The sequence below is a fragment of the Carettochelys insculpta genome, chromosome 1 (assembly GCF_033958435.1).
Source record: "Carettochelys insculpta isolate YL-2023 chromosome 1, ASM3395843v1, whole genome shotgun sequence".
Classification (NCBI taxonomy): domain Eukaryota; kingdom Metazoa; phylum Chordata; order Testudines; family Carettochelyidae; genus Carettochelys; species Carettochelys insculpta.
In genome coordinates, this window is record NC_134137.1 from 92,650,592 (window position 1) to 92,794,770 (window position 144,179).

Here is a 144,179-nt window from a genome sequence, read left to right on the forward strand (position 1 = left end):
GCTCCCACTTTCACCCTGAGGTCTGGGTTGCCGTCAGATTACCTCAAGGAGGACTTGATTTAGAATCAGACCCCAAAGTTTGTTCCTTCTTGGAGCAATGGCAACAGTAAACAGTAGCCAAATATCCTAATTTAAGAAAAGTATATTTAGCTCAAAATTATTTCAGGGAAAACAGCTCTTAAAACAATAAACTAGACCACATCTGTGTGTGAATTACCAGGTGTCTAGCCATCTTTCACAGAGGGAGCCAGGTAGGTCTATGTTTCATGTAGCCACCTCCTGGAGACTTCTAAGGTACTATGGGCATAGTCTGCTCCCTCATTCACTAACAATTTGTCCCTCAGTCTCAGGAAAAGTTGTTTAATAGTTCTTTCTATCATTCTTTACTCCTGAGACCAAATCACTCCTGTGACCGTTTATAGACCTGTTATGTTAATTCCAAGTACTGGAAGAACAAAGTTTGAAACTCTCTGGAGAAAGAATTTAAGATACTTTGAGCCATTGTGTGTCAAATCTATGATGGAGCATTTTCTTATATAGGGCTATAGTGTTCTTTCTGGAGCCAGTTTTCCTTAAATTAAAGCATTATAGGTATCTAATAAACTTTCCTTAATGTCCAATACACAAAATTTTAATAATGCACCCCATAGCTGTATGGTAACTTTACCTCCCTGACAACATAGTTTTAATAAAATTCTGAATGGCTGTGGCCACACTAGCCCCTCCTTTCGGAGGGGCTGTGATAATGTGGCACTTTGGAATAAGCTAATGAGTCACTGCCATGAATATACAGTTCCTCATTAACATAATGGTGGCTGTGCACTCTTCAAAACTGCCATTTTCTACACGCATGCCACCCATGTATCCAGGGGCCTTTCCAAATGAACCTCCAATTTCAAAAGCCCCTTCTTCTTGAAACCCAATGGGAAGAAGGGGCTTTTGAAATCAGAGGGTTGTTCTTCAAGTGTTGTTAATATCATGAGGAGAGAGAGAGAGAGCAAAAGAGGGAAGAATCATTTGCAGTTCTTCCTCTCTCCTCATACTTCTTACTGTTATGTGAGACTAAGGCCCTGATAAGGTCCAGGAGAAAGTTTATGTGGATGGGAATCCTCAAATGTTTCTTTGTGAAGGTGTATATTTTCACCCGTATCCTCTTTCTTGATAAAGAATGACCACGTAAACAGGTGATGGTCCATTTAATTTTTTTGCTACTGAGCTGAGGAGTTGTCTAGCCTTTTGTCTCTAGGAAACTGGTGTGTGGTTGCTCCCTCCAGGCTTGGAACATGTTTAATTGTACCACACAAACAAATCCTATATCTCTATATGTGAGTTGCCACACACATTTTATCAAAGAAATAATGATCTGAAAATTATTTGGTTTTGCACGATAGCTCCAGAGTATGTACTGTACAGTATTTATCATAGTCTTGTAAAAGTTGTACAGATGCTCACAACACTGGAGCTATTTCTGCCATCTTTCCTTACATTAATACACCTTACTGCTCAACTAGTCTAACTGAAATCAGTGAGAGTATTCATGGTGTGACTTATTACTCAGAAATAACCTTGATTGGAACTATGCACACACAGTGCTGTTCCAAAACTAGTTTGGCATATTTCTTAAAAGAACAAGAATATTTGTGTAAGGGAATGGCTATTTCCTATAGTCAATTCAGAGTTCAATGTGCTAAAATTATTATTCATAGCAATTACCTGCAGGATTTAATGGTAAAAGCACTTTACATGATTTGACACTGACCTGTGATAAAATGCTTATTAGACAGACTTCATTGTATCTAAGAATTAATCTCTTTTCAGTATTTTGGAGACACTTAAACTGCTCATAAACAGAGACATTAATTTAACAGACAGCAACAAAGATAAGACATCATAGCTACTCAGCTGAATGATAAAACATTGTGACTTTAGTGATACCAGGCAAAGAAACACACTGGGCTTGTCTACACTTACCTCCCTCCTTCAAAGGAAGGATGTTAAGTAGGGTATTGGGGGTTTATTAATGAAGTGCTGAGGTGTATATTGAGCACTTCATTGAGCAAATCCCCCCCTGAGGCAACTTCGAAGTTCTGGTTCGTGTCTAGCCGTGGCTCACCCGCCGGTACTTTGAAGTCCCTTACTCCTCAAAATTTTGCCTCTGTGTGCGCATTGGTGTAGACGTTTTACTTCAAAGTAAAGGAAAGCCTACTTCGAAGTAAGGGAGGGTGCATTTTGTGTGTAGATGCTCTACTTTGAAGTTGCTTACTTTGAAGTATAACTTCAGTTATCTTGTAGTGTAGGTGGAGCCACAATATTCTTTGAGCAGTGTGAGAGGGGTGTTGGGGAGAAGCAGATCAAACCAGCCCAGGCAAGGGAGGTTATGCAGTCTCCTAACCAGAATAAACTTTCTTCATATTCTCTGGCTGTGGCAACACTTGGCCAAACCTCCGAAATGGCCATGCTAATGGTCAAATTGAAGAATATTAATGAGGTGCTGAAATGAATATTCAGCACCTCATTAACATTTGAATGCTTCCGGCTGCAGTATTTCAAAAACACTGCTTTTTGGAACGTGCGCAGCTTGGCGCAGCCACACGGGGGTCCTTTTCAAAAGCACCCCACACATCTCAAAATTCCCTTATTCCCCTCAGCCAAGAGGAATAAGGGGATTTCGAAATGTGTGGGGTCCTTTTGAAAAGGACCTCCATGTAGCCATGCTGAGCCTCGCGCATTCAAAAGTGGCACTTTCGAAGCACTGCAGCCGGAAGCATGTGAATGCTAATAAGGTGCTGAATATTCAATTCAATGCCTCATTAGTATTCTTCAGTTTCACCATTAGCGTGGCCATTTCAAAGGTTTGGCCAAGCATGGCCAGGACCTCTGTCTCACAGAGCTCTGAAAGTTGAACGGTTCTTTCTGCTAACTGTAAGCCATTTCTTTTGCAACAATTTAGCTTGGTCCTACTTTTCTGTAGTCCCACAAAATTACAAACCCTATTTTAGCTATCCCTGCATTTAATATAAACATAGATGGTATTGGGTCACAAATTAAGTTGATTACAATGAGCAAAATACCACGTAATCTGCTGAATAGCTAGCAAATCTAAGCAAATCAGGAACAAACTGAATTTATATTGGAAGAGCTGGGATCTCTTCATGCCCCACATCCAGCTATGGGGCATCTCTTGCCCCATCCTTCAGATACTGCTTACAAAATCAAATACATGAACAGAATGGCTGTGTCGGCACTTGCATTCCTCTTTCAAAAGAGGCATGCAAATGAGGGAAATCTAAAATGCAAATGAGGTGCAGAAGTACATATCTGGTACCTAATTTGCATATGCTTCTTTTGAAAGAGCTTCTGTTGAAAGAAGAAAAGCAGTGCAGGTGAGGTCCTTTTGAAAGTAAACCCCATCTTCGAAAGAAACCTTCTTCCCTTTTTTTTATTGGAAGAAGGGTTCTTTTGCAGATGGGGATTGCTTTCAAAAGAGCCTCATCTACGCTGCTTTTCTTTTTTTGAAGAGCTTCTTTCAGAAGAATAGGCAAATGAAGTGTCAGATATGTAAATCTGCACCTCATTCGCATTTTCATTTTTCTTCATTTGCACCCCTCTTTCAGAAGAGGAATGTTAGTGTAGACACAGCCCCAATGTGTTGTGGAAGGGTCAAAAGGACCTTTATAAAGGGGAATACTCATCAACACTTAAGAATTCTTTGAGGGAGGCAACAAACATGTGGATGAGGATGATCAAGTGGATATGGTGTGCTTAGATGTCCAAAAAACTATGACAAGTTCCCCCACCAATGTTTCTGCAAAGTAGTAGATGAATTACAAGGGAAGAATGTCTCATGGGACAGTAATTGGTCGAGAGTTTGGAAACAAAGTTTAGCAATTAGGCTGGGTCTACAAGTGCCCTTTCCTTTCAAAAGGGGCAAGTTAATAAGCAGGTTTGAAATATGTTAATGAGTCGCTGCAATGAATATGCAGTGCCTCATTAGCATAATGGCAGCCGTGGTGATTCGAAAGTGCAGCTTTTCAAATTGTGAGCTGCCCGTGGAGACGGGACCTTCCAAAAAGACCCCCTCCAGTTTTCGAAAGCCCTTCTTCCGATCACCAGATAGGAAGAAGGGCTTTTGAAAACTGGGGGGTGTCCTTTCAGAAGGTCCTGTCTCCACAGGTGGTGCGCAATTTGAAAAGCCTCACTTTCGAATTCCTGCGGCTGCCATTATGCTGATGAGGTGCTGCATATTCATTGCAGTGCCTCTTTAGCATATTTTGAACCTGTTCATTAACATGCCCCTTTCGAAAGAAAGGGGAACATGTAGACCCAGCCTAAATGTTTTATTTTCACAGTGAAGAGATGTAAATAGCAGAATTCCCTAATGATCTTTGTTGAGTTACTATTGAGGCATGGCCTCTAAAAGAATATGATGCACAAGCTACCCCATTATTTTTATCTTAACCCCTCTCAAGGGCATGGGTGCTTGTTACTTTTTAAAATATATATTATAATGCCTGCTCTGTGCTGCTCTACTGGAGTACATTATGCCCTCAGTCTTAAGTATGGGGCATGTGCCCTTACTTTTCTCCTTCCAATATATTGTATATACCAATAAAGCTATTGCACAAAATGCAACCGCTGCAAGTCTCTGGTATAGTGCATTTTAAAAAAAGGAAAAAAGGAGCTCCCCGCCCTCCTGTCCCCAGCCAATTCTGCAGCTGGGGCTGCCAAGGTTTGTTTGAGGGCTTATTTTTAGACACAAGAGAGGGCATTACAGGAGGCACTTATTAATGATAAATAAAGAAAAAATAATATAAAATTCCTAACAATCTATTTCAGGGTCTTCAATGTTTCTGGCTATTGTTGTTGTCTTCAGAGGAACTAGTTAGGAAGACAGGCACTGTTGTGCTAGGCACTGAACAAATGTAACAAAAATTACCAACACAAATGAGAGTCTGCATTATTTTTCCAGTTGCTTAGAGTCACTGTTCTGAAGAGTTTAACATAGGTAACACTTTTTTTCCAGAAGCAGTTGGCAGCAACCAGAGCCAAGCTCAATATTTAGGGGTTCCTCTTCATCCATCTCACACAGAACTAGCTCGAGCCCCCACCCAGTAGCCTGGGAAATTCACACACCCAGGGTGCCTCAGAGAGGCAATGCTTCCCCAGTTGCAAGGAAAGAGTCTGAGTGTAGAAAAGAAACTTTTAATGAAAGAGGCAGAGAAGTCACATGGCATATGTTTGGAAAAATATCACTCCCAAAGTTCGTAACCAACCTCAAAGTAACTGTTTCAGCTCAAATGGATTGATCAATGTCCTTTGCCTCTCCGGCTCACCAGTCCAACACTGTAAGGGTCCCATTCACACACCCAAACTTTCTCCACACTCACCTTCAAATGCCCCTCTTATACCTCTGTCCAGTCCATGCAGACCCTGACACATCACCCAGATGCATTTCCTCATTGAGCCTGAGGCAATGACAGCTTCACGCTGGTCCTGTGTTCCACTTGCTCCTGCCAGCTGCCACACTGGCCACCTGCCATTTCCCCTACCAGCCAGCCACCAGTTGCTCCTGGCAGCCACTTTTTAGGTTTGACTTGAGGCAAAACCCTGTGATTTCAGCTCTCAGACTCCACCAGGGTGGAGTGTCACACAAAGAGAAGACTGATACCAGCAAACAGCTTTAGCTTTAACTTTAAATGATGGGGGAAAGAACTAATCAAACCAGTCTTATGGGTTTACAGCCAGGGCCCAATTTAACCTAAAGCACCCAGCCAGCAGTTTCAACCAGTAATCCCTCCCTGCTACTGCCTCACAATGCTCAGATGGGGGTAGTACAGTTCAATCCATATCTTACACAGCCATAATGGCTACCTTATACCCCCCACAACAACTTCAACCATTTGTGAGACTCCATAATTCTTACACTGGGTGATAGCATAAATTGTGACTTTACAACAACGTGTTGTTTATAATAGATAAAATCTGATTGCTTCACCTGCTACTCATCAGGCTTTGTTTACAAGGCATTACATGTGCACACCTTTCTATTTTTCATGCAAATGATCTCTGAAAGACACTTTCCCCAAATCCTTCATCAGTGTTGAGCTCCTGCTGTCACATTCCTTACACATACAATCTACAAAAGAGACTAGTAGGATGTAATTTGAAAACAAAATTAGGTGCTAACTACTTGGGTAATCTCTCAGTTACTATCCCACCACCCGAAAGCCAGAGTCTTCTCTACTCAGACCTAGCAATCCTTCTCTTGTACTAACCTTTGTTTTTGGGTGGGATTGTCTGGTCACCAACAAAACCCATCCACTCACTTCACTGCTGCTCATGTTCTGTATCGTCAGGAACATCAGTCTCAATTTAATGTATATTATATTCCCTCTTACAAAGGCTCTGAACCTCTGGTAGCTGTTTCCCTGCAGAATTGTGAAATTACAGGCAAAGCAACTATCTTTCATCCCTTGAGATAAAGTCGCAGATTCCTTATAGCAGAAATAACAAAGGGACAGAACTATTGTAGGGGCTGTTAGGAAATAACAGACCTTTAATACTTAGATTCATATTCATTTAATCTTATGTATGCATACATAGCTCTTATTGTTCAACATGTGCTTCCTGACAGTTTTTGTGTGATGCTACAGAATGACATTCTCAAGCCTTTGCAAGAAATAGAAGTACTAATTACTGTTAATAAATGTGGCCCCACTGGTGATAGATGGAACAGTATGCACAGTTCCGGTCTTTAAAAATACTTCAAAGCTCATGAAAGAGCATACATAAGTAATACGCAACAATTTGCAGCATGATGTGCAGAGAATAGCTGTACAACTCATTCATATTGGTCCAAAGAAGTAAGTTCTGACTTGTGCTGTGTGGGAGTTAAGGGGATTTGAATTGCATTATCTGTAGTTTTTCTATTTCTATAATGTTTCTTTTTTCCATAAATTAATTTTCAAGGGTAGGTTACAGTGCTCAGTGTATGCAAACACTTCCTGGGAGAGTAGGGCAAGTTTTGAATCTCAGATCTCAATAAAGATTTTATATTCATTGATTTTTTTTTGATATTGGTGTGTGTGTTGGTACCACTGTGTTTGTACTTCTATCAAGCTGTGATGAGAGAGAATTTGGCACTGCCAAGTCACTTTGAAATTAATAAAAGTGTAAGCTGTCCCTTCTGCCTGAATGACTCATAGTGAATGTTGTTTACGTAGTGGAACACATACAGTATTTATAAAAAAAAAAAGGAGTCCTGGGGCACCTTATCGTCTAACAGATGAAGGGGGGTCTTTACCCATGAAAGCTTATGCTCCAAAATATCTGTTAGCCCATAAGGTGCCCCAGGATTTCTTGTTGTTTTTGCAGATGCAGACTAACACGGCTACCCCTCTGATACAGTATTTTTGTAAATAACTGGTCTTGCAATCTGATCTTGTCTCTTTAACAGAAATCCGTGACTTACCATAAACTAGATATTTTTTACAAAGTTATAATATATTCCTTGACAGTTTGGATTTTGATATTGTTTATACAAAAATCTGTTCCTTTTGAATTTTTTTTTCTGTTAGTTCTCTGCAGCTTGTGGACTTGTCTGGCTACAGAGATTGTACTGCAAAATTCTATGTTTCACTTAGTTCTATTATTAGTATCCTCCTCTGTGGGTCCACTGGTATTCTTGCTGTCAGTTGTTACTTGTTGTTTTGAATTATCTGTACCTATTTTTTATACTAGAATTGCAAACTGATGCTGACAGAAAAACAGATGGATATCTCATGGATACTTAACTTGTGGAAGTTGTTTAATTTCTTCATGTAGACATCTGTCTCTGGTTTTGCTCTTGTTTTGCTGATAGCCTTTCAGATCTGCTGAATTAAATCTCTTGCTTCCATTGACCAATGATGGCAGTGGTTGCAACATCTGTTTTTGCCATTTATTTTTGTCCACATATTGGAATTACAGATATTCTGGGGATTAGAAATTGGCTTCATTCCCCACTGTGACACTTGGCAATATGTCTAGTTTTTTTTTTTGATGCTCCCCAGAAAAGGAATCTATTTTGTATATCATCTTCAAATAGAGTTTATGGAGAGTCTGACCTGACAACCGTAGGAGTAAAATTCAACAATGAGACAATGGTGTTTAATGTTAAGAGGTAGAATTCAAATGGGCTGGCACATGTTCTTGTTTACAGATGTAGTGTGTGAAACAAAGTATTTATTACTATGCTTAAGATTCAGCAAAGATGAGCGCTTCATTGTGCTACACATCAGACAAATGCATAGTAAATGGTAGGTCCTGCCTACAAGAATTTACTGTCTCAATAAATACTTCAGGTAATAAAGGTGAAAAAGGAAATAATTTCAATTTATTTTACTGACAGGGAACTTGAACTATAGCCTGATATTAAATCACAAGTACATAGTTAAAGACCTGCAATCATATGTCGGCCAGATCAGTTCCAATTTCTATTTCGCTGAGAGCTGGGAAGAAAATATTTTTAAAAAATCAGCCTGGTGGGTGTAGGACAATTAAGTCACAAGAAAAAGGACCAAAGAAGCAAAGTAAGTTGGGGAAATCTACAGATTCAAAACCTAAGATGTCAGGAGAATCCCTCAACCCATATCCTATCTCCCACCCTTCATAACCAATTCAGACACTTCAGTTATATCTACATGCCAGCCTAAACTTGAAATAAGCTATGCAATTTGTGCCATGCAAAGTTTGTAGCTTATTTTGAGTTAATTTCAAAATAGAACATTTTTTTCATGCAGTGCTATCTAAATGGCACCATATGCCAAAATAAAGCACCAGTGTACAGCATCCCCTGCTCCTCCTGAGATGAGGTATACAGGGATGTTAAAACAGCATGCCCGTTATTTTGAAAAAATATTTCAAAATGACAGTCATGTTGCATAGGCATGGGGCAGCTATTTTGCGATTCTGCAATACCCCAAAATAGCTCACTCCAGGTAGACATAGCCTTAGTTTTCATCTGCATCTTCATTGCCATCACCCTTCATCTCACTGATGGCAAGCTCTCAGAGGCATGAAGAATGCCATGCCTGTAGACTAAACAGGGAGCTTTTCAATCTCAGGAGACTAAAGGTTAAAAGTAAGACAACCTCAGTCACAGAGCTCCAGTACACAGATGCCAGTATGGTTTCTGCTCTTTCTCCTGCAGACTTTCAGACCATCTTATGTGCCTTCACCGAACCATATGAGAATATCGGCCTCACACTGAACATCAAAGAGATGATGCTGCTCCACCAACCCCAGCCAATGGGACAGTCTCATGTGCTGTCTATTAAATTCAACAGAGAACTGTTGCAAAATGTGGAGCACTTCCTTTACCTTGGAAGTTATCTTTCCATTAAAGTTGACATTGAAGTGGAAATCCGATATCATCTGAGCCATGCAAGATTTGCTTTTACTTACCAGAGACAAAGGGTCTTCAAGAACCAGGACATTTATCCCAAGATGAAGCTCATTGTATGTTGTTCATTAGTTGTTCCAATACTACTGTTTGCATGTGAAACCTGGGCAATATACAAGCATCATTTGAAGGCAATGCTGCATCTGGAGAATCCTAAATACCTCTTGGAAGGATAGGCACATGAACACTAGCAGCCTGGAAGAGTCGAACATGACTAGTATTGAAGCTGTTATCATTATGCAACAACTTTGTTAGACTGGTCATGTGGTTCGGATGCCTGATCAGCACCTCCCTAAACAAATTCAGTTTTCTGAGGTGGAGGAAGGACAGATGAGCATTGAGGACCAGTGCAAGTGATATAAGGACATGTTGAAGGCACACATGAAAAAGTCAGTGGAATCATCTGGCTGCCTGATCATTCATCCATCGGAGAGGTCTGATAGCAGACCTGCTGCTACCCAAAGGTCCATGGAGGACTCACAGCAGAGGGACCCATGGGGGGAATTGCTAAAGTCAATCAAGCTGTTGAGACCCTGGACGGACTGACCAGAGTCCAAGATCTTGTGCTGGTGAGTCATCAGTGGGGCCAGCCTCTGGGAATATAAAAGCCAGGTACCAGACTTGGCGTATTTAATGCATGCAGGCACACCTGTTAAAAAACAACTCAGCCTTCTCCCACCAAAAAAATACAAACATTCTTTTTGTGAAAATAAACATCCCTTTACATCCCTTCTTTTTTTTCTGCACATTAACCCTTCTTTTCTGGCACCTTAACCATCCCCCCGCTCCCCAAAAAAGCATTCTTTTGTGAAAACCATGGCATAATTTATTGGTTCACATATGGTGGGGTATACAAATCAATGCAGGGAGTGGAGGTGGTATCATAGCCATCAAATACAGCAGAATCATGTGGCTGCCTGATAATTCATAAAGCTATTTTCCAAAGCCTCCGTGATTGTCATTGCCTCTGTATGTGCATTGGTGAATGCCCTTGTGGGTGGCTGTGCATAATTGCTGTTCATGGCATCTGTATCTGCACTCCAGGCTGTCATGAAATTCTCCTCCCTGGATTCACAAACGTTATGCAAAATGCAGCACTCTGCAACCACAGTGGGGACATTACTTTTGGAAAGGTCCAAACGGGTCAAAAAGCACCTCAATCTGGCTTTTAAACACCCAAAGGCACATTCCACTTGCTTAGTCTGTAGTTAAAGTACTCCTTGTTACAGTCCAGGGTATGTGTATCCTTGTTGCAGTCCAGTCTGTGTATGACTTCATAAGCAAGAGAGCAGAAAATACTCAGGGTAACTCAGTATTACTATAGGCATCTCCATGTCACCAATCTTGATTTTCTAGTCTGGGAAAACTCCAATCCAGGACCTTTCTGTACAGATCAGAATTTCTGCCAAAGTGTGCATCATGAAACTTTCCTGACCATCCCACATTGATGTTGGTAAAATGACCTTTGTGATCCACCACAGCCTGGTACACCATAGAAAAATATTGTTTTTGGTTTGTATACTCAGAGGCTGGGTGCTCTGGGGCCATGATGGGGATGTATGTGCCATCTATTTTCCCACCACAGTTAGGAAACCCCATGCTGTCCACTATGTGCTGTACATTTCCCAGAGTCACCATCTTCTGCATGAAATGGTGACGGATTGCATTGGCTACCTGTATCACCACAGCCTTCAATGTATATCTGCCCACCTCAAATTGATTTACCACTGACTGGTAATTGTCAGGTGCTGTGAACGTCCATAGAGCAATTTCCACTCATTTGGGAACTGTTAAAGCTGGTCTCATTCTTGTATTGCTGCATTTCAGAGCAGGGGAGAGCAAATAACAAGGTTCCATGAAAGTGGACTTGAGCATGTGAAAGTTCTGCATCCACTTCTGGTCATCCCAGACCTCTGTAACCTTGTAGTGTCACCAGCATGTGATGGTTTCACAAGTCCAAAAATGCCACTCTACTGTAAGCACTGCATCTAGGGCAGCCAGCATTTCAAGTTCCTGGTCTGCAGATCTTCAATTTCATCTCCACCCTCTTCCTCCACAGCCATAGAATCACAGAATCATAGACTGCTAGGACTGGAAGGGACCTTGAGAGGTCATCTTGTCCAGCCCCCTGCCTTCATGGCAGGACCAAGTACCGTCTAGACCATCCCTGATAGACAGTTATGTAACCTGTTCTTAAATATCTCCAGAAATGGAGATTCCACAACCTCCCTAGTCAATTTATTCCAGTGTATGACCACCCTGACAGCTGGGAATTTTTTCTAATGTCCAACCTAAACCACCCTTGCTGCAGTTTAAGCCCATCACTTCTTGTTCTATCCTCAGAGACCAAGAACAACAAGCTTTCTCCCTCCTCCTTATGACACCCTTTTGGATACCTGAAAACCGCTATCATGTCCCCGCTTAATCTTCTTTTTTCCAAACTAAACAAGCCCAATTCTTTCAGCCTTTTTTCATAAGTCATGTTCTCTAGACTTTTGATCATTCTTGTTGCTCTTTTCTGGACCCTTTCCAATTTCTCCACATCTTTCTTGAAATGAGGCTCCCAGAACTGGACACAGTACTCCAACTGGGGCCTAACCAGCACAGAGTAGAGCGGGAGAATGACTTCTCGTGTCTTGTTCACAACACACCAGCTAATGCATCCCAGAATCATGTTTGCTTTTTTTTGCAACAGCATCACACTGTTGACTCATATTTAACTTGTGGTCCACTATAACCCATAGATCCCTTACTGCCATACTCCGTCCTAGACAGTCACTTCCCATTCTGTATGTGTGAAACTGATTGTTCCTTCCAAAGTGGAGCACTTTGCATTTGTCTTTATTAAACTTCATCCTGTTTACTTCAGACCATTTCTCCAATTTGTCCAGATCATTTTGAATTTGAACCTATCCTCCAAAGCAGTTGCAACCCCTCCTAGCTTGGTATCACCTGCAAACTTAATAAGCGTACTGTCCATAACCATAATCTAGGCCCACTGCCTCTGTCAAAACAAATACTCCATAACATTCCAGGAAGTGGCCATAACACACTGTGCAATGACTTGAAGCATTTGAGGATCCATGCTAGTTCTAGCACTGTGCTGGAGAAAATGGTTCGGTCTGCCATTTGTAGGGCGACCATATCTCCCTGTCACAAATACAGGGCAAGGAGATATGGGGGGAGGGGCAGCTACTCCTGTCTCCACCAAGCCCTGAGGAGCTGGGAAGGAGGCAGTAGCCTCTGGCCCTCCCTGGGAGACCATGGAAGCAGCAGCTGCCAGCCTATCCCAGGATCCCTGGGGACACAACAGCCACCGGCTCACACCAGGAGCAGCAGGGAAGTGGCAGCCACCAGCCCACCCCAGGGAAATGGCAGCCACTGACCCACCCCAGGAGCCCAGGAAAGCAGCACACCTAAGCCCCCCTTGAGCAAGCGGCAGCCGCCAGTGCTCCCTGAGCCCTGAGGATGCAACAGTCACCCATATTCCCCCACTTACTGGAGGCTCGGGGAAGTGACTCCCTCCAGAAGCTGAGCCTGCACAGCTGATGGCGAAAAGGTCACTGGGGTTGGGCTGAAATACAGGACAATTAGTTCCTTTAAAAAATAAGTTTTGATGCCTTTTTGGCATCCCAAATATGGGACCATCCTGCCTAATATGGGATGGATGGTCACCCCAGACATTTTTTTGACTGTTTATGCATAGTTATTGAGTGCTCTGCATTCTGGGATAATGACATCAGACACTCACAAGCCACTTCTGTACATTTTTTCCTATACCCCGATGGCACAAAGCCCCCAGAATGCAACAGGGTAAAGGCACTGTGTGATAGGTACCTACAATGCATTGCTGACACAGTCAAATTTGGATAAGGCAATGGAGATGTGGTAAATTGACATGGAGAAATGATAAGTCGACTTTCCTGAGCAATTGTGGAGAACTAACTTCAAGTTTATAAAATTGAGGTTAAAAAGTCAAATTTATTAAACTCAATTTTCATTTCATAGTGTAGATGTAGCCTTTGAGTTGTGGTGAGGGTCCTGCTAAATTTGCAATCCATTCTGGTAAATTTCACAGTCATAGGCCCTTTAAAATAATTAATTTCATTACTTCAGGTTTTTAAATCAGAATTTTCATAGTTTTGTAATTGTAGAGGTCCTGACTCCAAAACGTATTGTTGGGAGTTTGTGGTACTGCTACTCTTACTTCAGTGCTGTTGCTGATAGTAGTGCTGCCTTCAGAGCTGGGCAGCTGGAGATCAGTCACCACTGGCTCGGAGCCCAGCTCTGAAGGCAGAGTTGATGCCAATAGCAGCACTGAAGTAGGGATGGCATGCTGTGGTAATGCCATCATTCTGCGCTGCTGCCTACCAAGCTGGGCCCTCAGTTAGCAGCAATCACTCTCCTGCCACACAGCTCTGAATGTGGCAGTTCAGAAATAAGGATGACATGATATGATATCGCCACACTTTCTTTTTTGCTGCAACTGATGGGTGCTGCCTTCAGATGTGGGCACCCAGCCCCCATCAAGCTGCTCTCTGGTCACCCAGTTCTGAAGGCAGTGCAGACATAAGAGTGCTAATACTATGATGTTGATAAATTAATCCCCTTAACCCCATCCTTTCTGGTTCACCACCTCTGCATTTGAGAAATGAAGGGGTCTGACCTGTGAAATCCAGCACACATGGTATAAGAATGCAAAACCTCAGATTTCATGGGGAAAGTCCAGATTTCATGTAGTGTGACTCATTTTTCATGGCTGTGAATTTTGTAGGGCCCTTAACATAGCTGTAGCAAAGTAATGTTTCAGTGTAGATGAGCCCTGGGCAACAATATCTGAAAAGGCATAGTAATTCTTTCGTTTAAAGACGAGTATTTCTAAGGACTAGCCAATATTGTAGAGTGGCTTTTTACTTTTCTTCTTTAGAACTCATATAACAGATTGTGCACACAAAATAATTATGCAGAATGTGCTTATTGTACCTGAATACTTACAGAGCCTAATTCAAGCTAGCAAAGAGCAGGTAAAGCAGTACTTTCTTTTACCTGAACAAGTAAGTGAGCCATAACCAGCATGTATTTTAATAGAACTGAGATGAATGAATGAAGAATAAATAAAAGGTTCATTGTGATTAGGATCTCAATTTAAAACCTGTTTTAAAATTGAATGTGACTGCATTTTTCAAATCATGTCGCTTTTTTGCAGTTATCCTTATTCTACCATGAGCATCTTTTCCTAAGTGAACAGATATTTGTCAAGGCTGATTCCCCACCCTGGCACTCTGAGTGCAGGCAAAGGGGGCCAGCAAACCTAATAAAATGGCCGATCAGAGACCAAGACAGAAAATTCTCTCTTATTGCAGTTTCCACAGAGTCAGTTGGTACTTGCCACCGCCCAAGTGCAAAAACTCCCTTTCCAGAAAAATCACTTGGGAATCTTTTTTTTTTTTTTTCCCCAGGTTGCCCCAAACTCCTTTCTCTAAAAAGTGGGTAAACAAAGAAACAATCATCTCTCATAACTAGTTGTCTGAGCTAAGCAGGCATGCTTGAGACCTCTCTCTCCACACACACTTGAATAACAACAGAACAATTAACAAAGAAAGGATACTTTATTAAACAAAACAAAAGACATATTTGCAAGCATACTTAATGGACTGCTTCATTGCCAAGACTGTAATCCCTGGACAAAGAGACTTAGTTACAGTGTTTGCAGAGCATAATAGATTCAAAGCCAGTTCTTGACACAAAAAATGAATAATAAACTCCCTAACGAATCTATCTGAAAACTTTTCCTTACTTACATAGTTTTGGTGGTCTTGGGGGAATTTTTCCCGAGGAATTCATGTTCCCTCATCTGCTCTGTGACTGTCACACAAAAAGACCCAGCCAGCAGCATCATTTTCAGGTTTGAATCCCTTTAGTTGCATTCCATTAGCTCTTGCCACATTCCAAGGTCCCAATTTCCTCCCTCCTTTGCTTGGCTCATTAATAACAGAATTATTTACATGCTTTAGCTATAGAATCTTCTGTTTCCTCCTTGAAACACCATTCTTTTTGCTTCTGATGAGATAGAACTTGGTGATTTGCATACTTAGTGATTGTTGGTCAAGAAATGTATGATACTTTTATTTTTGTTTCTCGTGCTCAAAAATATAGGTTGTGTATCCATTTCCTGACTAAAACCAATGCACCCAAAAGTAGTTAATACTTTTATTCTAAGTCAGTGGTTCTCAAATTTCTCAGCCCATGGCCCATCCTGCTCAAAACAGACCTTTCAGTGGACCACCAGCCACAACACATGATGAAAAATGCCACTAACTACATTAGATACTTAATTATTCATATTAGGCTACTGGGGCTGTAACATAAGGGGGCATATAAAACTGGTAAAAAAGGAAACCTTAGTAATAAAAATAATTAAATTGTTTAAGCTCTTTAACTTTATCATGTTAAACAACAAGCATTCCTGTAGCACCTTATAAACTAATTTATTAAGTAACAAGCTTTTGGGATGAAGAACATGTCCTGGAATTCATTAACTAATAAATTTGTTAGTCTTTCAGATGCTACAGGACTTCTTGGGGTAGGGATAGGGATGGCGGTGACGGTAGGATTAGTGTGCTAGAGTGGGCCAGGAGTGGAGGTCTGGCTAGGAGGGAGGATACGGGAGAGGACTGAGGATGGGATGCCTGGAAGACAGGGGAGGTGCAGCAGTGAGCTGGAGGAGGGGTGTCTGACCAGTGGGGACAGTGCAGGAGCAGTGGAGAGGGTGGGCAGTAAGGTTGGTAGTAGGGTGTCTAGCAAGGAGAGAGGGTTCAGGAGCAAGGGTTGAAACAGAGTCTGGCCAAGAGGGATGATGAAGGAGCAAGGGAATGTGAAGAAGGTTGGGGGTACAGCGTATGGCTAGGAGGGAGGCTACAAGAGCAGATTGGGAGTGGGAGAGCTGGTCGGGAGGGGGGACAGCACCTGACTGAGGCTGGGGAAGCTGGGCCTGAGGGGGGAACAGGACCCAGCTGAGACTGTGCCAGAGCAGAGGCCAGGAGAAGACTGGAGCTGGGAGAACTGAGCAGGATAGGGGAGCAGGAGCCAATGAGAGCTGTGAGGGGAGCACGTTCTGGGTGTGAAGCGAGAATGTTAGAGGCGGGTCAGGTGTGGGGACTGGCCATGAGGTAGGTGGGATGTTTACCTGACTCTGTGCTCCCTGCTGCTTCCCAGGTATTGCCCCCGCTGCTCCCATTGGCCACAATCTGGAAAATGGGAGCAGCAGGGAAACCATCCCACAAGCAGTTTCCAGGGCTGAGTTCCCCCACAGGGGGAGGGGAGGCATCAGCTCCGGGAGACATTTCCTCCCTCCCCCAGCATTCTGGATCTGGCCCTCTGGGCTTTTGGCTGCCCTCCCACCACCTCCAGCAGTGGGAAGCTGGTGCAAGAAACTTGTGGTGGGAGGGGAACTACAAGGATGGAATGCCAGCACAGGCTCCTTGCTGGGTGCAGGGGGAGAGCCTTGAACCTCTTGGCTCACCTGCAAGGCAGGGGTCCATGGACTGCAGTTTGAGAACCAGCGGTCTAACTGTTTGACTTTTTCTGCATTCTTTGTAATTTCAGAGTGAGATTAGACCACAGGAATCCTATGTGTTAAATCCCTATCTTCACACTAGTCTGAGTCTCTCTCTGAGTTTCATCTCTTGTTACCAGAGGATACACTGCTTGCAAAACATACATTTTGTCTGAGAATAACTGAACACATGTTGAAGTTTAGCAACCATTTTGTGTTCTCAAGTCAATCTTCAGCAGGAAAGGGTCTAAACTTCCTTTCTTAATAAATGAAAATTCAGAGATTAATCAGCGTATCATTCCTGAATACTGGAATGAAAGGGAGAAGAGACCCAGGGGTGTGGGCACCTCTCTTAACCTACTGCATGATTCAAATGTGGGACACAATGTGACAGTCACAAATAGAAATTAAAAAAAATATTATATGGGAAACAAAAAAATGTTGCATTCCTTCTGTTAGTGTGAAGGACTTTGTATGACATCACTTCAATGTTTCTTCATTCCTGATTTAGATGTTCAGCAATAAATGTGAGGAAACATTTAACTTGTGTAGAATATCTGTAGATTTGGGATAAAAAATAAGAGGTGTTCTTCATAAAATGCAATTGTATGCTTCATAGGCGCCAAAGCCCAGTTCTGGTAACATAGGTATCAGTCTCCATTTCATACAAAGAGATCAGTAGTTTAAGGACATCTACAATAAGTACTAAGTTCAAATATTTGAAGGAAAACTTTGCATTGGTGATGTCTGAGAAAGAGTTTTTTTTAATATCTAACATTTAAAATTAAGTATTTTGAGCAGTAAAATAAAAAGCCATCAATTTTGAACCCAAAAACAAGGATGTTTTGTATAAATATTTTTTCTCAAAGGAGAAATAGAGAAGTAACATAATTTTCAAGATGCATAATGAATAATGAAGGAAAGCTAATACAGTACTATGAAATATTTTTTCAATGTTTTAAAAAATATATGTTTACAAAATGATGGCCTGGAACCATGTTAACCTGGACCCTTAAGAAATAAAATAGGAATCTTTTCACATAGAAATATAACACAAACTGTATTTATATGCAGCTAATTTTATAGACACCTTTGCATTTTATATGGCAGAGGTTTTCTTTAGCCGTATGCACTACTCTTAGTACATCAATTTTCTTTTTCCAGTGTGGATTTCCTAATAGATATTCTTTAACAAAGCAAAATAAGGTTGATAGTAGCTTCTAATATGCTATAATGGCAGGGATGGAAGGAGAAGATGGTTGAAATATTTATAGCACTAAAACCAAGATGATTCTGACATAAGGTTTCATTTAGTAATTGGAATTTGAAAGCATTTGCTTATGTACCTGTCACTATCAGGGAATTCTTCTGAAATGTATTTTACCCCTGGGGACAAGAATGATAATATATCCCACAACATTCTTGCCCATAAGTTAAGGAAATATGGATTGGATACATGGCCTATAAGATGGATAGAAAGTTGGCTAAATGGTTGGGCCCAATGGATAGTGGTCAATGGCTGAATATCTGGATGGTGATCGGTTTCAAGTCGAGTGCCACAAGGCTCAGTTATCAGTCAGGTGTTGTTCAATATTTTTATTAATCACCAGGATGAAGGACTGGATTGAATCCTCAGCAAGTCTGCAGATGACACTAAGTTTGGGGAGAGGTAGCTACGTTGGAGAGTAGAGAGAGAATCCAGAGTGACCCGGATACATTGGAGGATTGGGCCAAAAGAAATCTGATGCAGTTCAACAAAGAGATCTGTAGAGTCCTGCACTTGGGATGGAGGAATCCCAAGCATTGTTATAGGCTAGGGACTGACTGGCTAAGCAACAGTACAGCAGAAAGGGACCCAGGGATTGTGGTGGATGAAAGGCTGGATATGAGTAAACAGTGTACCCTTGCAGCTAAGAAGGCTAACAGAATATTGGGGTGCATTAGGAGGAACATTTCAAGCAGATCTAGAGAAGTGGTTGTTCTCCTCTCTTTGGCACTGGTGAGGCCACATCTGTAATATTGTGTCCAGTTTTGGGCTCCCTAGTATAGAAAGAATGTGGATGTGCTGGAGCACGTTCAGCAGAGGGCAATGAATATGATCAAGGGACTGGAGCATATGACTTTTGAGGAGAGGCTGAGGGATCTGGGCTTATTTAGTTTGCAGAAGAGAAGACTGAGGAGTGATTTAACAGCAGACTTCAAATTCCTGAAAGGGAGCTCTAAAGAGGATGGAGAGAAATTGTTCTCAGTGGTGACAGATGGCAGAACAAGGAGCAATGGTCTGAAGTTACAGAAGGAAAGGAGTATGTTGACTGTTAGGAAAAACTACTTCACCAGGAGGGTGGTGAAGCACTGGAATGCATTGCCTAGAGAGGTGATTGGATCTCCATTGCTAGCGGTTTTTAAGTGCCAGCTTGATAAAGTCCTGGCTGGGATGTCTTATTTGGGGTTGATCCTGCTTGAAGCAGGAGGGCTGGACTCAATGACGTCCTGAGATCCCTTCCAGCTCTATGATTCTATGATAGCAAATATTCTCTGTGCTCAGATAGGTGTAGGTGTCACATGTGTGCCTTCTTCCTGTGAAGGGGAAAGGATGCAACATGGTAAAGGATATTTCTTATGGTCTACTCCTTTCCTGTACACCTATCCAAAGAAGGGCTTGGTCTATCCATAATCTTTCTTAAAAATCGACAGAAAATCGCAACTGTTCATTAGAAAGTCCTGTAAGCCACAACATATGAAGAAAGTAACAAACATATCAACATTAGATAAATTGAACTCATGATCCATGTAAATGGAACAGAATTCACTCTTCTGTCCACATCAATATATATATATATATATATATATATATATATATATATATATATATATATATATCACAGAAATCAGAGATCTTCAGTTCTGAACTCCCCAACAAAAAGAACCATAATCTTCTTACAGTATACTGAGTGTACATTTCTCTACCAATACCTACTGAATTTATATTTGCATTTGATGATATTGTAATTACTACAGTTCAGTTGTAACAGAAAAAAAACCTTCAATGCTTAACATTAAAACAATTCTCAAGATTTTCCATCAAATTTTGTCTTCTTATGTATTTTATAAATTAGTTTAAAGATAGTCACTATAAATTGAATTGAATTGAATTGATAGTAGTAGATCAGCACAAAATTATGTGCCAGTATAATGTCCAATTATTTAGTTGAAGTTCCCTGTCTTCAGTGGAGATTAGATTAGGTTGTCAATGTCACTAGGCTATTCTGATCATGAATTTCAAAGATCACATATATACTCACTTTTTGCATGCTAGATATTTGAACTTCGGACTTACTGAATCATATGATAGTGGCTATGCCCTCATTGTCTGGTATTCTCGATTAAAGTAATTCTGGAGAGCCGCATGTACTGAACTCTTAGGAAAACTTCAAAATATTAATTACAATATTGCATACTTCAGACACATGCAAATATATTTACAGTGTGATTACAATTTAATGTTCTTGAAACTACAATGATGAATAAAGGGGAAACATTACTTTGTGTGAATTGGGAGATTTTTATAGGAATAGCGTATTCTATAGTGCCTGTAACAAGCAGCTGGTCCCTTGGTGGATGTCTATATCAACATCAGTGCCTCACACATACTGACTTGTTTGGAGTAAGCTGACTTTTATAAATTGTGAGATTGGGTTTTAAAAATAAAACTAAGCAACGATGTGCCCAGTGGTCAACAAAACAAGGCAAAACTGCTCTATATACAACAGTATAACTTGGAATGTCTGGTGAGAAGTGGGCACTAAGTGGCTTTGCATTGACTTTTGAGGGCTGCTGCAGACCACTCCCTCTTTTCCTTTCCCTGAGCACATGTACAAATGCAGGGTAAAAATTTCCAATGCATGTTATGATTTGTGTTAAGACTCCCTTCTCATCATTCCTAAATTTCATAGTCTGGTATGAGGCTTAACTATCTGATAAGATATATCATGGTTCATAGGCCTTGTTGTTAGTGAAAATCTGCTATCTCTGCCCTTTATCATGCATTACAACAAGGCCACAAACAGAAACAGTGCCTCACAGTCTAAAACAGAGATAACTAAACCATCAGCAGCTACATTCAAGGTCTCAGAACTAGCCTAGAAGAACATTTTCTCTTTCTCTCTCTCTCTCACTCCCCGCAAACACCTCCCACTATTGTCAGCTTGGACTCTTAGGTTATGTCTACGCTAGCCAAAAACTTCGAAATGGCCATGCGAATACATATTAAGTGCCTCATTAGAATGCGGGAGGAAGCAGCACTTCAAAATTGACGTGGCTTGCCACCACATGGATCGTCCAGACAGGGCTCCTTTTCTAAAGGAACCCGGGAACTTTGAAATCCCTTTATTCTTATCTGCTCCTAATAATAAATTGAAAGAGTACACGTGTAGACGCTCCACAGTCCACTTTTTCAAAATACAGGTCCACCACAGCGCCGATCAGCTGGAGCACGGGACCACTCCAGCCGGCAGCAGCGGGGCTCTATGGTCCCTGTGTTTGGCTGCCTTAAAGCTGCAAGCATGCAGGCAACCTGTGGCAGGAAGCTGAGACAGTGCTAGGAGCAGCCTGTGCATGCACTCCAGCCTGACGTTCCAGCACCCTCACGGCCAGCATCCAGCCCCACCGTGAGCCCCACGGCCCCCCCCGAGCCCCCACAAGGCTCCCAGGGGGAGAAAAAAATATTATTACATATTATGACAAACACCCAAGTTATATAAACGTTTCTTTATTAGTCATCACTCCGTGCTGTGCTCCTTGGTGGCTGGTGGGTGGTGGATGTGCAGGTGTGGGGAGGGTGGGGGTGGGGGTGGCAGGGATGGTGGGTGACGGATGTGTGTGGGATGTGGGCGTGCGTGTGAGTCAGATGGAGCCATTGGCAAAGACCTGCATAAGGGCCTCCCGGATGTGGTGGCTGTCCCAGTGGGCCTGGAGGATGGGGGCAGCGCCTGGCTGCTCATAGACAGCGCCAGCTGGAGGGCCCCCCCCGGGGACATAGGCATCCCCCTTTCCCTCCACAATGATATGGAGGATGCAACAGGTGCCCACCACCTGGGGCACGTTGGGGACCCCGACCTCCAGCCGTGTGAGGAGACACCTCCACCACCCCTTTAGACACCCGAAAACCCACTCCACCACGTTGCAGGCATGGTTGAGGTGCTCATTGAACACCTCCTGGGTGTGGTCGAGGTGTCCCATGTAGGGCCTCATGAGCCACGGCTGCAGGGGGTACGCTGCATCTGCCACCATGCAGAGCCGCATGGTGACATTCTCCGCCACAGTGATCTCCCACTGAGGGATGAAGGTGCCGGCCCCCAGGCGGCAGCAGAAGCCGGAGTTCTGGAAGACTCAGGCATCATGGGTGTGGCTGGCCCAGCCCATGCAGAGGTCAGTGAACCAGCCCCTCGCGTCCACCAGGGCCTGCAGCACGACCGAATGGCAGCCCTTCCTATTCACATACTGGCTGGCGCTGTGTGGCGGGGCACGGATGGGGATGTGTGTGCTGTCCAAAGTGCCGATGCAGTTTGGGAAGCCCAGGTCCTGGAAGCTGGCAACAGTATGGTGTACATCCCCAGGCGGACGACCGTATGGAGCAGCATTGTGTTGATGGCCCTGATAACCTGCAGAGGGGGAAGGGGGACACGTGCTCTAGTGCAGGTGTGGCAGACATTGCCCTGCACCTCAGGCCCATTCTGCCCCCATCCCATCCGGCCCCTGGCCTGTGCAGCCCCCGCCCCTCCTGTCCAGCCCCTGCCCCATCCGGCCACTTGAAGGGGAGTGTTCCCCTGTCTCTAGACCCCCTGATCACCCAGTCCCAACTTACCTCCATAAGTACAGCCCCGATGGTGACCTTGCCCATCCCTAACTGCTGTCCCACAAAGTGATAGGAGTCCAGGGTGGCTAGCTTCCAGATGGCAATCACGACCCATTTCTCCAGGGTGAGGGCTGACCGCATGTAGGTGTCCTGGTGCCGGAGTGTGGGGGTGAGCCAGTGGCAGATCTCATCAAAGGTCTGCCTTGACCTGTAGAAGTTCCACAGCCACCTTTCCTCACACCACTCCCCTAGCACCACGCACTCCCACTAGTCAGTGCTGCTGGGGTGGGTCCAGAGGCATCGGGGCACCCAGAGGGGTGCCCGGCAGTGCCCTGGTGGGGGGAGCCCTGTGGCCCCAGGGAGACCGCACAGCCACTTGACAAGCTTGGGTGCAGCTGCGGCCAGGATGCACAGCACTTCCATGATGAGGGCGTCCTCCTGCAGGAGCTGTTGCTGGGCCTCCATGGTGGGCACGAGTGGGCTCTGCCAGTCTGGGACAGGCTGGGCAGCACTCAGCTCATGCAGAGGGGAGGGCAGAGGGAGGGCTTTTTAAAGGAGGTGGCTGGCTGTGGAGGGGGCAGGGGCTGGATGGGAGGGGGCGGGGGATGCATGGGCCAGGGGCCGGATGGGAGGCGGGCAGAATGGGCCTGAGGTGGGGGGCAACGGCCTCCACACCCGCACAAGAGCATGTGTCCCCCTTCCCCCTCTGCGGGTCTGCTTGTCGCCCATGGGACCCTGTCCGCGGCATTTCCTGCCTCCTTTCTTTCGAAAGAGGGTTTGGATCCGTGTGGACTCTCTCTTTCAAAAGACCTTGATGGCACTTCAAAAAAGCAGATCGGAACATCGATATGAAAAATGGTGGCAGGTGCTCTTTTTCGATGGCCGCTTTTTGGAAAGCCAAACGTCGATTTTTGCCCTTTCGAAAGGGCACTTATGTGTAGACACAGCTGCATTGTCTAATTAAACCATTTAGTAGTAGTATCTATGTATTAGATAAACATGATTTCAGCTATGGGGAGATTCATTTGTGTAACCTGTTAAATTATTGGCTTATTGTGCTCATTTTTTCTTGCTGCTAGCACCTATCCAATTGATTCTCTCTGCCTATTGAAATCCTATATAATCAATTGTAACTAATTGCTTGACAGTGCTCCGCTGAGTCCTGATGGGCAATGTGGTACTCCACCAGCTGTGTGTAATAAAACCTCCTGCTTGTTTTATACATGGTGTCCAGACTTTGTTTCCAACAACAAGCAACCTCCAGGCTGCTTCAAATTAAATTCATGTTTAGTGACTCTCCAGGGGATCTTTTGCCAACGAGTTCAGATCAGGAATGTCCAGTCTATTGGTAGATTTGGCTGGTAAATGCTGATCTGCTGCCTTGGAGCAGCTTTAGGTCTCCTCTTCATTCATGGATAGGATTTAAGAGGGAGGACTTGGCTCTATATTAATTAGGAGATTTTCTGCTTCCTGGTCATGCTGCTTCTGACTTTTTGTTGTACTGTGTGATTGTTGTTCCATGTATCATTCTACTAGTCTGAGATATCCCTTTACTTAAAATGATACCGTAATATCTAAAATAAAAAAGGTGCAGCCACTATACAATGGAATGACATTACTTCACGAGACATCAAATAATTATAAAACCAGTAGACAAATTATAGTAGTATCACAAGAGTATTATGTTGCTTTGGTTTTTTTATATACATGGAAAGGCTATGCTTAAAAACATGGGGAATGCTATGGATTCCTGTCTTCATATTGTTTTTGGACCAAAACACTCTAATTAGACTTATGAAACTCACCCTAGTGCAATGTACAACTGCCCAAAACTGCAACTGCAAGAGGTAGTGGGATTGCTACCCATGTTCTCCATGCCCCACTGCCTTGTGAGTTATCCTGGGAAGGAGCAAGGCTAAGGGAGTAAACCCTGACAGAAAATCCAGAGAGGAGTCCTAAGGTGGTTCTGCGCCAACTTCTGGCATTGACCCAGCAACTTCTGCAGCTGAGCTGGTACCAGACTTAGAGGTTATCCTCTCCTTTAGACTACATCAGTAAAGCCGAGAGGGGAACACTGGCATCTGGGCAGCCCAGGGTCCCAAAAAATTGCCCAGGCTCTCACCTGCAGAGGTACTCCAGCATTGCTTAACAGTGTTGAACCAACATGGGAGGTAACAGATACTGGTTATAAGCTCTTGCCTGATTGGCATAGAGAACGAGCACCGGGGTTGCCTTAGATGGTGGGACAGATTGTCACATCTCACTGGACAGTCACCGCCCGCCTCAAGCTGGGCAGCCCCCAGCCAGAAGGGTACTGTCCTGCCACAGTTCACCTGCCTTACTGGGTGCATGAGGCTTAAGGTTCCCAAACCTAACAAGTGACTGAAATTTGAGCACCAGGCAAACAAATAAGAAAATCAACAAGAAAAGGAAACCATCAAAGTTTTAAGCTTGCTTGCTGGAATGTGAAGACCATGCTGACCAGTTTGACTGAAGATCTTCAGGACATCAGTGACACCCGAAAGACCGCTGTCATCAATGAGGAACTGAAGAGGCTCCTAGTTGACATTGCTGCTCTGCAAGAGACGCGATGCACGGATTCGGGCTCTGTAAAGGAACAGGACTACACCTTTTTCTGGCAGAGTAAAGCCCAAGAAGAACCCAGGGAGCATGGTGTTGGCTTTGCCATCAGAAACACCCTTCTACAAATGGTGGAATTAGTCATGGGCGAATCAGAAAGACTCCTTCTGGTCATACTTCAAACTTGCGCCGGTCCTGTCCACCTGATCAGTGCTTACGCTCCGACCCTGTACGCCGCACCGGAAGTAAAAGACAAGTTCTATGACATGCTTAGTGCTGCCATAGAGCAAATACCTGCTCGCGAACAACTGTACATTTTGGGTGACTTCAATGCAAGAGTTGGAGCCAATCGTGACTCATTGCCTTCCTGCGTAGGCCACTTCGGTGTGGGAAAAATGAATGAAAACAGACAGTGTCTTCTTGAACTTTGCATGTACCACAATCTGTGCATCACAAACACATTTTTCCAAGCCAAGCCACAGCACAGAGTGTCATGGAGACACCCATGCTCGAAACACTGGCATCAACTAGACATGGTCATCGCTAGACGTGATAACGTCAAAAATGTTCTTCTAACACGCAGCTATCATAGTGCCGACTGTGATACAGATCACTTGCTAGTTTGCTCCAAACTCAAGGTGATTCCCCAGAAGCTGTACCACTCTAAACCAACTGGAAGGTCCCTCATTGATGCCATAAAGACGGCAAACTCAGACAGAGCCGAAAAGTTCAGAGAGACCCTCGAGGAGAATCAGCGCAACAACCCTGGGGGTGCGGGTGTGACATTCAGATGGCAGCATATGAGGGATACAAATTACAAGACGGCCTTGTCGGTGTTTGGAAGAAGAGCCAGAAACACAAATGACTGGTTTGAAGCTAACTCCGATGAGATGACTCCAGCCATCGAAAGAAGCACGCTGCACTCCTGGAGTACAAAACCTCACCGAGCCAGAGTACCCTGCAAGCACTCAGAGCAGCCAGAAAAACAGTACAGCAGATGGCCAGGCACTGTGCCAACAACTACTGGCTCGAGCTATGCAGACCAGTGCTGACTTTGGTAATCTCAGGGGAATGTACGAGAGCATCAAGAAGGCATTAGGACCCACCCAGAACAAGATGGCACCTCTGAAATCCAAATCTGGTGAAGTCATTGCTGACAAAACCAAACAGATTCAGCGCTGGGTCGAGCACTACTCCAAGCTGTACTCACGCAAGAACATTGTGGCTGATAAAGCCCTCAATGCCGTCGAGCTCCTACCAGTGATGGACGAAGTGGACCAGGAACCATCTGTGGATGAACTGAAGAAAGATATCAACAGCATTGCAGTAGGAAAAGCCCCAGGCGAGGATGGTATACCACCAAAGGTAATCAAGTGTGCCACAGACACTCTCCTGGAACCCCTACATGAGCTACTGTGCCTGTACTGGAGACAGGGAGAGCTTCCAGAGGATATGTGCGACGCTAACATCGTAACCTTGTATAAGAATAAAGGAGACAGAAGCGACTGCAACAATTACCGTGGAATCTCCCTCCAAAGCATCACTGGTAAACTGTTCGCTCGCGTCATCCTCGGCAGACTCCAGAAGATTGCTGAGAGGGTGTATCCTGAATCACAGTGTGGATTCTGCGCAGCGAGATCTACCATTGACATGGTCTTCCCTCTGAGGCAGCTGCCTGAGAAATGCAGGGAGCAGAGGAAGACACTCTATTTTTCCTTAATTGATTTGACCAAGGCCTTCAACTTGGTCGGCAGGGACGGACTGTTCAAACTGCTACACAAGATAGGTTGTCCACCACGGTTACTCAAGATGATCCAGTCTTTCCACGAAGACATGAGAGGAACCGTCCAATACGATGGCATATTATTGGATGCTTTCAGCATCAGAAGCAGCATCAAACAAGGATGCGTCCTTGCTCCGACATTGTTTGGGATCTTCTTTGCGCTCCTCCTGAAGCACGCCTTTGGATCTTCAACAGAGTGCATCTTTTTGCACACAAGATCTGATGGGAAACTATTTAATCTTGTAAGGCTGAAAGCTAAATCCAAGGTGCGGGAAGTCCTCATCAGAGATTTGCTGTTTGCTGATTATGCTGCTGTAGTGTCACACACAGAAGACCAGCTTCAGAAACTGATGGATTGGTTCTCCAAAGGATGCAAGGACTTCAGGCTTTCCATCAGCCTAAAGAAGACAAATGTACTTGCTCAGGATGTTGCTGACCCTCCATCAATCAGCATTGAGAACTATTCGTCAGAGGTTGTCCACGAGTTCATTTACCTCGTGTCCACCATCACTGACTCCCTGTCATTGGAGTCTGAGCTAAATAGGAGGATTGGAAAAGCAGCCACAACACTGTCCAGACTCAGCGAGAGAGTGTGGAATAAGATCAAGTTGTACACCCACACCAAAATGCACGTCTACAGAGCCTGCATCCTCAGCACCCTCCTTTATGGCAGTGAGTCTTGGACCCTGTACGCCCGCCAGGAAAAGTGGCTGAACATCTTCCACTTGCACTGCCTCAGGAGCATCCTTGGAATATCGTGGAAGGACAGAGTGTCCAACACTACCATCCTTGAGCAATCTGGAATCTTGAGCAACCTTGAGCTCCGCTGGCTTGGCCACATCAACAGGATGAATGATGGAAGGATCCCAAAAGACATCCTGTATGTCAAGCTAGCCTCTGGCAAAAGACCTCCCGGATGGCCCCAGTTGCGCTACAAAGATGTTTGCCAGAGGGACCTCAGGGAGGTAGACATCGAGCCAGACAGTTGGGAGGAGCTGGCAGATGATCGCAGCAGATGGAGGCAGGAACTACACAAGGGCCTTCAGAAGGGTGAGATGAGGATCAGACAGCTAGCAGAGGAGAAGCGAGCCCATAGATAGCACCGTAAGGACGTGCTAGACACCCATTACGCAGGTAACAGATGCAGCAAGGACTGTCACTCTTGTGTGGGCCTTCACAGTCACAGTCGACACTGCAAATAATGATCCCAAATGGAACTACGAAGGGCGCAATCCATAGTCTATGTAGACTGAAGGATGCTACTACTACTACTACTACTACTACTTTAAAGGAATAATGTAAGTGAAGATGGTAAAAATACGTTCCTAAACCACTGATATGTAACACTGAAATAATTTCAGTTCTGTAACTCAAACATTTAGACATATTCTTGGCTATGTCCTGTAAGTAGAACTGTTGAACTTGGGTGATCTTCTTTTTTCCAGCTCCGAAGTCTCCTACTGCAAATGAACCACTAATAGAAAAAAAAACATTCATGTTTTCAAGTATCAGAGGAGTAGATGAGTTTGTCTATATCTTCAAAAGCAACAAGAAGACCTGTAATACCTTACAGACTAACAGATATTTTGGAGCATAAGCTTTCTTGGGAAAGACCTGCTTCGTCTGGTGCATCTGACGAAGTGGGTCTTTGGCCATGAGAGCTTATGCTCCAAAATAGCTGTTAGTCAACAAGGTGCCACAGGTCTTCTTGTTGCATTAATGCTTTGTTTTTTCAGTTTTCACCCCTGTTACTTATGTAAAGATACTCGATCACTTGAAAATCAAATATGGTATAAATGGCATTTACTCAACTTCAGTGAAAAATCTGATTTCCTATCTGAGACAGTCTTTTATATTTTGCATTCCACCATGCATTAGACATACCAAATGTCAAGATTTCAGATCAACAGGAATATTGAAATTAATTGAATCACTCAGAATTGCAATCAGTAGACACAGTGGGCTTTGGATAGGGCCCCAAGTGACACGTTAAAAATATTGGTTCATATATCCTGCAAATATGGTACTGTTCCCATTCATTTGTATCATCTCTAAGACACTACAGTAGAACTGCTTTGGGCACTGCAAGAAAGATCAGAAATAGATAACAAGATTCCATGGTCATAAGGAACCATTATGATAAAAAAGTATGACCTCTGGTATAACACAAGCTTCCCCAAAATAATTCTGGTGAGTTTTGAAACAAACATCATTATACCTTAATACGTGACACTGGGTCAAAAAACCATTATCTCAGGGCTTCTCAACTATTTGCTGGTGATTAATTTATATTAAATTGAAATACAAATTTTAACACATTCATGTGATTTCTCCAATTTGACAGAAATGAATTACATCAAGGTAATATTGACAGATAAATTTTGGACTACTTGTATGATAGTCTATCTGATACTTTTATTAAGTCAGAAAACGTTATGTAATCTATATGAGAAAAGTTAAAGCTACAACATCTTTCCTCCAAAACAATACAATATTTGCAATAATATGAAATCCAGCAGGACTCTATACTTTGACTGGAATCAAATCAAGTTATTCTAGTGTCCGTCTCTGAGATTTAAAGAAGAGTTATTAACTTTCATGAAAGGAAGTGCTTCCTTATTAATCAGTTCGACTTTGGTCTCACCATAAAATCTTTCATACTTTATACTTACACCAACTTAACTTATTTTTCTTAGAATTCTTTTTGATGAAACGAATATTCCTTAGGAAAAGTGCATCCTTGGAAAATAAACACATACATGACCTAGGAGAGCTAGTCTTTAACCGTATAATATTTTTCCAAAAGTATTTAGTCAGATACCTGAGCAAACAGAAAAAAACATTTCCTGAATATTGGATCAAATTTCTAAGCAAAGGTAAGTGTTTTAGCAACCACTGTGAGTTTGAGGGAGTGCCTGTAATAAGACAGCCTGCATGCTTTTACTTGTCAAAAATACATTTTGATTATGTGATTTTAAAACTTGTAATTTGTGGTATGTTGGTTGGTTATGCTAATCAAACTAGGTGCATATACTCTGTACCCAGACTAGGTGATTTCTACACAGAACAAATTTCAGTGCACTAGAGGACCTGTTGTAGCTCTGCTTGCAAGCAGAATTTGAGCTGGAAGAAAGTTGTAATCAGAAACATGTAATACACAACCAAACTTATGGATTGGGCCCTGTGCTGGCTGGGAGAGAGGCTGGGGCTAGTATAGTGGTGAGGGGCTCCACTGGGTAGGCTGAGCAGGACCCCATGGTGGCCAGGGGAAGGGCTGGAGCTGGCCTGGTGTGGGGGGATCCATTGGAGGGGCTGGATGGGGCCTCTATGCTGACTGGGGGAGGGGCTGGCCTGGCCCAGTGCTGGAGGAATGGGAGGAACAAGGTAGAATCATACCCAAACAGCCAAAGATTCAGCAAAAATAATATATACATTTTGCAGTTGTGATAGAGAAGTCTTACAGTTAGCACCAAGTTGCTAACTATTGCTTAGGTCACCAAGTCTTAAAACAAAACAAGTAATGTGTATTGATTAAACATACAAATATTGTGAATGTTTGTAACAATGTTCAAGGAGATGTCCCTAGATTCCCACTCATGGATGATTTGAAGGCCATTACATACAATGACCCAGAGCATCTCTTCCATAGGGTTATTTCATACCTTCCAAAACATAGGCAAAGCCAGTAGCTAGGTCTGATGCTGTCTCATAGGCTGCAATATTAAAGCACAAGGAACAGACTGACTCCGAAACATACTTCGCTCTATTGTTCTGGTTTAAGTACTTCGACAGCCTGCCATCCTGGCAAATAAATAAATTTTCTGATGGTTTCTGAGATGCCAGCTATCTGAGGCTTATATTTCAGGACCTGATAAGTGTTATGTACAGAACATTTATACCATTTCTGTGAACATTATTCTTTATAGCAGTGGCAATTATTTACGTACAGCATGACATTTTGAATACATTTTTACTTCAGTGCAATGTTTGAAAGATGTGTCTAGAAAATTCAGAAAGTATTTCTTATACTGTGCACAGTGGTTTCATGAAGTGGAATGTTTTTCCCAAAGTGAAATTTATTGTGTAAAAATACGTACTGAAAAGAAGCATGGAAAAAAGGCAGATCTGCTGGGAGGAAAAACCACTCACATTGGCTGGGATTGGAAATTTTCATTAGTGATGGCTCACTTCTGTGAAGTGACCACTCTTAGCTTTCATTAATTTCAGAGGGAAAGAAGTGTGCTCAGTCTGTACAAAAAGCAGTTCAGAGCACAAGCTTTTTTTTTTTTTTTCAGAAAATATATAAGATTGACCATGGCTGTGCCAGACCGATGGTCTGTCCATCTGAGCATCTTGTCTCCCAGCTGCGGCCAGTGCCTGATGCTGCAGAGGAAATGAACAGAGCAGAGGAATTGTCAAAGTGGTCTGGAAGCAATCTGTCAACATAAGTTTTGTTGCAAGATATTTTCCAACACAAACTTCTGTGGACAAATTCCTTTAGTATAGACATAGCCAGATACATGACCTAGGGGAAGTCAGTCTTTAACCTTACAATATTCTTCAATGTTGTAAGCGAGAAGATCATATAGTCTGAACCAGAACCTGTGCTTCACTAAAGACTAAATCAAGAATTGCCTCTTCCAATGTGGGTTAAAGAAATAGTTGCTCCAAGAAGCATTCCTTAATGAACTCTGTAAGCTTTCTCTCTGTATCCGTGCTGAGACGACAGGTTTCTAGCCAATGCGGGGATAATTAAAATCATCCTATTTTTATTGGGTTTTTTCTTCAACATTTCATACTTGCAGTCATCATCCTGGTAAAGTGACCACCTGTCTATTTCTACTGTCACACTCCTAATTTTCAAGCATTTTGTCATCAGATTATCTGAAACAATATCATTCATTCATTCACACATATGGTGCCATGTCCACACCAGCACAACATACTACTAGTCCTATATTTTGTACCCTAGCATTACTCTGTCTCATTGATTATCATCATTCCACTAGGTTTCTGTGATGCCTATTATAGCAATATCCTCATTTAATACCCAGCACTCGAGTTCATCCCTTCTCAGCTTCCTTCTGCTCTAATGTTAAAAACACTTCTGTACAACATTCTTAATTTTACATCCCAGCCATCTGGGGCATCTACCTTTTATTTGCCTCATCCACCTTAATGTGGAAGGGGCTATTAATGTATTAATTCACACACATTATTTACTATAAATATATATCTAAACCAAAGGACTCGGTTGAACATACTTGTAAAACCAATGTGATTTATAAGATCCAATGCTCAAATTGTTCCAAACATTATGTTGGGCAAACTGGAAGAAAGTTAAGTACATGCATATAAGAACATCAAATGACTGTAAAACATCATGACCACCTTTCATTAATTTCATTGCACAAAGATAACACCGGTCATAAATTTGACTTTAATAATGTGAAGGTAGGACAAATTGGATCTACGCAGGGAAGAGAATTTTTGGAAGCCTGGTTTTCTGGAAATGATGCAATTAACTGGCATATTGACGTGGACCTGGTGTTTGAGTCTATCAGATTGAGAGATAACAGAAGAAGAAGAATTAATGAGAATGTGATCATTGGCAATCGGTTCAAATTGGAAGGCATGAGTAATTAATTAAGAACTAATAATTGATTAGGACTATGTAAAAGGACTATATAAAGACTGGTTTTAGAGGATCTCTCCATGGGCACTGATGATGTTACTTCATTTAGTACTGAAATGTTTGTAATTAAAAATTGTTAAGCTCGGCGAACATTTTGAATATTAAATATATGGAGCTCTACAATGTAAATTCAAGGCCCAACTGATACATCTTCTGTATGAGAAAGACTTGAATATTTAGAAGTACTTCACTAAATATGGCTGTGTGACTTACACTGCTTTATGAATCATGAATCTGCTTCCACATCAAGGTTTGTCAAACTCACAGCAAACTCACTGCATTTCCACAAGCATACTTTGCACAAACCATAAAATAATTATATAACAATGGTTAGTATGTGGGAACAGAATATCAAATTCTCTTAAGGCCACTAGTGGTGTTTCAACATCCTCAGTGGTCTGGAAAGTGGTCAGTTTTTCAACATCCTCTGGTCTGGAAAGTAAATGCCTCCTTGCAGCTTTTTGTAGGAGTCTGTGGCCTTAAAGGAACTTTCTGGAACTTTCCCTGCCAGCCCATGTTGATGTTAGTGAAATGACACTAATGATTCGCCAGCACTTTCAATACCATAGAAACGTACTTTTTATGTCAATGTAGCCAGGTCGTCTAGTGCCAAAATAGGAATATTCATGCCATCTCTTATTCCACAATGGTTAGGGATCCCCATTGTAAAATCACCAACTATATTGCAAGCATTGCCCAGCCTCATATTTCTTTGAAGTAGGATGCGATTAATGCCCCTGTAAACTTGCATCATAACACCACAGTGGATTTTTCAGTTCCAAGTAGGTTCCTGCGCAACAGCAGTCTGGTATGGCAAGCTTCCACACAGCAATCTCTACTTACTTCTCATCAGGAGCATAACTCTGAACTGGGATCATTACACTGGACAGTCAGGGTGAACTGTTCCAGGAATGTGTTCTTCTACATCCAGATGGTTGCCACCATTGATCATACGTGTCTTACCTGAATAATGATGCAATCTTTTCAGTCAATTCTTATTTCTCAAGTGCAAAAGTGGAAGTCAACCACATGCAGCTATTCTGTGAAGATCAACAACTACCTGCAAGGAATCATTATATTCTGACTCGTAGCTCTGGAAATACTTTTTAGTGATGTTATATGACATACTGGCTACGTCTACACTAGCCCCAAACTTCGAAATGGCCACGCAAATGGCCATTTCAAAGTTTACTAATGAAGCGCTGAAATGCATATTCAGCGCTTCATTAGCATGCGGGCAGCCACGACGCTTTGAAATTGACGCGGCTCATGGCCGCGCAGCTCATCCAGACAAGGCTGCTTTTCGAAAGGACCCCGCCTACTTTAAAGTCCCCTTATTCCCATCAGCTCATGGGAATAAGGGGACTTCTAAGTAGGCGGGATCCTTTCGAAAAGGAGCCTCGTCTGGACAAGCCGCGCGGCCATGAGCCGCGTCAATTTCGAAGCGTCGTGGCTGCCCGCATGCTAATGAAGCGCTGAATATGCATTTCAGCGCTTCATTAGTAAACTTCGAAATGGCCATTTGCGTGGCCATTTCAAAGTTTGGGGCTCGTGCAGACACGGCCACTAATTCTTTTTCACCCTTGCCAGGTTACTGTAGTACTAAAGCTACTTGCTGTCTCAGTGTCCCACTGTTAGCAAGCTAGTATCTCTTCTTCGAGGACTCTTGAAACTTGACTCAGTACCTTCTTTAGTTTGCTCTATTAAAAATGCCATACAAGATTCCATAACACAAAGTCTAGGTGGAAAAAAAAGGTGTTTTGGCCTTCCTTTGCTCTGAAGTCTACCCCCTAAACTCTGTTCTGAGAGCCATAGGCTTATTTCTGTCTAGGAATGACATATTGGCTGTGTTTACACTACACCTCCCTTTTGGAAGGGTCATGTAAATGCAGAGGATCAAAAATGCTAATGAGGCGCTGATATGAATATTCATCATTTTTGATTTGCTGCATTTATTTGCCCATTCTGAAAGGGAGGAGCAGTGTAGACATAGCCACTAGGTTAGACTGCTGAGGCAGTAACACCATGGGCTGTGTCTACACGTGCCCCAAACTTCAAAATGGCCATGCAAATGGCCATTTCGAAGTTTACTAATGAAGCGCTGAAATGCATATTCAGCGCTTCATCAGCATGCGGGCGGCAGCGGCGCTTCGAAATTGACGAGCCTTGCCGCCGCGCGGCACGTCCAGACGGGGCTCCTTTTCGAAAGCACGCCACCTACTTCGAAGTCCCCTTATTCCCGTGAGCTCATGGGAATAAGGGGACTTCGAAGAAGGTGGCGTCCTTTCGAAAAGGAGCCCCGTCTGGATGCGCCGCGCGGCGGCAAGGCTCGTCAATTTCGAAGCGCCGCTGCCGCCCGCATGCTGATGAAGCGCTGAATATGCATTTCAGCGCTTCATTAGTAAACTTCGAAATGGCCATTTGCATGGCCATTTCGAAGTTTGGGGCACGTGTAGACGTAGCCCATATGTGAAAAGAACCATAGGAATAATTATAGTACAAATATTGAATGATTCAAGCAGTATCTTAGAATTTGCATGAATAAAATCCCATTGTTGAATACTACATGTATGGCAGTGGGAATATACTGGTGATCACCTGGCACTGGGATGGCAACAGTGAATGTAAAATTCTCAGGTGGATGATCAACTACAAAATACAGAAAACCCAGTAAAATTGACCCCAGACTAGTGAGGAACCTGTCACTGCAGGATGGGCCTGAAGTGGAACTTCTAAATATGATTAATGGCTGCTTCTTATAGAAGCTAATTCTGGAATCCACAAGAAAAGAGACAATTCTTGATTTAGTTTTAAGTGAAACACAGGACTTTGCTCAAGAGGTGACAACAGCTGAATCAATCAGTAACAGGGACAAAAATGTAATTAAAATTAACCATCCTTAGAAGGGAAAATATAAAAAAAAGATGCATCACAGTATCATCTAACTTCAAAAGAAGACCTATAAATAGGGGGTTAAACAGAAATTGAATATTAAAAAGAACAATTGCCAAAATGAAATGCTTGCAAACTGCAGAAAACTTAAAAAAAATGTCACAATATCCCTAAAAATCCCTATAAATAATAAATACAAAAGTCAGAACCAAAGAAGTACCACTTTGGCTAAACAGCATAAAAGAGGTTGTTCAAAAAGATAACATTTTTTTAGTAATTGGAAGTAAAATTCTACTGAGTAAAATAGAAAAGAAATTGAACTTTGGTGAACTAAGTATAAAAGTGTAATTGGGCAGGCCAACAAGAAGAAGAGGAAGAAGAGTTTGAAACATAAAATAGCAAAAGACACAAATTAACCATAAAAAAGCTTATGCACATCATAAACATCCTTCCAAACAGTCAGAGGAGAAACTGGCTGATTGAGTGCTAAATGAGCATTTAAGGAAGACGAGGCCACTATAGAGAAGCTAAATGAATTCTACAGATTAGCCTTTATTGCAAAAGACATGGGAGATTTCCCTCAACACAGCTGTTTTTTCTAAGAGACAAGTCTAAGGAAGTTTTACAGACTGAGCTGTCAATAGAGATTTTGTAATGAACTAAAAAATTGAATTGGAATCAGTCATCAGGCGAGATGGCACTGACCCAAGAGTTATGATGAAACTCATATGTGACATTGTAAACTACTTGCTGTGATAAGCATCCCATTATTTAAATTATTCTCTGCATCACGTAATGGGTGGACAACTAGGCTGGGTGTACACGTTCCCCTTCCTTTCAAAAGGGGCATGTTAATGAGCAGGTTCAAATATGCTAATGAGGCACTGCAATGAATATGCGGCACCTCATTAGCATAATGGCGGCCGCGGCGATTCAAAAGTGCAGCTTTTCGAATCAAGCCCCTCCCATGGAGATGGGACCTTCCAAAAGGACCCCCCCACAGTTTTCAAAAGCCCTTCTTCCAATCACCAGATAGGAAGAAAGGCTTTTGAAAACTGGGGGAGGTGCTTTCAGAAGGTCCAGTCTCCACGGGCAGGGCGCGATTCGAAAAGACGTACTTTCGAATCGCTGTGACCACCATTATGCTAATGAGGTGCTGCATATTCATTGCAGTGCCTCATTAACATATTTTGAACTTGCTCATTAACATGCCCCTTTTGAAAGGAAGGGGAACGTGTAGACCCAGCCCTAATGTAATGCTGATTTTTAAAACAGGCTACAATAATGATCCTGGCAATTATGAACTGGTAAATCTCATTTCAGTAAAAGGCAAGTTGGTGGAGCTATAGTGAGGAATAGAATTATCAGACACACAGTTAAATACCTATGTTAGGAAATCAACAAGAAGTCTTGTGGCACCTTATAGACTAACAGATATTTTGGAGCATAAGCTTTCATGGGCAAAGACCTGCTTCATCAGATGCTTGAATGGAGGGGTAGTTTCAGAGGGGTATTTAAAGAGTGGGGTACCAGTAAGAGGGAGGGACAGAGATGACAATGTCTATTTGGCAAGGTGGAAATGGCCCAGTATCAACAGTACTTATCAAAAGAGGAAAAAGCAAGTCAGATCAGGCAGGGGGATGTGAGCCTTTGTCAGAGTCTAATAGGGAGATATTAGCACCCAGAGCAGAGAAACTTCCTTTGTAAGCTGCGAGCCACTCCCAATCTCTGTTTAATCCATGGTTAATGGAGTCAAATTTGCAAATAAATTGCAGCTCAGAGATTTCTCTCTCCATCTGATATCTGAAAATTTTTTGTTTCTGGATTGTCACCCTTAAATCTGCCACTGAGTATCCAGGGAGATTGAAGTGTTCCCCCCACAGGCTTCTGTACATTACCATTCCTGATGTCTGATTTACGTCCACTTATTCTTTTATGGAGAGACTGTCCAGTTTGGCTAATGTAAATTGCAGTGGGGCATTGCTGGCACATGATGATGTAATATTATATTAGTAGATGTGCAGGGAAAGGATCCCTTGATGTTGTAGGTGGTGTTAGGTCCTGCGATGATGTCACTGGTGTAGATATGTGAGCAGAGTAGTAAGCGAGGATTGTTGCCAGGGCTGGTTCCAGGCCTAGAGTTACTGGTTTGTGGTTTGTAGTGGCTGGTGAGGATTTATTTAAGGTTAGCAGGCTGTCTGTAGGCGAGGACAGGCCTGCCTCCCAAGGTCTGTGAGAGTGAAAGATCATTGCTCAGGTTGGGTTGCAGATCACTGATGATGAGCTGGAGAGGCCTTAGGTGGGGGCTGTATATGGTGGTTAGTGGTGTTCTCTTGTTTTCCTTGTGAGTCCTGTCTTGTAGCAGGTGGCTTCTGGGTACCCATCTGGCTCTGTCAATCTTTTTCCTCACTTCCTTAGGTGGCTATTGTAGTTTGAGGAAAGGTTGGTAAAGGTCTTGTAGATGTTTATCTCTGTCTGATCAGAGCAAATACGGTCATATCTTAGTGCCTGGCTGTAAACAATGGATTGTGTAGTTTGCCTTGGATGGAACCTGGAGGCATGTAGATAAGCATAGCAGTCCTTGGGTTTTTGGTATAGGACGTATTTATGTGAACGTTACTTATCTGCACAGTAGTGTCCAGGAAGTGAATTTCTTGTGTGGACTGGTCCAGGCTAAGGTTGATGATGGTGTGGAAACTGTGGAAATCATGGTGGAACTCTTCAAGAGCCTCCTTTCCATGGGTCCAGAGGATGAAGATGTCATCAATGTAGCGCAGGTAGAGGAGGGCCACTAGGGGACAAGAACTGAGAAAGTGTTGTTCCAGGTCATTCATAAAAATGTTGACATACTGTGGGGCCATGCGGGTGCCCACAGCAGTGCCACTGATTTGAAGGTATAATGTGTCCCCAAATCTGAAATAGTTGTGGGTGAGGACAAAATCACAAAGCTCCGCAACCATTTGTGCCTCGGGCTAATCAGGAATAATGTTCCTAACAGCTTGGAGTCCATCTTCATGTGGGATATTGGTGTAAAGTGCCTCTACATCCATGGTGGCCAGGATGATGTTTTCAGGAAGGTCAGCAATGCAGAGGAAGAGGTGATGCTCCACAGCATCAGGCTGCCCCACAATACAGCTGCCTTCAAGCGGCTGTCACGGGGGCTGCAGAGGTGGGGACACCCCTAGCGCACGGCCACTCAGGTCCAAGTAAAGATCAAGGAACTGAGGCAGGACTGTAGCCAGGCCAGGGATGCCGTCAAGTTATCGGGGGCTGGGGCCAGCCCGAGGTGCCCACATTACCGGGCATTGGAACAGCTCCTCAGCCTGAAGGACATCCCCGAGCCGTCGGAGGTGGTTGACACAGGTGGACCCGACACCAACCGGGTGATGGACCTGCACAAACAGCTGGGACCCTCGAGTCAGACCACACCAGTGGAGACAGGTAGCGACTCAGAGGAGGGGAGCCCATTTGTGATCGCCATTGGATCAGGTACCTCCAGCCAGGCTCCCTTGAGGCCGGTGTCTCCAGACCCGTTCTCCGGAGCTCCAGGTAGGTAACGGGTGGATCAGCTGGTCCGGCTGGGGGTTCCTATCCCACAGTCCCCTGCCTCATCTCAGACGCAGGCGTGGCACTATCCAGCACCTGCACCCATGGAAAGCACCCTGGCCCTCCTGACCGGGAAGGGTTGCAGGGGCCAGGCCGCAGCCAGCAATTGCCCCACAGATGAGGTCCCAGCGGGTACATGGGAGCCCCAAAAGGTTGTTGGTATGGGAGGCACCACCTCGGGGGATGGTCCGGGGATGGCAGGGATGGCACGGGTGGAGCCCCCAGACCCGGGTGGCAGCACTGACAGGTGGTCTCTCTCCCCCTTGTGTCTCCACAGCATCATCCTCTGAGGGCTGGACCACACCCACACCACCATCCGACGGAGCCAGAGAGCCCTCCTCTCCATCGCCCAGGCTGCTGCCTGCCCAGCCCCAGAGGGTCCCATGGTGATGCCATTATGACCCTCAGGAGACGGCATAGACCCACACTGCAGCCATCCGGGAGCAGACTGCCATGCTCCAGGAGTGGCTGCAGATGGAGCAGGAGGACAGGGCCTGGAGGAGAGAGGTCTGGGCCGATGCAGCCGAAGCCCTCCGATGGCTGGCCCCCCTGCAGGCCCCCCCACCACCCCACTGCTGCTCTCATCCCCCCCACCACCGCTAAACCCACCTCTGCCGCCCCCGAACTCACCCCTGCCACCCCCGAACACGCTCCAGACACCCCCAAACTCACCACCCTCATCCCACCCACCCTCACCCCAGCCGCCCAGCTTGCTCTGCTCCTCTGGCTGATAGCCAGTGAGAGCCAGGGGGAGGATCTCCCCCCAGTCCCCTCAGAACCCCATCCCCCCACCTCACCCAGCCCACCCTGTCCCTTAGCCCCTGGACAATCCTCCGTCCCTGTCCTGCCATCCGCCTCCTGGCTCTGACAGGGCTCGCACACCCGAGGTGGCAGGGGCCCCCATACCTGACGGGGGTCTCACTCCCAAACCCCTGTGGGGGACTAGGCCCACCCATGCCTGTGGCCCTGGCCACGGGGGCGTGCCCCTGCCTCACTGTATATAGTTCTCCCCCATTCCCCCCATATTTAGCTCCCATAGGAAGACCCCACACCATTTTTCCAGAGCTGTCTATTTACATGTATATAGTTGGTCCCCACCATCTTACCATCTTTCCCTGGGGTTTTTACAGAAGAGAGTGCTCTTAGCACATTTCTGTGTTCCTCCAAGGTGGGCTCAGCATCGAGTTCAGTCATGGTGGGCATAGGCTCGATGGCATTCAGGGCTCTCTCTGTAACTATGGTCTCTCTGGTGTACAGCTGTGAGTAGTGTTCCACCCAGCATTCCATCTGCTTGGTTCTGTCCTTCAAGACCTCACCTGTGGCCGACTTAAGTGGGGTGGTGTTTCTTTGTGATGGACCGATGGCCTGCTTGATTCCCTCAGAAATCCTCAAATGCACCAACAGTACCCTAGTTTCAGAGCTGCATGGAATATTTTGCCAATGCTGGAGAGAAGACAGCATACCGCAAGATATGAGGGATGCTAACATCGTTACTGTCTACAAGAACAAGGGTGACAAAAGCGATTGTAACAACTATTGCGGCATTTCTCTTCTCAGTACCGTGGGGAAGCTATTTGCACATGTTGTTCTGAAGAGGCTCAATGTTCTTGTGGAGAGAGTCTACCCTAAGTCTCAGTGTGGGTTCAGAGCTGAACGGTCCACCATACACGTGGTTTTCTCTGTTAGGCAACTACAAGAAAAGTGCAGGGAGCAGAACAAACCTCTGTATATTGCCTTCATTGACCTGACCAATGCATTTGACCTCGTCAGCAGAAAAGGTCTGTTCGCGATTCTGACAAAATTGGCTGTCCCCCAACTCTGCTCAGCATTATTAGGGCCTTCCATGAAGGCATGAAGAGGACTGTCATATAAGACAGATCCACATCCGAACTTTTTGAGATTCTCAGCGGAGTGAAGCAGGGGTGTGTGCTGGCTCCAACATTGTTCGGCATCTTCTTTGCAGTTTTGCTCAAATATGCCTTCAGAACTTCTACAGAGGGCATCTCTCTCTGCACGAGAACGGACGGCAACCTCTTCAAACTGTCGAGGCTTAGAGCAAAGACCAGGGTGCTTATGAAGCGTCTAAGTGAGTTCCTTTTTGCTGATGATGCAGCTATTGCTGCTCACACTCAGCAGGAACTGCAGTCACTCATAACTCGCTTTGCAGATGCATGTATGGAATTTGGCCTCACAATCAGCTTAAAGAAGACCCAGGTGATGGGCCAAAACATGGGTAACGAGCCATCTATCAATGTGCTAGACTACGAACTGGAAGTTGTCCATGAGTTCATGTACCTAGGCTCAACGATCTCGGACAACTTGTCACTTGATAGTGAGATAAACAAGCGCATTGGAAAAGCCACCGCAATGTTCTCCAGGCTCAGGAAGAGAGTATGGGCTAACAATAAGCTCACTGTACTCACCAAGGTGCAGGTCTACACTGCCTGTGTTTTGAGCACACTGCTGTATGCCAGTGAAACATGGACTTTGCACTCAAAACAAGAGCAGAGGCTCAACACATTCCACATGTGCTGCCTTAGGCTCATACTCGGTGTCTCACGGCAGGACAAAGTTCCCAATAGCTCAGTGCTTGAGAAGGCAGACACCACCTCCATGTTCACCCTTCTCAAACAGAGACATATGCGCTGGCTGGGCCATGTCTCACGCATAATGGATGGATGAATACCAAAGGACCTCCTCTTCGGCAAACTGGCGTCTGGAGAGAGGCCAAAAGGGTGACCTAAATTGCTCTACAAGGACACGTGGAAGTGTGACCTCAGCGCTCTCTCTATCAGTGTGAACACCTGGCATTCACTCACCTCAGACAGGCATGCCTGGAAACAGGGAGTGAAGGAAGCTCTTGTTATGTATGAAACTACCTTGGTGAACGAAGCAGAAGGCAGGACAGCCCTCAGGAAGATCTGTGCCCGTGATACCAGAGCGACACCTGCCTACTGCTGCTCACAGTGCGGAAAGGACTGCCACTCCTGGATTGGATTGCACAGCCACAGAAGACGCTGCTCGAATCAGTCCAACTGGGGCGCAAACCCATGATCCCTCGGGATCGAAGGATGCCTACTAAAGTTGGTCCCCAGTTAAAAAACCCTTTTTGTGCACCCCAGTGTCCCCTATGTGTGGGGGGGCCATGCTGCAGGGTGGGTGTGAGCCAAGTGCCACAGGGAGCTCCAGGGCAGGGATGTAGGTGTCCTCCTCCATGTGCCACCCCAGCTAGGAGTTGTGTAGTAGCCAGGCATCATGGACTAGCCTGGACCAGCCCATGCAAATGTCACAGAACCTGCCCCAGGCATCAACGAGCACTTGGAGCACCACCAAGTGGTACCCCTTGCAGTTTATGTGGCATCCTGTGCTATGCTCTGGGGTGCAGCTAGCTATGTGGGTGACATCGAGTGTGCTGAAGCAGTTCGGGAAACCAAGGGCTGTGAATCCTCAGATCCCACTGAGGAATACACTAAGAAACTACACCATCTCCTCAGGACACTCCCTACACAAGCACAAGAAGAGATTTATACCAACACACCTCTAGAGCCCCATCTGGGGCTATTCTACCTACCACCCAAGATCCACAAACCTGGAAATCCTGGACGCCCCATCATCTCCGGCATTGGCACTCTCACTGAAGGACTGTCTGGTTATGTGGACTCTCTCCTCAGATCCTATGCCACCACCACTTCCAGCTATCTCCGCGACACCACTGACTTCCTGAGAAAACTGCAATACATTGATGACCTACCAGAAAACACTATCCTAGCCACCATGGATGTAGAGGCTCTCTATACCAACGTCCCACACAAAGATGGAACAAATGCTGTCCGGAATAGTATCCCTGATGATGCTACAGCACATCTGATGGCTGAGCTCTGTAACTTTATCCTCACACACAACTATTTCAAATTTGGCGACGATATATACCTTCAAATCAGCGGCACAGCTATGGGTACCCGCATGGCCCCTCAATATGCCAATATTTTCATGGGCGACCTGGAACAGCACTTCCTTAGCTCTCATCCACTCACACCCCATCTCTGCTTACGCTACATTGATGACATCTTCATCATCTGGACCCATGGGAAGGAGACTCTGGAGGAATTCCACTGGAACTTCAACAACTTTCACCCCAATATCGGCCTCAGCCTGGAACAGTCCATACAGGAGATCCACTTCCTGTACACCACGGTGCTAATACACGATAGCCACATCAATACCACCCTGTACCGTAAACCCACTGACCGCTACGCCTACCTTCATGCCTCCAGCTCCCATCCCAGACATACCACACGATCCATTATCTACAGCCAAGCACTAAGATATAACCGCATTTGCTCCAGCCCCTCCGACAGAGACAAACACCTACAGGATCACATCTACTAATAAAATTTATGCCATCATGTTCCAGCAATGTCCCTCTGCTATATACATAGGACAAACTGGACAGTCTCTATGTAAAAGAATAAAGGCACACAAATCAGATATCAGAAATGGCCATATACAAAAACCTGTAGGAGAGCACTTCAATCTCCCAGGCCACACAGTAGCAGACTTAAAAGTAGCTATCCTACAGCAAAAATATTTCAGGACCAGACTCCAAAGAGAAATTTCTGAGCTACAATTCATCTGTACATTCGACGCCCTCAGCTCAGGCTTAAACAAAGCCTGTGAATGGCTGGCTAAATACCAAAAGCAGCTTCCCCTCCCTTAGTGTTCACACCTCCAGATCAACTGCTGGTAGTAAGCCTCACCCTTGCTGACTGAGCTAACCTTGTTATCCCCAGCCTTGCTCTGGCTTATTTATACCTGGCCCTGCAGATTTCCAAGACCAGCATCTGATGAAGTGAGTCTGTGCTCACGAAAGCTCATGCTCAAAACTTTTCTGTTAGTCTATAAGGTGGCACAGGACCCTTCGTTGCTGTTATGAATCCTACCATGGCATCATCCACGTCACCGAGGCAGACGGCCCTCCGCAGGATGATGCAATTGATGGCCTGGACCACCTGTAGAAGTGGGGCACCAGCATGTGGGGCCTGCACATCAGGGAGCACCCTTGCCCCCTCCCCCTTCCCAGCGTGGGTGTGGGGCCCTTGTCTGACTTACGTCCAGGAGGATGGCTCCGACGGTGGCCTTGTCCACCCCGAATTGGTGCCCCACTGAACGGTGGCTGTCCAGGGTGGTGAGCATCCACAGGGCGATCCCCACACGCTTCTCGACTGGGAGCGCGGGCCACATGAGGGTATGCACAAGCTGCAGGGTGGGTGTGAGCCATTGACACAGCTCCGGGAATGTCTGCTTTGTCATCCTAAAGGTCTCGAGCCACCTTTCATAGTCCTATTGGCCCAGTCCCAGCTTCTCCCACCAGGCCCACTGCTGGGGTGGCTCCAGAGGCATAGTAGGGGACGGGGAAAGAGAAGCGGTGATTGCCCTGTTGCCAGGGCCTGCAGGACCCCTGTGGTGGGGAGGTGGGCCCCAGGGCATCCACTATGCCAAAGATGGCAATCACCACCTGGGTCCCGGTGTGGGTGGGGCATCGGCCTCGGGCAGCTGCTGTTGCTCCATTCTCCTCCTTTTCTTGCAGCATGGTCCGCGCAGTGCTGTGTACTTCTCTGCAGTGCTCTGTGTGTGCAGGGTGGGTGTTTTTGGGAGGGGCCTTTAAGGTGGCTGCTGGCTGTGGGACCCAGAAGGGCTTGTCAGTCATGTGACCCTGTGTGTGGTGTTTCCTAGCTGCTTATTGTGAAAGAGCTTGTGTTCCTGTGTGGACACTCCCTTTCGAAGAATGGGGGGTTTCTTTTGAAATAGCAGATCGGTACAGCAATCTGTTTTTTGTGTGTAACTGCGCTATTTCAAAATCCCTTATTTCGATTTTGTTTTTTGATGTTTCCCCTTTCGAAGTTTCTTTGACGTGTAGACACAGCCAATGTGTGCCAATAAAGGAAACTAGGAGGATAAATTTTGTTTGGGTGGTCATAGAAATTCTGTTGACCATGTGGTGCAGATACCTATTGTCTTACTGGTCAAGGGAAGATTGAAGACTTTGTAACCTACCCCTTCATGCTGCAATATTTGTCCTCCAGAGGTAATGTGTGGACCGGCAATGGGTGCAGAAGAAGGTAGCAAAGGAGGCTACTGCCACAGGGGTCAGTGGTTCAAAAGAGCCTGCTGCTCCTAGCCACTGCCACCACTATTGTGTCAGCAACAGTGACTGGAGACCAAATCCCTTTAAATTGCTTCTAGAGCACCAGAAAGTACTCTCTGGGTGGCTCTGGAGGCTGGTTTGAGGTGGGTGCTGGCATGATATAGTGCTGCGGAATGGCTGCCCGAACCCCACCTGTCCACCCAAGGTCCCACTCCTTCTGCAAGTACAAAACCAGCCCCCACTGCAAACTTTCCAGGGGCCTGGCAATGCTGTTGTGCTCCCCCCAACACACACACACAAAGGTGAGAGCAACTGTTGGCGAAGCTGATGGAGGCCCTCTGGTGAATCTATGATGTAGAAAACAAAAACATAGTCCTCTTTCCCAGAATTGTGACTCCAGTTTCAGATGGGCTTGAGAAAGTGCCTAGTTGCCATAGTAATATCTCGTAGCTTGAATAAAAATAGCAATGAATGGCTCTCTTTCACTATCTCTTTATTGGTTATACTTTGCATTCAATGCCTCTATCAAAATTTTAATTTGGATATTTCTATTCAGCCATACCAATTGATAATTGCAAATATATTTATTCATGTTTAAAAACAGAGTGTCTATTATTTTCTCAATAAATGCATCATTCGAAATTCTCCTTTCATATGCATATGAGAAGCTCCTATTTATTTAGATGAAATTATGCACTCAATTGTAGGCACAACCTGGGATCCGATCCAAATTCCTTTGAAGGCTTCCCATTCATTTCAATGGACGCTGAATCATGCCGTAAGCTTATACAATGTAACATGATAGCTTTATGGTGAAAGCAATTTAGAGGCCTAATTCAAAAGCCACTAAAGGCAAGGGCATCTATAACCATGAACACCACTAAGGGCTGCTATGATATGCAGTAAATGGCAAAGTTCCCCAGGAGACTGCATGTCAGATGAGGATCCATTGCACACAACTTTCTGACCAAACCTGTTCTGTACACCTTCTCAGCTATGATATGCCCTGGGCTTTAAGCATGGTAAAACCTGCTGCTCTCTTGAATTTCCAGTTTGTGATGGCTCTCCTTTGTCCTTGTACCATTCAGTCTCCAACCCACCCGTTCTGCCTGCGGCCATGACCTTCCCCTTCTGCTCCCTACCCTTCTACCTCCCCCAGGGTCCCCCATAGAACACGCTACCCCGCACCCCCACACAGAGACCACAGCTGGTGGGCATAGGGCCAGGGAATGAGGCCACAGATGTGGTGTGCTGCAGCTTCATAGTCCTGGGCACTCCTAACCTCAGGGCTCTGGGTGGCCTCCAGTCATCATTCTCCAGAAACCAGATGGGCGGTTCTGTCACTGTATCTCAAGCCTTGGGGCTCAGAACAGCAGGGCAGTATGTCTAACGTCTCAAGCAGTAGTGCTTGCATGGCCAAGCATCAGGATCACTGCCTCCCCAGTGCTCGTGCAGCCAGCCCTAGAGATCTAGATGAACAATAGTGCATGGAATCAGATACTTTTTAGGCCCTGAGTCCCTGTAGGGAGACATACTGGTCTGGGATCAGAGCCACAATAGGATGTTTGGAGAGGCAACGTCTCCCCATGCCTAGTATAACCACTACCAATTATTGTAAAGGGAAAAGTAGATAGCACAATACCCAACTTTATATAGTTGGTACTTTTGCCTTATATTAGATACAAAAGATGAGTTCTTCCTGCATGTCTTCCTTCTTCCCCATGCTTTAAAACAGGAAACATGCATTCTGAAAGTGTGTTTGTGAAGCACCAGTTTCAACATTTTAAATTAAAATTGGATTTGAATGCTCTATTATGGTCTACCATTGTGTGTCTGACTGTAGCAACCATATTCTGTTCAACTTTTTTCAACATATGAAATTACGTGCTTTTTCTGCAATTTTTAACTTAATAAATATGAAGTTCTGTCTTTTTCTAGCTGCCTGTGTGCTACGTATTGTGTTTTTCTTAGAAAAACCAATATATTTCCCAACTTGAGTAAATGGTTACCATGAAAACACTTGCAATCAAGACAGTTTCACAGCTTCTTGAATTCCATAACACTCTCAAAAGTTTTCTAGCAAGTCTTTTCAGTAGCTTATGGAAAAAAACTGTAATTTGTTTCAAATGTACACATTGAACTTTCATGATCCGTAGCTATTATATCTGTTGGCAGAAACTCCATTTGAAGAAGGATAAAGAGTTATATTTATGAACATACTGGTGTTATATAGGATACGTGCATTTACATTTTTCATGTATGTATTGTTTCCCATTTTTGTTATTTCTCCTATTAATGTGAACAAAGTGATATTACGTATTTTAGACTCCATCAAAAAATCATGAAGTTTCACCAGGGTTGAACTTTATTTGGTCTGTGACACAAAAGACAGAAAACATCAATAGTCTTTTTTACTGCTTCAGTTATGAAGTGATGAAGGATCTACATTTTTAATTGAAAATGTAAAAGCATACATAAGTAGGGCAGTGTAAGACCAGCTGACGCTTTTATAGCAGAGCTTCAGTTTTATAAACACAAGCCTTACGAATTTAATGTAAACTAATTTTTTTTTTTCAAATGGGAGGGAGGGGATCATATAAGAATAGGGATTAAGCCACCTATATAACTGAGTCTGAATTCAGAGAAAGTGACCTCCTTTAGCCTAGCCACCTGAACTCCATGGACATGGACAAAAATTCAATATCCTCTTACATTGTGATAGTTTTAGTGCATGGGAAATCACTTAGCAGTGGTTTGAAAGAGGGATTCTACTGTATTATGTATGTATGTGAGTAGAGGATCCAAATGAGTTTAGGGCCTCTTTGTGCTAACTGCTCTTGTAAAAGATAGTCCCTGCCTCAAATTGCTCAGAATCTTAGTAGACAATGTTGTCAAAGGCTGACAGTGAGAGAGTAATATTCTCCCTATTACACAGACGGTGAAGGAGGCAGGCGATAGATTCTGCAAATCAAATTATCCTTAATGATATGCCACCTTTCATCTAATGATCAAAATACTCATATGATGAACATTCAGTGTGAAGTGTAGTCTTTAGTTCTCTTTCCCCTATATTTATGTTCAGGGACAATTTAAAAAAAGGTTGTGACAAGATAAAAAATGTGAACAGGATGCATAGTACTGTGGTTCTAACAAACCACTGTGCCATAACAGTAGCGTAAAATGAAAAAGCAACTGCCAACAGAAGTAGATAGTTTCATTTCAGGAGCAGTCAATTGGTTCTAGAAAGCTGTCTGGAGGGAACAAGATGGCTGATAACTTGAAATTAGATCCTTTATCAAGCACTGTGGTGTGACTTCAACCAAATGTAAGTAGTGAAATTGTAAAATCAACATGCTATATTATGAAACAGTCAGCCAGTGGAGTTCACTTGGCAGAATGGTAACAGGCATTGGCTTTTTTTTTTAATAAACAACAGTACTTAATGAAAGAGCAGCTGTATTTCAGATAAGCTAAAGATGAATCATTGTTGAATGCAGCAGTCCAACCCTAACCCAGCATCACCTGTGAGCAACTATGAAAATTGATTTTTTCCATAACTTGACTTGTATAAAACATATACATTTTGGAAGAACCTACCACTAACAAGTGAAAATACAATTTCATAATGTGTATTAGCAACATATCTTATATCTACTTTTAATGCAAAAGAAAATAAAACTTAATACATACTAGAAATTGTAAAAGCTGTGTACTTAGTATAGATTTAAATTTAATAGTAAGCAAACAACAGTTAAACTTGTTCTTTGTATATATGTGTGTGTTTGTGTGTGTTCTAATATGTTAGCATTCTTGACAGCAAAGGCACACTGTTATCTTATGCCCATCTTCTTGATCGTTGTATTCACATGTCCTTTTCTGTAGAACTGCTGCTCAGATAATGGTCCCATATTTGTAGCAACGTATGGGATTCTTCCACTCTAAGCACAAGACTTTGCTTTGTCCTTGATGAACCTCATCATTTTTCTTTTTGACCAATCCTCTAATTTGTCACTCTGGACTCAATACTTACACTCAAGAGTATCTATCTCTACCCCAAGCTTAGCGTCATCCATGAGCTTGCTGAGGGTTCAGTCCCTCCGATCATTCAGTGCCCCGTCTGGCTGATGGCTCAATCCCTCCCCAGATCATTAATGAAGATGTTGAACAAAATCAGCCCCAGGTACAATTACTGAGGCCCTTCACTTGACATGAGCCTCAAACCAGACAACGAAACATTGTTCGCTATCCATTGAGAAAACATTTTACAAATAAAACACATAAATCAGTTGTATAGTTTTATATTTTTACAGTACTGAAGCAACGAAGGGTCCTGTGGCACCTTATAGACTAACAGAAAAGTTTAGAGCATGAGCTTTCATGAGTTAACTCACTTCTTCAGATGCTGGTCCTGGAAATCTGCAAGGCCAGGTATAAATAGGCCAGAGCAAGGCTGGGGATAACGAGGTTAGCTCAGTCAGGCAGGCTGAGTTGTATTGTCATCAGTAGATCTGGAGGTGTGAACTCCAAGAGAGGGGAAGCTGCTTTTGTATTTAGCCAGCCATTCACAGTCTTTGTTTAATCCTGAGCTGAGGGTATTGAATTTGCAGATGAATTGTAGCTCAGCAATTTCTCTTTGGAGTCTGTTCTTGAAATTTCTTTGCTGCAGGATAGCTACTTTTAAATCTGCTACTGTGTGTCCTGGGAGATTGAAGTGCTCTCCTATGGGTTTTTGTATATTGCCATTTCTGATGTCTGATTTGTGTGCATTTATTCTTTTACGTAGGGACTGTCCAGTTTGTCCGATGTATACTTGAGTACTGAAGCAGTGTCAGCCAAGTTCTGAAATGCAGCGTAGGAAGATACTCATACACAAAACAAAACAAAACAAAACAAAACATGTATATATATATATGTTTTTGTTCCTATAAGTTTCATTTTACTAATATTTAATACCAGTACTTGACTAATACACTTCATTACGCAGTTTTCCACATTTAGACAAGGGTCCTGACCATGGACCATGGGATACTCCGATGTGAGGCTCTGTCTATATCCGTTGTGAAAGTTGTTCCACACAATATTACATAATATAAAAAATTGGACCAGAGAGTGAGTAACCCTAAAGTTGGTCAGGACATTCAACCTTGCCAACGGACTAAAGATTTTAAAGGTTTGAAAGGCTCGCTGAACACCACCATCACTAAGTCCCTCTTGTAGATTGAAGTGCTTTCTTGTATTAAATAGAATAGTGACAGTGAATGTCTTAGTGGACTTCAAGAGACTGTAGCTATTATTTGGTAGGTTATAGAAAGCTGTGTTTCATGAGATTATTTTGGGGAGGAGATTGGAGGTAGGGCTTTATAGCATGGAGCCATGGCCATCCTCAATGGCAGAAGTGGGAGGAATGCAGAACTAAGAGACCCATGCCCCACACATTTGAAGTAAGAAGGTGGGAGAGGAAGTAGAAATATAGAAGGCCAGCTGAGCAGTTCATTTGAGAGGGAGCTGCTGAAGGAAACAGATGCTTCTTCACTGGTCCTGGAGTGGGACACCAACAAGAAACTCTACTGTGCCAGGGACTAGCTTGAACTCCCAGAAAGCACTGTTAAGCCCAATGATAAGAAACTGCTCCTGCTACCCTTGGCGGAGAATCCTTGGGAGACTAGGGATGATTCTTGGATGAAGGTACGCCAGACGGGGAGAGTAGGAAGCTGCCCAGGTGAACCCAGCAAATATGGTGTGGAGCTTGCTTTAAACAAGATCAGTGTGTTGTGGGCAGATCTCCACTGACCCACTGGCAGACAGACCACTCCACCGTTAGGACCCTACTGTGGGATGCAGTAGAGTTGTGCAGACCTTGTCCCCCACCAACTCCTAGGTGCCCCATCACATCACCTCTGGGGAGGCATTACTTCCCCTTCTTAAACTTGGAGGCCTGGGTTTCTCAGGTATACCTACTTGAGTCCTGTAGACTGTACTTGGCATTCACTCTGACCTTAGTCTTGCTCAGAGCAGGGTGAATGAATTACTGCAACTCTGACTGTCTGTAGGCTAGAGCTCTGACTGTTTTACTATCTCACCGTGCCTAAAAGTTGTGTGAATAGACTGGTGCCCTTTTTGCACACCAGAGTCCAAACTGTTTAGGGCCCTTCCCTGTCTAATGACATGGCCCCGAGAAAATTACTTTTTCCCTTCATTTTCTTTACTTGGAAAAACTCTAACAGTCCGAACATTGAGGAGGTGTGGCCTCCCTCAGGGGGAGAAGTGGATGAACAGCCTTGCCAGTTTACAGGTTTGTAGAAGGAAGAGGTCCATGTTTGCAATATCATTCTAATTATAATGGAAAAACCTTATGAAAAACTAAGTCTTTCATAAGGAATATCCACAGTACTTCCTTTTGTTCTTTGAGTCACATTCGGAGAACTCATTTAATGCTAAGGAAATTTTGACTGGGTAGCGCCTCTAGAATTAGTTATCCTCAAGCTGACATATGAATTGTATCATTTCAGATATCATAAAGTTTCTACAGCTATATAAACAGCATGTATTGTTAGCCATTTTATTTTGCCATGAAGTAAAATATTCACTGCCCAACCATTGTTTTATTTTGTAACGGCATAGCTTATATAATGGCTTAAGAATGTATTTTAGCATTTTATGCTCTGCAAAGCTATAAAGAATAGATTTTCCTAAGCATGTAGTGTAACTGGATATGCAAAATAGAATATGAGTGGGATAGTAGTGGGATACAGGCCTTGTGCCAGCCCTCTGCAGGAAGACAAGTTTCACCATGCATGTAGTCAGTTCTAATGACTAACATTAGAGGGGGTGTATGTGATAGGAAAATTCTTAGCTATTACTCACCATTGTTTGAAAAGGCAATACACGGGCATTTTGAAACATTAGAATTACTTTCTGTTGAAATGCCATTGCTAGCACCATCACTCCAGAGAGCAATGATACTTGATTGAGAAACAGAGAACACCTTCATTAGATGTTATATTATTACAAGGGTATATTATTACAAATTCTGTACAGTCCCTGATAAAAGAGAATTATAACATAATCACTTATTGTACTAATTACTGTAACTTGATATTACTACTTAAGCTTTCATAGTATGTAACATTTATTCACTTAAACTTTGTTAACATTATGTTGTTACTCTTCACTTCTTTCTTTTTGTAATGACTTGATTAAATTGGAGTTTAAAGATATATAATAACATGCATTTAAAAATCTGTGATTTATCTCAGATATCCTCAGCTTAAATGAATATGTGAAAGATTTTAGGCTTAACTCATTTACTTAACCAATGCTACATCAGTGCTCATATTCTGACCCTATTTCCTGTTTCTAGGATGTAAAGCGTTCCTGGGTTTACATAAAACTGCAGTTAAAGGAATATTGAGACACCTTGGCTACGTCTACACTAGCCAAAAACTTTGAAATTGCAATGCAAATGGCCCTTTTGAAGTTTACTAATGAAGCGCTGAAATACATATTCACAGCCTCATTAGCATGCGGGCGGCCGTGGCACTTCGAAATTGATGCAGCTCGCCACCTCATGGCTCGTCCAGAGGGGGCTCTTTTTCAAAAGGACCCCATCTACTTCGAAGTCCCCTTATTCCCATCTGCTCATAGGAATAAGGGGACTTCAAAGTAGCTGGGGTCCTTTCAAAAAGGAGCCCTGTCTGGACAAGCCGTGCAGTGGCAAGCTGCATCAATTTCAAAATGCTGCGGCCGCCCACAAGCTAATGAGGCTGTGAATATGTATTTCAGCGCTTCATTAGTAAACTTCAAAATGGCCATTTGCATTGCAATTTCAAAGTTTTTGGCTAGTGTAGACATGGCCCTTATGTAAGCTTTATTTTGAAAAAGAAAAAAATAAGTTATGCATTTCCAAATGTCCAACACTAGTCGAGCTTCTCTTTCCCAGAAGCTTCGTTTTCCTTTTCAAAATCAGGACATTGTTAGCTTGTGGTATTCCTGCTGTGAAGGACAACGCATATTTTAAGAAAGAAACCTGAAATTAAAAATGAAGTAACACTGACATAATTAAAATCGGTTCAGGAGTGAAAGTCAGGAAGACAGTGGAACAAACAAACAAATATCAAGTGTGAGGAAATAGAATATGTAAAAAAGTTTGTGAACATGTATCCCATTACAAATCACTGTGTGAGCACTGTTCTGAAAGTAGGGGTTACAGAAATTATGGTTTGACTTTATGAAGGACTGTCCCATGTTCACATGCAGTATGTCTCTTCGCTTATTGAGATTATACCAAATTTAAAAAATGGCTCTTCTTGCTATTTTGGTTGCCAATTTCTGCAGTATACAAATGCACACACAACTGTGACAGTGGTATACAAGCTAGATACATGGATATTTAACTTAATGAAATTGAAAGTCAAAATATATTAAATAGTTCCCATATCAGTAACTGTAACCCCTGGTGTGGGACTCTCTGTCTCTGATGTGCTTTTATAAAAAAAATAAAACAAAATAAAAATAAATGAAAAAACCTCTGTGGTTGTCAATTTGTGTCCTCTTGGGCTACGTCTACACGTGAAGCCTACATCAAAGTAGCCTATTTTGATGTGGCGACATCGAAATAGGCTATTTCGATGAATAACTTCTACACGTCCTCCAGGGCTGGCAACGTCAATGTTCAACATCGACGTTGCGCAGCACCACATCGAAATAGGCGCTGCGAGGGAACGTCTACGTGCCAAAGTAGCACACATCGAAATAAGGGTGCCAGGCACAGCTGCAGACAGGGTCACAGGGCGGACTCAACAGCAAGCCGCCCCCTTAAAGGGCCCCTCCCAGACACAGTTGCACTAAACAACACAAGATCCACAGAGCCGACAACTGGTTGCAGACCCTGTGCATGCAGCATGGATCCCCAGCTGCCGCAGCAGCAGCCAGAAGCCCTGGGCTAAGGGCTGCTGCACACGGTGACCATAGAGCCCCGCAGGGGCTGGAGAGAGAGCGTCTGTCAACCCCTCAGGTGATGGCCGCCATGGCGGACCCCGCTATTTCGAAGTTGCGGGATGCGCAACGACTACACGGTCCCTACTTCGACGTTGAACGTCGAAGTAGGGCACTATTCCCATCCCCTCATGGGGTTAGCGGCTTCGACGTCTCGCCGCCTAACGTCGATGTTAACAACGAAATAGCGCCCAACAAGTGTAGCCGTGACGTGCGCTATTTGACGTGCGCTATTTGAAGTAGCGTGCACGTGTAGACACGGCTTTGGTGAGCCATGAAAGGACTTTCATGAACCTCTCTTTTTTCAGATACTGCAATGAAAATGCAGTATGGCAGACATCAGCTGCTTCTGCAGGATTCAGTAAACAAAAGTGAATTAATTTGATATTAAAAAAAAAAAGATTTTCATGTAGTTGCTGGGAGAAAGAGTAAATATTTCTACTGCTGGACATATAAATGTTTTGAAACAGGTGGCACCCAACACAGTATTCTAGTACTGGAAAACAGCCAATTATACTTAATTAGAATTTTAAAGGGCACTCTGGGAAGCATGAGGTACATTTTTCAGATTTGCTGTTTTCACCAGAAAGTGTGGATAACAGATGCAACTACTGGTATTTGAAAGACTTCACAGTGCTGATTTGATTTAGAATAGAGCAGAAGACTTCAAAAATGATTTGTTCTGTCTTTTAGAGGAACGTTAGATAAATTTTGGTTTGATGAGTAAACACAGTTGGACAATACATTAAAGTATTAACTGATGATATATCTGATTGAATTTTAAATGGAAATGATTAGTTATAGCTGTTAGGAATATGCATAAGACAACGAAAGAAATTTCTTCTCTCTCCTCTGTTCCCACATATAGACCATGATTTCGAGTTGCGCTTAATTCTCATTAATACGAGTTAAGGACAACTCAAAATCCATCTCCCACCAGCCCCGAGTCAAGCCCCCCGGCCCTGCACAGCCCCGGATCAATCCCTCCCCAGCCCTGCCCATCACCTGATGATGTTTGGTTTTCTGCACACTCTTGACACATATTGGCTGTGTCTACACTACCTTCCAACTTTGAAGGTAGCATGGCAAGTGGGTGTCAAGAGATTACTAATGAAGTGCTGCAGTGCATATGCAGCACTTCATTAAGCTAATTCTCCCCTGTGGCAACTTCGAAGGGCCAGCTCACTTGTAGCTGCGGCTAACCTGCTGGTACTTCAAAGTGCCTGGGCAACTTTGAAGTACATTTACTCCTGAAAATTTTGAGGAGTAAAGGGACTTTGAACTAGCCCAGGGACTTCAAAGTGCAGGCAGGTTAGCTGTCGTTACACGCTAGCCGGCACTTCAAAGTTTGCCACTTCTATGTTGCCACAGGAGAGAATTAGCTTAATGAAGTGCTGCGTATAAACCACAGCACTGCATTAGTAATCTCCCAACCCCCTGCTTACCATGCTCCCTTCCAAGTTCGGAGCTAGTGCAGACACAACCATTTAGTTTGTGGTTCACTATGACCCCCTAGATTTCTGTCCTTCCTAGACAGTGACTTCCTGTTTTGCATGTTTTATACTGATTGTTGTACCTAAGTGGAGTATTTTTAATATCTCCGTATTGAACGTCATCCTATTTACCTTAGATCATTTCTCTAGTTTGTTCAGATTATTTTGAATTATAGTCCTATCCTCCAAAGCAGTTGCAACCTCTCACGCCTTTGTATCATCTGCAGAGTTTATAAGCATAACTTCTATTCCATTATCCATATAATTTATAAAGATACTGAACAGGACCAGTTCCAAAACTAGTCTTTGTGGAATCCCAGAACGTTTACACCAGCACAGCACTCTTTTGAAATTAATTTCAAAAGAACTCCCCTGTTCTTTCAAAGTCGGTCCTCCACTCGCAGGATGGGAAGAGCACCCTCTTTCGAGAGATTATTTCAAAACAGATCAAGTGTAGATGCTCCATGGCCGGCTCTTTCGAAAGAGAGGGTCCTCCATGGCTGCAATCAGCTGGCAAGTGGCGCTGCTGCTCACAGCACAAGCAGAGCTCTATAGCTCCAGCATGCGGCCACGTTTCAGCACGCAGGCTCCCAGAAGCCCTCAGGCAGGACGCTGACAGCATGCAGGCAGCAGGAAGCCTACACTGCTGCTCAGACCACTCCCAGCCACAATGCCTTGAGGGAAGACACAACACTTCCAGCACCATGGCCAGCAGCCAGGACTCCCGTCCACCCCAGAGGCCATCCAGAGACTCTGGGAAGTGCTCCCAGGAGAGGAGCCAGCCCCCCAAGCACCGAGCCCCCTCCTGGACAAAGGCCTAGCTACAGGACCTCCTTGCCCTGAGGGAAGATGAGGAGGTCCTACAGCAGACGCGAGTCTGGTGCCGGAAAGCCAAGGTGTTCCAGAGCCTGTCCAAGGGTCTCACCAGCTGGGGTCACCCCACCTGAACCCCAGACCAGGGGAGGTCCAAGGTCAAGGAGCTCTTTCAAGCTACCCCTACTTTAAAGAACTTTACCACTTCCTTGAGCCCAAGGAGGCAGGACCCCCGACCATGTACCTGAACACTGCTGGCCCCCTGACTGAGCCAGAGCCAGAGGAGACAGGCACTGATGGGGGGGAACTGCCCCAGACCCCTGGCCACCCGCAGGTGGCCCCCACAGATCCAGGCCAGCAGCAATGACAATGGCTTGAGCAAGTGGGCCCTTGTCATCGATGTCTCATCTGGTCCATCCAGCCGGGCCCACCTGTGACTGCACCTTGCCCGAGTTCCTGGAGGCAGGTATGTATCATGCATGCCTGTGGCCATGGGGCTGGGGGAGGGGGAACTCAGTCCCACATGGGGCAGCTGCAGGCCACCCACAAGGACATCAGTCCCAGGACACAGGCAGGCCAGACAGCCCCGCCACCCGAGCCCAAGAGGGCTGATTTTTGGCACCCAGCACAAGGCAGGCTGGACAGCACCATGGGACTCAAGGCAGTGAAGGGATGGAGGGTGGCAGAGGGGAGCTAGTGCTCCCACCAGCCAGAGACGGAATCCTGGATTTGGGCCCTACAGGGCCCCCGGGATGGGGTGGGAAGATAGGGGGGTTCAAGGAGTCCCTCACTGGGACTAATGGCCCATTCCTGCCTCCTTTTGTCTCCACACCTCCAGTAGCCAGAAGGCGGACCAGGCTCATGACAGGCCCGGGGATCCCAACCACAGAGGCAGAGGGGCAGTGGCCTAGGCCTCGGACGGGGCCAGTGAAGGGCCGCCACCGGTCCCTCCACCAGTGCCACTAGGTGGGAAGGAGTAGGCTGGGGAAAAGGCCTACACGGCCAACTTGAGGGAGCTGACAGGTGTCGTGTGGGAGTGGCTTGCCATGGAGCATCAGACATGGGACAGGATGGCGTCCAACCTGGATGCCCTCACACAGGCTGTGGTTGGCCACCTGGCACCTGCTGCTGCTGCATCATGGGTCACTCCTGCACACATGCCCCCTGTCACTTCCCCCACCATCCCCCATGCTATTGTCGCCTGCGTGTCCCCTCCCCCCAAGTGGTTCCTCCCCACACCAATCTCCCATCCCCCTACCTCCCCCACAATGGCCCCCCAGGGAGGCTGAGCTTGAGGCCCTGCTCCCTCCCCACCTTCCCCCAGCCAGCCTCATCTGCCTGGCCACACCCTGATGTCCAGGGCTGGCCAGATGGAGGCTGAGACCCCGCCCCCCCATCCCACCGTGCTGAGCCTGGCACGGGCATGGGAACCGTGCCCAATCTGCACCCCTACCTCCCTATGACACTGGCCCTGGCCCTGCCCCAGTGTGGCCTCTGGACACAGGGAGGAAGGGGCAGGCATGGGCAATGGGGCTGCCAGCCTCTGAGCCCCATGGAGGGGTGAGGCCCCCCACCTTGGCTCCCTGTTCACCCTCCCCTCCACATGGATATATTTCCCCCCTAGAAAATGAAGGGCACAGTTTTGTCCAAGTAAATAGTTCATTTTTATGGTTTATACTGTGTACCCTGTGCATATCTGCTGGTGGGTGTGCATGTGTGTGCAGGGTGTGGATGAGGGAGGAGTGTGCAGGATGGTGGGCTTACCTTGGCCCTTGCTCAAAGGCCTGGCTCAGGGCCTCCTTTACATGCACTCTGTCCTGCTGGACCTGGTGGCAGGGGGCGGCAGGGAGCTGTTTGTACCCATACCCTGCCTCGGTGGCCCACCCCTGCATGTAGGGCTCATGTTTCATCTCCACCAGTTTATGGATGGTGCAGCAGGTCCCAACCACCGGCAGCACACTGGGGAGGCCCACCTCCAGCCTGGTGTAGAAGCATCTAAAATGCCTCTTGAGATGGCCGAACACCTGCTCCATGGTGTTCTGGGTACGGTTCAGCTGCTCATTAAAAAGGTCCTGGCTCAGCTGGGTGTGCCTGGTGTACAACTGCATCAGCCAGGCCTGCAAGGGGTAGTCTGTGTCTGCTATAATGCAGGGAGGCATCAGAGTGTCCCCAGTGGGGAGCTCCCACTGGGGGATGAAGGTCCCCTCAGCCATACGACATCCCAGCCCTGAGTTCCAGAAGACCCTCACGTTGTGTGCATGGCTGGACCAACCCACATAGATATCCTGCAACCGGCCATTGGCATCGACCAGTGCTAGCAGGACCACCGAGTGGTAGCCCTTGCAATTCATGTAGGCCCCACAGCTGTGCTCCACAGCCCAAATGGCAATGTGAGTGGCATCCAGGGCCTCAAAGCAGTTGGGGAAGCCCAACTCCTGGAATCCGCAGATGGTGCCGTACAGGCAGATGCTAACCAGCTGCCTCAGGAGCACCTTGTTGATCAGCCAGATGACCTGCAGGGCATACAGGGGCATGCTTGTGGGCGTGCGGTGGAGTGCGGCTTGCCCACCCCTGCCTGTCCCCAGCCCTGCCCTGTCCCCAGGATGCCCACCTTCCTCCCGACAGTATCCATCACCAGGCTGCCCCCCGCCCCCCCCCGCATGCAGTCTAGGTATGAGCTGGGCACAGCTTACCTTGGTGAAGACAGCCCTGACGGTGCCTTTGCCCATCCCAAAACTGGTGGTCAACAGATCTGCAACCGTCCGGGGTGGACAGCTTCCATAGGGCGATGGCCACCCTTTTCTGCAGGGGAAGCGCTGGCCTCGGGTGTGTGTCCCATTGCTGGAGGACTGTGGTGAGCCAGTGGCACATCTCCAGGAATGTTCCCTTGGTCATCCTGAAGTTCTGTAGCCACCGGTCATTGCCCAAGTCCTCCAGCACCAGCCAGTCCCACCAGTCGCTGCTTATGGGGAAGCTCCACAGGCAGCGGATGACCCGGAGGACATGCTGGGGATGTTGTGCCCCAAGGATGGCATCCAGGAAGGTGGCTATTGTGCTCGCCACCCAGAACCGCTGCAGCACAGCAGCCAGGGCAGTGGCCAGGGCACTGGCCACAGCTGTGATGGAGGGGGGGTGCTGCAACCATGGGGCCTGGGATGCCACGTCTGATGTCTATCTGTCTGTCTGGCTGTCTCTAGCTCTTGCTCTGCCTGGGGACAGGGTTGCTGGCCACTGGCATATGCAGGCTCAGGCACGGAGGGGGGCCCTTTAAAAGGACAGTGGGCAGCAGTGCTGGAAGGGCTTGTCCGCTACGTGACCCTACCCGTGGCACTATCTGCCTCTGCTCTTTCAAAAGAGCTCCCTAGTATGGATGGACGCTCTCTTTCAAAATTGTTCTGGAGGTCCCCGCTGGTGTGTGCAGACGCTCCATTTCGAAAGGCCATCTTTCTATGTTCTCTTTCAAAAGACATCCTTTTGAAACAGAACTGTGGTGTAAACACAGCCTCTGTGAATGGTTGTTCAACCAGTTATGCACCCATATTTGCAGCATGCCTACCTGCCCTTTCCTGATTATGTGGCCAGTCCATAGTCTTGTTCAGTGAAAAAATATATCATCATCATCATCCAAATTAAGTGTTCATTAACTATAAAGTCCTATCTACATTGTAATTCCCTAGTTGATGGATAAGAAATATATGCAAGATTGTATCAAATGCCTTACTAATGTCTAGGTATACCATGTCTACCGCTTTCCCCTTATCCACAAGACTTGTTATCCAATCCAAGAAAATGATCAGGTTGGCGTGATGTGATTAGTTCTTGATAAATCCATGCTGGCTGTTACTCATCACCTTGGTATTTTCCAGGTGTTGTCTGTTGTCTATATTGTTACAGACGTCCTTGCTGATAGATGTTTTGAAATGTTACCAAATTAATAGAAACTAGAATACTTATATAGTGTTATTTTGACAAATACAATGTGCAGAATTTTAAAATATTGTGCACAAAATTCTCAATTTTTGGTATATACTTTTGAATTTATCAGTGTCGAATTTCTTCAGGCAACATAATTCAGGCTGGTAAGAGCCTTCGTGTGACTGGCAGCCTGAATTCACACAAAGATGGAGATGCAGGAAGGGGCTGTTTGTGAGCAGGCCCAACTGGAGGCTTCAGCAGTAAAGCAGTGTAACAGGCACTCCCAGCATAGCACAACTTTTCACTAGTCAAGATTGCACCCTGGGTATGTCATACAGTAAATCAAGTTTCAAGGACAAATCTGCATGTTCACATGATTGAAATGATCAATACTCTTTTTCCTGTGATTATTTTGAACTTATATCTTATCATCTCTCCATTTATCAACATCCTCTTGTAGATTATTGGTCTCCTCATTGCACAGAATATCATCTGAAAACAAGGTGCCCCCTTTTGTGTGATGTTCTTGCAAGGATATTCAAGACAAGGACAAATGAAGGATAAACAAACATATTTTGTCTCTCCAAGGCTATGTCTACACGTGAAGCCTACATCAAAGTAGCCTATTTCGATGTGGCGACATCGAAATAGGCTATTTCGATGAATAACGTCTACATGTCCTCCAGGGCTGGCAACGTCGATGTTCAACATCGACGTTGCGCAGCACCACATCGAAATAGGCGCTGCGAGGGAACGTCTACACGCCACAGTAGCACACATCGACATAGGCGTGCCAGGCACAGCTGCAGACAGGGTCACAGGGCGGACTCAACAGCCAGCCGCTCCCTTAAAGGGCCCCTCCCAGACACACTTGCACTAAACAGCACAAGATCCACAGAGCCGACAACGAGTTGCAGACCCTGTGCATGCAGAATGAATTCCCCGCTGCAGCAGCAGCAGCCAGAAGCCCTGGGCTAAAGGCTGCTGCACACGGTGACCATAGAGCCCCGCACGGGCTGGAGAGACAGCGTCTCTCAACCCCCCAGCTGATGGCTGCCATGGAGGACCCCACAATTTCGACGTTGCGGGACGCGGATCGTCTACACGGTCCCTACTTCGACGTTGAGCGTCGAAGTAGGGCGCTATTCCGATCCCCTCATGAGGTTAGCGACTTCGACGTCTCGCCGCCTAACATCGAAGTTAACTTCGAAATAGCGCCCGACGCGTGTAGCCGCGACGGGTGCTATTTCGAAGTTAGTGCCGCTACTTCGAAGTAGCGTGCACGTGTAGACACAGCCCAAATGTATGCATTTTGGGTAACCATTTTTTCATTCAATCAGTGTGAGTATTGGCATATATGAGTTCAAAATTCACTGGCCATGAATATTCTATAATAATAAATTGACAGAAATGGTTTTGCTGAATGTACCCTCTGGTAAAGTTCATTCATTACTAGCAGAAATAGCACACAAAAGAGGCCCATCATATGTGAACAGTTTTGTGCAAATATTCAATGAATATTATTGATTTTTTCAGCACTTTCCCAGCACTAAGTGTAAATATGAAGTTATATAATGTGCCTGAGGTTTGGTTATTTTGCTCTCATACTGTAGTGAAAGATTTTTTTATCACTCTTGTTTAGTTTTGTTTGTTTGCTTGTTTGTTTTATGCAAGTGCTGGCCTAAGATTTCTGCCTCATCCTTAAGTAGAGATTATGGATTATTTTGAATGTTAAACATTTATATACTTATTGCAACTAGAGCTAATATTTACGACTTTTGCTGAAATTAGCTCTAATTAGACATTCAAATGTTTCTTGAACATTTAGGTTTTCAAAATAGTTTGCACTGTTATTTTTAAGCCATAGTTCTGGTGGTAAAGCCTGGTTTTGTGGGTTTTCTGTCATGCATGTAAGGAGAACACTTATCTGAACACTTTTACCTATATATAATATGGAAAAACACATTTAGAAAAAGAAAAATGATATTCTTGTATAATCTTACTTTGTTTTTAATGCCAAGCTAGTTCAACCATTGTCAGTTTTACTTGGTAATGACTCAGAAGCACAATTATCCCATTATGCAATTAAATTATAACACATTACAAGAGTGCATTATAGTAGGCAATGAGACATGCCAAAGCCATCAATGCTTATCAAAATAATATGTCTTTTAAGTAATATTTCATATGTAAGGAATGGTATTTGTGCAGTATGACACTGGGGGAGGGGAATGTGGAGAGATATTTTTCCACAATTGTAAACTTTAATGATGAAATTTATTATTTACTCCAGCAAGACAAATTAATCTTTACGATTTCATCCCCAAAGAATAACATCTTTTTAAATAGTACACTTTTTCTTTTAAGTTGTCTTTTTTTGAAATCTTTAATACTTTTCATGGTTTTAAAACAATTGCGTTTCATTCCTCACACTTGGCTGCTTTCATTTTGTTTTGTGTCACTTTTAAAAATTGTAATTTTTATTTGAAAATCATTGGAAGGTAAAGGGAAGAATGAAGGGAAGAAAAAAAGAAAAAAATGGAAAGGAAAAATAAGCAATGATATTATTGAAAATAACCACAAAAAGGGAAAAACAAAACAAATGAAAAAGGTCAGTTATGAACCCTGAAAACTCAAAACAACTAAATAGGAAAATGTTCATTGAGTTGTCTTGTTTCTCCATTTTTCAACCATAAATACATTTTTCATCGTACATACGAATATGATTACTGAGCAGAAAGCATGTGTGATTTGGCCTTCAAAATCTAGCATACAGGCTACATTGTTATAAATGCCATATATACTCTGTCTAGGGGCATGTGGAGAAAATAGTCTGAAGTTACTGCAGGATTTATGCTCCCCAGAATTGCACATATTCACTTTAAGGAGGGTATTATGCTACTATACAAGGTTCAGGATGCATGGGCCTATCACATTCAAGTAGTATCAAACTCAGAGGCCTAATCTATATTTACAAGATCATCAGTCATGGGAAGACCTGTATACTGGAGTTCAATATGACTGTGTATGTTAAGTTGCTGCAAAATCGACCTCTGTGGGCTTGGTTGTTAACCCCCCTACTCCACACTATCTTTTGAACTCAGGAATATCAACTCAAGACTTCTGAGTTCTGGACTACACTAAGTAAGGAAGTTGATTCTGATATGCCAATTCTAGCTATGCTAATGGCTTAGCTAGAATTGTGTATTGGAAATCAACTTTCTTCCCTACTGTAGATCTAGACCCAGGAAATCATGCACCATTTTTTTTATATCAGATAAGCCAAAAAGAGGATATTTTCAGGAGATTCCTCCATCATTTTCTTGGGCGGCCCCACTGGATCATGGACAGAGGTCACAATTTTTTGCCCTATTTGAGAAAGTTTAGAACAAATAATGAAGAACTTGATGATTCTCTGATATTATCACCAGAATACCTTTTGTCTAGCTATGCTGCAATAAAGATAGGAGACATTTGATATAGGACTACTTAGGCTGCAACTCTATAACTGGATGTCTGGGAGCATCCAGCAGATCACATACACAATGCAGGTAACCCCAGTTGTTTCCTTCTCATAATTACCTGGGGTGGGGAAGTCACTTTAGTACCTCCCTCACATCTTCCATCTGTGTCCTTCCTGCAGATCCATGGCTGGGATCTTACAATACCATGGGGAAGTTTCAACAAGCTCCCTCATTTCGCGCAGGTCCCTCCTGCTTATCCCTTGCTGGGATTTTACCAACTGCTCCCTTGTAGGAGGGGTTAGGAGAAATATAATGATGGGAGAGGAGTTGGCTTACTGCTGTACTAACCATAGGAGTCCCCAACTACTCCTGTGTTACCCTAAGCCATTTATCTAGAGTAAGTGCAATTAACATTTGTTATACACTTCAATTAAGAGTTATAACATCTGGATACTGCCTGCCATGTTCTGCATGAACAGGGCCCACCTGAACCTGCTGTGAGGAAGATAAAAAAAAAACAAAAACCAACTGTACCTAGCCAATATAGTGGAAAAGGAAAAAATTCCTTCCCAGCCTACCCTCAATGGCGGAATATTCTCAGCAGATATGGCCAATAAGCTGGTTTATTTACCACCAGCATAGGGAGAGATGGTGGGCTTTGTCAAACCTGCTCCATGAATAAGAGGAGAAAGTGCCAGCACAGACTAACTTTTTAAAACCCCTTATTCCCGGATAATGAGATACCCATCATGTTGGACCTTTTCCAGAAGTTTTACAGTTCCTCCCCTCCTCCCCTAAGACATGAAGAATCATTCTCTTCTCCTGGCCAGCTTGACAAACACTCCACAGTTTAAGATGCAGGGCAGTAATTGACTGGCCATACGCCTCTCCTCCCAAAATGTCCCCTGTAAACAGAGAAAACCAGTCATTTGTTGACCCCATGAGAAGTTTCTCCAGGCTCCTGGGTAGGTGAAAATAGAGTGTGAAGCTGCTACTTTCCCTTTCCATAAATTCAGGAGCCTTTTGGCCTCTTTTATCTTGCTTCCATCTGTGTCATACAATAGAAGAGAGAATAAGTTCAACCATTATTGCAGCATGATTAAAGAGTTTGACAAATCATCTTCTGCATATGTCTGAGGAGTCAGGTTAGGTTGACTGGAGTCAGGAGTAGATGTAAGTTAAAACTACTTTTAAAATGCACTTTTTCAGATTGAGGTTCTACATAAAAGTGTACATAATGCTGTCATATTTGAAATAAGTACTATTACCTTTTGACTTCTGAAAATAAAGGTTTCACTTATAACGTAAGAGCACTTACTTCAAAAGAAATTCTCTAAAACAGTTAAACAGAATGATGGAAAGATTTTTGTGGTATATCAAAAGGTCAGCTCTTTGAAATAACTTTTCCTACCTATTTTAACATTGCTACCCTTCCCATCCAAACCCTATCTTCCCCCAGAGTTTTGAGACTATTAGAACCAGCAGGCAATCTGTTTCTAAAAAGTCACTTTTTTAAAAAGTTAAAAAAAAGCATTTAGAAAGTAGAATTAATTTTTGAACAGGTTAGCTTCCTTTCAAAAGCAGTGAAAAAATTATCATACATTCAAATTCTTCAGATGTCCTTGTTGTAATCAATCAAAACACAGCAAGCTTTTTCACATTAACTTTTACTAGCCATGGACCACTTGGACCATTGGACCACTGCACCTGTTACTAGTATAAAGGTGGAAAGTCTCCTCTGTACAGAGGACCAGAAAAGCACCACATAAGACCTGAACAAGCAGTCTGACTTGAGCAAAAATGGTATTTGTGTGGTGCATAGTTCTTGTGACAGTCCTCTGCATAGGACTAAATTCTAAAACTAGCGCTAAGATCTACAGACACATTTAGATCATTGGAAATTAAAGCTCAAAACCAAATCTAGTTGAAATGTTCTTTGATGCAGAATGGCTTTTTCATCAGAATTTCCTCAGGAAATATCCATATTTGATTGTGTTTTCTTGTTTTTCACTAAAATCCCAACATTGATTTTCAGTTGTTGGCTATAGAAAACAAACAAAAAATGCAGCTGAAACACAATTGTATTTGGTTTGGGGGCTTTCAATATTACAATAAAACACAAAGAGTTTTGAAGAAAAATTCCAACAAAAATGGAAACTTTGCTATAATGAAAGCTTTATTTTTTTTTACACGAACAAGAAACATTTCCCAACCAGCCCAACTCATCAGATAATTTACTGTCCTGAAGGCATGGATGATCTTCATTTTTTAGTACAGATTCCTTACCTCCTAAGGTATTAATTATAATTCTCTAAATGCCTCAATACAGAAAACAGTCCTTTTGCTGAAACCATTTAAGCATGTAGAGGCAACATGTATGGGTGCACAGGAAGGGTCATATGCACCCCCTGTGTCACATATACCCTGTACTCACCTTTAGCACCATGTTGCTGTCCTGCTTCTGCTCAGAGCAGAGACAGTCCTTGCTCCCCATGCAGCAGCATGGCCTGAAAGCAGCACAAGCCTCCTAGCAGGAAGACGCCAAGGCAGTGGAGGGGGTCAACATAGGCTGGGGAAAGAATGTGGAATGAGTAGAGCTTGCGATAGGAGGGATGGGGTATGAGCTGGAGGGGAGTGCTGCAGGGGTTGGTGGGGGCAGGGTACTAGTCACCCCTATGAGTATGTGCTTAACACTAAGCACGTGCTTAAACCCCATTTAACTCAATGGAAATTAAGCATGTGCTTAAAAATAAGCACATGGACAAATGCTTTCATGAACCAGGATGGACTGAAACCCATGAATAAATGCTTTGCAGCACTGGAGCCAATAATTTTTTTCAAAGCACAGCAGTAAAAGGATGTGTTTTTACAGAATTCAATGAAATGTTACAATTACAAATTCAGTCTTTTATGTTTACACTTAACCCAGGGTTTGTGAATTCCACTGATGCAGCTTATTGTAGCTTCTAATTCCTTTTGTGAATCTGGCCCATAGTTTTTATCTGGAGACTTTGAATGTTCTGTTTTCACATGAAAAGAAAAATTCTGAGTGCAAATTGTATATGCGCGACATAGCCCCAATTTTGTCTCAACAACTTAATTAACCTGTATGAAAACGCAAGGTTCTCTTTTCACGAAATGAATTTTGATGCAGAGAGAAAAGGCATCATATTTTACATTCTGCTTTCAAAAACATTATCATATACCATTCTACTCTTGCTTTGACACATGTAATTTGGATTTGAGAAACAATGCATTGTGAAGCATAAATGGAAGTGTACATGATCATTAAGGAGCTGTTTATATCAATGAGTAACTTTTAATACCAGAAATAGGCAGAAGACCTTTGTCATGACAGAAAAAGACATCATTATATCTAACCTTTGAAGTCCCTTTCATTTTATAATCTCATATTTTCCCACTTTCTACAAACTATACTATGTTTCAGGAGTGTTGTGCTGACTTGTTAGTGTGTATAACATTGTGAACTATTTCAAACACTGTGAGAGTGTTAAGCACTATTGATGTTATAATTACTACCGATATAAGTACACTTTTGAATACCAGCATCACGTTGTTGACAGATATTCAAGTGGAACAAAATACTGATATTTATCTTTGATGAAAATTTGCAAATATGAAGACTTCTAATTATTTAGATTTTCATAGTTACTTTCATTGTGTTCGAGCACCTCTCCAGGATACAAAACAAGTTATACGTCTCTTTACATTTCCATCCATCAGGAAGTAAGCTTCATGGAGTATGATTTTTTTTACTTTAATATAAAAGTAAGTGTATTGTTGTGTGTCAGAGTATAGTATGTGAGAGCACCAAGTGTTTTACATTTAGTTCTTAATCTGATAAAGTTGCTATCATTAGTTACTTTCATTTCCTCTGCTAGTGATTCTCATAGTCCCGTTCTGACTCCCGTGAAACGTCTGTTTCCTGCAGTAGCGAGTCTCAAAGCTGGTTCACAAAGGCACGTTGATCTTGCAAATGAGACCTTAAATGCTGATGGTAGCAGCTAACATAGCACGTTTTACCTACCTCTAGTTTGCTCAGGCATATCGTTGAAAACTTTTTTTCTCTCAGATTAATTTTTAAAGGTATTATTACCTTTTCTCAGTAATATACAACTTAATTATCCTCTATTTTTACTTTATTGCTGCAGGAGGGCGTGCAACTCACTAAATACAATGCAGCATCTTCCTAGTCACAAGGCTGTAATAAAATAGCAGGCTACAACTTTCAGTGCTCACTGTAAGGCCACATTTTGAAATATGACAGGGCCCTGGCTGTCCTTTTATCATGGCCAGGGGTAGTTGGGCCAGATTTCAGTGAGTGGTGGTGTTATTCAGCAAACATGGTGGGGACGGAGACTTTGAGAAGGAGGAAGGGACTCCATTTGCAACTTCAGCCTCTTCACTCATCTATGCTATTGCTGGCTTTGCACTTCACCCAGCTGCTGTTCTGCCTCCACCAGGTAGAGAGAGCTGGGCTCAACTTGCAATGATTGCTCTCACAATGTTGAGGGTTTGCCTTTCTCAGTTACCAGTGAATGGAGAAGGAATGATACTTTCTGAAGAATATGGGACTGGAATAGGGGAGGTCCATCAGTGCCCTCTCCTCATAAGGCTATCAGAAGTCTATGAGCAAAGTTGATTCTAATATTCAGGGCTTGGGGATTGGAGGAATGGAGGGAGGTGGTAATCCCCAGCCCTAAAGAAACCAACCTGAGATCTTGTCAGTTACAATACTTCAGGTCCTGGTTGCACCCCTGCAGTCACCACATACACCTTCACCCACCACCCCTTTGCCCTGAAGACAGTGTACAGTTCTACAAGTGAGCACAGCAAAAGGTAATTTTAACCATTGTAAGTGCAACTTTTGAACCAAATGATCCCAACCTTCTTACAGTCTGATCTATTTAATTGTTCTGCACCTAGTGATAGTAACACCTAGAAGTAAGAGGAAAGTTTATTTGTCTGCATCATAGACTTGCAGAAATTTCAGATAGGTGTGAAATAAGAGACTGAGAAAACTTGGTGCACTGTTATTTCTCCATTGATATGATAGCCTTATTCAAAAGATCTCTACCAGAAGGAGAAATGTCTCAGGATGTCCACTATTATTTGCAACCCAAACAAAAAGCCTCCTTTTAAGCAAGGAATAATTGGAAGGACATTGAATTTTTAGGCGCAGAAGACACATCAAAAATTCAAGGATCAAAACTCTCAGAGAAGAAACAAAGAAAGATGCAGAATGAATGGCACTGGAGTGTAGCCTGGTAATAAAGGGACCAAAATGTGTTCAAAAAAAAACCACACATTGTAGCAGGTGTCAATTGCATCAGCAGTCATGGTTTAACATTAACATTCTGTCCATGAACCTGGACTGGATGCTCAAATAAGGTGAAGATAAGTGGTCCCCCTCCTATCTCACCCGAGGGCTCCAATCTAGTAGGAATTTTCTCATGCCTACTGGAGCATGTCCAATCCAGAATTCAGTCAGTGGTAGTTCTACTGCTGCTGCTACTTCTGTACAACCAGAGGTTAGACTACTTACCCAGCATGCAGGATTCCTAGGTGTAGTTAGAAAGTGAGCCTGAAATGTAAGCTCACTGTAAGATCTTCAACCTGAATTAAAGTGCTGATATGAAGCGAAGAAGCAAAAATAGCAAGAATCAGGCTGTGCTGCTTGCAAGCTCACAGAACCTGGCAAGAAGAGGGCTGGCAATGTAAAAAATCCACACACGTTTCAAAGATAGGATAAGCATAGGACACTTGTGTAAACATATTCCAGAAGGATGATACCAGAACACCCCAACAGTCAATAGCTACGTCTACACTGGGATGCTACATCGACATAGCTTATTTCGATGTACCGAAATCGAAATAAGCTATTTCAATGAATAGCGTCCACACATCCTCCACAGCTGGTGCCGTCGACGTTCAACGTCGACGTTGGACAGCACTATATTGAAATAGGCGCTGCAGGGGAGCGTCTACACACCAAAGTGGCCCAAATCGAAACGAGGGTGTCAGGAACAGCTGCAGACAGGGTCACAGGGCAGACTAGCACTTCCGGGGCAACAGCAAGCTGCTCCCTTAAAGGGCCCCTCCCAGACACACTCAGCCTGCACAGCACGCGGTCTGCAGAGCCACAGGCACGCACACCCCGTGAAGCACCATGGACCCCCAGCAGTAGCAGCAGCAGCAGCAGCCAGAGGCCCACACACCCGCCCCCAGAGGAGCAGTGGCTGCCCTGCTCAGTGCCATGCAGGAGGCAGCTGACCATCTTTTATTTGAGGAAGATGAGCTGCCCCCAGGGGACGAGGAAGCAGCCCCAGACCTTGCTGCCCTCCCAGCTCCCCTCCCCCGGCTGCACATGCCGCCAGATGTGGAGATACCCCACGAGCATGGACTGGTGGGAGTGGCTGGTGCTCGGCGAGTGGGACAACAACCGCTGGCTCCAGAACTTCCAAATGAGCTGGCAGACATTCCTGGAGCTCTGACAGTGGCTCACCCCTGCCTTACGGCACCAGGACACCCTCATGCAACGTGCCCTCACTGTAGAGAAAGGGGTCGGCATCGCTGTCTGGAAGCTGGCCACTCCAGACAGCTACCGATCCGTAGGGCAGCAGTTCGGCTTGGGCAAGGCCGCCATCGGGGCTGTCCTCATGGAAGTAAGAGGACCCGGGGTGGGGGGAGCCCAGGAGGTAGCCCGGGGGGGGAGCCCTGGGGGGAGGGGGGGATCCCTAAGGATAGGGGGGGAGCCTGGGGGGGGAGGGGGAAGCCTGGGGGGAGGGCCAGACATACCCTGCACACCCCTCACCGGTGCTCTCTCACGTCCTTTCCCTGCAGGTCGTCCGCACAATCAGTGCCCTGCTCCTCCACATGCTCATGCACCTTGGGGACCTGGATGCTGCCATTGTGGGGTTTGCCAGCCTGGGCTTCCCAAACTGCTTTGGGGCTCTGAATGGGACCCATATCCCCATCCGTGCCCCGGAGCACAGCGGAGGATGCTTCCTCAATAGTAAGGGATACCATTCTGTGGTCCTCCAGGCCTTGGTGGACAGCCGGGGCTGCCTCTTGGACATTTATGTTGGCTGGCCTGGCAGCACCCATGACGCTCAGGTATTCAGAAATTTGAGCCTGTGCTGCCAGCTGGAAGCAGGGACCTACATCCCCCAGCAGGAGATCCCATTGGGGGACACCACCATGCCCCTCTGCCTCATCGTAGATGCGGCATACCCCCTCCGGCCCTGGCTCATGCACCCTTACATGGGCCATGTCACAGCCAGCCAGGAGTGGTTCAACACGCGCTTGAACCATGCGCCCCAGGTGGTCGAGCGGACTTTTGGCTGCCTCAAAGAGCGCTGGAGGTGTCTCCTCACCCGCCTGGATGCAGGCCTCACCAACATCCCCCAGGTTGTGGGCGCATGCGGCGCACTCCACAACCTGGTGGAGAGCAAGGGAGAGGCCTTCTTCCAGGGCTCAGCTGTGGAGGCTGGCAGGGCCGACGTCCAGACACCCACTGCCCCCAGTCGCCAGGTTGACCCTGAGGGGATCCGGGTCTGGGAGGCCCTGCGGGCCCATTTTGACCAGGCTGTGAGGTGAACGCTGGCAGGGCCAGCTGCGGGTGAGCCACCCACTGCACCACCCTCCCCATCCTCCACAACACTCCCTGCCCCCACGCCCACACCACAGAGAACCCAAGATCACACCCCCGCCACACTTCTGTGCAATAAATGGAATTGTTTTTAAACAAAACCGTGCAACCTGTATTAATTATTAACAGAAGAAGGGGGGAAATATGTACATAGGGGGGCAGGTACAAAACAGGGGTAGAACAAAAACTATTTACAAAGATGGGGGGAATATGTCCAAAGGAGCGGGCCGGAAGGGGCCTTGTGGGGCAACGTCCTCGGCAACTCACCCCCTATTGTCCTGCACCTGGTGTTGGGGGTCACGACCCACGTCTCAGCCGGAGGCCTGGTCGAGAATGCGTGGGGGCTGGGAGAACCAGCAGATAGGGCCAGGCGGAGTCCGGAGTCCCATGATCCCCCTCGGTGGCAGGCCCCAGGACAGCTGATGGTGGAGGGACGGCAGGCGGAGTGGCAGGTGGAGCGGCGGGAAGAGCGGCAGGGGGGCCAAGTGCTGCGCAATGTCCTGGAAGGTGCGCATGAAGGCCCCCACAAGCCTCCTGGCACCAGGCCAGTGCTCGTTCCTGGAGATGGAGCCGCCACTCCTCCACCTGCAGGCTCTGGTCAGACACCTCCAGCTGACACCAGGGGGTGGCGAGCAGCTGGGGGTCCGTGGACTCCCACAGATGGCTCCGCCGCTGTCGGGCTCATCCTGGGGCTGGTCTGTGCTCCGCCGAGGGGCTGGCCTGGTGGGATGGCCCTGGTGGGCTGTTCGGGACCATTGACGCCGTGCCGGTGCTCTCTGGGCCCTCCGATGGTGCAGCTGTGGAACACAGGGGGGAAGAAGAGTGGAGACAGCCATTAGTCTGGGCCCTGACACGTGGCCCTTGTCCCCCCACCCCTCTGCTGCTGGTTCCCCATCCCCATCCCCCAGAGATGCTGATGCTGATGATGATGGATGTCCAACCCCCCCCAGGGGACCCTAGGTTCCACTCCCCCCATCCCCAGGGATGGGGCATGGTGCTGTCCTGCTGGGAGGCAGGGGCTGATGGACTCTTCTGAGGGACATGCCACTGCTGTCCTCGGGTCCATGGTCATCTGTGTGTGTGGAGGGCCCTGGTCATGTCTCTTGTCCCCACCCCTTATCCCTGGAAGTGTGCACCAGGGGGGTACATACCTGACGGTCCCCTCGCACGGTCGGGGGACACCTATCGTGTGGACACCCTGCTGGAGCTGGGGGAGGGGAGGTCAATTTGGAGCCCCCCGTCACTGGAGGCCTCCTCCTCCTCCTCCGGTGTCCCAGGGGTGGGCTTCTGGGGGGGCCCTTGGGGTGCAGGGCTGGCCTCCGGGGCGACTCCATCTCCAGGGCCTGCTGGGGCTCGTCGGCCCATGTGTCAAGGGTGGCCGGGGGGGGAGGAGGTGTACTGGGGGCCCACGATGGCCCTGAGCTCCCTGTAAAAGGGGCAGGTGGTACGCGGGGGCCCAGATCGGCTGGCCATGTCCCGGGCCTGGGCATAACCTTGCCACAGCTCCTTTACCTTACTCCTGACGTGGTCAGGAGTGTGGGCAGGGTGACCCCAGGCAGCCAGGCCCTCGGCCAGCCGAGCGAACGCATGCACATTCTGCCTCTTGCTCCCCATTACCTGGAGCACCTCCTCCTCGCCCCAGAGCCCCAGCAGGTCCCAGATCTCGGCCTCCATCCAGGAGGGGCCCCGCTGCCTCTTCCCCCACTGTCTGGCAGGCTGGGAGCCCTGGGTTTCCTTGAAGGGGGTGCCCTGTGGGGGCTTGGGGGGCTGGCTGGATGCCATGGGGTGCAAGGTGGTGGGTTGGGGCTTGTGAGGACGTGCAGGTTGTGCACGTGGCTGTGCTGCTGCCTGCACGATCTCTCAGCTTCCTGCACAGGAAATAAGGGGGTGGGGAGTTTTAAGGGGCTGCTGCACGCGGCGACCATAGAGCTCAGGGGCTGGAGAGAGCGTCTCTCAACCCCTCAGCTGATGGCCTCCATGGAGGACCCCGCTATTTCGATGTTGCGTGACGCGGATCGTCTACATGTGCCCTACTTCGACGTTCAACGTCTCCTGATGAGGATAGCAACTTCGACGTCTCGCCCCCTTACTTCGATTTCAACTTCGAAATAGCACTTGGCACGCGTAGACGCGGCGGGCGCTATTTCGAGGTTGGCTACTTCGAAATAGCCGGCTAGTGTAGATGCGGCTCATATGTTGTAAACTCTGCCTGAAAGATAATGAGCACACGCTGAGCTTCTTAAAGATAAGAACAGTATGACAGTCTGATGGATAGAGATGCTTTGATTGAACCAAAATGTCTAAGGTGGTAGCTAACCATGTCAGGGACAAAACCTAACCACACAAGAAGGGTAATATGCATCCTGTTCATATTATATATAAAACTGAGTCTCAGAGGGAATTTCTTTGGCCCAGCTAGGGCACAGCAGGAAATCCCACCACTGACTGAGTGGCATACATTCTCATGGGCATACATATACTAGGGTAACTGTAGACATTGATCTGGGGAGCTAGCACTATGCTCCATCAGCAATAAACTTGACCTAGTGCCTTCATACCTAAAATGATATTGTGAGCATTGAGTGTTTTGCCTGAAGTCTACTATGCTAGTACACTGCTCAGAGCTGAAAAGTAACACACAGGGTGTGTCTACAGTAGCAAGTACATACAAAATTTGTATCGGAAGACAGAGTTCTTTTGAAAGAACCTGAAGATCGTCTACACTGACAAGGCGCTCTTTCGAAATTAACTTCAAAAGATCTCCCCCATTCTTTCAAAGTTGGTTCTCTGCTCCTAGAATGGAAAAAGCAACTTCTTTTGAAAGATGATTTTGAAAGAGAGCAAGTGTAGATGGTCCGCGGCCTCCTCTTTTGAAAGAGCGGGTGCTCCATGGCCACGGTCAGCTGGCAGGTGGCGACGTCACTCACAGCACAAGTGGAGCTCTATGGCTCCAGAGTAGAGCTGCATTTCAGTACACAGGCTCCCCGAAGCCCTCAGGCAGGAAGCTAAGAGCATGCAGGCAGCACGGATCCCATGCTACCGCTCAGACCGCTCCCAGCCATGATGCACTGGGGGAAGCTGCGACACCCCCGGCAACATGGCCAGCAGCCAGGAATCCTGCCTCCCCCAGGGGACATCCAGGGAGTGGGGGAGTCCTCCCAGGAGGGGAGCCAGCCCCACACGTGCCGGGCCCCTCCTGGACAAAGGCTAAGCCGCAGGACCTCCTCGCTCTGTGGGAAGATGAAGAGGTCCTGCAGCAGATGGGGGTCCAGCGCCAGAAATCCGTGGTGTTCAAGCGCCTCACCAAGGTCCTTATTGGCCGGGGTCACCCCACCCAGACGCCAGACCAGGTGAGGTCCAAGGTCAAGGAGGTCTGGCAGGCCTACTGACAGGTTCAGGACACAGCCATGCAGTCAGGGGCAGCACCCACCAGCTGTCCCTACTTTAAAGAACTTTATCTCTTCCTTGGGCCCAAGGAGGTGGGATCCCCGGCCATGTACCTGGATGCCGCTGACCCCACAACTGAACTGGAGCCAGAGGAGACAGGCACCGAGGGGGAGGACGGCCCAGGATCACTGGCAACCTGCAGGCGCCCCCCACAAATCCAGGCCAGCAGCGATGGTGAGGGCTCAAGCGTGGGGGCCCTCGTCATTTATGTCCCATCTAGCCCATTCAGCCTGGCCCCCTCTGACCGCACCTCACCCAAGTTTCTGGAGGGACCCATAGGTATGTACCATGTATGCCTGTGGCCATGGGGCTGGGGGAGTGGGCACACAGTCCCACATGGGGCAGCTGCAGTGCACCCACAGGGACATCAGCCCCAAAACACAGGCAGGTCAGACAGGCCCGCCACCCCAGCCCCAGAGGGCTAACATTTGGCATCCAGCACCATGCAGGCTGGACAGCACCATGGGCTGCCAGGCAACAGAGGCATGGAGAGTGGCACAGGGCAGCTAGTGCTCCCACAACCCAGAGGGGGGGAACCCTGTATGCAGTCCCTACAGGGCCCCCGCGATAGGGTGGGATGGATGGGGGGATTCAAGGGGTTCCTCACCTGGACTAATGGCCCATTCCTCTCCCCTTTTGTTGCCGCAGCTCCAGCAGCTGGACCAGCCATGCGATGGGCCCGGGAAGCCTGATCACCGAGGGTGAGGGGGAGTGGCCCAGGCCTCATATGGGGCCAGTGCGGGGTGCCACCAGGCCGGGGAGGAGGAGACAGGGGACACAGTCCACATGGCCGCCCTCAGGCGAGTTGATGGGTATCGTGAAGGAATAGCTTGCTATGGAGAGGCAGGCATGGGACCAGGTGGCACGCAACCTGGACACCCTCACCCAGGCTGTGGTCGGCCACCTGGCCCCTGCCACTGCTCCATCACAGGTCACTTCTGCACCCATGCCCCCTGTTGTCCCCCCACCTTCCCCCTCTATTCTGTTGCCCATGCGTCCCCTCCCCTACCTCCCAGGGGTTCTGCCCCTGCCCCAACCACACATCCCCCTGCCTCCCCCACAATGGCCCCCCCGAGGAGGCTGACCTTGAGGCCCTGCTCCCTCCCTACCTCCCCCGGCCAGACTCATCCAATTGGCCCACACCCTACCGGCCAGGGCTGGCCAGCTGGAGGCCGAGCCCCTGCCCCCCCAGTCCCAGTGCCCCTACCTCCCTGTGCTAGAAGCCCATTGGGAGTGAGGTGCCCAAGATTTTCAAAAGTACGCAACTGCATCTTCAGACATCAAAACACCTGTAAGGACCAGGCAACAGTGTATCTTTGTAATATGTCTCATTGCAAGTTATTCTTGAAAACAACTTTTAGGCTCTCTAGGTGCTGAGGCACCTCCGAAGAAAATTTTATCAAAACTTTTTCTAGTTACACGGACAAAGCCGTTAGATTTCACTAACAGATAATCTGTACCGACTTCCTGAGGAAATTACAAAACATCGGAAAAGTTCCTGATAACGCCATCCTTGCAACAATGGATGTAGAGGCTCTGTACACTAATATTCAACATAAAGACGGATTACAAGCAATCAGGAACACCATCCTTGATGCCACCACAGCCAGTCTGGTGTCTGACCTCTGTTACTTTGTTCTCACACACAATCATTTCCATTTGGGGGACAATTTATACCTCCAGATTAGTGGAACTGCTATGGGCACCCGCATAGCCCCACAATATGCTAATATATTTATGGCTGACCTGGAACAACGATTCCTCAGCTCTTGTCCCCTATTACCACTCCTCTACTTAAGATACATTGATGACATCTTTATGATTTGGACCCATGGTATAGAGGCTCTAGAAGAATTCCACAGAGACTTTAACAATCTACTCCCCACCATCAACTTATGCCTCGATTACAACATGCAAGAGATACATTTCCCAGACACTACAGTACTAATCAAGGATGGCCTGATCAGTACCACGCTGTACCAAAAACCTACTGATCGCTATACTTATCTACACCCTTCTAGTTTCCATCCTGCACATGTGACTAGATCCATTGTTTACAGTCAAGCTCTTAGGTATAATCGTATTTGCTCTGATCCAACTGACAGAGACCAAAAACTACAAGAACTTTACCAAATATTCATAAACCTGAATTACCCACCAGGAGAATTAAAAAAAACAAATTGACAGGGCCAGACGCATACCCAGAAACCAGCTACTCCAAGATCAGCCCAAAAAAGCCAAGAACAGAACACCACTGGTCATCCCTTACAGCCCCCAACTCAGACCACTGCAACAAATTATTAAAGACCTACAGCCTATTCTTAATCAGGATGCTACACTCCAAAGAAGACCCCGGGTGACATGCCTGTTCTCTCCCACAGACAACCTCCCAACCTCATGAGGATCCTCACTAACAGCCACAGTCTATACCCCAGGAACACCAGTCCTGGAACCTTTCCCTGCAACAAATCCCGCTGCCAGCTTTGTCCACATATCTTCTCTGGAAATACCATCACTGGACCTAACCAGGTTACTCACAGAATCACGGGCACTTTCTCATGCTCCTCTACTAACATCATATATGCCATCATGTGCCAACAATGCCCAGATGCTTTGTATATTGGACAGACTTCTAACTCCCTTAGACAAAGGGTGAACGGGCACAAAACAGACATCAAGACACTCCAGATCCACAAACCAGTTAGTCAACATTTTAATGGAATGGGGAATTCTGTCAATGACCTCAAGGTATGTGTGTTAATGAAGAGACATTATCGCTCCGTTTTAGAAAGAAAAGTGGACGAACTGACATTTATATTCAAATTCGGAACATTAACACATGGTTTAAATCGTGATGGAAACTTTCTGAGTCACTATAGGGGCTCGTCTGCATACTTGGCTCAATCTAATTCTTGATCTTCCCCCCCACCCCTCCACTCTCTGATTTGCTCACCTTGATTATCTTTTTCTGATTTGTCCTCCTTGCTTACTGTTTTTGGTTCTCTGTGTCTTAAATATTGAGTCTGTTCTGGTCTGGCTATGGTCTGAAGAAGTGGGTCTGTCCCACGAAAGCTAACCTAATAAACTGTTTTGCTAGTCTTTAAAGTGCTGCTTGACTGCTTTTTGTTTTGAACATGTCAGTAGTTAGTAAACATACTAGGTGCTGCAGGTGGTCTTTGAAGCAGTTTTTAATTGTTTTACAAAGCTGCTGTTGGCAATGGCTCTGCTGATAGTGCTGTCAGCAAGTGTTAATGGCTGTTTGCCAGGTTTTGAATGCAGAAGTAGTTCTTTTGCTTAGAAATTACATTTCTTTCCTTACTTGTTAAAAAGAAAAAAGGGAAAACAAAACAGAACGCCCCACTTGTGTCACTGCTATCATCAAAAACTATACCTGGGAAGAGGGGGACACAGAAAAAGGTACAAATTAGCCAGTGCTGGAAATGGGATATAAACATAGAACTGTCAGGAAAGGGATCTCTGGAGGTCAACTACGCAGGCAGAATTAAGGCTGCTTCTACACTCACACCCTCCTGTTGGAGGAAACATGGTAATGAGGCAATTTGAAGCAGGCTAATGAGGCACTAACATGCATATTCAGTGTGTCATTAGCATAATAACAGCTGCACAAATTTCAAAATGTGGACTTCGAATTGCAGATTGACAGTGTAGATGTGGACAGCTTCAAAATAAGCACCCCACTTCGACATTCACTTACTCCCACAAAACTAGGCTCTTGCTAGGCTTTTGCTATCATTCTTGATTCTGCTCTGGCACTGCAAATGCTGGATTTTGAACAAGGACAGAGCTAGTAGGCACCCTCAGATGTTGCCTGCTAGATCAGACCCTGCACACAGCTTAGGTGGACAAGCACCCATCTTCCTCTGGTTTGTGAATCACTTTGGACTTAGGTGGCATAAAGATGTCATAGCTTTTCTTCCTTTCCCGCCCCACCTGCCATGCCCCGTTCATTGCCATACACACTCTTTGATAGGCAACATATAAAATTTTCATTTAAGATATGCTATTGTTAGCCTTAATCTTACATTCCTTTCACGCTCAATAAATGTTTTGATAATGGGAGGGGGGCGGGAGGGGAGTGTATTTTGCCTTCCTGCTTTTTGCCTCTCACTCGCTGTGACTGTCTGTCTCCTGGTTCCTGCTCTCTGAAGTCAGTGTTTGTGTATGTGCATAACACAGGTTGTGTGCAATTACTTGGGACCTGCTGCTACAAAGCTGCTATTTGGACTGTTCTGTTTTGTTCAGACTGTTGCTCACTGAACTGGTTCTTGGTTATTACTTGTTTTGATTGGCCACCTACCTGCGAGCCTTGCTTCAATTTCCTTGGCTTTTGGAATAGTAGTAGAAAACACCTTTAATTCATGGATGATTGCCTGCTCCTATCTTCTTTTAAGAGAACAAATTCTTTGTATGTGTGTAGCTGAGTGCTCAGTTAACAAGCAGACACAGAAATTAGAAGAATCTAACACTCTGTGCTTGGGCTTGTTCAGGTTCTTCTTCAGGCAAAAATAAACCACTTTATAGAACTTCACTCAAACAATGAAAGAGTAGAACAGAAAATAATGGTGTGCAAAAAAAATCCTCTGTGCAAAAATCATGTCAGTCAGATGCTTGCACTATAAAAAAAAACATTGTCATTCTTTAATTCTAGCTGCTCCTGGATTTCAGTGCAGAGTTTTTTGATATGATATTCCTGCACTTATTTTTGACAATGCAGTTCATAAACCATTTAAAAATATCCCGAAAAAAGCTTTTCCCAATAATTACTTTTCTGTAAAAAATAGAGTTTTGAGATAAGGAATATAGTTTTTTCCAGTTTTTGTGAGAGGATATTTTGTAATCCTGTGCACCTGATAAATCAGGAGATTATAATCACACAGTTAGACTGTCTTAATGCATATGAATGGGGGTGATAAATTAATGTTCCAGTCGAATGCCTTTCTTAACAAGGAAGTGCAGCCCAATGGCCACTACTGTGGTCTGGGCATCTCTGTCAGTTTTGTGTTCTCTGATCTGTGCTGTCCCTGGCAGCACCTGATGTAGAAGGGTCTCAATAGGAACCTCATCATCTGTTTGAGTTACAGAATATTTGGCTATGATCAGGTGATCCTCAGCTGGAGCCAGTGGTTCATCTACTTCCTCCCCAGCAATCCACCCCAACTGAGCTGCATCCTTGTACAACAGTGCACTTGGTGTATACTCAGGAAAAAGAAGGGAATGTGACTGCCTCAACCCACACTGTACGGTTAACCCTTCCCTGACCAGTGTATGGCAACTGTGTTCCAATGTATCTTTGTTTGAATATTTGACTCTACCTCTAAGGAGTGCCTTGTGAGAAAGAGGTAAGATTTTTTAAGAAAGGACTGCGTGAAAGAAATCTGTGAAGAGAATGAAATCACTTCTACTGCAGCACTATACATTCATATGTACTTTCCCTCATTTTTATTACAAAAATAGGCACAAAGTTCTATAGTTGCTATTCATTTGTTTTCAGACGAGACATATAAATCATGAAAGTTACTGCCTCTGTTTCAATTCTGAAAATGGGCCAGATTATAATTTTAGTTACATCTTTGTAAATGACATCATAATCTGGCTCAGTGACTTCCAGAACACAAAATGATCTCTATAAATTACATGGGCCATCAAAACTGTATCTTTTTATCTACTTGCGCTGCTGTCATTTCTCCTGTTCATTTCCTATTTTCTTATATTAATCAAGCCAGGAAATGTCTTATATTTATATGTCTGATCCTCATTTCTTCAATAAGGCTTCCCTGATTTATAGTCAGAAAACATTCCCTTTAGTTAATTAACGAAAGAATTAATTAAAGAGAATTGTGTGAACCTCTTAAGATTTTTAGAGTTTATTTTACTTGAATTCTCTTCCCTTAAAAGAAAGCACAGTTTGAATAACATTTGCATGGTTCAATCACTTCTAATTAGAATAAATTTGGTTAAGATAAGGATGCAAGGACAAATCAAACTATCCTACCCAAGCTATTGCCTATATTTTTTACTGTGACAATTATAGTTTTTCCCAGATACGCTCAGTGATTAAACTAATTCATTCTATGAAGTTAATTTATTTCAAAAATCTACAACAGGACAAGCCAAAACCTGTAATATATATAATCATATATATATATATAGAGAGAGAGAAAGAGAGAGAGATGGGTGGGAAGAATGGTATGTCAAGTGGCCAGGGAGCTTTGCTGGCTCATTTAACAAAGTGGCTTATGACCAAAGCCAAAAATGCATTTCTTCTAGCTTCTAGCTACAGGCAGGCACTTTTTTGGAAAATCATTAGCAGCGATTCTTGAAAATCTTGTTTTTAATATTACTTTACCGACATGGAAAATTAAAAGTTTGAGGAAGAAAAAGGATTGGTTTTTTTTTTGTGTGTGTTTTTTTGTTCTTCTTTTTTTTTTTTTTAAATGATGGCTGTACTATGTAGAATGCTAGTGTGGTCATGGAATTGTTTTCTTGTTAAGAAAGCATCATAGCTTACCTTACATTAAAGCATAACAATTTGTATTCCAATTAATCTTCTGGAATATCCTCAATTATTTCAGTTGTTAGAAATCCATAACTTAGTTTGTTTTCTCTGCACGCTATTGAGCTAAAATTTTCAAAGGATCCTAAAGGGAGTAAAGTGCCAGACTTCCATTAAATTTCATGTGTGTGTCTCCATTAACATTTTCTGAAAATGCCATGCTTCACAACAAGAGTAGAGGAAGACCAAAGCTAAGATTCAAGGATATATGCAAAAACACCATGAAAAAATTCAGCTTCAATCTAAACTCCTCAGCATTAACATCATCACATCAAAACACCTGGTGACAATTGCTGCAACAGAGCACACTGTCCTTCAATAGTATATGTGTTAGCCAAGCAAAAGAACTTAGAAGGAAAAGCTCTCAGATTCAAGAATTCAGAAATAGACTGAGGTGGTTATTGCCAATGACCATGTAAATCCAGCATTGGACGGATAAGCCATGAGAGAAGCTGCAGACTCAAACGCTGCCCATAGATCCTCACCACTGCTGCTGACCACCATCTCTCAAGAGCTGTGTCTACACGTGCACGCTACTTCGAAGTAGCGGCACTAACTTCGAAATAGCGCCCATTGCGGCTACACGTGTCGGGCGCTATTTCGAAGTTAACTTCGACGTTAGGTGGTGAGACGTCGAAGTCGCTAACCCCATGAGGGGATCGGAATAGCGCCCTACTTCGACGTTCAACGTCGAAGTAGGGACCGTGTAGACGATCTGCGTCCCGCAACGTCGAAATTGCCGGGTCCTCCATGGCGGCCATCAGCTGAGGGGTTGAGAGATGCTCTCTCTCCAGCCCCTGCGGGGCTCTATGGTGACCGTGGGCAGCAGCCCTTAGCCCAGGGCTTCTGGCTGCTTCTGCGGCAGCTGGGGATCCATGCTGCATGCACAGGGTCTGCAACCAGTTGTCGGCTCTGTGGCTCTTGTGTTGTTTAGTGCAACTGTGTCTGGGAGGGGCCCTTTAAGGGAGCGGCTTGCTGTTGAGTCCGCCCTGTGACCCTGTCTGCAGCTGTGCCTGGCACCCTTATTTCGATGTGTGCTACTTTGGGGTGTAGACGTACCCTCGCAGCGCCTATTTCGATGTGGTGCCGCGCAACGTCGAAGTTGAACATCGACGTTGCCAGCCCTGGAGGACGTGTAGACGTTATTCATCGAAATAGCCTATTTCGATGTTGCTACATCGAAATAAGCTATTTTGATGTTGGCTTCACGTGTAGATGTAGCCAAGATGAAAAGGGGCCATAGATAGATTTAGAGGGGTATGTAAAAAGGATGTGCAGTCCTGCAGATATATGTAACCATAAAGTGATGTGTGACAATAAAGTTCATGCTGTTACCAAACCTAAAGTTATGTTAAAGTTAGCTGGAAATCTAAGCTTCTCTGTAAGGACTTGCATAGTCTGTTGTGACTAGCTCATAAGACTGGAAGTTACATTCCTGGGTTCTGTCTCAGCTGCAGATGTTTTATGTGGTGTTGGGGCAAATCATTCTATGATTAAACTGACCCATGTGTAATATTAATTACTGTAACTACAGCACAAAAGTGTTGTGATGTTTGTTTATTCAAATGATTTGAGCTCCTTGGATGAGCAATGCTCTCAATATGAAAAGTAGAAGTCTTATTTAAGGAAAAAGGAACTTTTCTCTCATTTTTTCTGGCAGACTTACTACAAGAAGTTTCACAGTAGTCAGCATCATCGTAATAGGCTAATTACAGACAAGTTAGCAAAAGAGATTGAGTACCCTCATCTTGTAATGACTCAAGTTGGCTGAGGGAATTCAGCACCTGGCAGAACGTCAGACAGGGGTGATTGCATACAATGTGAATCTTTCATTATTACAAGTTAAAATCAGAACCCCTAAGTTAATGTACTATGCAAATCCTTCTGAGTGTATTTTGAGACGTTTCACTAAGAAATATGCCATGTAACTATAAGGCCATTGTAGGAGTGTGAGAGGAGGCCAGGCAAGGCAGGGGTAAAACAAGTCCTGTTGGCCCAATCAGCCCCACCCCAGTTCACCTGTGGCCAGTGTGAGGCCTGGACGGGTAAAATAGGAAAGAAGCCAGCCCAGTTTGGGGCTCAACAGCCAAGAGGCAGGAGCTGGCTCTGAGGCAGCAGGCCCTAAGCCAGAGCTGCCACCCGGTCAACTGCCGGAGGGTGAAGCCAGGACCCCCCCTCAGGTGCTGAGGGGAGTGGGGAGCACCCCCATCAGGGAACCCCTCTTCTGCCAAATGGGGAACTAGTTTCTTTGGGCCATGCCCCAAACTTAACCCATAGGCTCTCGGGTGGGGCTGAAGACCTACCCAACAGGCCCTGGCCAGGGGGCCTAGCCACTAGGCCACCCGGTCGGTCCCTGGTGCAAACCACTCACGGCCATTTATGTACAGCATGCATGATGTAAAGCAGAAAAACAACTGACAGAATTTTAGTGCCTTACACTGGAAAAATAGTTTTGAAACTGGAGAGATATACAAAACTAGAGAACATTTAAAAAGATAACGATGTTTTCAAAATGGCTTTCTAAACACCAGTTTAGGTGAAGTGTTGCCTGTCCTCAGAGCCTAGAAGTCACTTTTGAAAGCAGGAGTGAATTCATGAAGATCATGTTCACATTTGATGGATACAAATTGTAACCTGTATTTTTGAATGAATAATAATTAGTGCTTCCATAGTAGTTTTACCCATAGAAAAGAGAATTCAAGAGGAGCTCTTATACTTGCTAGTGTTCTATTTGGCACAAGAATCGTAACTGTGATCAGTAAATATCAGTAATTCAATATCAGAGAATTAAAACCCCAACAAGTCAAATTTTGAATAGTTAATAAATGAAAGGCCTTGGGCAGAGCCACATTGGTTCCCCTTCCTCTGCAGGAAGACTTCAGTGCTGCCTGGAGCACATTGCACAGAGCTCTGGCAGCCATCTAAAGGACTGTGTGCCCTGACTGCTGCCACTCGTGTGGTAGCAGTGGTGGCCAGGAGGCCCTGGACTTTTTGAATCGCCAAGCCCAGGGGCAGCTGCCCCCTTTACCCTCACCACTGTCAGCAGGTCTACAAAACCAATAAATTATTATCATTAAAAAAAAACCCTCATACCACAGGGAATCAACTACCTCACCAACCTTAATTCACCAAAAACCTTCTATACAACTGTGTAAAGTGAAAACACAGACTTCAAGTTGTTTGAACTTCTGCCACAATATAACCCCAAACACACACCAGTAGAAAGGAAACTAATTTGGGTAGTCCTGCTTACCTTTAACAGGTCCCATTCTGAGATTTTGAAGCTTGTCTTAGTAAAAGGTACATATTTCAGTGATATATCTAAAACTCAGGTATATTGATGAGTATATTAGGCTAGAGAAATTTTAACCACTCAAGCATAATTTTCATTCTTTTATGGTAATTTCAGAATTATTTTCTGATGTCAGCTACCATAAAATGCTACTTTTCCCTGTAGGATTTCATTTTAAAATGTATTCGTTGCTCTCCAATAACTTTAGTCTTTGAAAAACTTTAGAAGTGAGTGCAGCAATTTTTAGCACATGGTGTTTATCTTTTCTTTCTTCATTACCAGCAGAAATAAGACCTCTACAATTATTCAAAGACTGAGGCATCTGCTTTATACTACATCTGCTTTATACTACATTTCTTCCTGCAAAGAAAAATACCATAGAAAACCCACAATGGTCAGTGATCTCCTGTGGTTCTTTCTAAAATTAGTATATTGATATTGTCACATAATTAAAGATCAAACTCCACATACAAATTTTGTTAATCTCCTCTCTTTCTCTGGATTCACCTATTTTTGCACTTCACCAAAATATGGAAAACTCAAGATGAAAAAAGTTGGTTTATCAAAACAATATATTTCCATTTTACATTTTATAACCCCCAGCTAATGGTTATAATGTCTCACGAAAGGATAATAGCTTTGATTCTTCATATTAGATAGTATACCAAATGGTACAGAAAAGGTGATTACGCTTCATATGTCATTAATTTTATGTGACTGATTAGACTGAGCCATATGTTAGTCAAAAGTTATGGTTCTAGAAACTCAAACCTATTCCAAGTAAATTAGTTAAAAACACCACTGCAAATGAGCAATTTATGTTGCAATAAAATATCATTTGTGGACAAAGTTGTCATTCTTAAAAATAAAAAGGCTGCTGAATACAAACACTTCCTAAATGTTATATTAAAATAAACAGAAATTAATTATGTGGAAAATCATCAGGCTTACCCAAATCCTTGAGCTATGTAAGAACATATGAACACAAAAACCATAACATGATTTTCTGTCATATTGCCTCTCTTGTAAGATGTTATGGTTCCTGTACTCAAAAAGCAAAACATTTACTGTCAATATAGATGAGTTTTAATTTTTCATAAAGGTTAAGAGCAAATAAATAAGATTTCCATGGCCGCGTCTACACGTGCACACTACTTCAAAGTAGCGGCGCGAACTTCGAAATAGCGCCCGTCACGGCTGCACGTGTTGGGCGCTATTTCGAAGTTGAAATCGATGTTAGGCGGCGAGACGTCGAAGTCACTAACCCCATGAGGGGATGGGAATAACGCCCTACTTCGAAGTTGAATGTCGAAGTAGGGCACGTGTAGACAATCCGCATCCCGCAACATCGAAATAGAGGGGTCCGCCATGGCGGCCATCAGCTGAGGGGTTGAGAGACGCTCTCTCTCCAGCCTATGCGGGGCTCTATGGTCACCGTGTGCAGCAGTCCTTAGCCCAGGGCTTCTGGCTGCTGCTGCGGCAGCTGGGGATCCATGCTGCATGCACAGGGTCTGCAACCAGTTGTCTGCTCTGTGGATCTTGTGTTGTTTAGTGCAACTGTGTCTGGGAGGGGCCCTTAAAGGCAGCGGCTTGCTGTTGAGTCCGCCCAGTGACCCTGTCTACAGCTGTTCCTGGAACCCTTATTTCGATGTGTGCTACTTTGGTGTGTAGACATTCCCTCGCAGCGCCTACTTCGATGTGGTGCTGCCCAACGTCGAAGTTGAACTTCGACGGCACCGGCCCTGGAGGACGTGTAGACGTTATTCATCGAAATAGACTATTTCGATGTGGTTACATTGAAATAAGCTATTTCGACGTAGCGTGCACGTGTAGACGTAGCCCATGAGTGTGAAACCTTTCTTTCTTCATCTTACCACTCTGTCCTCAATATTAATGTTTAATTCTGTACTCAGCAACCAGTCATACACAGAAACTGGCATTTTGGAGAGCAGTGTTTTAGCTGCACCCATTCACGGCCTTTCATTGTTTTTGTTGTTTCTTCAAGAAGGTTCAGAAGGAAAATTATTCGTACACGTGCATAATATAACAAATATTGGTTTAAGTGGACATAAAATTCATAATACAGTAAAAGACATGTTATCTGACATTTGGATAACTGGCACATTTAACTGGCAGGTCCAGCTGGGGCTGCTGGCCATGGGCTTGTGCTCTGATAGGGGCTGGCTGCCACAGGGCCAGTGTCCTAGGCAGGGTCAGATGTTGGGGGGCTGGCATCCTGGCTGGGGCTGGCTGCCCACTGCCCAGACAGCGGTGAGGGGTACAGTAGAGCCAGCTACCTGTTGTCCAGGATTTAGGGGACAGAGTGAGGCAGGTTGCCAGCCCTATCGCTAATAACAGGTGCATTTTCTTATCCAGCATCCCTGATTCCCTGGGAATGCTGGATAATAAAGCCTGTACTATAAAGGGAAGCTATCAACCATTTCAGAGCTTGTCACTTTGAAATATTTTTCCCAACAAATTTTTGAGAAACTCAAATTCATTCAGAAATATTGCTCTTTCAGATGCACTTTATTAGCATTTTATTTATCCTCACAGAGTGGTTTAAAAAAGGAGAATAATCAAAAAGGAAGTTATAATTGATATTAGCATCAGGACTCATGCCATGGATTTAGCAATATCCTGAGGTAATACAAAGTGGCAGGAAGACTAGAGACTTTAAACTTTCTGAGTTTAAAGAGGGGCTTTTCCACTTGGTAGTGACAGTGCTATCTCGCAAGGCCAGGGAATCTGTGACCTTGGGGGATGTTTTTTAAGCAGAGCCTATAGAAGCAAGTTATCTCTAAGGTTTTTGAACTTAAAGACTGTATCTACACATGCCCTTCTCTTTCAGAAGGGACATTCAGCACCTAATTAGCTTACTGGCAGCCAGTCATGCTTCAAAAGTGCTGTTTCGAAAAGCAGACTGGCTGTATAGGTGCGGGTGCTTTGAAATAAACCTCACAGTTTGAAATTCCCTTATTCCCAATTCCTTTTGAGAATAAGGGAATTTTGAAGTACGGTGCTTATTTTGAATTGCCTGCATCTATACAGCCAGTCTGGGTTTCAAAACAGCATTTTCAAAGCATGACTGGCTGCCATTATGCTAATGAGGTTCTGAATATACAAGTCAGTGCCTCATTAAACTGTTCTGAAGTGCCTCATTAACATGCCTCTTCTGAAAGGGAGGGGCATGTGTAGACATGGCTAAAGTGTCAGAGTGGGGAGGCAGTCCAGACAGGATTAAACTGTAAAAAGAGGTTATGATCTGCATAGAAAGGGATCACACCTTGGGACATCTCCATTCAAGTGTGTGTGTGTGTGTGTGCAGGGAGAGCACATTAATAAGCACACCTGGGAGCTGTTAGAGAATTACTTGTCTAAAAGTGACCAAAATGTAAAATATGATTTTTCCCATATTTTTTTGGAACAAATGATCTCCTTGCAACACATTCTAGAGGTTGCACAAAACTCCAGGTTCTTTTTACTGGACAGCTTAAAATTTGTGATAGCCTTTCATTTTCCCCTCTGCACAAACATAAACATGCCACAAAGAATTTGGCTTCACTTCAGGATAACAGACATGAGAAAAAATATATATTGTATCTCCCAACTTCTCCCACTTCTGGTCTGGGATAATCAGTGATATAAGGAGTAAAAAGAAAAACAAATATTTCTTTTATGTCATTCAAATTTCATTGTAACTTTGGCAAACTCCTACTTATCTCTCACATATTTTCTCGGCCACAATTATAACTTGTTGTGAGAGGCACATTTTTACACTATAAAATCACACTGTCAGTTTGAGCATTTGATTTTGATTCTGATTAACCTGTTCAGATTTGACTATGTCTAGTTCAAAGTGGATAAGTACTCACAACAGATACAAACAATTTCTTATTACGTTACTATCAATATTAAAGTCACACTGTGCTTTTCCTCAATCTTTTGTATTTTTCTGTGTTTTTAATATTATCTATTTTTTATTTGTTCTTCCGGACCCTATACACAACAATCTAATTTTAATTCATATTATTATTATTATTATTATTATTATTATTATTTGTGTAATTCTTAAAAGGATTGAAAAATGTGATAAGGAAAGGTATTAGATTAACACTTGTTTTGAAACATTCAGTTTATATAAAAGGCGTGGTTGGATCTGTGTGGGATTTTGGGGGTGGGAATAGAATATATGGGACATCCACTGCAAGCAGAGGTGGTGAGAGGAAATATGTTAACACAAAGAGAAGTTTTGTTTTTTTTTTTTGCATCTCTGAACTCAAACTTCATGGTCAAATGGAGGAGGTCATAAATAGGAAATAAGTATATCATTAAGATGAGAATGTATAATCCATGTAATTTATAAATTGGAAACACTTTCCTTTCCCAAATTGGTAAAAGAATAAATGATCTGCAAAAAGTGTAGTTTTTCTAGATGGTATCAGCTTGGTATCTTTTATGTAGGTGATTGTTATGTTGAGATTTACATATGATGCAGTAGAGAGATATTATTAATTTTAAAGTCCTTCAATGTCTGATTAAACTACCTCTGTTATCTTTAGCAGTTTTTGATTTCATTGGTAGTTTGATGGGCCCCTAAAAATATGAGTGCCCACTTTCTACACTTTTATTCATGCCTTATCTAACAGGTAGATTCACTGAAGTGAATGTAAAGTTATAACTATCTGGCACACACTGACCAAGGATTAGATTCAAATCCACTGAAGTCAGTTGCTTTAAATGGATGTAGGATAAGGCCCTAAATCAATGACACATTCATACTTTATTAAGGTAAATTTGATGTAGTATGTGTAATATATACTGGAATCTTTTCAGTTTCTGTAGAACATTTGGGAATTGCATCAGTAGCTTATCAACTAATGTGAGTTTGCTTTGAAAGTTTAAATATGCAATTTGATTGTGGATACTATATCCATTAGAATGCCTAGAGGACCCATTGCAGCTCCACTTGCAAGCTGAAGTTGAGCTGGAAGAAAGTTATTGACAGACACCTGTAGAGATACTCATCCAAAGTTTACAGGCTGAGCCTGCACTGGCCGGGGATGGGATCCACTGGGGGCTGGGTTGGGCACCATGCTGGCTGGGGGTGAGGCTGAAGCTTGCACAGTTGGGGAGCCTTAGTTGGGAGGCTGCATTGGGGCCCACACTGGGTGGAGGAGGGGAGGCATGCTGCGGGGTGGGGGTGGCTCTTTTGAGGGCTGAGCCAGGCTCCATGATGGTGGGGAGGGACTGGGGCCAGAATAGTGGAATGGGGGAACATAGTAGAACTTTGCCCAGACAGACAGATGGACACAGCAAAAATAATATATGTGATTGTTTGCAGTTCTTAGGTGGTTTCTGTGTGAAGTCATGGATACCAGAATATGTTCTCTCTGGATTTCATGAGGTAAAATGAAGGACATGTAAGATATTTGATTTGTCTTATATTTTCATTTGAAACTGGTTGACAAAAGGTTATTGAGCAAAAGGTTTAAAAATTAATAAATAAATATGTATCTGAGAGTTGTTGCACTGTAACTAGCAAAGATGGCTTTCATCTCTCACTTCCCAGAAGATCGCATTCCATCCTATTGTATACTGTGATGACTCTGACCCACAGGCTTGATTATTGCAACTCATTATTTATACTGAAGAAAGAAGACAACAGCTTGAAAAGCAAGTAAAAACAAAACAAATCAAAGCATAGTAGCCCAGCTATTTGCCAATCTAGATTAATACATCCTTCCCATCCCTTTTGATGCATTGTGTGCCCTTTGAACATTTAAAGGTTTTAAAGGTTTCTGTTCTCTTCTTCAAAGCTCTCTCTGAGACTGGCCATAGATCCAGAAAGGTATTTCTCATTCCATGAGTCTCATCACAATAAAAATACATATTTTGTTGAGGCAGATGACCAATGAACTTAATTGGGGCCTGAATTTTCTAAGGGACTGGATCTTAACCAGGAATGGGAAATCACAGCTGCAATTCTGAAAAAAACACTTTGCAAGTGTCTACACAATGTAAGACTATTTTGAAATAATTTTCAAGCCGTGACTAGCTTATTTTGAACTTAGTAAACTTTCTTCCACAAGGATCTGATGAAATTGGCATTTGCCCACGAAAGCTAATGCTCCAAAATATCTCTTTGTCTATAAGGTGGCATGGGACTTCCTGTTGTTTTTGAAGATACAGACTAACATGGCTACCTCTCTGATACTTGTCCACAAGTGCTACGTCTACACTGGGATGGTACATCGAAATAAGCTATTTCGATGTAGCGAAATCAAAATAAGCCATTTTGACGAGTAGCGTCTACACATCCTCCAGGGCTGGTGCCGTTGAAGTTCAACGTTGACGTAGGACAACACTACATCGAAATAGGCACTGCAGGGGAGTGTCTACACACAAAAGTGGCCCAAATCGAAATAAAGGTGCTAGGAAAATATGTGGACAGGGTCACAGGGCAGACTAGCCCTTCCAGGGCAACAGCAAGCCGCTCCCTTAAAGGGCCCCTCCCAGACACACTCAGCCTGCACAGCATGCAGTCTGCAGAGCCACAAGCATGCACACCCTGTGTAAGCAGCATGGACCCCCAGCAGCAGCAGCAGCAGCAGCATCCAGAGGCCCACACACCTGCCCCTGGAGCAGCAGCCACCCTGTTCAGTGCCATGGAGGAGGCAGCTCAGCATCTTTTATTTGAGGAAGATGAGCTGTTCTTGAGGGATGAAGAAGCAGCCCCAGACCTTGCTGCCCTCCCAGCCTCCCCGCGCCAGACACGCCGCTGGCTATGGAGGTACCACACTAGCACGGACTGGTGGGAGAGGGTGGTGCTTAGCAAGTGGGACAACGACCACTGGCTCCGGAATTTCCGGAGGAGCCGGCAGACATTCCTTGAGCTCTGCCAGTGGCTCACCCTGCCTTACAGCACCAGGACCCCCCTGATGAGACGTGCCCTCACCATTGAGAAATGGGTTGGCATCGCTGTCTGGAAGCTGGCCACTTCAGACAGCTACCAATCCGTAGGGCAGCAGTTCGACGTGGGCAAGGCCACAGTCAGGGCTGTCGTCATGGAGGTAAGACGACCCGGGGGGGGAAGAACCCGGGGGGGAAGTGGGTGCCTGGGGAGGAGAGGGAGCTCGGGGAAGATGGGGAGCCTGGGGGAGGGAGCCCTGGGGGTAGGCGGAGCCCGGAGAGAGGGCTAGACACACCCTGTACACCCCTCATGGGTGCTCTCTCATGTCCTTCCCCTGCAGGTGGTCCGCGCAATCAATGCTCTGCTCCTTCACAGGCTTGTGCACCTTGGGGACCTGGATGCCGCCATCGTGGGGTTTGCCAGCCTGGGCTTCCCTAATTGCTTTGGGGCTCTAGATGGGACCCATATCCCCATCCGTGCCCCAGAGCACAGCGGAGGACGCTTCCTCAATAGGAAGGGCTATTATTCAGTGGTCCTCCAGGCCTTGGTAGACAGCCAGGGATGCTTCTTGGACATTTATGTTGGCTGGCCTGGCAGCACCCATGACACCCGGGTGTTCAGAAATTCGGGCCTGTGCCGCCAGCTGGAGGCTGGAACCTACATCCCCCAACAGGAGATCCCGTTGGGGGACTCCACCATGCCCCTCTGCCTCGTCATAGAAGCGGCATACCCCCTCCGGCCCTGGCTTATGTGCCCCTACACGGGCATGTCAGTGCCACCCAGGAGCAGTTCAACACCAGCTTGAACTATGCGCGCCAGGTGGTAGAGTGGACTTTCAGCCTCCTCAAAGGGCGCTGGAGGTGCCTCCTCACCCACCTGGATGCAAGGCTCGCCAACATCCCCCAGGTTGTGGGCACATGCAGCACACTCCACAACCTGGTGGAGAGCAAGGGAGAGGCATTCTTCCAGGGCTGGGCTGTGGAGGCTGGCAGGGCCGATGCCCAGACACCCACTGCCCCCAGTCGCCAGGTCGACCCTGAGGGGTCCGGGTCCAGGATGCCCTGTGGGTCCATTTTGAGCAGGCTGAGGGGTGAATGCTGGCAGGGCCAGCTGCTGGTGAGTCACCTACTGCCCCCCACTTCCCACACAGCACTACCTGCCCCCACGCCCACACCACTGAGCACGAGAGAGCACACACCACCCACACCCTTCTTTTGTAAATAAACCAACATCTTTTTTTAAACAAAACAATGAGCTCAACATTAAAGAAGGGGGAACTATGTACATGGGGGGGCAGCTACTAAAGGGGGGTGGAACAAATAAACTATCTACAAAGATGGGAAGAATATGTACAAAGGAGGGGGGGCAACGTCCTTGGCCCTTCACCCCTATTGTCCAGCGCCTGGCATGGGGGGGCATGACCCACATCTGGGCCGGAGGCCCCGTCGAGGCTGGGTGGGGGCTGGGAGAACCGGCAGATATGGCTAGGCCGGGTCCTGGGGCCCATGGTCCCCCTCGGCGGCAGGCTCCAGGACAACTGCTGGTGGAGGGCGGCTTGGAGGGACAGTAGGCAGAGCGATGGGGGGGGGGCAAGCACTCCGTGAGCCGCTCAAAGGTCCGCATGAAAGCCCCCCAAGCCTCCTGGTGCCAGGCCAGCGCTAGCTGCTGCAGGTGGAGCTGCTGCTCCTCCACCTGCTGGCAGCGCTCAGACACCTCCAGCTGATGCCAGAGGGTGGCGAGGAGCTGGGGGTCAGCGGATGCCCGGGGATGGCTCTGGCGCTGTCGGGCTCGTCCTGGGGCCGGTCCGGGCTCTGCTGCTGGGCTGGCCTGCTGCAATGGCCCTGGTGGGCTGTCTGGGACAACAGACACTGCGCCTGTGCTCTCAGGGCCCTCAGATGGTGCAGCTGTGGAACAGAGGGGGGAAGAGTGCAGACAGTCGTTAGTCTGGGCCCTGACACGTGTCTCATGCCCCCCACCCCTCTGCTGCTGGTTCCCCATCCCCATCCCCCAGAGATGCTGATGATGATGATGGGTGTGCTATCCCACCCCAGTGGGGACCTCTAGGTTCCATTCCTTCCATCCCCAGGGATGGGGCATGGTGCTGTCCTGCTGGGTGGCAGGGGCTGATGGACTCTTCTGAGGGACATGCCACTGCTGTCCTCGGGGCCATGGTCATCTGGGTGTTTGGAGGGCTGTGGTCATGTCCCTTGTCCCCGCCCCTTAACCCTGGGGGTGTGCACTGGGGTACATACCTGACGGTCCACTCCGATGGTTGGGGGACACCCATCGGGCGGATGCCCTGCTGCAGCTGCAGGAGGGGAGGTCTATGAGCAGCCCCCCCATCGCTGGAGGCCTCGTCCTCCTGCTGTGCTGTCCCAGCGGTGGGCTCCTGTGGGGGCCCCTGGGGTACAGGGTTGGCCTCCGGGCCGGACTTCATCTCTGGGGCCTGCTGGGGTTCATCGGCCAAGGTGTCAAGGGTGGCCGAGGGGAGGAGGTGTAGCGGGGGCCCAGGATTTCCCTGAGCTCCCTGTAAAAGGGGCAAGCGGCGGGGGCAGCCCCAGATCAGCTGGCCATGTCCCAGGCCCGGGCGTAACCATGCCGCAGCTCTTTTACCTCACTCCTGACATGGTCAGGAATGCAGACAAGGTGACCCCGGGCAGCCAGGCCCTCGGCCAGCCAAGCGAACGCATCTGCGCTCTGCTGCTTTCTTCCCATTACCTGGAGCACCTCCTCCTCTCCCTAGAGCCCCAGCAGGTCCCAGATCTCAGCCTCCGACCAGGATAGGCCCCGCTGCCTCTTCCACCGCTGGCTGGGAGCCCTGGGTCCCCTTGTGGGGGGTGCCTTGTGGGCGCTTGGGGGGCTGGCTGGATGCCATGGGTGCTGGGTGGTGTTTTGGGGCTCGTGAGAACGTGCAGCCTGGGCACGTGTGTGTGCTGCTGCCTGCACATGCTCTCAGTTTCCTGCACAGGAAATAAGTGGGTGGGGAGCTTTAAGGAGCTGCTGCATGCGGTGACCATAGAGCTCAGGGGCTGGAGAGAGCGTCTCTCAACCCCTCAGCTGATAGCCGCCATGGAGGACCCCGCTATTTCGATGTTGCGGGACGCGGATCATCTACACATGCCCTACTTCGACGTTCAACGTCGAACTAGGGTGCTATTCCCATCTCCTGATGAGGATAACGACATCAATGTCTCGCCGCCTTACGTCGATTTCAACTTCAAAATAGCGCTCGGCACGTATAGATGCGGCTACTTCGAAATAGCCGGCTAGTGTAGACGCAGCTAAGGAATAGAACCTATTTCAAAATATGTATTTTGAAATAGGGGCTGTGTAGACAGGGAATAGAGGCTTATTTGAAATAAGCTACTGGGTCAGAAAAATGTGTTAATATGTAAGCTATCATCAATAAACATCATGTTACCAGGAGGACCATGGCTGGCAAGTATCTGACAAAGTTTATTATTATTGTTATTATTATTGCTACTGCTGCAACTACTATTACTTATTTTTGGCTGGATAGGTGGCTTCTTTGGCTGCAGTTACTTTTATCTAGTACTTTTTGAGGGGAATTTTTTTATGCATTGACTCTGGCAGTCATTATCTCTAAGCATCTATACACTGATCAGATCTTAGTTATCTTTCTGGATAGAGGAATTTGTTATGCCTCACTCAGTGGCCTAAATGAACAAGAAAAAGAGTCTGTATCAACCTAAAGTGGTGCATCAGGATGTAAGCGCCCCATGTTAGGCTATGCTAAATAAAAATGATCTATCTGTATGCACATATAAGGCCTGTCTTCACTTGCCCCCAACTTTGAAGTGGGGCATGTTAATCAGGGTGATGGGACATTACTAATGAAGTGCTGTGGTGAATACACAGCACTTCATTAGGCTAATTCTCCCACGCAGCAACTTGGAAGTGTCAAGCTTCAAAGTGCCAGCATGCAGGTAGCCATGGGCACTTTGAAGTACTTGCACTACTTTAAAGTGCTTTTATTCCCCAAAATGTTGAGGAGTAAAGGCACGTGGAAGTAGTGTGGGTATTTCGAAGTGCCCATGGCTACATGCATGCCAGTGGTTCGAAGTTGGACACCTCGAAGTTTCCACGGGGGAGAATTAGCCTAATGAAGTGATGCATATTCACCGGAGCACTTCATTAGTAATCTCCCATCACCCTGATTAATATGCCCCCTTCAAAGTTGTGGGCAATTGTGGACAAGCCGTATATTATATGTCCATACAGATAGATCATTTTTATTTAGCATAGCCTAACGTGGGGCGCTTACATCCTGATGCACCACTTCAGGTTGATACAGACTCTTGTTCTTGTTCACTTGGGCCACTCTGAGGTCAGCATGTGTGGCCTATGTGGCACCAGCAGAGTGAGGCACAGTGAGGCAAGGGGCAGACGGACAGATAGGCAGTGGCATGCCATTACATCATCCCTGTCCACAGGGGACTGCACTTGTTCCAGCTGTTGTATAGGCGGTGCAAGGACAACAACCATTTGGCCCATAAAATCTGTAAGCTACACTAAAGATCTACTTCCAGAGATGGTTGTGCACTCAGGTACTCTAATGACACAATGTTCCTTTGAGCGATTTCCAGACTGAGGTAAAAGTCATCCCTTTTCCTTCATTAGCAGTGCCTTTTGACAAAGGACTATATATTTGAGGATACAAATTCCTTTCCTAGCGTGGTAAGGCTAACCTTGTTCCTGGGCTTCATGTCTCTGTTCAGTCCACTGGCCCCATGGCCAGGATGCCGTTGCCCTTCTTGGGATGGCGGGATATGGTGGTCTGGGGAGAACCCAGGCCCCACCCACTTATTCTGGGTTCTGGCCCAGAGACCCTGTGTGGCTGCTACTGGTGGGAAGGGCTCCCCTCATACTGGACACTGCAGCTCTTCTCCCTGGGCCACTTCCCCAGATGATCCCTCCTGTACCTCCTGCAGGTAGTGGCAGCAGCAGCATAGTCCCCCCCGGATCAGATCCCCCAATGCAATGAGCTTTTTCCAGCCTCCTTTCCAATCTCAGGCCATCTGGACAGGGGCCCCAGCCCCTTGCCGCTGAGAACTCCTCTCCTCCTCTGCTGTCTGTAGAAAACTCCCCTTGCTTCTCTTCACTCTCCTCCTTTGCTCTCCTCTATCACCCTCCCCTCCCACTAGGCAAAGGTTTTTTTTAAAAGACAGTCTTAAGTGGGACCAGTTGGCTCCAATTGACCCAGGGCAGCCTCCTCCCCTGCTGCTCCCACTCTGTTTGCCAGCCCTGCTTTTCTCTCTCCTACTCATTCTCCCGCCTTACCCTGTCACAGTAGGTGGAATGATAACAGCTAAATGAGGTTTATTCCTCCCTTTTTCAGGAGATATTGTTGTCAACAAGGAAAGAAAGGCCTCCTAATTAATGAGATTAGTTGAAAGGAGAACTAGATAGCTTGTGCTGCTAAAGCTCTGAGCTAATCTTTTGTGAAAAGTTCCTGAGTATGCAGCGACATGAAGTGCCCCCCACCCCAGTAGAAACCGTGTGATGGCGCTGACATTCAGCTTGTCTCAGAGCAAAGTAAACTCTATCATTTCTTTACTGTGCACAGATTACTTTCTCCTTCACTCAGTGGCAACTGAGTTTGCTTGGCTTGCTGTGGGGAGAGGGAGCCATTTCTCTGCCTAATCTCCATCCATATGCCACCTCTCCCCACCCCAGTCCCTGATCATCTGTTTGGAAAACATATACATGTAGGGAGTACTAAATGTGCAGCTCCTGTTCTGCCCCCTGAAGCCAGCCCAATAGATGGGGAAGACTATGTAGGAAGGAGTGTCTGCTTTGTTCAATGATCACAGAGTGGGACCCACAAAAATACTTGGGGGGGGGGACAAGTCCCCTTTTTAAGGCATCTGAATCTCATCTGAAGCACAACTGTGATCCATACAACTCCTAATCAACTGCCCCTTAATTTGGTAGGCACTTCCAATTATGTAACACTTAAAAGTTTTTCAGTTTAATTTCCCTGGGCGGCTATGTTTGCCTCTGAGAAGGAACAATGATATCTTCCCTTGGCTACGTCTACACGTGCCCCAAACTTCGAAATGGCCATGCAAATGGCCATTTCGAAGTTTACTAATGAAGCGCTGAAATGCATATTCAGCGCTTCATTAGCATGCAGGTGGCAGCGGCGCTTTGAAATTGACTCTCCTTGCCACTGCGCTGCTCGTCGCGACGGGGCTCCTTTTCGAAAGGACGCCGCCTACTTCAAAGTCCCCTTATTCCCATCAGCTCATGGGAATAAGGGGACTTCGAAGTAGGCGGGGTCCTTTCGAAAAGGAGCCCCGTCGGGACGAGCAGCGCGGCGGCAAGGAGCGTCAATTTCGAAGCGCCGCTGCCGCCCACATGCTAATGAAGCACTGAATATGCATTTCCGCGCTTCATTAGTAAACTTCGAAGTTTGGGGCACTTGTAGACACGGCCCTTATGAGCAAGCACAGATGCATAACTGCTGCCCAGAGCACCACAGCAATTCACAATCTGGGCAAGATAGAGAACTCAGCCATTTGTGCTGCATGTGGAGTGTGATCCAACAAGAGTGCTCAAAGGCCACCCCTGGATCGGGCCCTTCAGGCAAGTTCTTGGAAAACAGCAGCCATCAGTTTAAGCACAGTGGATAGACCATTCATGAAGAAAGCGGAAGAGCCTTGATTAACATTCTTTGCCTGGAAAGGGAATGGCCTGTTTCTCAGGTGAGTACTCTATTAGATTAAGGAATCATTTTATCTGTTTTCCTGGTCCAACTGATATTTATTAATTTTTCATTTTTTTAAATTAAAATGGAACAATTTCAATAGGGGAGCTTGAAGGCACTGTATCACAGACTCCCATCATCCAAAGGGCACTCATCACAGAGGCACTAGGTCCTTGTTCAAAGTCCTTCTCCCATGAGGAGGACGGGTACAACAGGATGTTTCCCACCTTCTATCAGAAGACCCCGCCCCCGAGCTTAAATATTGTAAGGGAGAGCCATATATATCCTTGCTTTGTTTTGGGCCCCACACATGACTGCAGTTTGTGGATCATAAGCAGAGTCACATGCCTCCCTGAAGCCAAGACTTAGGTACCTAACTCCAAAAGAGGAGTGGAGCATAGGACATGCCCTTGTCATCAGCATCTCCTATTGGCTAGCTTAGGCATCTCCCTACCTTGGGTGCTGATTTTACGGCTCACAATCAAAGGTGCATGATTATCCCATTCATTGGTTAGGGGATATAGATGTGTCTACCATACAGATGGAAGCAAGGCTCTCAACCTGATAAGAAAGACTTGTGTTAGTGGAACCTACGGTAATGAGCTGCAAATATGTTGTTATGGCACTGGTGAGGGCTTGGGTCGGCCATTGGAGCATGGACGCAGGGAATATAGCAGGAATGATCTTGGATGGCTAACCCAAGACTGCTGTTGTGACAATATCCACACAGTCATTTTTTGTGTGCCAGAAAAAGTCCCACTTGCAGCACAATATGTACTCAGGTTGGGATGCTCAATGCCAGTTTCAGTGTAGATATATGCTCAGAGTTCGTTGATCACTGTGTGGCTTCTGTGGTTTTCAAGGCGTCATTAAGCTCAGCATCACAAAACCTACATACCTTAGTGTACTATAGTGAATGAGAAGCTGGATATGAGGCAACAGTGTGCTTTTACACATTGGAAAGAGTCCTGTGGAGATCAACAAAAAGGCTACATTCCTCTTTTGAAAGAGGAATACAAATGAGGGAAAGTGAAAATGCAAATCAGGCACTAATTTACATATCTTGTGCTTCATTTGCATAATCTATTATTGGAAGACTTTTTTTTTAAAGAAAAAAGCAGTGTAGCTGGGGCTCTTTCAAAAATAAACCCCATCTTCAGAAGAAACTTTCTTCCTATTTTGTCTCAGGAAGAAGGGTTCTTTCAAAGATGGGGTTTATTTTTGAGAGACGCCCCCCATCTACACTGTTTTTTTTCTTTTGAAAGAATCTCTTCCAAAAACAGATTATGCAAATGAAGCATGAAATGTGTAAATCAGTGCCTTATTTGCATTTTTGATTTCCATCATTTGCATTTATCTTTCGAAAGAGGAATGCAAGTGTAGACACAGCGAAAATGTTTAGCAGGCTGGAACACATGACTTATGAAAACAGGCTGAGGGACTTGGACATATTTAGTCAATGGAAGAGAAGAATGAGGGGGATGTGACAGCAGCCTTCAGTTATCTCAATCAGGGCTCCAAAGAGAATGGAGAGATGCTGTTTTCAGTGGTGAAAGACAGAACAAGGAGCAATGGTCTCAAGTTGTAGTGTGGGAGGTCTAAGTTGGACAGTAGGGAAAAAAAAAAACATTTCACTGGAATGGGTTACCTAGGGATGTTACCTGGGGATGTGGTGGACACTTTAGAGCAGTGTTTCCTACCCACTCACAGGTGTACTGTAAGTGTTTGGAAAATACACAGAAGGCATATATTTGCTGCTATTGAAGCCAGATACAGTGTTACTTCTTCATTGCTATGATACCTGATTAAATTTGTTTTTGCTGTATATGTTGCTGTTTTTGTTTTGGGTTTTTTTGGATTTTTTTTTTTTTGGTTTAACAAATTTTTTTTCAAGAAAATGTTCATAGTTTTTTCACATAAAAACATATTGTTTGGTGTTCCGTGGTCTCAAATAGTTTAAGAAACACTGCTCTCAAGGGCCGTGTCTACACTAGCCAAAAACTTTGAAATGGCCATACAAATGGCCATTTTGAAGTTTACTGATGAAGCACTGAAATATATATTCAGAGCCTCCTTAGCATGTGGGCAGCCACGGCACTTTGAAATTGATGCAGCTCGCTGCCGCGTGGCTCGTCCAGACGGGGCTCCTTTACGAAAGGACCCCGGCTACTTTGAAGTCCGCTTATTCCCATCTGCTCATAGGAATAAGGGGACTTTGAAGTAGCCGGGGTCCTTTCAAAAAGGAGCCCTGTCTGGAAGAGCCACATGTTGGCGAGCTGCATCAATTTCAAAGTGCCGCGGCCGCCCACAAGCTAAGGAGGCACTGAATATGTATTTCAGTGCTTCATTAGTAAACTTCGAAATGGCCATTTGAAGTTTTTGGCTAGTGTAGATGTAGCCAAGGTTTTTAAGTCCCATCGTGACAACACCCTGACTGGGATGATTTTTGGGGATTGTTCCTGATTTCAGCAGGGAGTTGGATTTGATGACCTCTTGAGGTCTCTTCCAACACTATGATTCTATGTCAACTACGGAGGTTAAGGTATTCAAGTGGGCTATGCTTTATCGGGTGTCCAGTTCCTTGTGCATAAAAAAGGCTTCTCAGTGTACCACCCTGTTTGCAAAGCTAGTCCCTTCAAGGCACAGTCCCTAATATCACAGTATCATATTCCCATTTATGCTCAGTCCCACCAGGAACTGGCATAATCTCACCCCAAACATACATTGCCACCACCTAGAGAGATGTAGATTATTTTAGAATACAGAACATGGTTGTTTGCCCACTTTATTATTTTCTTCAGTTTCTGCTGGATTTTGTTTAGTAAATAAATGGAGCCTGGAAGTTTCATACACCATTAAGCCTTAGATATGATATATTGAGGTCAACTCTGGAAGTCTTCCCTCTGGTACTGTATATGGCATTACTGCACACATTCCAATTCCCAGCATTAATCAAAATAATAATAAGTCTGCTCAGGGAACATCAGTCAAAACTGACCTTTCTCAATTAATCTAATTTGAACAATGCCTCCACAAGTAACATAATTAATTATTTATCACAGAGCACTGTCTGGCAGTGAGCCTGGGGTGTGAAGGGAAATCATAATAGAAACTTCTACCAATCAGTAAGAAAAACAAACAAACAAAAAAAACAAGCACAAATCTGGAAGTGTCAACATTTGTCATGAACAAAATCACTTGAATATGAGTGTATATTTTTATGTTTTGTTAGCCATTTAAAACTGTCAAACTGAGTCACCTCAAAGTTGGGATGAGTTGATATGTTGCAAAAATAGTAAGATAACTCACTACTCTGCAACAAACCCGCTCTGAGTCTTTTTAAAATATTTTTTTAACATTTTAAATTTGAGTGGAAACAGAGATGAAGTAACATTAAATATATCAAAACAAACAAGCAGTAAAGTAGCACTTTAAAGACTAACAAAATAATTTATTAGGTGAGCTTTCATGGGACAGACCTGCTTCTTCAGATCATAGCCATACCAGAACAGACTTAATATTTAAGGTATAGAGAACCAAAAATAGTAATCAAGGTTGACAAATCAGAAAAAAAAGTATCAAGGTGAGCAAATCAGAGAGTAGAGGGGCGGGGGAGGGGGAGGCAAGAATTAGATTAAGCCAAGTATGCCAAAGAGCCCCTATAATGACCCAGAAAATTCGCATCCCTGTTCAAACCACATGTTAATATGTCAAATTTGAATATAAAAGAGAGTTCAGCAGCCTCTCTTTCCAAAGTAGTGTGAAAATTCTTCTTCGGTAAGACTCAGACTCTTCAGTCATTAACAGAATGGCCCACTCCATTAAAATGTCGTCTGACCGGTTTGTGGATCATTGTGTCTATGCATCCTTCCATCCATTCCTATGGCCTTCATCACTGTACTATTGGAGAACCAAGTCATCTATGTGCACCACTCATTGTTCCTTTCCTCGCTTTTCTCACATGCATCGTCTCTTATCAAGAGGACTACGGCAGATTCAAGGACTAATTTTCTGAAGACAATTAGCTATTTTTCTGCTCATAGCAATATTTTCGAAAGATGTCCTTGCAGAGCCACTCCACCTCTCCTGTGCTGTTTGGCAGAACTACTCTTTCAAGCAGTCAGCATGCTCAGTTCCCTTTGTGGTTCTCCAAGGATGGCTTTCTATCTTCCTACTGTATCCTTTGAGATATATTGGGCACATACCTTGACTGGTCCAATATTCTAGAGAAATGAAATATAAACATTCTTTAGGGGGTCTATTTATCCAGCTTTTTAGGAGAAAAAAGGGAGAAACATGTACAGGAAAGCTGGCTGTGAAGGATTTTGGAAAGAATGAACCATGTAGTTGTGGTCTTATAAGACAATTGTGTGGGGCAGCCCTCTCAAAAAGTTTTGATGCTTCCCATTAATTTCAGATTAGTATCAATTGCTTATGAAGTAGTCACACCATTTTAGCCATCTGCCCCTCACTTTTTGGATCAGCAAGGAGCAGTTATACAAGTATTTAATTGTAGGTCTGTTCCAGGTCTCATTTTTACTAGGTCCTCAGAAAGTCATTGTTACTTCTTCCAGCTTAGTTGTTCAGTTTACCCAAGTCCCCCCAGTTCTCCTGGTGTCTTCAGCATCACCTCTCAATTCAAAATCCTCTTTTGCTATCACCTCTCAATACAGCATTCTCATGAGGAATTAGGACCCTTAATCAGTCCTGACTACTTGGAAATAACCTCTTGGCCACAAAGTAAAAGCTCTTTTGCTCTCTTTGAGCATCTCTAGAACTCCTATCTGCCAGAACGGAAAGTGATGTATAGTTATATTGACTTCCCAAGTATGGCTGTAGTAACTGTGACCTACGGATAGGTAACCTACACAAATGAGGCTCTCTATGGTATCACTTTTCCTTTTTCAACAATAGCAAGAGTAGAGAGCTCTTTCCTTTCTAGTCCTCCTGGCAATATGCTTATATTTCTTCAAAAAGAAATGCTTATGAATGTAGCATTGTTATGTATATGGTATTCTCTCTCCTCCCAGGCAGTCATATTTTATGATGTGGTTTTTATTTTATCTATCCATTTTTTTCCCCTTTCTCTCCCCTCTCCCTTAAGTAAGGGCATTTTTCTACACAAATCATAACTATCATTTTCCAAAACAACTAATATTCTGTCCTACCTCCAGTTGAAATAAAAACCTCCATTCTCCATCTTTGGAGCACATGAGCTTTACTATGCCCCAGCATATCTAAACATAGATTGCACTTCAACTCCTCACACTTATGACCATATCCAAAAGGTATTTTGGCATCAAAGGTTCAGGACCATAGTCCCTGTGCATTGCCAGTTTACGAACACGTTTCACCCCAAATTAAGGATTGCAATGATATTCATGTGTTCAAGTATTAATTATAGCAATACTTAATAGAGTGTGAAAAGCTAAAATGAAAATTTTGTTGATGTTTATTTCTCTTTAATTACAGAAGAAATGCAAGGGTAATGGACTCCTAGTAATAGATTAAAAAGTAAAGGGAGCTAGCCTTTTATTGATGCTTAACACATTAATTAGAACAAGTAAATTAGGAAATAACTTAGTTATTAGAAGTCAGTATTTACAGATTAATACCCCATCTAATACTTTACGCAACCACTACCAATGTTAATTAAGAGTCTAATTAGCAAACATAATAAAAATGGATCTGTAGGCCAGTGGGCAGAATTGCCAGATTCAGAAGATGAATTACGCTCTCATCACTTGCAGATGTGCAAGCACTCATATCACGGGTTTCCTTTTCTCCAGGGGGTTTTGGATAAAATAAGCCACTCATAAGAATGGCCTCAATTGCCAGTTTCTTAGTGAGCTAGGAGGGGAGAGAACAAACCTTTTCCCCACATGCAGGTAATATCACAGCTGCTTCTCTACTTTGCATCTCCTTTTGCTCATGTGTCAGGCATGGGTCTGCATTGTCCCCTCACGTACTGGGCTGGGGAACATCCTTCCACTTCTCTTCATCACAGGGGCCTAAAACCTTTATATATATATATATATATATATATATAGAGAGAGAGAGAGAGAGAGAGAGAGAGAGAGAGAGAGAGAGTGGCCAATTAAGTTAGCAGAAAATCCGATTGATTTCAACTGGCCAAGTTAAAAACAATCTTCAGAATATAAAGCTGACTGAAGAGGAGTAATCTATTGGCTACTGGACTTGTGTAGCACCCTCAGTACCTGACTGTTTCATCCACTATTTTCACACAGAAATCTGTGCGAAATCAGCGTAACATAGTCAGAGGCACATCAAATATATTTTTCATGTGGGTACTTGCACAGTATAGGAATAGTCAAGTTATTAAGGAACAGCATAGAGTCCTTCACGTTTGCCCTGAATATGCCTTGCATTTACAGGGTCAGATTTTACATGACTCAGTTCCCAGTTAGGTAGTTTAAAATGAAAGTGGTTGGACGCTGAGCACTTTCAAATGTTAGCGGTTTAATTTAGTTGCTTAAGTGAGAGCTGATATCTTTTGAAAATCTGTCAAGGTGCTGGACATGCATAAGAACATAAGAACATAAGAACATAAGAATGGCCATACTGGGTCAGACCAAAGGTCCATCGAGCCCAGCATCCCATCTGCCGACGGTGGCCAATGCCAGGTGCCCCAGAGAAGGAGAACAGAAGACAATGATCAAGTGATTTATCTCCTGCCATCCATCTCCTGCCCTTGTTATGAAGGCTGGGGCACCATACTTTATCCCTGGCTAATAGCCATTTATGGACCTAACCTGCAAAAATTTATCAAGCTCTTTTTTAAACCCTAATAGAGTCCTGGCCTTCACAGCCTCCTCGGGCAAGGAGTTCCACAGGTTGACTGTGCGCTGTGTGAAGAAAAATTTCCTTTTATTAGTTTTGAACCTACTACCCATCAATTTCATTTGGTGTCCCCTAGTTCTTGTATTATGGGAAAAGGTAAATAATTTTTCTATATTCGCTTTCTCCACACCATTCATGATTTTATATACCTCTATCATATCGCCCCTCAATCGCCTCTTTTCCAAACTGAAAAGTCCCAGTCTCTCTAGCCTCTCCCCATATGGGACCCTTTCCAAGCCCCTAATCATCTTAGTCGCCCTTTAATGAACCTTTTCTAATGACAATATATCTTTTTTGAGGTGAGGAGACCACATCTGCATGCAGTACTCAAGATGTGGGCGTACCATAGTTTTATATAGGGGAAGTATGATATCTTTTGTCTTATTATCGATCCCTTTTTTAATAATTCCTAACATCCTATTTGCCTTACTAACTGCCGCTGCACACTGCGTGGATGTCTTCAGAGAACTATCCACTATAACTCCAAGATCCCTTTCCTGATCTGTCGTAGCTAAATTTGACCCCATCATGTAGTACGTGTAATTTGGGTTATTTTTTCCAACATGCATTACCTTACACTTACCCACATTAAATTTCATTTGCCATTTTGCTGCCCAATCACTCAGTTTGCTGAGATCTTTTTGTAGTTCTTCACAATCCCTTTTGGTTTTGACTGTCCTGAACAACTTGGTGTCATCTGCAAACTTTGCCACCTCACTGCTTACCTGATTTTCTAGATCATTGATGAACAAGTTGAACAGGATCGGTCCCAGGACTGACCCCTGGGGAACACCACTAGTTACCCTCCTCCATTGTGAAAATTTACCATTTATTCCCACCCTTTGTTTTCTGTCTTTTAACCAATTCCCGATCCATGAAAGGACCTTTCCTCCTATCCCATGACCACCTCATTTACATAAAAGCCTTTGGTGTGGGACCGTGTCAAAGGCTTTCTGGAAATCTAGGTATATTATGTCCACTGGGTGCCCCTTGTCCGCATGTTTATTAACCCCTTCAAAGAATTCTAATAGATTAGTTAGACACGACTTCCCTCTGCAGAAACCATGCTGACTTTTGCCCAACAATTTGTGCTCTTCTATGTGCCTTGCAATTTTACTCTTTACTAGTGTTTCTACTAATTTGCCTGGTACTGATGTTAAACTTATCGGTCTATAATTGCCAGGATCTCCTCTAGAGCCTTTTTTAAATATTGGTGTTATATTGGCCGTCTTCCAGTCATTTGGTACCAAAGTGGATTTAAAGGATAGGTTACAAACCACTGTCAATAACTCCGCAATTTCACATTTGAGTTCTTTCAGAACCCTTGGGTGAATGCCGTCTGGTCCTGGAGACTTGTTACTATTCAGCTTATCAATTAATTCCAAAACCTCCTCTAATGTCACTTCAATCTGAGCGAGTTCCTCAGATTTGTCACCTAAAAAGGCTGGCTCAGATTTAGGAACCTCTGTAACATCCTCAGCCGTGAAGACTGAAGCAAAGAAATCATTTAATCGCTCCGCAATGGCACTGTCTTCCTTGATCGCTCCTTTTATATCTTTATCATCCAAGGGCCCCACTGCTTTTTTAGCGGGCTTCCTGCTTCTAATGTATTTAAAAAACATTTTACTATCGTTTTTTGAATTTTTGGCTAGCTGTTCCTCAAAATCTTTTTTGGCTTTTCTTACTACATTATAACACTTAATTTGGGAGTGTTTATGTTCCTTTCTATTTTCCTCACTAGGATTTGACTTCCACTTTTTAAAAGCTGCCCTTTTCTCTCTCACTGCCTTTTTAACATGGCTGTTTAGCCATGGTGGTTCTTTGTTAGGTCTCTTACTGTGTTTTTTTATTTGGGGTATACATTTAAGTTGGGCCTCTAGTATGGTGTCTTTAAACAGTTTCCATGCAGCTTCCAGGGATTTTAGTTTAATTACTCTACCTTTTAGTTTCTGTTTAACTAGCTTCCTCATTTTAGTGTAATTCCCCTTTTTGAAATTAAATGCCAGAGTGTTTGACCGCTGCGGTGTTCTTCCCAACACAGGAATATTAAAAGTTATTATATTGTGGTCACTATTTCCAAGCGGTCCAGTAACAGTTACCTCTTGGACCAGATCCTGCGTTCCAGTCAAGACCAGATCGAGAATCGACTCTCCCCTTGTGGGTTCCTGTACTAGCTGCTCCAAGAAGCAGTCATTTAAGGCATCAAGAAATTTAATCTCTGAATCCCGTCCTGAGGTGACATGCACCCAGTCAATATGGGGATAATTGAAATCTCCTATTATTACTGTGTTTTTTATTTTGATAGTCTCTCTAATCTCCCTTATCATTTCAGCATCACTATCACTGTCCTGGTTAGGTGGTCGGTAATATATTCCTAATGCCATATTCATATTAGAGGAATGAATTGTTATCCATAATGATTCTACGGAACATTTTGATTCCTTTAGGATTTTTACTTCATTTGATTCTATATTATCCTTCACATATAGTACCACTCCGCCACCCGCACGACCTGTTCTGTCTTTCCGATATAATTTATATCCCGGTATGATAGTGTCCCACTGATTGTCCTCATTCCACCATGTTTCTGAGATGCCTATTATGTCAACTTCCTCCTTTGATATGAGGTACTCCAGTTCACCCATCTTATTAGACAGACTCCTAGCATTAGTGTAAAAGCATGTTAGAAAACTACCACTATTTATATGTCCTCCTTTCATAGACGCGTTGGATTTTTTTATATGCGATTTTATATGCAGTGAGTATCTACTGCTCCTTTACCACTGTACTGTCTCAGGAGCCTGAAGAGTGAGAAAAATGCTATTTGTACTTCTTAAATATACCGGCCTTGTCCAAAGTCTCTTTGCAAATGTATTGATTTGTGCTTGGAATTCAATTTAAGAAAGGAATTTAGGATTAGCCATTGTGATGCATTTTTATTTTGTTACATTTTAAATGAGAAATGTATGTATTTATTTTCACCTTTGCTTTCTGAGACTAATATCGTTGCTGGTGTCCAAAGAATAATGAATATCTCTAGGAATGAAATGTATACATTTTTTTTGCTTTAGAATATCCAAGAAAATTTGTGTGTACATATATAAGAGCGGGGCAGCCAACTTAGCCTGTATCTTCAAAAACAACAAGAAGTCCTGTGGCACCTAATGGACTAACACATATTTTGGAGCATAAGCCTTAGTGGGCAAAAACCTGCTTCATCAGATGCATCTGATGAAGTGGGTCTTTGCCCACCAGAGTTTATGCTCCAAAACATCTGTTAGTCTATAAGGTGCCACAGGACTTCTTGTTGGTTTTGTATGTGTATATATACATACATACACACATAATTACAAAATTGCAGAATTGTGTCTTTCACTTTCAAATGCATAACCCTGTGGAGGAGGCTTTTTTAAATATTTTAGCTCTTCGTGTAATGCTTCCTCCTAAGAAGTCTGACAACATTATGTTTGAGTGAATTAGGCTATAAGCCTCCTTCAACATGAGTATAGTTTTTCTTCAAACATAATTAAAGCTATAATCCTTCTTCAAATGTTTTCTGGTATGCATACAAGACATTAGGTAACTAATAATGAATAGGTGTGGTTATAGATGATCAGTTCATATCTATATCTTTCTATATCTATATATACACACAGTGAACTCTTTCATAACTGGCAGCCCTGGGACTGAGAGGTTGCCGGATATTCAAATATTCTGGATAATAGAGAGGTATACCTAGCAATGCATAACACTAATGAAAAACAAAATTAGATAGAAAGAAATAAAAAAATAAGTATGCATAGTACTTTACCAACAGTAGTCTTGTTCACTGTAAACTAACAACGTATTTGCTGTATTTGTTTTTACTTTCACTATACTGTACTTACGGAAAACATAAATGAAATTTACTTATGTTTAAATTGCCAGTTATTTGAGAATTCCAGATGACGGAATGCTGAATATGAAAGAATTTACTCTCTCTCTCTCTCTCTGTCTTTAGACAGATAGATCTAGATCTAGATCTAGATCTAGATCTAGATCTAGATCTATCTATCTATAGATATATATCTTCAAATTAATATGTATAATTTTATACATTTACATATAAACTAATTATATCCCTTTCTTTCTGTATGTTCCTGGTGCTCTCACTTAAAGTCTTCAAGGCAAGAATTGAATCTTCCTGTATTTACAGGAATCCATTAGTTTATTGGGGACTCAAAAACAAACATAGGGTTATTGTTTAAAATTTTTGCTTGTAAAAACAAAACAAAGCACTCCACAACATTTTTGTTATAAAAAAGGGGGAGGCTCTTGGGATTCTGTATGTGTTGTTACCGGGTCAGGCCAGAGGGCTAGCTTTCAAGGGAGAAGAGGTAGCTCTAAAAACAGAAACTGCCCTGGCTAATCAGGTCCCGTCATAGGGAGATTGGGAACATCTGGAAAGAGGCTGCTATAAATCAGTTAGGGCCAGCTGATGCCACTTGAGACTGACATGGGCCTTTTAAAAGCCTTCCCCCAGTAGGAAGTGGGGAGAGAGCAGAAAAGGAAGTTGGACAGAAGGGAGGAGACTTAAGTAGGTGTTTGAGCTTGCTGCCCCAGTAACTTCAGAGTTCAACTGGAGGCGGGGAAGGACTGGTTACTCAGCCTGATTGGTACAAGGGGGCTTCTACATGCCACCCTTTGAACCAAGAAACTGAAGCCTAATCCCCAGCACGGGGATCCTGTACAGTCAGACTGTGGAATGAACAGAGGTCTGGGACGCAGGAGTGATACTGACTCTGCCACACCATGTATTTATCTCATATAAGCAAGTAGTAAAAATTGCATTACAACCTCTTTTACTTGAAGTCAGCTAAAGTAAAAGATGTTTCAATGTCATTTTTTTACTGAAAATGTATTTGGAAAGCTATTATCCTACTAACAGGTTGGTTTTTTCCTCTCATGTTAAAGACATATTTAACATGAATAGAAAATATAGATACTAGCAGAAAAATACTATTGAAGTACATGAACACTAGACTGTACTTAACACTGTGTGGAAGAAAATAGCTACTTTCCTGAGCAGACATGATGTATGTCTGGATAGAAGATAGATCAGTATGAGTCAGAGCCACACTTTGCTACTGTAAGATGCTATAATATCTTGTATTATCGTGGAATAACTGATAGTATATAAATAGTAGTAGAATGTCTGTGAATGAGAGTTTAAATACATTCAAGGCCTGATCCAAACCCCAGTTAGGTTAAAGAAAGGACTTTATGGACTTTGGATATAGCCCTGGGTCATCAAGTTTGCTATAAAGTGAGACAATTTTATCAAAGGATTAAGATTTACATATGGAATAAGTATTCTACGAGTTAATTAATCTGAAGAATAATAGGGGAATTGATTCCCATTTTTCCCTCATAAAAGCACATCAGACAATAACTGCTTTCTTAATTTTATGTTCTAATTAAAATTTTGGTTATATTAGTCTCTTCCAAATCAATTCATCCCTCTAAACCTTTATTCTGAGGAATTTGTAACCTCATAAAAATTGCCTCTTTGCTGACAATGAGTAATAAAAGCAAGAAGGAATTTTATACAGTTCTGAACCATTTAGCAGTTGATAAAGAGATCAGGGATTTCTAGCAAAATCCTGTTCAACATTTTACACATTCTTTTTATCTTTTGAAATTTAACATAATTGTTTTCAAGCTGAAGAGCAAAAGCCCCTTTTGTATTATATGTTAACCCCTTAGGCCAACTCCTGTGCTTTTGCCGAAGAAAAACTCCTCTCAGAGGCAAATGGAGTTTTGTCTTTATTACAGATTATGGCTACATATACACGAGAAGTATCTGTCAACAGTGATGTCTGACAGAGTGCATCTACACACAGAAGAAGATTGACAGAGTGCAGCCAGACTGCCCTTCCCTCTATCAACAGAACGGCTGACTGGAAGCTCTTCAAACAGGGCTGCCCAGTGAAATAGAATCCCTCTCTGGTGCCAGAAGTGTCTACACTGCACTTCTGTGGACAGAGTGTTATTCCTCAGTTTTTTGAGGGGTAAAACTGTTGAGACAAATTCAGAGTTTTGTCTTTATCGACAGAATGGTTTATGTGTGTAGATGCTCCCTGAGCTACGGCGACATAAGGCCCCTTCTAAAGGTTTTGTCAAATAGTCCATGTGATAACACCAGTCAGCCATGGTACTAAGATGTATGTGACCAGGTCTATGCTAGGCTGAAAAGTCAATTTAAGATATGCAATTCCAGCTACAACAATTGTGTAGCAGAATCTATGTTACATACACGGATTCTTCTGGCCATCCACACACTGGGAGGTTGACAGGAGAAATTCTTGTGACAATGAAGAGTACCAGGGTTGACTGTAGAGCCTTGATGGTTTGATTAAGTATACCCCCACTAGACACACTCAATCAAGCCCTGGAAGATCAACCCTGAATGAGTTGATCTTACAATAACTGTAGATGTACCCTGAGCTAAAAACCAAAATCTAAACAAAGAATTCATGGCTCAGCACATTTCCAGATCACAGCTACAATGGCATGCTGAGTGGTCTAAGAAATATAACTGAATATTATATGACAGACCACTCTTCTATTTGGGTGAGTCATGCTACTTCTAACATGGAAGCCTAGTGGGAGACTAAATGACAATATACTTAAAGCAGAATATTGATATCACTGGGACCATTTCTCTTTCTCATCGAGTACAAAAAACTGCCTGACTTTGTAAATGCAGTTATACTCAGAGGCTGCATCTACACAAGCAAGTACATTCGAAATCCGGACCGGAAGACAGAGTTCTTTCAAAAGAACCCACGGAGCATCTGCACTGACACCGCACTCTTTCTAAATTAACTTCAAAAGAACTCCCCTGTTCTTCTGAAGTCGGTCCTTCATTCCTGGGATGGGAAAAATGCCTTCCTTTGAAAGATTATTTCGAAAGAGAGCAAGTGTAAAGGCTCTGCAGCTTGTTCTTTCGAAAGTGGGAGTCCTCCATGGATGCGATCAGCTGGCAGGTGGTGGTGCCGCTCACACCACAAGCAGAGTTCTCTGGCTCCAGCATTCAGCCAAGTGTTAGGATGCAGGCTCCCAGAAGCCCTCAGGCAGGAAGCTGAGAGCGTGCAGGCAGCAGGGAGTCCATGCTGCTGCTCAGCTCACTGCCAGCCACGACACCCCAGGGGAAGCCACACCACCTCCATTACCACGGCTAGCAGCCAGGACTCCCACCCACCCCAGGGGACATCCAGGGACCAGGAGAGTCTTCCCAGTAGAAGAGTCAGGTATCCAAGTGACGGGCCCCCTCCTGGACTGATGCTGAGCTGCAGGACCTCCTCACTCTCTACGCTGATGAGAAGGTCCTGCAGCAGATGGGGGTCTGGCACCGGAAAGTAGTGGTGTTTGAGTGCTTGGCCAAGGGCCTCACCGGCAGGGGTCACTCCACTCAGACCCCAGACCAGGTGAGGTCCAAGGTCAAGGAGCTCTGCAGGGCTACTGCTGGGCTCGGGAAGTGGCTGGGCAGTCAGGGGGACAGCACCCACCAGCTGCTCCTACTTTAGAGAACTAGACTGCCTCCTTGGGCCCAAGGAGCCACGTTTCCCGGCCATGGTCCTGGACACCACCAACCCCCGCACCGAGCCGGGGGAGATGGGGACAAAGGAGGAGGAGCACCTGGAATCACAGGCCACCCACAGGCGCCCACCAAGGATCCCGGCCTTCAGTGATGATGAGGGCTCAAGTGAGCGGGCCCTCGTCATCGATGTCCCATCCACCCATCCAGCCTCGCCCTCTGTGACTGCGCTTCGCCCGAGTTCCTGGAGGGTCCCAGAGGTATGTACTATGCAGGGCTGGGGGAGGGGGAGCACAGTCCCACCTGGGTGGCTGCTGCCCACCCACTGGGACATCAGCCCCCCAGTACAGGCAGGCCAGATGGCCCTGCCACCCCAGTCCCAGTGTGACACTCAGCACCATGCAGGCCAGACAGCACCACGGGCCCCCAGGCTGTGAAGGAATGGAGGGTAGCAGAGGGAAGCTAGTGCTCTGTCAACCCAGATGGGAAACTCTGTATGTGGTCCCTGCAGGGCTCCAGGATGGGGTGGGAGGGGTGGGCAGGGTACAAGTGGTCCCTCACCGAGACTAATGGCCCGTTCCTCTCCCCTTATGTCTCCATAGCTCCAGCAGCTGGCAGCCGGACCAGCCCTGCAATGGGTCTGGGGAGCCCCGTCACTGAGGGCAAGGTGGAGCGGCCCAGGTCCTGGACAGGGACAGCACGGGGCTACCGCCAGTCCCTCTTCCAGTGCCACCAGGGTGGGGAAGAGGAGATAGGGGACACAGCCCACACCATGGCCCTGCAGGAGATGACAGGTGTGCGGGAGTGGTTTGCCATGGAGTGGCAGGTATAGGACCAGGTGGCGGCCAACTTAGATGCCTTAACCAAGGCCGTGGTTGGCCACCTGGTCCCAGCCGCTGCTCCATTGTGTGCCACTCCCGCATCCAGGCCCCCCCATTGTCCCCCCACCATCTCCTGTGCCCCCGTTGCCCACACAGCCCTTCCCGACCCCTGCCCTCCCCTCCACCTGCTGGATCCGCCCCCCCAGTCCCCAATCTCCCTGCCTCCCCCCCAACAGCACCTGCGGATGAGTCTGACCTGGAGGTCCTGCTCCTCCTGTGCCTGCCCATGGCCAGCCTTGTGCGCCTGGCCTGCATGCTTCTGGTCAGGGCTGGCCAGCTGGAGGCCAAGCTCCCAGCCTCCCTCTCCCCCCATGTTGAGACCAGCACAAGCATGGGGACCACACCTGAGCCATGCCCAAGCTCCCTTTGCCACTTGTGCTGGCCCGGTGCTGGTGGGATCCCCAGACACAGGGAGGGAGGGGTGGGTGTGGGTGACAGGGATCCCTGACATCGAGCCCTGTCGAGGGGTGAGGCCCCCCACTCTGGCTCCCCATTCACTCCCCCCCCCACATGCAAATAGTTCCTCCACAAATCGAGTGTCACAGTTCTATTGTGCAGTAAACAGATTTATTTTTATGCTTTGCACTGTGTCCCCCATGCCTGTTTGGTGGTGTGTGTGTATGCGGGGTGAGGGTGGTGTGTGTGTGCAGGGTCTGGGTGGGGTGTGTGTGTGTGCAGGGTGGGGGAGTCACTGTGGCCCCCAGATGAAGGCTTGGCACAGGGCCTCTTGTACCCACAGCCCGTCCTGCTGTTCCTGGTGGCATGAGGCAGCAGGAGGCTGTTTGTAACTGCGCCCCACCTCAGCAGCCCACCCCTGCACGTAGGGCTCGAGTTTCTCCTCCATGAGGGTGCAGCAGGCCTCAACCACCTCCAGGAAGTTGGGGAGGCCCACCTCCAGCCTGGTGTGCAGGCATCTAAATCACCCCTTGAGGTGGACAAATGCCTGCTCAATGGTGTTCTGGGCTCAGTTCAGCCTCTCATTAAAAAGGTCCTGGCTTGGCTGGGTATGCCTGGTGTATGGCTGCATCAGCCAGGCCTGTAGGGGATAGGCCATGTCCGCCATGATGCAGGGTGGCATCATCGTGTCCCTGGTGGACAGCTCCCGCCAGGGGATGAAGGTCCCTTCGGCCATGCAATGTCCCAGACCTGAGTTCCGGAAGACCCTCACATTGTATGTGCGGCCTGACCAGCCCACACAGATATCCTGGAACCAGCCATTGATGTTGACCAGGGCCTGCAGAACCACCGGGTGGTGGCTCTTGCAATTCACATAGGCCCCAAGGCTGTGCTCCAGGGCCCAGATGGTGATGTGGGTGCCATCCAGGGCCCTGAAACAGTTGGGGAAGCCCAACTCCTGGAAGCCCCAGATGGCATTGTCTAGGTCGCTGACATGGACCAACTACCTCAGGAGCACTTTGTTGATTGCCTGGATGACCTGCAGAACATAGGGGTTTGTTCCCATGAGTATAGGGTGGGGTGCAGCTTGCCTGCCCATCCCTGTCCCCAACCCCACCCTGTCCCCAGGGTGCCTGCTTATCCCTATCTCCATCCTTTCCCCTGTCCGCAATGTACCCTCCTGTACCCGTCCCCACCCCCATCTCCATCCCCGCCCCTGTCACCAGGGTGCCTGCCTGTCCCTGTCTCCAACCCCGCCCCTATCCCCAAGGTGCCTGCCCATCCCTGTCACCATCCCCGACCTTGTCCCCGGGGTGCCCTCCCTTCCCTATCCCCAACCCCACCCTGTTCCTAGTGCAGGCTGCCCCCCATTTCCCTATGGTGCCCCTTGCCAGGTGCCCCCATCCCCCACATGCAGTCTAGGTGTGAGCTGGGCATGTCTCACCTTGATGAGGACAGCCCCAACAGTGGCCTTTCTCACTCCAAACTGGTGGCCGATGGCCACCCTTATCTGCAGGGGGAACACTGGCCTCGGGTGGGTGTCCTGGTGCTGGAGGACTGGGGTGAGCAAGTGGCACAGCTCCAGGAATGTTCCCTTGGTCATCCTGAAGCTCTGTAGCCATCAGTCGATACCCCAGTCCTCCAGCACCAGCCGGTCCCACCAGTCACTGCTTGTGGGGAAACTCCACAGGTGGCAGATGACCTGGGGGACCGTCTGGGGATGTTTTGCCCTAAGGATGGCATCCAGGAGGTTGGCTATTTTGGTGGCCACCTGGAGCCACTGCACCACAGAGGCCAGGACCGCAGCCAGTGCACTGGCCACGGCTGCGATGGAGGGAGGGTGCTGCTTGGGGTGTAGAATGCTTCCTTCACTCTCTGTCTCTGCTGGTGCCTGGGGAAAGGGCTGCTGACCCTTGGTGTGTGCAGGCTGAGGCATGTGGGGGGGGGCTTGTAGCCAGACAGCCAGCCCCCTCTCAGACCAGCATTGCTGGGAACACAAGGGAGCCAAAACAACAGGGCACTTAACATAAATTCCAGCACAGCCTTTGAAGCTGTGAGAAGCACAGGTGTGCTGCTGCAATGTGCCTCTGGGAACATATACAACGATTAGGCTCACAGCAGACAGAGAAGCTGTGACAGACATGGCTCTTAGCCCCTACTAAATAACGTGATGCACACACACCCACATCCTAGGTGGGAAAATATTTACCCTAATAAAAGAATGTCCAGTAGTCGAAACTTATTGTTTCTCTCCCTTGCAAGTGTAAACTACTCTTGCGAGAGCTGGCGTCACCCAGACAGACCAGCCCCAATTTGGCATAAGAAAGGAGAAAGAGAATAAAGGAGTACAGAGGTATAAGTATGGGACCTACAGCACCATGATTTTTGAGTGCTTTTCACTATCTATCTGCTGGTCAGATAAGTGACAGCCTCCCAAGGCTTCTGCAGCTAAGAGGGTCCCTGAGCCTTGTCCCTTATTCGTCTTTCCGCGGAATTGAGTGACCGATCCTGGCTTGGCACCGCTGGAATCGAGAGATTCAAGGAGGGTAAGAAGCACCCACACCTGATCTCCTATCTTTAGTGTACACATATTTTGAAATAGAGCTCTATACTTTGTTTTCTTTCTTTGGGATTGTGGCTTCAGCTTTGTAACTTGTTTGTGTGTGTAACATCTATACATTTAAATAGGTAGGCACTAGCAATTTTGTAACCACATGATTAGAATCTAGTTTAATAAATTTTTGGTAACCATTTGTGCATAAGCCTGACTTGTTTCTCTGGTTTACTGTAAAGCAGCCAACACAATTAAAGAACCTCAGCCGTTTTGGCTATAAAGCCTGGCCATTAGGTGAGAGTACTAAGAGCCTAGCGTTGAGTTGTGCCGCCTCCACGGGGCAAACTCTTGGGGCGCCTGTCAGTCAATCCTGACTGCCCACTGCGAAGGAGCTCTGAGCTCTAGCAGTTAAAGTCACGGGTGTGGAAAGGCTCTTAGTGCTGCCATTGGGGCACCTGTCAGTCAATGTTGACTGCCCACTGCGAAGGAGCTCTGAGCTCTAGCAGTTAAAGTCACGGGTGGTTAGGACCTTGGGGCATCCGTCAGCCTAGCCCGGGCTGCCCGCCGCGAAGGGACAGTGCGTCCTAGCGGTTAAAGTCACGGATGGTATAAAACGGGCATAGCTGGCACCTCACCAAACATCCTTGGCCATCGGCTAACAGGGCTTTAAAGGGGTGGAGGGCAGTGGCCCCAGAAGGGCTTGTCTGCCATATGACCCTGCCCGTGGCACTTCCTGCTCCTGCTGTTTCAAAAAAGCACCCTGGTATGTGTAGACGCTCTCTTTCAAAGTTGCATGGGAGGCCTTTTGAAAGAAGGACTGAACCTTCGGTCCCCACTGGCGTGTGCGGATGCTCCGTTTCAATAGGCCATCTTTCGATGTTCTCTTTCGAAATAAGTTCTTTTGAAACAGAAGTGTAATGTAGACGCACCCCAAAGACTGTGTCTGCACTTGCATCTCTCTTTCAAAAGAGGCATGCAAATGAGGGAAATTGAAAATGCAAAAGAGGTGCAGATTTACATCTGGTGCTTTATTTGCATATTCCTTTTTCAAAAGCACTTCTTTTGACAGAAGAAAATCAGTGTGAACACAGCTCTTTCAAAAGTAAACCCCATCTTCAAAAGAATCCTTCTACCTATAAAAAATATCTGCACCTCATTTGCATTTTCAATTTCCCTCATTTCCATGCCTCTTTTGAAAGAGGAATGCAAGTGTAGACACAGCCAGAATGAAAACCAATTGTCCTTTTCTAAGTGCCTAATCATGTTAGGACTACTTATATGAGAAACTTTTTCAGTGTCAAGATATAAGTATAAACAAGACTGAGATCATGTTAATAAGAAAGTGGGAGAATGCTTTATTAAAGTATCTGATGACTTTACTCTTTGTGGTGATCCTCCTAACCACCAATAACCAAAGTTATGTGTGATGTCATGATCTTGCTTATGGACTTCATGTTATTTCTGAATGTTAAAACAACAGATGATGATAAAAAATAGCCTTTTATCTTTTCCAGCCCAGAAGATTGCACTTGTTTATCCTTTATGCATAGACCATTATACCTTCCAGTCTAGATTATGGAGTCTGTGATTTACTGAAAAGGCTATACCAATCCTGTAACTGGTTCCTAATATAGCAGTTGATCTCCTGAATCCAATTAAAAATACTAATGCTATATACTCTGCTCTGGCTCCAATCCCTTACTGGATTCAGATATCCCAGTTTTGTATTTCTCACCCTTTACTGGTACTGATTAATGCGGAAATTGCAATAGATTCTTAAATATGCCAACGAAAGGTATCCAATTGTAAAACACATAAAGGATTTTACTATTATTGTACATTATAATATCCATATTATTGCTGCCTGCTAGTTGTGTGGGTAGTTTGAATTGTCAATAAGTAATTTGTTTCTTCAAGATTTAGAAATTATGCTTTCTTCCTTTCATTTGAGCAAGAACTTACTATTTTGGGGATTAGTTCTCTAAACTATAATTCATTTTTATTCCAGTAAAATCAGACTTTGATTGAAACCCTAAAATTAAATGTACTAAATATCTGAACTTTTTATGTTCCAGAGTATGATTTAAATTCACGGTGTACTTATTATATAAAGGGTGAAAATTGAGCATATGAATGTCAGACTTGGTAGTGTACAGGTTTTCCATGGTTGGTTCCAGGTGTTGATTACTTTTGTAATACTAAAGCTCATCGATGCATTACAGTTTTGTTCCATTGTCTATATGAGTTTACTTTCATAAGAAAGAAATCTTGTGTTAACTTATTTTTACATGTGGGTTTTTGAGTAAAACATTAGAGAGGTTTAAGAGAGCCATCGGCATGTTTTCTGTTCTGGTTGTTTCTGCCCTTGAGCAATTTAAAATCTTCATTAATACAAATATGAAGAAGTCAAACCTTTTAAAAATTCCTGAATACTCCAACAACTGAGAAATTGGAGTGTTTATACCTTAACAAAACTTGTGTTTCATCCATATGAAATTATTTGCCAGAGTGTACAAATTAGTTGTTATAAGCTGTGTCTACACGTGCACGCTACTTCGAAGTAGCGGCACTAACTTCGAAATAGCGCCCGTAGCGGCTACACGCGTCGGGCGCTATTTCGAAGTTAACTTCGACGTTAGGCGGCGAGACGTCGAAGTCACTAACCTCATGAGGGGATCAGAATAGCACCCTACTTCGACGTTCAACGTCGAAGTAGGGACTGTGTAGACGATACTCGTCCCGCAACGTCGAAATTGCCGGGTCCTCTATGGCGGCCATCAGCTGGGGGGTTGAGAGACGCTCTCTCCAGCCCCGCAGCTCACTGGTGGCCGCGTGGAGCGGCCCCTTAAAGGTCCCCCCCCGCCTCTGCAGGAAGCTGAGGGAACATGCAGGCTGCAGCCTGCACACGCGGCTAGCCTGCACCACCCTCAGCGACCCAGCCAGCTGCGATGGCTGGCCGGCAGCCCCCCCAGGGGAGCCAGGGCAGCCAGCCCAGCCAGAGGGGCAGCCAGTCTGGGAAGCGTCAGCGGGGCCCCTCCTGGACGGAGGCCGAGCTGCGGGACCCGCTGGGGCTCTGGACCGAGGAGGAGGTGCTCCAGGTAATGGGGAGCAAGAGGCGGAACGCGGATGCGTTAGCTCGGCTAGCCGACGGCCTGGCTGCCCGGGGTCACCCTGCCCGCACTCCTGACCACGTCAGGAGTAAGGTGAAGGAGCTGCGGCAGGGTTACTCCCGCGCCCGGGATGAGGCCAGCCGATCTGGGGCCACCCCCGTCACTTGCCCCTTTTACAGGGAGCTCAGGGACATCCTGGGCTCCTGGCACACCTCCTCCTCTCCGGCCACCCTTGACACCTCGGCTGACAAGCCCCAGCAGGCCCTGCAGACGGAGTCCGCCCCGGAGGCAAGCCCCGCACACCGGGGCCCCCCCCCCGGAGGCCACCCCCGGGTCATCGTGGCAGGAGGAGGGGGGGGGGGCTCCTCCTCCGCAGAATCCAGCCTGCAGATCCTCCTCCTGCCATCCCGGAGCAGCAGCAGGGCCTCCGCCCACCGGGGATCTCCGGACCGTGGGAGCGGACCAACAGGTAGGTACCCCTCTCTGGTGGACACCCCTGGGCTTGAGGGGCGGGGGTAAGAGATATGTGTCCAGGGCCCCCCACATGCTCACATGGCCATGGCCCCAAGGACACCAGGGCCATGGCCCTCACAGCACTGCAGCCATCAGCCCCTGCCCCTGCCACCCCGCATGACAGTGCCATGCCCCATCCCCGGGCCAGGGGGGAGCGGAACCTCGAGGGGCCCCCGGGAGGAGGGGGTGGAACACCCCACAGCAGCAGCATGTGATGGAGTGGGGGGAGTGACAAAGGGGGAGACTCAGGCTACATATGAGCAACAGGAGCCGAATAGCTCCCAGGGGCAAAGGAGGATCCTGGCGCTACAGCTGGCAGGTGACACCTCTGCCCTGAACAAACAGGAGGGAGGAGCCGAGCTGGCTTGGAATTGGGGGGCGAGGGCGGGGGCCACAGGTAGAGGCTAGGGGAAGGGAGAGCTGGTAGGCAGCCAGCCTGAGGAGGGGGAAAGCTACATCCCAGAGGGGCCCCCCTTGGGGTCTTCTCCCCACGACGGGTTGGAAGGACTGTCTCTTCCAACAGCTGGTGCTGTCGCTCCTGGCAGAAACTGGGCATCTGTGGCCTAAGAAAACTCTCCTGCTGTCAGACCCTGCAGGGTGAAGTGAGAGTCGCTCCCACCAGGGGACGGGGTGCAGGGCAGGGGGACCTCTGAACCCCATCCATCACAGCAGCATCTCCCGGGGACGGGGATGGGGAACCTGCTGAACAGGGCTGGGGGGACAAAGGCCACGGCTCGGGGCCCACACTAACACCTGTCTCCATTCTTCTTCCCCCACTCCTCTCCTGTGTCCTGCACCTGCACCATCAGAAGGACCGGAAGAGAGCGCTGGCGAGGCGTCAGTCGTCCCGGAGAGCCCTCCGGGACCATCGCTCCAGGGCAGCCCCTTGGCCGAGGACCAACCGGCCCCACGGCGGGCTAGATGGCGGACCCTGCGCCTACAACCGCCGACGGCGATGGACCCCCAGCTGCTGGCCATCCTCAGTCGGCAGCTGGAGGTCGCGGAGCAGCACCTCCAGCTGCAGGAGCGGGCGCTGGCCTGGCGCCAGGAGGCATGGGGGGCCTACATGCAGACATTTAACCACCTGGTGGACTACCTGGCCCCCCATGCCGCGCCGGTCGAACCATCGCCTGCCCTGCCTGCTCCTGCAGCCCCACCACCAGCTGCTCCGCCCGTCGCTGGCCCATCCGTCATCACCCTGCCACCCACCCGCGAGGGCCGGAGCGCCGAGGGACCCCTGGAGCCACCTGACACTCGCTGGCCCCCATACCTTCCGGTCCAGCCCGCTCCCACCCAGCCACGGACCAGGCTGCAGGCGCGGCGGGTCTTCCGGCCGGCCACGCCCAGTGCCGGGGTATAGGGGCGAGGGGCCCAGGACGTGGCCCCCCCCTTGTATATAGTTGGACCCTGTTTTTTTGGTCCCCCCGTTTGCCCCGTCCCCCCCATGTAAATAGTTCTCCCCTTTATCCTCCCTTTTTTTCTTTTTATTATTTATGGCAGACAGTTGTTTCTTTGGATTGTTTTATTTTTGTACACATTGCTTTTCTTGAACGTTTGTACCTCGTTGTTTTCTGTTTGTGGTTCACATATATTTATTTACATCCAAAAAAAAAAATTTCTGAAAGAAAACAAAAAGTTTCGGAAAGGAAAAAAAAAAATTAACGTTCATCCACAAGTGCGTGCTGTCATTTGTCCAGGACAAGTGGGAGGGCGGGGCGGTGGGGTGCTCCAAGGTGTGGGCGTTGGGGCAGGAGTGTGGGGGAGGAAGGGGCGGGCAGTAGGGGGCCTGGGCAGAGTTCACCCCACGGCCTGGTCATCGAAGTGGGCCCGCAGGGCCTCCCGGACACGGGTCCCCTCGGGGTCCACCTGCCGACTGGGGGCAGCAGGTGTCTGGACGTGTGTCCTGGTGGCCTCCGCAGCCCAGCCTTGGAGAAAGGTCTCCCCCTTGCTCTCAACCAAATTGTGCAGGGCGCAGCAGGCACCCACAATGTGGGGGATGTTGTTGGGGCCCGCATCCAGGCGGGTCAGGAGACATCTCCAGCGTCCCTTCAGGCGGCCAAATGAGCGCTCCACCACCTGGCGCTCACGGTTCAGGCGCTCGTTGAAGCGCTCCTGGCTAGCGGAGAGATGGCCCGTGTACGGGTGCATGAGCCACGGACGGAGGGGGTAGGCCGCATCTGCGATGACGCAGAAGGGCATGGTGGTGTCCCCCAGAGGGATCTCCCACTGGGGGATGTAGGTCCCCGCCTCCAGCTGGTGGCACAGGCCCGAGTTCCGGAAAACCCGGGCGTCGTGCGTGCTGCCAGGCCAGCCCACATAAATGTCCTGGAAACGTCCCCGGCTGTCCACCAAGGCCTGCAGGATGACAGAATGGTAGCCCTTTCGATTGAGGTATCGTCCGCCACTGTGATGCAGGGTGCGGATGGGGATGTGAGTCCCATCCAGAGCCCCGAAGCAGTTGGGGAAGCCCAGGGTGGCAAAGGCGGCGATGGTGGCATCTGGGTCCCCCAGCCTCATGAGCCTGTGCAGGAGCATGGCGTTGATGGTACGCACAACCTGCAGAGAAAGCACATGGGACAGCACCAATGAGGGGTGAGCAGGGTGTGCGTGGCCCTGCCCTGCGCTGCCCTGCCCTGCCCTGGCCCCCCTGCCCTGCCCTGCTCTGGCCGCCCTGCTCTGGCACCCCTGTCCTGCCCTGCCCTGCCCTGCCCTGCTCTGGCTGCCCTGCTCTGGCCCCCCTACCCTGGCCTCCCCTCCCCTGCCCTGCCCTGCCCTGCCCTGGCCCCCCTGCCCTGCCCTGCTCTGGCCCCCCTGCCCTGCTCTGGCCCCCCTGCTCTGGCCCCCCTGCCCTGCCCTGCCCTGCCCTGCCCTGGCCCCCATGCCCTGGCCTCCCCCTGTGGGTTCGCTTACCTCCATGAAGACAGCCTCAACGGTGGCCTTGCCGACACAAAACTGCTGTCCCACGGATCGGTAGCTGTCCGGAGTGGCCAGCTTCCAGACAGCGATGCCGACCCGTTTCTGCACTGTGAGGGCACGCCGCATGGCAGTGTCCTGGTGCCTGAGTGCGGGGGTGAGCCACTGGCACAGCTCCAGGAATGTCTGCCGGGTCATCCTGAAGTTCCTGAGCCAGTGGTCATCGTCCCACTCCCCAAGCACCAGCCGCTCCCACCAGTCGGTGCTGGTGGGGTAGCTCCACAGCCGCCGGCGTGTGAGGCGGGGGGTGGAGCCGGATGCTGCAGGGGTAGGGGTTGAGCCCTGCTGCCCTGGGGGCATCTCCTCCCCTGGGGCAAGGAGGTGCTCAGCTGCCTCCCACATGGCATGGGTCAGGGAAAGCCCTGCTCCTGCCGGGAGGGCTGGGTGGACCTCTAGCTGCTGCTGCTGCTGCTGCTGCTGCTGCTGCTGGGGGTCCATGACTGCGGCGCTCGGGGTCTGTGTGCCTATATGGCTCCTCAGACCGCGTGCTGTGCAGGCTGAGTGTGTCTGGGAGGGGCCCTTTAAGGGAGCGGCTAGCTGTTGCCCCGGAAGCGCTAGTCCGCCCTGTGACCCTGTGTGCAGCTGTGCCTGGCATCCCTATTTCAATGTGTGCTACTTGGGTGTGTAGACGTTCCCTCGCTGCGCCTATTTCGATGTTGGGCTGCGCAACGTCGAAGTTGAACATCGACGTTGCCGGCCCTGAAGGACGTGTAGGCGCTATTCATTGAAATAGCCTATTTCGATGTCGCCACATCGAAATAGGCTACTTTGATGTAGGCTTCACTTGTAGACGTAGCCATACATTTACTAAACTGTCCCCGTTTGTATTAGAAGAAATAGTATAATACCACGATCTTTTTCATTTGTTCATAAAGATAAAAATAAGAAGAAGCATGCTCAGCAATAAAAAGCTGTTTCTAAATATTTTAGAATGCAGTGGATATCTCATTTCAGCCTTTGTTAATAGATAAAATAAGTACCATGAATATGAATGAAAAGGGGTATATAATTTTTTTCATTGTGATGTAGTAACTGAGGTTTTGAAGTTGTGGTGTCCTAATAAAAATGGAGATGAGTGAATCATTGGACAACATAAGAACCACACCTTGCCCTTACCCACAACACCTCAAGGCTTTGTTTATGCTGATTTGAACATACAATCTCTTTCAGTAGCCACAATGTTCCCTGTAGCTATTGTTCATTTCCAGTTTCTAGGCCAGAGATTAAAATGGAAGAGTCACAACAATTCAGTAGAGAACGCTGAATCAGGACTTGATGGGACCATAAGAAACTTGGCCACTCACATGGTTAGTGGTCGTCTGGCTAACTAAAAGCATGCCAAATTTTAGATGTTGCCAGATGAGAGAGTGCTACATTAGAGAGGTTCAACCTGTATTTGTAATGGGAAGGGATGCCCAGGGCTACCTTCTATGGAAAAGTCTGAGTACAAATGGCCTAAAGATTCATGTTGTGTCTTTTTCCTTTGGCTTTTGAATCGCTAGGCCACAGGGCAGTAACTCTTTCCCTCCAGTCCTTACCTTGACCCCCTTGGCAGACCTGTATCTATGATCTTATTGTATATTACAAGGAATTTTTCAGTAGACAAGAATTTATTTCAATTAAAGATATCCTCTAAGTTTAGAAAAAACATTTTTATTCCAGTTATTATCTCCTACTAAATGATCTTCTGCACATTCTCCTTTTGAATCCATATCTGTATTTTTATCGTGATAGATAATTTCTTGTCTTTTATTCAGCCCACTAAATCTATGGGATAATAGAATATGGCATTTTTCCTGTTGTTGTTAACAGCAGAAGAGGAGTCCAGTTCTTAAAACTCTACTGCTCTCACTAATTTTGATACACTATGACTCATTATGGTTTACACATGCACTCCTGGGAGCCCTTGTGCATAATTTCCAAGTAACTCAAGAGACTGAAAAGCACTTCTCAAAACCTCTGTGCTAGTTCTCAGAAATGGCTGAATGGCTTTGGCTAAAATTAAATAAGAAAGAAAAATCAGTCTTTGACAGATACATGTCACAGAAAATGTCAGCTAAAAGGTTAAAATTTGGTCAAGTTTTAAGCACACAAAAACAGTCTTCTGGAAAGCATTGGGGAATGCTGACGAACCAGGCTGATAGACCTTCACATAATACATAATATACAGTCCTGATAATGGAGGAGGACAAATGGGCAACTGCCCCTTGGGCCAAGATTCAAAAGGACCCAGATCACCTGGCTGCCTCCCTTTTACTCTAACTGTGGTAGTGGCAGCACCTAGGTCCCCAGGCCCTCGAAATCACTACCAGACTGCTGCACTCCATGCTCCAGACAGTGGAGTGGAGGTGTGGAGGGGAGGCAGGCTATGGCCCAGGCAGCATTGTGGGCTATTGGCTCCCTGATAAAATAAAAATACATCATGACAAACTGATTCACTTGCTCTGCTGCACAATACCCACTTTGCACATTAGCCACCGATGCTTTAGGAAGTTCTTAACCCATTTTGATGTCTTCTACTCCCCAGCTGCATGAATAAAACTCTTTACCAGACAAAAGAGGAGTAGAAAATTTAGATTCAGCAAAAAGCAAATTATGTCTTGCTTTATGACATCATACAACTTTTGGGATGTGCCAATATTCATATTTTAATTTATATATTTTTGTCCAGCACATATGCATATATATATGTAGTGTTTTGTGAACTTGAATATGGGTGCTTTGTATCCATTGCACACAGAGTGACTCCACTAACTCAAACAGAATCACTGTTGATTTATGCAAATATAATGAGAGAAAAATGTTTTAATGTTTTTCTTTCATCTCCAGTATTACAAGTTAACTCAGCCTTGCAAAATCTGTCATTAATATACAACAGCTAAGGGAAAAAATGCTTGTTTGTCTTCAAACATAATGATGGTGGAAAAACAAACACACACCAATTCAAAAAGAAAAAAATGGTACGCCTTACAACAGAAAGATGGAGTCATATTTGGTAAGGTTACATTAATTTAATTATTCACCAGCCATAGTTATTTCATTATTTTTGCTTTTTTCCCTTCAATTTAACTTTCTTCGTGTGGTTAGGATTTTTTGTTTTGTTTTGTTTTGTTTTTATTATTGTTGCTCTTGTTTTAAGCTGAGAGAATAACGTATATATTTTTTAAAATGATAGAGTAATTCTACAGGGATTAGGGTTTGTTTCTCACTGTTGTATCAGCTTTCAGAATTAATAAATTGTATGAACACTGACTGTTTTGAAACAGATACAATAGGTTATCTCGAATTTCTGTTTCACAAAATGAGATGGTGAATCAGCTTTTCAATGTGACTGGGAAATGTGTGAGAAAAGCATGATAATTAAATGTTTAAAACCTGTTCTACCACAAGGAAGAATACAGAGAAGATTCCAAGAGATGAGGCTCACAAACTGATTCACTGGGAGGGACTTGGAAGAAATAGACTGGAAATGAGAAGGTATAGAAATAAACTATGTGATCTATTCTTAGCATAATATAGGAAGCAAAATGTAATTCACCTTTTGATTAAGGGGCTGACAAGTAGAGAAAGACTAGGACAAACTATTTATGAAGGAATTAAATGTTCTGATAGGAAGCTTTTGTAATTGGCATGCTATCTTAGGCTACGTCTACACGTGAAGCCTACATCGAAGTAGCCTATTTCGATGTGGCGACATCGAAATAGGCTATTTCGATGAATAACGTCTACACGTCCTCCAGGGCTAGCAACGTCGATGTTCAACATCGACGTTGCGCAGCACCACATCGAAATAGGCGCAGCAAGGGAACGTCTACACGCCACAGTAGCACACATCGAAATAAGGGTGCCAGGCACAGCTGCAGACAGGGTCACAGGGCGGACTCAACAGCCAGCCGCTCCCTTAAAGGGCCCCTCCCAGACACACTTGCACTAAACAGCACAAGATACACAGAGCCGACAACGAGTTGCAGACCCTGTGCATGCAGCATGAATCCCCCGCTGCAGCAGCAGCAGCAGCCAGAAGCCCTGGGCTAAGGGCTGCTGCACATGGTGACCATAGAGCCCCGCACGGGCTGGAGAGACTGCGTCTCTCAACCCCCCAGCTGATGGCTGCCATGGAGGACCCGGCAATTTCGACGTTGCGGGACGTGGATCGTCTACACTGTCCCTACTTCGACGTTGAACGTCGAAGTCGGGCGCTATTCCTATCTCCTCATGAGGTTAGCGACTTCGACGCCTCGCCGCCTAACGTCGAAGTTAACTTCGAAATAGCGCCCGACGCGTGTAGACGTGACGGGCGCTATTTCGAAGTTGGTGCCGCTACTTCGAAGTAGCGTGCACGTGTAGACGCAGCTTTAATAAGACAAAATAAGAATATGGAGGAAACTGAGTCAGCAAAAATTACATGACAGCTAAATTTATTCACTTAAAGGGCCAGGCACATTAAATTATTTCCTGGACAGCTGGATGACTCCATTATGAAAGACCATCTAAAGCAGAGACACAGCAGCAAAACCTCTGGCTCTCCACTATTCTGGAAAGCTTAGTATAGAGGCCCAAAGAAAGTTTCCACTCAGTATCAACCCCAGTAATTATGAAGCTGAAAAGGGATGACCATTAATGTGACAGGCCTCACCTGAAAGGAATTAGGTTAGCTAATCATCACCTTGTTGAGAATAGAATCTTAATCATCCCCTTGGTGAGAATAGAACCCAGAGAGGAAGAAACAGCTGAGGCCATGATAAAACCATGAAATTTGTAGCAGAAGATAGTTGCAATCTGGGGCCGCTCCTACATGCATGCAAACTTCCGGAAGAGTATCCCCCAGAAAACAGCTTCCAGAGGATCTTCTTCCAGAAGAACATGTCTACATGTGTAATGTGTCTGAAAGAGCTGCTCCTTCTTCCAGAATCATAGAATCATAGGGCTGGAAGCGATCTCAGGAGGTCATCTAGTCCAGCCCCCTGCTTCAAGCAGGATCAACCCCCGCTAAGTCATCCCAGCTAGGACCTTGTCAAGCTAGGACTTAAAAACCTCAAGGGATGGAGAATCCACCACCTCTGTAGGCAATACATTCCAATGCTTTACCACCATCCTGGTGAAATAATTTTCCTCATATCTAACCTACACCTCTTCCTCTTTAACTTCAGATCATTACTTCTTGTTCTGCCATCTGACATGACTGAGAACAGTTTCTCACTATCCTCTTTAGAGCTCCACTTCAGGAAGTTAAAGGCTGCTATTAAATCACCCTTAAGTCTTCTCTTCTGTAAGCGAAACAAGCCCAAATCCCTCAGCCTAGCCTCATAGGTCTTGTGCTCCAGCCTCTTAATCATTTTTGTTACCCTCCACTGAACCTGCTCCAGCACATCCACATCCTGTTTATGCCAGGGTGCCCAAAACTTGACACAAAATTCCAGATGTGGCCTCACCAGTGCTGAATAGAGGGAAACAACCACTTCTCTAGAGCTGCTCAAAATGCTCCTCCTAATGCACCCTAGTAGGCCGTTAGCATTCTTGGCTGCAAGGGCACATTTTTTACTCATATCCAGCCTTTCATCCACCATAACCCCTAAATCTCTTTCTGCTGTACTGCTGCTGAGCCAGTCAGTCCCCAGCCTGTAACAATGCTTGGGATTCTTGTGCCCTAGATGCAGGACTCTACACTTCTCCTTGTTGAACCTCATCAGATTTCTCTTGGCCCAATCTTCCAATTTATCCAGGTCACTCTGAATTTTCTCTCTACCCTCCAATGTATCTACCTCTCCCCCTAGTTTTGTGTCATCTGCAAACTTGCTGAGGGTGCAATCCAGTTCCTCATCCAGGTCATTAATAAAGATGTTGAACAACACCAGCCCCAGAACTAAGCCTTGTGGTACTCCGCTTGAAACTGACCGCTATCCAGATATTGAGCCATTGAACACTATGCGTTGATCCTGAACGTCAAGCCATTTTTCTATTAATTTTATAATCCAAGGATTCAATCCATATTTCCTTAATTTATGGGCAAGAATGTTGTGGGAGACTATCAAAAGCTTTGCTGAAGTCAAGGTATATCACATCCACTAACTTCCCCATGTTCACAGTGTCTGTTACCTCATCATAGAAGTTAATCAGATTGGTCAGGCGGGACTCGCCCCTGGTGAATCAATGTTGGCTACTTTTGATCACTTTCCCCTCTTCCAAGTGCTCCAAAATGGATTCCTTGAGAATCCCTTCCATTATTTTCCTAGGGATTGAGGTAAGGCTGACAGGTGTATGGTTTCTCGGATTGTCATTCTTTCCATTTTTCAAGATGGGCACTGCATTTGCCTTTTTCCAGTCATCTGGGATCTTTCTGGACTTCCAAGAGTCTTCAAAGATAATGGCCAAAGGTTCAGCAATGACATCTGACCATTCACTCAGTACCCTTGGGTGCATTAAATCCAGACCCATGGATTTGTTTACATCTAGGCTACGTCTACACTAGCCTAAATCTTCAAAATGGTGATGCAAACTAGCCCAACTTCGAAATTCCCTTATTCTTATCAGCAGATAGGAATAAGGGGATTTCAAAGTTCCTGGGGTCCTTTCAAGAAGGCCCCCCGTCTGGATGAGCCATGTGGCAGTGAAAAATGGCAATTTCAAAGAGCTGTGGCTGCTGGCATGCTAATGAGGTGATGAATATGCATTTCAGCACCTCATTAGTAATGTCAAAAATGGCCATTTGCATGGCCATTTTGAAGATTTGGGCTTGTGTAGACATGGCCCTAATTTTTATAGATAGATCAGAACTTGTTCCTTCCCCACATATGGCTGCCTGCCACCTTCCCATACTGCATTGTCTAGGACCATAGCATGGTAGTTCACTTTGTCTGTGAAGACAGGCAAAAAAAAGCATTGAGTACTTCAGCTTTTCTTACATCATCTGTCACTAGGTTACCTCTCTCATCCAGTAATGGGCCCACACCTTCTCTGATAAACCATTTAATGTTAACATGCCTGTAGAAATCCTTCTTGTTACCCTTCATATCCCTTGCCAGCTGCAGTTCCAACTGTGTTTTCAATTTCCTGTTTACTCCCTGGCATTCTCCAGCCATGTGTTTATACTCCTCCTTAGTCAACTGCCATGTTTCCATTTCTTGTATGCATCCTTTTTGAATTTAAGCTGACTAAAGATTTCTCTGTTAAGCCAAGCTGGTTGCTTACCATGTTTACATTTTTTACTGTGCAGTGGGATGGTTTGTTCCTGTGCCTTCAGTAAGGCTTCTTTAAAATACTGCCAGTTCTCTTGAACTCTTTTCCCCATCATTTTCATTTCCCAAGGGATCCTCCTCATCCATTCTCTCAGACAGTTACGGTCTGCTTTTTTTAAATCAAGGGTCTGGTCTGTATGTTTCTGCTCACCCTTCTTCCTTTTGTCTGGATCCAGAAATCTATGATTTCATGGTCACTGCAGCCCAGGTTTCCACCCACCTCTATTTCCTCCTACTAGTTCTTCCCTGTCTTTGAGCAGCAAGTCAAGTTGTGCATGGCCCCTGGTCGGTTTCTTCGGTACTTGTACCAAGAAGTTATTCCCAACATTCTCCAAAAACTTCCTGGATTGTCTGTGTGCTGCTGTATTGGTCTCCTAACAAATGTTTGGATGATTAAAGTCTCCCATGAGAACCAGGGCCTGTGATTTGGAAGCTTCACTTAGCTGTCTGAAGAAATCCTCTTCTATCTCATCCTGATCTGGCAGTCTATAGCAGACACCAACTACAACATCACTTCTGTTACTTCTGCCTCTAAGCTTAACCCAAAGACACTCAACTGGATTTTCTCCCTCCTTATACGGGTGCTCTGAGCAATCATACTGCTCACTCACATAAAGCGCAACTCCTCCTTTTCTCCGCTGCCTGTCCTTCCTAAACAGTTTATAAACTTCCATGACAGTGCTCCACTTATGCAAATCATCCCACCAAGTCTCCATTTTTCCAACCACCTCATACTTCTCTGACTGTGCCAGGGCCTCCAATTCTTCCTGTTTGTTCCCTAGGCTCCTGGTGTTTGTGTATAAGCACCTTAGATAAGTGGCTGATTGGCCCACTTTTTCCTCTTCACCCTGGAAACCGACTTGATTGTTCCCTCTTCCTTCCCCACTTACCTCAGGGCTTGTGTCACTGTACCCCAACTAACCTAGTTTAAAGCTCTCCTCACTAGGTTTGGAATCCTGCCTTCAAGGATGTTTTTTCCTCTCTTCTTCAGGTGGATCCCATCTCTTCCCAGCAATCTCTGTTCATGAAAGAGAATCCCATGGTCAAAGAAACCATATCCTTCTCTACTCCACCACCTACGCAACCACACATTTACCTCTGTGATTCGACAATCCCTACACGGATCCCTTCCTTCCTCAGAATCTACACGTGCACAGATGCTCTTCTGGAAGAATGGGACAGGAAATGCTGTGGACAGGGTCGCAAGGCCGGAGAGCCGTAAAGGGCCCCTCCCAAATAGCCCCTCCCTACACAAGGTGCTGAGGCCTACTCTGCTGCCCACAGCAAGGCTGAGCTGGTTTCGGGACCTGACACCCCTAAGTATCAGTCATGGACCCTCCAGCAGCTGCAGACCTGCGGGGTTGCCCTGACCTGGATGCTGGAAATCCTCCTGGCCACCCTCCTTGGCCTTCTGTGGAGACGGAGACCCAGGTCATGCATCCCAACCCCACACAACCCCTGCCACTCCCCCAGGCCATCCTGTGTATCTGGATTCATGCCATCAGCACCAACAGGTGGGACAGGGTACTCATGGGGGAGTGGGACAGTGAGAACTGGCTGCAGAATCTCCAGATGACAAAGGTGACCTTTCTGGAGATCTGTAGCTGGCTTTCCCCCATTCCTTGATGGCAGGACACCTGTATGTGACCAGTCCTTTCTGTCAAAAAGTGCATGGCCATCACCATCTGGAAAATGTCCACCCGGGACAGCTACTGGTCCATTGGGCAGCAATTCAGGGTGGGCACATCCACTGTTGGGGATGTCATCCTTGGAGTAAGCCCTGCTCTGGGCCCTGGCCCAGCTAGAAAGGGATGAAGGGAGCCGGTGGGCATAGAGGACCCTCAGGGACAGGGGGCAGTGAGGGCCTGGATGGCAGGGGGTTGGGTAGGCATAACCCTGGAGGACCAACACACACCCACTCTCAGAGGGGTGCTGTAGCGGGGGTTGAGTGTGGAAGTCCCTGTAGGGAGTGAGGGGAGGCTGGGGAGGGGGTAGGGGCACCTTTATGCACACCCACTAGTGTGCCCACCCTCTGTCCCCTGCAGGTCATGGGCGCCATCAACGACATACTGTTGCGAAGGCTGGTTCACATTGGGGGTCTGGACATGCTTGTGGAGGACTTCACTGAGCTTGGGTTGCCCCAGTGCTTTTGGGTAATCAACAGGTCGCACAAAATCATCAGGTCCCTGGACCACAGCAGAAGATGCTATATGAACCACAAGGTGTACCACTCCATCATGCTTCAGGTGGTGGTGGACTTGCAGGAGAGGTTCACTGACATTTATGTGGGTTGGCCGGTCCAGGCACACTACATGCACATCCTCCACAACTCCATCCTGTTCTGCTGGATGGAGGCTAGAATCTACATCCCCCAGCCAGGGCATGCTGTCACGGAGATCACCATGCTGCTCTGCCCCATGGCAATCTGGCCTACCTCCCGCTGCCTTGGCTAATGCACACATACATGGCTCACATGGGCCCAGTGTCCCATCGAGTGTGCCTTTGGCCACTAGAAGGTGAGGTTTACATGCCTCCTCATGAGCCTTGATATGGGGGTGGAGAATATACCCTAGGTTGTGGGTTTTTGCTGCACCCTCCACAACCTCCTCGAGGTGTGTGAGGGGACCCTCCCCTAGGGATGGATGGCGGAACCAGCCACAAGGTATGAGCAGCCCCCTGTGACCTCTGATGAGCAGCTCAGCTGCAATGGAATTTTCATCCAGGAGGCAATCAGGGAGGCATTTGCCTGAGGAGAATATTGACCCTTGCCCAAGCTGTCCACACATGCTGCCCTCCCCACCCACTACCATTCCCCCTCAACAATCAGGGATGGGGGGGTGTAAATTGTAAAACTGTTTTTAACCAAAACCTTTGAATATTAAGGAAAAATTATAAATTGTAGGTAGAAAAAATAAACATAGATATTAAAACTAAAATCCACACGTCTAGGTACATGGAGGTAGTGGAATCAGGGCTTGACAACTTGGGTGGGGACTGGGACGGGGTGGAGGGATCCTACTTAAGAGAAGGGCTGGCAGCTTGTGTACCTGCGGGTGCCCCTCCTGCCCTGGTTGTACAGTCCTCATTAGGGCACTGATGGGGCTGGGAGCACATGGAGGTGGGGTGGTCGGCCACAGGCTCAGCCTCAGTGGGAGGATGGGGGGAGGGTTTGTATGATGGGGGCCCAGGGACAGTAGGGCAGCCAGGGCCTCAAGGGCCCTGGCTGGGGTGGGAGTGATTGGAGGGGAAGCTTGGGGGTGGCAGGAGGAGCTGGGGATCAGGGACCGCTGGAGCCAGGTTGGCAAGGGTTCCACAGAAGGTGCAGAGCACCCCTGCCATGTGTCCTGGGGCTAGTTAAGTTCAGCCTCATCCAGGGCCAGCTGCTTGTCAGCCACTGCATTCTGATGCGAGATCAGCTGTATAGTCCACAGCCTTCTTGTTACAGCCCTGGCATCAGGCCCTCTGAACCTATGGCTGCCTTGCTGCAGGTACTGGGGCTGGTCTGTGCCTGGCCGCAGGTCTGGCTGGCCCTCTGGTTGAATGGGGCTGGTGGGCCCCGGGTTCTCCCGTCCCTCGAATGGAGCTGTTGTAAGACTATCGGTCGAAGCGGTGATGAGTTGTGCAATTGGGGAAACTGAGGCACGACAAAAAATTTTGTAAAAATGAAAATTTTTTGAATGGTACCGCTTCAGGGCACCCCGTTAAGGCCAAGGAAGGCATTAAGTGAGTGCCCCCAGAGTTTTACCCCACCACTCTGGCCGGTGTCTACGGTGGCCAATCGCAATGGGGTTTACAGGTGTGTGATCTGGTGCTGCGTAGCAGAGGTCTCCCCTGAAAGAAAAGACCAAGGATGTTTTAAAGGTGAACCACAAAAAATTTATTGAAGTTGCACTGGGCAGTCAAAGAGCTAACAAGCTGGTTATTCTAAGTTACTACAGACTAAGATATTTCCTTCACACTTCTAGCTTTAGCACAAGGTTTTTTATTTAAAAACTAGAGCCTTTAAGCTTGGAAAGCTGCAACGAGCAGCAACACTGCAACAGGCAGTAACTTAAACTAAACCCTTCTACTTATGGAAAATTCCCGGATTCTCATGGTATCTTCTTTGAATGCTGTGAAGGTAAAATCATTAAAATACAGAGCTTTATAATAATATTATAATATGTCCTGCTGTGGAGTGTTACCCCCTACAAGCAGGTCTGGGGGAAGCTCTAGGCTCTCAACCCTCTTCTCTGGAGTTTGCCCTCTGAGGGTTTTCTCCAGTCGCTCAACCTCCCTCTCGAAAAGCGGGTAGCATATCTTAATTTGGAGTCCCTCTGAGGGTGACTCCTATTTAGGAACTGCCTATTTTGACCACTCCTTTTAGGAATAGACTTTTACTACAGAACCTTATTAATTCTTGGGATTACCTTTTATGGCAGAGCCCTATTTCTATTTAATTGGAGTTTTCCCTCTAGGGGTTTTCTCCTATTATTGGAGCTGTCTTTTATTGCAGCACCTTATATACCCTTAAAGGGTTAAATCTTAAAATTAAATAATATTCCAGAGTTTCCTCTTTGGGTTTTCTCCGGTCGCTTAACCTCCCTCTCGAAAAGGGGGGAGCAGGTCTTACAAAATAAATATCGTAAGCTCTGTTTAGTTACTGAAAACTCTATACCCTTAAAGGGCTAATAATTCAACTCACTGTTCTAATATGTTGGATATTTAGACTTTCTGGCTGGTTTTTAAACAGAGCCCCCTGTGCTTTACAATAAACTAGAGTATTTAGGATTACACAATATAAGCTGGAATAAATAAGGTCTGGGGCAGTCCCAGCCCTCTATTCTCTAATGCGCTACTGTCTCTTTAAATACTTAACACATGTAGCAGCATGCAAATATACAACAACAGAAATAGAATATACACATTAAATTACTCATTATAACTATGTGTTACAATAATTCAATTACTACGGCTTCAGTCTGTATGTCTATGATACCTCCTCTGTCCTGCTCTGTGTCCAGGCGCTGGGCCTGCAGGTCTCTTGGCACAGGAGCTAGGAAAGGATGGCCAGCACAGGCACGCTTTTATGGCGCCGCGCAAGGCTTGACAGAAAGAGGAGAGAGAAAGACAGGAGGAAAAAAGGCCGACGTGGTACACAAAAAAACCTCCTGTGGCAAAACGGCCTATTGTTCCCCTCACCGGCCACTGGCTATGGTCAATGAGGGGAAGGGCAGGACCGCTGCTGCAATTTGTCCCTGTGCAGGGCGCGCGCTTTTGAGGTGGTGTCACCTGCCAGGACAAACCCTCCGGTAAAAAACACCAGAGCCTTCAAGGCTGGTGACAAACAGGAGCTCTATCCGCGTGTCCTCTTCTAGTCTTCGGCATCCCACGACGGCTGGGGAGCGATGATTGACACGACGCTTGTCACCTTCTTTCTTCTGTCTTCTATCTTCAGTGATTTCAGCTCTTCTTCTTAGTCCGCTCCAGTCTGCTGCTCCAGCACAACTGAACTGACCCGAGGTCCGCTTTCAAATTTATAGAGCCGCTACGGACCTGGTTGAAAACCTCAACCTGTCAGGTCCGCATCCTGGTTGCCCCGGCAACCAGGTGACATTCCCTTATGTATATTAATGAAGCATCCTAAGTCTGCCAATCAGCTTACAGAATTTTAAACCCGAAATCATTAATATTAATGTCACTCATAAATATTCATATTAACTGACCTTTCAAACGGTCACACCTATATACTTTGTATTACCTATCCCTATACAGTGTTTTAAAAACAAGTTTTTTAAGGTACATTTTTATAAATCCTGTTTAATCTTAGTGGGGTTTGATAGGGAATAAAGTCATCACTGGTGACAGTGTAGATTTTTATTTTAAATGCTCGGGTCCTAAGGCTATTTGGTTAAGATGCGGGGAGAGCCACACAACACCGCAGCCCATGGCCAGGGACATATTAATCACCTCAGGATGAGGACTTTTCAACAAAGACAAGGGTTGTGGGGGAGGGAGGGGGTTCAGAGGCACATCCTGAAACTAGATACCATGCCCCCAGCCCCCCAGTTGGCTACCTCCACCCCAGACCCAAGGGACATCTGTGTCCTGTAGATGCCTCCAGTGCAGTGTCCTGTGTTCCTGGCATGCTGGCCCATGTGACACAATGGCTGGGTGATGGTGTGGACCATGATGGGGTCCACCCCGGGAATGGGCTGGTGGGCGTAGAGGGGTGGTCGGACATTGGGGAGTCCCTGCCTGGGGAGTGGGTGGTCAGGGCACAGCTGTGCTGGCTGAGGATCCCCCAGTGCAGTCATGGGGCTCTTGGAGCTCTCCACAGAGGAGGGTGCTGGAAGTCACCTGCAGGCATGTCTGTGGCCCTGGGCTGCATTCTAGGAAGGGCCATCTGGGGTTGGACCACTGCATGACAGCCCAGATATGACCCCTGCCAGGGATGTGCCATGGTGCGTGCTTACCTAAGGTGGCCTCAAAAAGTTCAGGTGATGTCCAGCTGGAGGTGGCTTAGCTGCTGGTGTCAGAGGGCAGCACGATTATGAGCAAGCCCTCCAAGGACACCTCACCAGATGGGACATTAATGTCCTGGCTGATGGGCGCTGTGGCAGGACCCATCTCCCCCTCTGGTGTGGCAGAGAGCTCTGCTGCAGTTGTTTCCACGGGTGGTTCAAGGTGCGGAGGTGTCCTCCACTGCCAGGAAGTCCCACAGCTCCCTGAAGTAGGGACAGCTAGCTGGGGCCTGGCTGGACTAGCAAGTGCTGTGCCAGACCCTCATGTAGCCCTGCCTCAGTTCTTTAATCTTGCACCAGACCTACTTGGGAGTTCAGGAAAGTTGGCCTCAGGCAGCCAGGCCATGGACAAGGTGCGCAAAGGTGGGGGTATTCCTCCAGTGCCCTGTGGTGTCCTGCAGCACCTCTTGGTCATGACAGAGCACCAGGAGGTCCTGGAGCTCTGGTTCTGTCCAGGATGGAGTCCTCCATTTTGGAGCCTGGTCGGTGTCCTGTGTGCCCTTGGATGGCTCCCTGGGGCTGCCCTGGGAGGCATAGGGTGCTGACCTGCTGGCCATCTCTCGGGCTTAGTGGGAGACACAAGGGTTTGGGGGAGTGTGGCTTGTAACCCAGCACGTGCTGCCTGCTTCCACAATCTTACCTTCCTGCCATGCGGTCTTTTGGTCATTGCTGCTTTAAAGGCAGCCAGACCTAGAGACCACTGAGCCCTGATGGGGCTTCCTGGAGTGTCTCCGCACTTTGGCTGGCTGCCACCATGGCAGACCGCTTCTCCCAAAAGAAGTGGTCTGTGAGTGTCTACACATGCTTTTTTCTGGAAGAATCTTCTGGCAGACAGCATTCTTCCTCATTTGAAAGCAAAGTAAGGACTTTGGAAAATGTGGGGTACTGTTCTGGATGAGCGCTTTTCATGTGTAGGTGCTCCACAGATCTTCCAGCAGAAACTGCCACTCTTCCAGAAGATCATGCATGTGTAGAAGTGGCATGGAGGCTTATAGTCACACCCTAATCTCAGAGGCTGTTTCTACACAGGCCACTTTCTTCGAAAGTGGCATGGTAATACACGGCCCAAAATGAGCTAATGAGGCATGGATGCAAATTCCCCTCACCTCATTTGCATATGGTCATGAGATTTGGAGTCCGGAAGACCGTTCTTCTGGACTCTAAAACACCATGTAGAAGCGTGACCCCGGGAGGGGTCTTCCAGAAGGAAGTCCTTCTTCTGGATGCCCCTTCTTCCCAAAAATTTTTGGGAAGAAGGGCCCTCGGCAAGAAGGACTTCCTTTGGGAAGCTTCCCCTGGGCCATGCTTCTACATGGCATTTTGGAGTCCAGAAGAATGGTCTTCCGGACTCCAAATCTCATGACCATATGCGAATGAGGCACAGAGAGTTTGCATCCACGCCTCATTAGCACATTTCAGGCCTTATATTCCCATGCCACTTTCGAAGAAAGTGGCCTGTTTAGAAATGGCCAGAGAGACAGAGGAGGAAACCAGGGGGACAATAGAAGCCCTGAGGAAAGGGCATGCTAAGAGGTTCATGTAGAAGGAGGCAGGGGCACCCCAGGGAAATAGTAACAAGATTTAGGGACACTTCAGATATTGTCTGGGGGTTATTGTGACCCTGGGCTGGATCCCAGAGTCCTGGATGGGCCTGGATTCCACTGCCAGCCACCGAGGAATATGTACAGCCCAGACAGTGTAGCAGAAGTCTGCCTAGGATAGCCATGTGGTGGGGCTTTGGTATTCCAGAAGCTGAAAACACACAGTGACTTAGCCAGACAACAAAGCCACAAAGACAGAACACCTTGAATTCCGGAAAGTGAGAGAAGCAGGAATGTAAATGAAGGAGCAACTGAAGGAGCCATCAGAGTTGAATCAATCTAATCCTCAAAGCAGCCAGGGGAATATACCAACTGTAATGATGAAAAAGACAATCAGGAAAAAGACCACTTTACTGCTGCTGTTAACACTATTTCTTTTTTTTAATTCTATGTGTAATTCTCTCTCTCTCTCTCCCTCTCTCTCCCTCCCTCTCACACACAAACACACACAGACACACACACACACACACACACACGATAACAATCTGCCTTATACACATTTCACAATGGTGCATTTGTCTGCTTAAGTAGTAACTGTGTGCTAGATTTTGAAGCAGATTTCCTTATTTTCCTCTGTCCTTCCCACTGACATATTATTTTTTTAGGTTTTGGTTTAGGATATCCATACATTTAATCAAATTTAAAGCAAGAAGAAACCTTTAAATGGTCTAATTTGACCTCCTGTATATCATAGGCAATCTCTTCCTGACCTCAAATCTGAGATCAATGAAAACCTGAGTCAGTAAGCAAAAGTCACTAGTGAAGCTCAAGAGAATGAAGTTCTTCTCTACCATGTCAGAGCATTGGTCCAATAGTTCAACATTTCATCTCCAGCTGTGGCCAATCACTATATTTTCGGAGGGAGAAGACAGGGAGAAGGTACAGAATACTTCTGGAAAATTGTGCATCAATGGAATAAGATAATTCCTGATCCTGGCAAGTGACCAGTCAAAGCCCTGTGGCATGAAATTCAACTATAGTCAATCACTTTATGCAAAGCTTCAAATGTTGAGCATCTTGCCAGCAATGGAGAGCTTCCCATTCTCTCCATCACCAATGAAGAGAAGAAGTAAACAGGAGGATTTACAGACTCACAGATGATAAGGCCATAAGGCACTATTATGACCATTTAGACCAGAGCTGGGTAATAAGTGGCCTGCAGACTGGATGCAGTTCACCAGGGTTAGCCCATTGGGCCCCTAGTGGTTTATTTAACTGCGCCTACAGATGGCCGTGTCTACACGTCACTCAAACTTCGAAATGGCCACGCAAATGGCCATTTCAAAGTTTACTAATGAAGCGCTGAAATGCATATTCAGCGCTTCATTAGCATGCGGGCGACTGCGGCACCTCAAAATTGACGCACCTTGCCGCCGCGCGTCTCATCCAGATGGGGCTCCTTTTTGAAAGGACCCTGCCTACTTTGAAGTCCCCTTATGCCCATCAGCTCATGGGAATAAGGGGACTTTGAAGTCGGCGGGGTCCTTTCGAAAAGGAGCCCCGTTGGGACAAGACGCGAGGCGCGTCAATTTCGAAGTGCCACGGCTGCCCGCATGCTAATGAAGCGCTGAATATGCATTTCAGCGCTTCATTAGTAAACTTCGAAATGGCCATTTGCATGGCCATTTTGAAGTCTGGGGCACGTGTAGACATAGCCAGCTATGGCCACTTACAGCTCCTGTTCACTGCAGATCACTGTTCCCAGCCAATGGGAGCTGCAGAAAGTGGTGGCCAGGAGCTGCAAGTGGCCACATCTGCGGATGCTGAAGTAAATAATTTGCCAGTGGCTTGCCATGAGTTAACCTTGATGAATGGCACCTTATCCTGTGTCCGCTTATTGCCCACCTCCTGGCAGAGATTAACTTAGCCCTGCACAAACACAAGCTCTTAGACACTTTCCCTGTTAAGCTGTTCCAGTGTTCATTTATCCTGTTTACTAGGAACTTGCATCTTATTTCACAACTGAATTTGTCTAACTTCAACATCCACCCTTTGGATCTTGAAAAGATTGAAAAGCCCTCCACCATCAGATATACATTCCATTCATCACCAGCTATTCACAGTGATTAAATTTCTCCATCTCCTCTTTGATAAGCTGCATAGGTTGAGCTCTTTTAACTTCATATTACAAAATTTATTTTCTAGCTCCTAGAACACATTTGAAACTTTCCTTGAACTCTTTCCACTATTTGCACTTTAATTGTGAGGTGTGGATTTAAGAATTGGATACAGTAGTCTAGCTTTCATCTTCCTAAAACTGTATAAGGAGGCAAAACTGCTTTCCTACTCCTACTTTATATTTTTCTTTTTATAGAGCTCATGATTAGTTTTTATCCATGCTGAGGCATCTTTCTTTCTTTCTTTCTTTCTTTTCTTTCTTTTTTCTTCTTTTCTTGTTTTGTATTTTTGTTTGCTTGTTTTTTTCTGAGTCATTGCTTTCCAAGAAAGAGTCTCTCATCTTGTAGGAATAACTTGTGTTCTTGTTTCACATATGGATAACTTTGATTTTGTCCTTATTCAAACAGATATACTATGACATATTAGACCTCTAAATAGCATCCTGTGAGCCCCCACACAACTGTTTTTATATGATTGTCATACTTTAGAATAAAGAATGTGTTACTGTGTATACTATGAATTACCATGGTCAACTGAAACTCATTGTTCTGACAACATATGAAGATCATTATTGTATATGGAGTTACGAGATTTTTCTGCATAGTTGCTACTGATATGTGTTGTGAGTCTTGTAGACACACACAGCTAGCTCCCCAGAGTCAAACATGGATGTGACATACATCTAGTAGGGTGATATGTGACCATCATCTGCCATTGATCAGAAGGTGAACTGTAGGCAGGAGATGCTGAAACTCCACACACAAGGATAAGTTCATTCCATGACTCTGCAAGATATCCAGATGTGCTTGACGCCATGATTGAGCACGTATTTTTCCAAGAAAATTTAACATTTAGATTGCATTTTCACCTCTTATTTCTTATGCAACCAACTTTGTTATGTGCCTAACACTTCTGATTATTTAAAATCTGTCTGTAATTACATTTATTTGAATGTTTTAGCATTACCAGTGAGGTTGTCTAAAGCACTTGGGGGAACTGACTCACATTGCAAAGTCTGTTTCATTTCTGCTATTCTTTGATGAAGCGGTGAAAGAAAAAATGAGCTTGCACTGTTCAAGAGAAGGTCTTGAGGAGTTTAAGATGGGACTTTTCTGGGTGCAAGGTTTAGGGATAACTTCTCTCTGTTTTTTCTTAAAATGTTGTGGCAGCCGGATTAAATTTCTTGATGTATTTTTAATGTCACCCAAACTTGTATATGCATAATTTAGGGTGTGTTTCAAGTTTTCATTTAAATAGAACTAAATGCTCATGGTTAAAATTTTGATTCTAAAGGTAGCAAAAGAGAGGTAGCCGTGTTAGTCTGTGTTGTAACTAAGCAAACCAGCAGTCATGTAGCACTTTAAAGACTAACAAAATAATTTACTAGGTAATGAGCATTTGTGGGGCAGACCCACTTTTTCAGATCTGGAAACAGTGCTGTACCTGAAATGGCATGACAATTTTATAACACAGAGATCCAAAAATATTGAAATCCAAAAATATTGAAATAAAAACTGACAAATCAGATACTTACAACAGAAATGGGAGGGGGCAAAGGGGGACAGAAGGGGAGCAAATTGCTAACTAATTCTCCTGCCTCAGCTCACTATGAATATCCAAGATGGGGAAGCCGTCTTTGTGATGCATGAGGCAATTGCTGTCTCTATTAAGACCTAGCCTCAACATATAGAAGCTGAGCATAAATAGCAGTTCAAATATCTCCCTTTGTAATCTGTTGTTAAAGTCTCTTTGTTGTAAGACTTCTTGTTTGTTTTGATTCTAAAGATGTTCTTCAGTGTTTGCTAATTTCATTATAATTTCTATCACATTTATTAGAGGTAGATTGTATTAGTTCATCAAATGTATTAAATGTCATTAAAAATCCATTGTTCTCGATAATACACCAATCTACAAATAAGTAATTCAATGCCTACAATTGAGATGCGGATATAGTCATTAAAATGACTGTGAAGTTTTAATATATTGTGCTGTGGTAGCACACATCTGTCTAAAATGAACAAACTCTCAATAATGACTTCAAACATCAAGAACAAAAAATGTTTTGGGAAATAAACCTAATTGCATTTTCAATCAGAGCTGTGAAATGTGGCTATAATGGTTATGACATTTATTGAAAATGAAGCTCTCTGCTAAATCTCAGGACACAGTAAACAACTTGAAATCCAAATAACCATGCAACGTCAGTTTAATAAAGTCCCTTTTTTATCTTAAGAAGAAAATATTAATCCCTGAGTAACTGCAAAAGGAAGTAAAATGAGTGAAAACAAACTATTAAAATGAACTCACAAGCTTTAGCTTCTGTATTGAGAAACAGCCAGAAAATTAAAAACATATATACTGAGAAAAAAAAAAGTAGAGGTTTAGGTGACATTACCTTTAACTGTATTCTGTTGACTGGTCCCAGTAATCACATTTCAAGTTTACTGAGGACATTCCCAATACTGCATAATATTGTATGTTAGTATATTTAACTGCCAGCACTCCAGGAGAATACAGAATAGTGGACAATCAATAGGAATCTTGCCACTGTGTTACAAAAGCTGAAGGAACATGGTTATGATATTAAATGATAAAATTTAAGCTAAGAAAAGAAACAACATTCCAAGTTAAGGCTGAATTTACAAACATGACATACACTGAATCACTGTATATCTCACACATCATCAGAGGTGATACAGTATTATAGAAGTATTGCAATACTGTCCCTAGCTTTCCAATGGTGACCTAGCTATCAGAGTTTTTCGCTTTCTCTCACTCTCCACCAGTTCAAAGGTATAACACTTCAGATTGTTTTGGATAACAGTTCATTGCTCATATACAAAGATCATCTGGTACGCTGTTTTTCAAGATGTTCTGGCTGAAATGAAGTTCTTTGCTATAGAGTTTTGAAGCAATAAACAAAGTTTATAGTATTCTGATCTTCTGATATATTCAGTCTGAAGAAGATAATAAGCATGTTGGCTCTGCCCTGCAAT